The sequence below is a fragment of the Cryptomeria japonica genome, chromosome 4, assembly GCF_030272615.1.
Source record: "Cryptomeria japonica chromosome 4, Sugi_1.0, whole genome shotgun sequence".
Classification (NCBI taxonomy): domain Eukaryota; kingdom Viridiplantae; phylum Streptophyta; class Pinopsida; order Cupressales; family Cupressaceae; genus Cryptomeria; species Cryptomeria japonica.
This window is the reverse complement of record NC_081408.1, coordinates 428,822,004-428,966,182: the sequence shown is the minus strand read 5'-3', so window position 1 is coordinate 428,966,182 and position 144,179 is coordinate 428,822,004. Positions and strand designations below refer to the sequence as shown.

The window sequence follows — 144,179 nt, the reverse complement described above, 5'->3', positions numbered from 1 at the left end:
AAAGAGCCAAAACACTTGCTTTATAATGTTCTTTTCTCCAACTACAGCATTTAATGCTTGTCGGTTAAGTCACAACTTAACCCATTTGCCAGTAAAGAAGTAATTCAACTTCTCACCATCAACTGAGGGTATAATAGCATATTTTTCAGTCTGTTGCTAAACCCCCAAAGGATTTTCCTTCAGTTAGATGAAGAGTCTCCTGTCGGTGGAGTGTTACTCTATTCTATCAGTGGAGGAGTATTCCCATCAACATTCTGATCTAATTTTTTGATCCATTGTTTTGAGAATTCTTGCTTTACCTCTTCAACCTTTTCTTTACCTTTTAAACTAGGACCTTTGTTATTTGTCGGTGGGGTCTTGCTTCTATAGATTTTGCAATATGTCCAATTTTGTTACAAGCATAACAAGTCACATTGTTTTTTTGAATAGCTTTCCCATATCTTATGCCAGTATGTGTTCTGCATTGATTAGATAGGTGTCCAAATCTTCCACAAACATAACATCTTACATTCATTCTGCAATTTTCTAAATTATGACCAACTTTGTTGCATTTAGAACATTGACTGGTGGGTGTATTAGTATTTTGATAATTTCTAGATCTACATTGATTTTCTCTATGACCATATTTGTTACAGTTAAAGCATTTCCCATTGAATTTGTAAGCATTAGGTTGTCTTACCAGTTTGCTATGATCATGATTGTTTGCAGTACTGCAGCTTTCACCAACTTCAAAGCCAAGGCCATTTGTATCACCATTAGGTTTCTGATTTTTCAGCATGTCAACAAGTTCTTCTAAACTTTTCTTGAATTTCTCCTTGTGTTGATTTGCACCTGTCAGTTCATTCTCCAAGATTCCTTTTTGTCTTATGAGTTCAGTACTGTCATTTTGTGTATGCATCAAGTCTGTCTTCAACATATCATTTTCATGACTGAGTCTTGTGTTTTCATTTCCAGCATCATTTAGTCTTCTAGCCAAATCATCTTCATTCTTCTTTCTATCTTCAATTTCTTTACAAAATCGTATAGTCATATCTTGCATCTCATTCTTCATTGTACAGTTAACTTGTCTCAGTTGGTTCACCATATCATTAAGAGTTTCCTTTTCATCTTCCTCATTCTGCATTTTCTCACAAAGTTCTCTTCTTTTATTCCTTTCTATGGTGAAATTTTCTTGAAGTCCTTGAATAATATCCTGAGCAGCCTTCAAATCATCCTCAAGTTTGATATTCTTCACTTTTTCTGCATCATAGTCTAAAAGAGTTGTTTCCAATTGCTTTCTCAAATTTTCCATCTCTACCGGTGTCAAGATCTTCCTCAAGTTGTTAGGCTTTTGAAAATAGAGGACCAGGCTCTAATACCAATTGTTAGGATTCCCAAAGATACTGAGAGGGGGGGGTGAATTAGCATCTGACTGGTATAATAATTTTCTTAACTTATAACATGAAAAACATATTAAAACTGTTAGCGATAAACCAGAAATAATGCAGCAAATAAGAACAACAACCACAACATGAAAAGCACACCATAACACAATATTTTAATGAGGAAACTGGGTGTGGGAAAAACCTCGGTGGGATTTGTGACCCACAATATTCACTTACTAGCCAATAAGAGAATATTACTGCTTACAATAGGGGCCTGCACATGCAGGAAGGTCAAGTGCCTAGAGCTCACTGCTCAATTACAAAAGTAGTCACACTGACTTACAAAAATGGATTATACTAATCCAATATCTTGTACTACTTCAGATCAGCATCTGCTATTCTAGATTCAGTACCGGTTTAAGCTCTGCAACATACATAAACCCTTATCCAATAATTCGCATATTAGGTCTGCTACCTTCTTTTCATACTTTGCATTATTCCAATATCATATCCTAAATGATCTACAATGATCTCATACATATATGAGTCATATTACAATCCGCCATGTCGGCTTACAAAAGATTTTACAATTAATTACAAAATACATTTATACAAAATTCATGTCGGTCAGGGTGTCGGTAATCAATCTTTTTGGTGTCGGTGAACTGTATGACGGTGTAGAGTCTACTAGTGCCGGTGCCTATGTCTACTTGCCGGTATCACATGATTGTAAGGTTTCCATCAATGAAAATGCCTTCAATCACCTACAATTTCTCATTGGAGTGTGCATTTGCCAACTGTAGATGTATAAAAATGACCACATTCCCAAATGAATATTGTATGTTCATTTCTCTATTTGATTAAATCCAATTTAATTAGATTACCCGCATTCCTCTATTTAATTAAGTAAATTACTCAATTTATTTAAATTAAATTCACTATACCATTTAATGAATAAATCATTTTATTCAATTAAATCCCCCCTATCCACTTTTAATTAAATTCAAATTTAATTAAATAGTTATCCCAAATTGAATAAATCTAATTTATTTAATTTCTCCAAGTTACAACCAAATTGAATGAATTAAATTATTTCAATTAAATCCTATTATCCCTCCATCCACTTGCAAAATCCCAAACCCCTTTCTAATCCCTTCTAGAATCTTCTAATCAACCTAACCCTTCCTCTAAACTTTGTCACATCCCTAAGCAAAGGGAAGTCACTTCTCAAAAACCTTAAAGTCTTTGATAACCATTGAAGGTTTTCAACCTTCAACCACTAAAACCCTTAAAGTCTTTGAAAACCATTAAAGGCTTCCAACCTTCAACCACTTAATCCCTAAAGTCTCCAATAACCATTAATGGTTAATTCAAACCCTCCCACATGGTTAAAACATTTTTTTTGACTCAACCTCTATCCAACCCAAGGGTCTCATCAGGCCATTAATGCTTTGACCATGATTATCTCTTAATCATTTGCACAAAGGTTTATCTTTGGATTAACTCTTAATCCAGTGGGTAAGCCTAACTTAGACTTGACCCTTAGCCTTTAGATAACCATGAGGTCTTCTCAGGCCTTTAATTCTTCCAACCTCTTCTTTCAACCCAATCCTATGTTGACACTTGTCACCATTTCATTGGTACAAATTGTGCACATGGATCCCCAACTTTCAAACTTGGCCCTTGATTAAACCTTTCAATCCTGACCATCCATTGCCCTGTTTGTGCTATAAATAGAGCCCTCATTCCTCCATTCTTAACAATCATCTTTCAAATTTGAAGCATTATACTTATGCTCAAATACTTTCAAGCTTTTTCATTTCATATATGCTCATCATTTAGCCTCTTTTAGATCAGGAATTAGACTAAATATGCATGCTAGAGTACTTTCTTTATCATTTTAGCTCAATCATAGACTAAATATATCATGTTAGGATAGTATTCATACTAACCTCGTCATATTATCATCTAGTGTATTGCATTTTAGAATCATACATAGCTTAATCTCCATTTCATACTAAAATCTATCAAAGCATCTCTCGTTCTCATATTTGCCATCCCTAAACCATTTTGCTCAGTGATCTGAGAGCAAAAACATTGGTTTGAGGGACATTATGAGATAGAGAACCATGGGACCCTCCTTGGGAAGCTGAGTAATACTACGTTACTCCATAGCTTGCATCAAGAAGTCCTGTGTGTGTGTGTGGACTAGTTTCTAACAATATTTTCACATATTTAGTTTTATCAGCCCACTTTTCCCGCATACACCAACAATTATAGAAATTCCAACCAAAACTTATCTTCACCTCCAAAAATGATATCATCAACAAAGACTTCAATAATCAATATGTCATCATCAGTGATCTTGTAATATAAATTACTGTCAGCATTACATTTAGTGAAATCAATCTTCAAAAGATATTTATCCAGTCTTGCATACTAAGCTCTAGGGGCTTGTTTCAATCCATATAAAGCTTTATTTAACCTGCAAACCATGTTTTGTCATCTAAAAGTGAAAATCCATCAGGTTTCTCAATATAAACTTGCTCTTCAAGATCTCCATTTAGAAATGCACACTTAACATCCATCTGATAAACCTTGTAGTTCTTATGTGCAGCATAAGCAAGAAATAATCTCACAGCTTCAATCCTAGCTACCGGTGCAAAGGTTTCACCATAATCAATTCCTTCCTTCTGAGAATATCCTTTACAAACCAATCTAGCTTTATTCCTCACAACTTGTCCATCCTCATTCAACTTATTCCTAAAAACCCATTTAGTTCCAATAACATTCTTATTTTTAGGCTAGGGAACTAAAGTCCATGTGTTATTTTTTTCTATCTGATCTAATTCTTCTTCCATAGCTTTCATCCAACTTTCATCTTTACAAGCTTCAATTATTGATGTTTGTTCAACTTGAGAAATAAAACATACCTCATCAACTGCCAACCTTCTTCTTGTCATCACTCCTTTTCTTTTGCCTCCAATGATCTAATCTTCTGAATGATTCAACCTTACATACCTAGGAGTCTTCTGACTTTCTGTTCATCTGTCTTGATCTTCAGTTACTATTGAATTTTCTGATACTGTCGGAGTAACTGGTTCAAAATTATATTCTAGTGTAGGTGCTAGTGGTTAAGTTCTGATCATTTCCATTGTCAATTCTCTCTCATAGGTTCTAATTTGACTTATGTTATGCTCGTCCACTTTGACATTTGTGCTCTTCATAATTCTCTACAATATTTTGTTATAACATCTATATACTTTGCTTTCATTAGAATAACCAAGAAATATTCCTTCATCACATCTAGGATCAAACTTTCCAATGGAATCATCTCTTTTGATGTAGCATTTACTACAAAAGATTCTGAAATACCTAACTGTCGATGTATGACCAAACCATAACTCATAAGGTGTCTTACTGGTATCTCCTTTGATATGAACTCTGTTGAATGTGTATACCATCGCGCTTACAACTTCTCTCTAGTAGATATGAGGAAGATTAGCTTCCATCATCATAATTCTAGTTGCATCCAAGATAGTTATGTTCTTCCTTTCCACAACATCATTTTGTTTAGGTGTCTGGGGTGCAGACAACTGTCTTCGTATCCCATTCTTCTCACAATAGCTATTAAATTCACCAGATGTGAATTCTCCATCCTGATCTGACCTTAAACATTTAATCTTCAATTATTTCTTTGTCTCAACTTTAACTTTAAATATTTTAAACTTTTCAAATGCTTCAAACTTCTCCCTTAGAAAAGTAACCCACATCATTCTAGAATAATCATCAATGATTAGCATGAAATATCTATCACCTTGAAAACTTTTGATTCTAGCAGGACCACACAAATCAATATGAATAAGATCAAGAACATCATTAGATTTGTCTTGTATACTCTTAAAACAAGTTTTGACTTTCTTTCTGATTTGACATTCCTTACATACCGGATTATAGGGCTTTACAATCTTAGGTATATCTCTAACCGCCTTAGTAGAACTGATCTTCATAATGCAATCAAAATTCACATGACACAACCTCTTATGCCATAGACAACTCTCATCAATTTGTGCAATCAAACATGTCCTCTTACCAGAGTTCAAATGAAAGATATTACCTTTAGTTTTTGTCCTGGTTGCAATTTCCAATCCAAATCTGTTGATAATCTTGCATTTTCCATCCTTGAACTATAACTGAAATCCCTTGTCCACCAGTTGTCCTACACTCAAAATATTATTCCCTAAACCTTCAACATAATAAACATTATCATTGTTATTCTTACCATCCAATGATATTTCTCCTCTTCCCTTGATCATGCATGCTTTGTCATCTCCAAATCTAACCAGATCACCATCAAATTCTTGCATAGATAAGAACTTCCTTTTATCTCCAGTCATATGATATGAACATCCACTATCAATTACCCATTCATCCTTGTCTTCAATTTTAGCAGCAAGGGCCTTCTCTTCAAGTGTCGGATCATCTTCCTTGATAGCCAAAAATACCCATTCATTTCCATTGTCGGATCCACTAGTTGAATCTTGTGTCGGTTCATCATCAGAATAAGTCACACCTTCCTCATTCACATAGTAGCATGATTTGTCTTTGTATTTCTTGTACTTATCCTTGTTTTGATAATCATGGTTAGGCCTAAAAGTTCTTCTAACTCTTTCTTCAAATCTTGAATTCTTTTAAGGACATCTAGATGCAAAATGACCTATCTTCTTACATGCAAAGCATTTAAAAGGTGATTTTCCTTCATACTTACTTCCTACCGGTCCTTTAGGTATTCTTCTAGCAAATAAGGCTTCAAGTTGCTCAAACTCTTCATCTTCTTTCTTCATATCCTCTAGCTCCTTTTCATATAAAGCTTTCCAATCACTCTTGTCGGTAGATGATGTAGATGCATGAAAAGCAGGTTCAAATTTTACAGCTCCAGAAGGTCTGAATTCCTCAAGTTCAGAAGCAGATAACTTCCCAACCAAGGTATCCCTATTAACAGAGGTGTTTTCCATAGTTCTCAACTCATTAATTGTAGTAGACTTCATCTTATAAGCTGGTGGAAAAGCTCTCAGTACTTTAGAAACTATTTCATCTTCGCTCAAAGATCCACCATAACATTGAATTCCCATAACAATCTCATTAACTATCTCCATAAAAGTAGTAATCCTTTCATCTTCTTCCATCTTTAGATTCTAATACCTCACCCAGTAACCATCAAGTTTAGCAATTTTAGCAGTAGGGTCACCTTCATTCAAAGTCTCCAATTTGTCCCATATAGCCTTTGCAATTGATTTGCTAGTTAGTCCCATTTTTGCTAATCAGAAAGTGCACACAAAAGGGCTTCTCTATCTCTACAATCATTCTCAAGCTCTTTGTCTAGACCTGACGGAGGAGGATTTCTAGATGTCGGATTAAATAATATAACACCATTCTCAGTGATCTCCCAAATTTTCTTTGCAAGACATATCAGATGAGTCTCCATCTGAATCTTCCATACCTTGTAATTTATTCCATCAAGCCTAGGAATTTCTCTCCGAAAAATAGATGCAGATGTATTTGATGAACTTGAACTGCTAGATGCCATAGGATCTTCCTCAAATGGTTAAGCTTCTACAGAGAGGACCAAGCTTTGATACCAATTGTTAGACAACTCAAATAACCAAAAGACAACTGAGAGGAGGGGGTAAATCAGTTGTCACCAGATTATAGAACTTTAAGCATTAAAAACCTTATTACCAAAACACATAAACTTAATACTGGAATGCATAAACCAAATACCAGAATAACTGATATAGCAATTAATAAGCATAAATCATAGAACAGTTACCATCCATCCATAACACATGACACCAAGATTTGTACATGGAAAACCTGGTAAAGGGAAAAACCACGGTGGGAAGCCTACCCACAGCAGTAAGTATGTGATTTCAATATGAGGAGCCTGCACATGCAGGAAGGCCAACAGCCTAGAGTGCACTACTCATCACAAAAAGGAGCCTCACTGACTATAAAAATATCGGACTACAATCCAAAAAAAAAGAGTGAATTGCAAGTATAGAATCTCCTATTCCTGAGTACAGTTTCAGTTAAGCTCAATACCAAAGGCCTTAAACCTCTCTTACAAACCCAATTTGATCACCTATGATCGACCAAACCTTTTGCATTTGATTACAACATTATTCGCACATAGATAAACCTATAACCCACATACCATAAACCCATGATCTACAAAGATATCTTACATCATATTTATACCAACCCGAGGCCTAAACAATTAGGTTGGCCACCTACAAGATAATACAATTAATTCATGATGCAGCCATAACTGGTAAAAACCATCAAAAGAGTCAACCGGCTTATGTAGCTAGGGAGACACAACAAAAGCAGCAAGAAAACATAAGAAATTTACATAAATAGATTATATTAAATCCATAGAACTTCCAGTAATCATCCAAAAATCATTATATTATCATCAAAGAACATCTGGTAATTAACCGATTACATGCAAGCTTCAAGCTAGATACAATCCAATTGGGACTCTAAGAACCAAAAAAATCACAACATGTGAATTTCAATCCTTATTCTCAATTCTACTTCCTCTGCCCTTACAAATGATTACATAACATCATATTTATACCCATTGAAATGCATCTGGGTCGGCCTCATAAGATTATATTCACCAATGCAGGAAAATGAAATGTGTAATTAGGTCGGCCCTAAGATTTAAGAAATCTTTCCATAAAATAACAACCAAGTAATACGGTTTAGCAGGAAGGTCGGCCACACACCAAAGAACATCGAACAAGACCCAAAATAGATCCACACACCAAGAATTACATTGGTAATGAAGGAAAACCAACCGGTAAGCACAAGAACTGCCCTGGGAACCCAAAAATAGCCAACCGAAAGCAATAATTGACCGGAAAAGAACCCAAATGAACTAAAAATTTGGAATCAACCATATGAAACTGCCAGGAAATTGAAAACAATATCTAATACAAAGAACAAACAACTACTGATGCCAACCGGCAAGAACATAGGAAATTGCACAAAGAACAAAATAAGAACAAAACTGAAATGAAATATTTTTGGTTGATGCAATATTGTCCATCGACCGGGGATGCTCCTGCATCAGACAACCCAGGTAGAAAAATATGTTCCTTGAGAGGCAACTCATGAACATCTAAAAAGATTCAGAATGAAGATCTCATGCTCATTTCTGATCCAGACATCTTCCTTGTTTGCCAACCTCTTCTTTAGCTCTTTTGGTGCCTCAACTGTCTCCTCTAACCTCTAACTCCCACTATTTCTCTTTCCTTTCTTTTGATTAGCACATTGTATTTGTTTCTGCAACTCTGATTTACTTCTACCATAAGACCTTATCTGGTTTGTTACCATCAGCACTCTATCATCTGGTTTCGTCTATCCATTAGGCTCAATTATTTGATCCTTCTACAAGCTCCTATCACCCTCCAGTAAACTTTGCAACTAGTTCTATCAAATCTTTCTTCAAACCCTCTGGTATAACCTCTGCCACCAATTTCTCAATATTGCAACTTCTCTCGGGAATCAGATTCTTCACCTCCTCTTTCTCTTTCAAAGAAATCAATGTGAACTTTTGTCCATCCTTTTCAATAGTAACTAGGTTTCTTCTACAATCATAAATAGCTCCTCTATCATACTACCAAGGTTTTCCCAACAAGACATGACAAACACGCATAGACACATTATCATATAAAACTTCATCTTTGAAAGGCTCATTATTGAAACTCACCAAACACTTCTCCTTTATCTCTATCATTTGATCATCTTGTAACCAGCTTACCTCATAAGGACAAGGATTCTTAAGCCTCTTCAACCCAAGCTTCACAACCATCTCCTCAGATACTAAATTATCAGTACTTACACTATCTACAATGACCTTGCAACACTTACCACCTAATTTACACACAGTTTGGAAAAGACTCTTCCTCTCAGTAGATCTGGTATCCTTTCTTGTGAACATAAGGGATTCTTCTTGCTCTAGTGCATAGTCAAGTCCGGTACCATCTAGTTCTTCCCCTTCCACATAACTTCTTTCCATTCCTTTCTTACATTCATAGGATCTATGTCTGGTTTCTCCACACTTGAAACATTTGCCAAGAAATTCTCTATCAGTACTACTGCTACCTTTCCTCGTTGTCTTATGTTTTGACTCTTTACCCCACTTAGGTTTTTCCTCCTCTTCTTCAACCGGTTTCTTCATAATATCATTCATCTTGAATTTCTCCTTTCCCTTATTTGGTTGTCTTCTTATCACCTTCTCCTCAGCCTTCAAAGCATTCCAGTAAGCTTCTTCAACTGTGGAAATTCTCAACATACTCATCTTATCTTGAATGTTAAAATCAAGTCCATTGATGTACCTTGCCATCTTTTCTTTGTTCATCTCTCTATATCTAGATCTAATCACCACCTTGTAGAATTCCTCAGTATATTCCTTCATAGTCATGTTTCTTTGTTTCAAGTTCTGCAACTTCTTGAACAACTCCAATTCATAGTTTCTCGGTATGAACTTGGCCTTCAATCTTGCAACCATTTGTCTCCACCGGGTGATCTTCAATTCACCATTCTCTAGTCTATCTTTCTGCAATTCCTTCCACCATAAGGTAGCATACCCTTTCAACTTGGTCTATGCCAATCAGACTCTTTGCAGGTCTTTGACATCTTAAAACTCAAAGTAGTCCTCTAACTCTCTGATCCAATCTATCAGATCCTCCAAGTTCAGCGTTCCAAAAAAGTTAGACACCTCAACTTTATGCACTTTACTTTCTTGTGCCACTACTCTTAGGAATCTTTCCTCTCTCTCATCTTTCGGTTCTTCGGCTTCCTCAAGCTCTTCACCGGCTTCCTCATATTCATCCTTAGAATTAGGGTTTCTTTGAAAACCAGCCAAAGCATTCTGGATTTCGTTCCTTACTTCATTCTTGAAGTCTTCCATCATCTGCTCTACCCTTTGGGGGTTTGTCCTCCTCGATGGAATCTCTCCTTCCACTCCAATGAACTGCCTCAACTTGGCAATCTGACTACTGGTTTCAATTGCCTCCCCTCAACGATCTATTGAACACATGTGCAACATGCCTCCAATCAGAGATCCGTCCACCCTAAGGAATGCCTCAATGTTTGCAAATGATTCTTCCACCAGCTAGTCTATAACCATCTATGATACCAATTGATGTAGCCATAATCGGTTAAAACCCTCAAAAGAGTCAATCAGCACAACGAAAGAAGCAAGAAAATATAAGAAATTCACATAAACAAATCATATTAAGCCATAGAACTTCTAGCAATCATCTGGTAATCATTATATTATCATCAAAGAACATCTGGTAATTAACTAGTTACATGCAAGCTTCAAGCTAGATACAATCCAACCAGGACTCTAAGAACCAACCAGAGAACAACATGTGAATCTCAATCCTTATTCTCAGTTCTACTTCCTCTGCCCTTACAAATGATTACCTAACATCATATTTATACCCACCAGAACACATCTGGGTCGGCCTCATAAGATTGCATTCACCAATACAGGAAAATGAAATGTGTAATTAGGTCGGCTCTAAGATTTAAGAAATCTTTCCAGAAAATAACAACCAAGTGATGTGGTTCAGCAAGAAGGTCAGCCACATGCCAAAGAAAATTGGACAAGATCCAAAATGGATCCATACACCAAGAATCGTGCCAATAATGAAGGAAAACCAACCGATAAGCACAAGAACTGCCCCAAGAACCTAGAAACAGCCAACTGGAAGCGATAACTGACTGAAAAAGAACCCAAATCAACTAGAAATATGGAATTAACCACATGAAACTGCTAGAAAACCAAAATCAAGAGCTCCCACGAAGAAAAGAAAACTACCGGTGCCAATCGGCAAGAACATAGGAAACTGCGCAAAGAACAAAACAAGAACGAAACTAAAAGGAAATATTTTTGGTTGATGCAAGATTGCCCATCGACTGGGGATGCTCCTACATCAATTCATAACATAAACCCACAATCCAATGATCAACCAAGTCGGCTTAGGCCAAAAATAATGTAACCAATCTTTAAATCCTGTCAGTAACACATCAGGAACATCCTCCATCACATTGCATAAACTGGTCCATAACCAAGATAACACTAGACCCAAAATAGGTCACCATAAACCAAATCCAACACCATCGATGAACCATAACACAAATAAGATAACCAACAACATCCTGAAATCCATCTAGAAGCCACACCAACACCACTTATCACGTGCATCAAAATATCTTCAACAAAACTCTACCGGTAAAACCCTTACCAGTGACCAAAAGGCTTACTAGAACAAATGATAGCTCCTGAGTCATCAAATCCTAAACCAACTGATCGTGATACACATCTAAATAGCATGAATGATAGATCCAAACCAATTCCACAAACCAAAGCATACCGAATCAATATCATAGTCAACCACTCTATCTGAACCAACCAAAAACTGGTAAACAACCAAAACAACCAGTGTTTCCATCAATGATAAAACATCAATGCAACACATAGTCAATTCCTCCAAATTGCCAACATATAAAACCTTTGTCAATTCTCAACAAGGTTTCCATAACCTTGTTGAAGCCTAACAGGGTTTTTATAACTTTTGAAGAAAGAAAGGAAGGGGCTCTTTGGTATGTTCATTAGCATTTCTTCATGGTTCTATAACCATGGGTGAGAGCGGATGAAGTTTCAATAACCTATCTCACTTCTAACAAGTGATTAAAATGGAGGCATTAGTTGAAGTCATCAACTATGTGGTGTAGTTATAAAACAATCCCTACATGCCAACATGGTTTCATTTCCATCAAAATCTTGAAAGGATGAGAAATAGTTTGTTTTAACATTTCTAAAAAGTTTGAAAAAATTTCAAACTACATATGGCAGCCAACAAGTGTCTAACTCCCAACAAAGTTCCTAACAATGCTAGAGTTCCCAATAAGTATTGAGTTCTCAAGGTTTTGATTATTTAGATGAAACCTTTTCAGGGAGTATGAATGGATGGCTAACCTTTGAAAGAAAGAAACAAATATGTTGTAACTTTTTGAGGGAGTGGGAACTTGAACCTCTACCAAGGTTTTTAATTTCTATGCAATATCCAATTCAAAGAAGATAATGCAAAATATTAAGCATTGAAAGTTTGAGTTGGTTCTCGAACCTCTTAAGTTGCCAATATTGGTTGAATTGCTAAAAAAAATTGTTGAAATTGTAGAAAGGGAAGAGACATGGCTTCACCAATAGTTTTTTGTGGTTCATGAAACTCTTACAAGTGTCAACACTTTACAACAGTTGTTATATTTAAAAGGAACCTAATATTAAAGTACGTATTTTCAAATGGTTTGAGTGCCAAATGTAATATAGTTGCTCTTAATTTCCCACCTAGGTGAAATTAATTTAAGAGAGCTCTCCCAACTACCTACATTAATTCCTTTTGTTCTTCATTACTCCCAACTAATTTTGTACCTCCAACAATTGTCTTCCAATCTAAGACAGTCATTTTGGACAAGAATGCTTGTAGATCATGGATTTTCCTAGATCTATAGCGTTGCATTTAGGGTCTCGACCAACATGGTTATAAGGAGGATTTTGTTTCATTACGAAAGATTTGTCAGTGAATATGCTAAATAGATATAGAAAGTGTCAAATCTTTTCAAGGTTTCAATCATTGAAGTTCACTTGCAAGATAGTGGATTCTAATAATTGTCAAAAGGAAGCAGTGTTGAGTGTCATAAGTTTCATGTCTATAATACTCTAGGTACATTTGTAGGTAATATTTTTATTTAATTTGATAAATATGAAAGCAATTTAAAAATTCTAGTCTTTGTAAAAAGAATTTTTCTATTTTACACATGGATTTGTGCAATTCAATACTAGGTAATTAAGTATGTCTTATCTATGATACCTTATTGTTGATGCATGTATGCCTTGGTCAACTATTTTGCATTGTATTTCACTACAGCTTCTTGTCAATATAACTCTATAACCCATTGAAGCACCAATCTAGGAACGAATTGACTCAATCACACCACTAAAAGAACAAAACATTAAACTATTATTTCTAGCCTAGTTCTAATTTTCATGTTGTTCATGATTTCATAATACATAGAGAATAACAACTATAAACTTTGCATCTATTACACCCTATGAGTCATGCATCGTGTCTCCCCCTTGCACCCATTGCAATAGTTTTCAAATCGGCTAGATTGAGGTATTAAGGTAGTTGTTCTCAACTCAATAACAATATCTGGAGCTAATTCGAATTTAGATATCATTATTTTCAATTATCCTTTCATTTACTCAAACCTCTAGGAATACCCTCTTGAATTTTAGCTAAGATTGAAACACGAGAGAGAAAGAGTGGACCTTTAACCCTCCATGTTATGTGGATGAGTAGATTTCACCTTCATGATGACAACCCTGACCTAGAATGTGATACTTTGTTCTAAGAAGTGGAGTAATAGTTTTGTGACCCAACAAAACTGAAGGGAGGCATGGGGATGGGGAGAGTCGTAAATAAGTAGAAATAAGTTGGACAAGAGAAAGCAATAACTCAAAGAGGAGTCAACCCAAACAAGCCCATCAACATGGGGAAATAGACACTTGAGTAAACAATAGAAGGTTATTAAGTCTACCAAGGAGCAACAAGTGAGAAAGTGATATGTTAAGAAGGGAGAGAGACTTCCACCTATAGAAATTAAAGGGCTCCAAGTAATCAACCACCCAATACCCCATATAATCCTCAATCTGGAGAGAAAATAGGTCATCTAATCAACAATAATTAAGGGGCAATCCAACAACCAAGGATCTTCCCAAAAAGAAAAATCCTATCATTAATAGTTTTTTATTGATACCCTTATTCAAGATGAAATTGATTTTAAAAAATCTTTTCCATATAAAAGATTCTCTACGAATATCCTCACATAGGAGGTGTAGTGTATCTCCTTGACTAATCCTTTCTTTTGTGCTTCAATAGATTATACTGGCATAGTTTAGACTATTTTTGTGATGCTTTGACTAGATGTTTATGGATTTACCTATGTTTTGGATGCTTCTTTATGGATATTAGACATATTATGTTGTGTTTGACATTATGATTTCATATGGATGATGATATTTCTAGACTATTGCAAGGATGGATTACTCTATGATGATTGATGTGCATTCATTTCTATGCATATATCATGTTTGTTCTATGATGATTTGATGTTATTTTATGATGTACTAACCCCATTCTACAATTATGATTCTATGTGATGCGTTGATGCTATATTGGGTGATTTTTTGTGTGAGTAGAGATGATTTCATATCACTCATTGTGAGCATGATATGTCTTCGTGATTCTGTATCACTTGTTTGTTCATTATATATCGTGTATGTTGTATCGTGGCTTTATGGGTGCAGGATTTGTAGGTACCAAACATCGACTCCACCTGGCTTCATAGGTTTGAGTGTGTCTTATCCCAATGGCAAGTTGATCGGAGTTGACATGATAACCCACCCTATACTCTAGGTTTAAGTTTATTACCCTTGTCAGTTTGAGTCTTGGCGTGAGTCATGGTTAGTGTGTAATTTTTCCTTGGATCATTTTATGGTGGCTTGCTTTGTGTAGTTTGGTAATTAATATTTTTTTAATTATTAATTAATTGATTAAATGATTTATATAGTTTAATAATGCTAAATTAAAATAAAATATTAATATAGTTTATAATAATTAATTATATAATTGGTATAATATTTAATAATAAAGTGTTGTTGAATTAATATTAATATTATCATTTAGTAAGTAGAGGCTTTATTATTAATTAAAATATTTAATTATATAAATATCCTTTGATTTATTATTATGGCTTTAATTTAATATATCATTGGTTTATTTATTTATTATTGGGATTTTATAATCATTTGTGCCCATGATTTTATGACTTGATTATTCTCTTTTTACTCTCTTGGGTTGTTTGGTAGATTCTTTCTACCTACCATATTATTCTATTGGCTATATTTTTGGGTAAGTAAATTAAATAATATTTTGTTATTCTTACATTGGGTTTTGCAAATGGTTGGTAAGAAATATATTATTTTGTAATATTTTGATTGGCTGGGATTTTCTATAGTTTTAGTTTGATTTTCTATTTATTCGGCTTCCTGAGTATTTTGTCGGGTTAGCATTTTTTGAGTTTTTTCTTGCAAGTTGGATTTTGGCTGAGGATTTGGATTTTAAAGATTGCTTTAAGATTTCTTGGTTTGGATTGTGGATTGTGGTTCTTCGAATTCCTCCCATTACTTCTATTTTTCCAAGTTGGAGGAATTATCCTTCTATACAAATTTATTTCCAGAAAAGATTGTATTCTCCATGTATTTTTTAGAAAGTTTGTCTTAGGGTTATTTGGGAGGAAATATTTTATAAGTTTTACATAGTTGGAGTTTGATATTATTTTATATGGAAATATATTTGTAAAGTGGAAAATTGAACCCTAGTGATTCCCCACCTAGGAGAGAGAAAGGTAATCACTAGGATGATTTTCACTTGGGAGATACTTTACATTCAAAAGAGGGGTTGAATCCACTAGATCCAAATCCAAGGGAAGCAAGGATGTGAATTCTAAGTGGATTGCAAGTGTTGGATTGTAATTTGCCCTCTTTTGTACATAGAAGAGTTGACTTGTTGACTATGCAGAAAATAGAGATAAAATGGGTGAAATGAGGAGCTATCAGTTCGGGATCGCAATGTCACTTCAGATTTGAGATATTTAGACTAATACGGATCTACCCTACAAATTTGGAGAAAAGTCATCGGGACTATGTTGAAAGTGCACACGGTCCTCCAAAAAATTCGTGAAACGAAAAGGGTTTTTCTGTCTCTGCAAATGAAGCCCAAACCTGCAATTATAGTTGCGCACCTGCAACCTACACATAGAAAAGAAGGGAAGAAGGGTTGTGGATAGAGGTTTGACTGAGCCTCAGTCAAACCTCAATTGAGAAATCAACCTTGAAAGAAAGTAATTGCAAATGCTTAAATGTAAATGATGGAAATGTATACCTTGTAGATCTACAATTTGTTGATAATGATTGCTTTGCTTCTTGAATGTAATCACCAAGTGTTGCATGAAATGGCATGTAACATGAAAAAACCCTAACACACACATGCTTTCAAATGAATGTTGTAATGTTGCTCCAATGGATGAATGAAGAAGACACATGAAGAAGGAGATGTTTCAAGACTTGAACACTTGAATGTTTGATGATGTATATTTTTGCCTATGCTTGCTTATCTAGTTTTTGCTTATGCAAATGAGAGAACTAGATCCCCTTTTATACTTGCCTTGGAGAATTAATTTTTATCTCACTGAAGGCCAACATAGGAGAATTTAAGTCCCCGAGAAGCAAATTAGGTCCAAGGGTCAGATGGACCCATCTTAGGGCCACCCTAAGAGGGAGGACAGGGGCGCCAGACCCCTATCCAAGGGGGATAGGGGTGCCATGTCCCTGTCCTGCTCTATTTTGGGGCCTGGACAGGGCCTCAAGATGACATGAAGGCTAAAAAAAGAGGAGATTTGAAATGATGATGCAGAGAGGGGTCCCAATTGAGTAGGGGAATGCAGTTGCAAAGGTGAGGGCCTAAAATACGATCAAAATTGCAAGGGTTGCAATTTTATGATGCTAAATTTAGCCCCCACTTTAGCGAGAGTATGGCTTACACCAATACTACTTGTAAAGTAGAAGAAAGAGAGAGACAAAGATGAGAGATATGGAGCAAGATCACAAGGACTATAAGACATCACTAATCTAGAGGAACCAAGCCCCCAATCGCAAGATCTTAACTCACTCAAACATATGCAAGATCACACAAAACAAAAAGGATGAGACAAACAAGCCAAGACAAAGCATGAAAGACACATGAAAAAAAAAAAACACAAGACCACACATCAACTACCCATAGAGATGTCGATACAAATGTCTCAAACAACTAATTGAAACACAAAGACAAATGTCATCACATAAACACCAAAATCACATAGAAGAGAAAAGCTAACATCATCCATGAACCATCAATAGTAAAACTATGGGTTCATGAGAGGAAGGAGAGAGAGGACATGAATACACACTTTGGTGATCCATGAGAAGAAAGGTAAACAAGTGGAAACCATGGACATCTCGCCCCTAGAATTAGGTGATCCATGGAGAAAAAGGACATGGAAAACTAGCCCCTAGATTTTGTCTAGGTGATCCATGTAAGGGAGGAAGGTGAGAATGCCATTAGTTCCACTCAACCTCGTGCGCATGTGTGCAAGTGAGGTTTGAAGCACCTCATACGGTTCTATGCCCAAGTATGCTACAACCTGTATAAAATATATAGTACAAATGTCAAGAAAGTGGCGACATCTCACTCTAAGAGGCTTGCCTCTGGTTCCGAGAATCACCCACTATATAAGAGACAAGTGGTGACATCTCGCTCTAAGAGGTTGTGCTCTAGTTCTGAGAATGACCCACTGTATAAGAGAAAAGTGGTGACATCTCTCTCTAACAGGTTGTGCTCTAATTATGAGAATGACCCACTGTATAAGAGAAAAGTGGTGGCATCTCGCTCCAAGAGGTTGTGCTCTAGTTCCGATAATGACCCACTATATAAGAGATACAATGCACGAGAGAAATATAATACAAAAGAAGCAGTGTAGGCGCCCCCCCTTAAGATGTCAACATAGTTTAATGTTGATATCTTAAGGAAAGTAGAAAAAGGATACCTACCTTCAACACAAAGAATATATTGATGAATACTAAAAGGGAGGGTGAATTAGTATACCAAAAAATACTGAACTTAAACTCTTAAACAGTTTAGCAGTTAACCGGTATAACAGATTTACTAACAAATCGGTTAAGACAAATGCAAACCAAACAGCAAATAAAGCATTCACCCACAAGAGCACAATCACCATAACACAAGAGGTTTTGATGTGGAAACCCAAATGGAAAAAACCACAGTGAGCAAAAACTCACAAGTAACTATCTGGAGAATAGAAACCAGACCGGTTAAGGTCATACAATGTTCTTCACCAGAACATATCCTGTTAGGAATCTAGATCTCTGTTAGGAGATAAGTCCTGTTAAAGACTACCTTGTGAGAGGATTTTGGATTCACATTTGTGAACCACCTTGTAAGAGGATTTATACAGGCTTTACCAGGCCTACCTGGTTAAGGGTTTCAGACTTGTCGAAGATGTGAGTAATCAACAAGTGAGTGATCTAGATACTAGCATAGTATGCTTGGTTAGATCCTTGATAGCTCATTGTTAATGCACATTTAGCATTACTTCAATCTTCCATATCTCCACACTCTGTTTCTTTACACAGACCTAATCTTCTCTTCTATAATTGCACATACAAAACCCTCATTTGCTCCTAAAACCCTAGACATGATGTCCTTATAAGGAGTCTGATTTCATGTCGGTCCAATAGGATTACATTACAAGTTTCTAGGTTCAGTGCATCTAGACATATTTGGTAACATGACACATAATCACCACCAAAGTGGTGATGGATGATAACTCATCACAGAAATACCAGTTGGTAACTCATCACAGAGTAATACCGATTCATTACCAATTACCGGTTCATACATTTTACCCATTACCAGTTGTCACAATGAAGACTGGAAAAATGTTAACTACCGCTTTGTTCCTTCATACCACTTTGGGATCCTCGAACTGCTTGAGGTCTTCATACCGCTTTGGGTCTTCAGTCATTTTGTGACCGGTAAACACCTTCTACAAAACACTGATAGTCTAAAGACTATAATACATACCGGTTGGAATAATTACTGGTTGAGAATAACTCATACATAAGGAAGTGATCATAAAACAAGTGTGTGTCCATCAATGACAATCACGTCATCATCAAAATGCCAACAATCTCCCCCTTTGGCATTGATGGAAACACTTAGGAAAATTTTGACATCTAAGTGTTTTACAAGAAAAATATGCCATAATCAAAATTACTCCCCCTAAGCATATACACTATCCCTTTTTGCATAAAATACAATGTATACTACTCCCTTAAAGAAATAACATGAAAGTATACATAACATTCACCAAAATTTTAGATACTACTCCCCCTTTGCCAACAATGACAAAGTACTGTATAATAACCCATGTTTCTCATTATCATTAAAATAAATAAGTGTTTATGACAATAATGAGTGAAACTTATCAAAAACTGATTTAAAATCCTGCATAAAAGTCTTCATGGATAATGACCATGACTCAAGTAATGAGGTAGCCACCTCACTTTCCCTTTGCATCTGTGATACCTGTTCTTCCATGGCATCAATTGTACTCATCTCTTGAGTTGTCGTTAAAGATTCTAGATTGAGAAAGCACTTCTAAAGAATTTGTTGTCTGGGTAATAAAACAAATTGAAGTTCCTGCAAATCTCTTGTTCGGTTGCTAATCTCCAACTCTATCCTGGCAAACTGAAGCTGATACTGATGAACAGTTTTCCCATATGTAGTGAAAGAATCATACGGGGTCTTAAAGATGCATATGTATGCCTACAAATCAGATTGCAGTTTATCCTTTTTTGCAAGCACATCATCACAAAATAGATGGGGTTGGCTTATTTTGCTCAACAGTAGTTTTCCCTCATCCATAGCATCTCTTATATCCTTCTACTCTTTCTGAAGTTGAGACCAGAGCTCATTCAGTTTCTTTACTAAGGCAGTGTTCAGTGCCTTTTGATGCTTCTTTTGTGCATTAGCTTCAGCAACTTCTTCTAGGCATTGTACCTGGTCCTCTACCACTATACATAGAATTTTCAGTTTGTCCAAAGAGCAATCGGTACCAGGGAGGTTGGTGCCTGGGACCAAACTAGTAAGGGTTTCAATCGCAATGTGAATGACATCCTGCTTCTTTTTCCTCCTTAACGCTTCCAATCTTTCTTGCACTAGCTTTACGCCTTACAGCAGCTCCGATTCATCTGCAGATTGGAGGTCAAGAGGACTTGTTATGTCGGTTGGTTTGGCTTGACCACCAGTTGCCTTTGGCATCTCCGGTTGTTTTCTCTTTTCTGCTTCCTTCTTCTCTTCCGCTCTTTTATTTTCCTCTTCTTTCTCCCTTTGCTCCGCTTCATGCTTTTTCTTCTCTTCCTCCTTCTTTATTTCTTCTTCTTTTTGCTTTTCCTCTTCTTGTTTCTTCTTATCCTCTTCTTTCTTTTCCTCCTCTGCTTTCTTTTCCTCCTCTTCTTTCCTCTTCTCCTCTTCTTTCCTCTTCTCCTCTTCTTTTCTCTTCTCTTCTTCTTGTTTCCTCTTCTCTTCGTCTTGTTTCTTCTTATCCTCCTCTTTCCTTTTCTCTTCTTCTTTCCTCTTCTCCTCTTCTTTTCTCTTCTCTTCTTCTTGTTTCCTCTTCTCTTCCTCTTATTTCTTCTTCTCCTCCTCTTTCCTTTTCTCTTCCACTTTCCTTTTCTCTTCCTCTTTCTCTACTTTCTCTTTGTCAGCCTTTGCCTTGTCCAGATTCTCCTTGTCTGCTTTTTCTTTGTCCTGTTTTGCCTTGTCTGCTTTTACCTTCTCAGCCTTTTCCTTTTGTGTCTGGAGTGACATCTTCAACATCCAAAGCATCAACATCAATGGTGTCCACCTGTTCTGTAGTTTTTTCTCCTTCATCATCAAATGCCTCATCCAGTTTGGCTGAAGCTAGGTCAGGGTCTTGTGCGGCCTTCTTGTTGGCCTCAAACACTTGATGCAACTGGACAGCAGCTTTGGCATGCAGGTGAGTGTCCTTCTCTACTTCAGAGGTTTTACCTTCTAGCAGCCTGAGTCTCCTTCTTCTCATGAAGAAGAGACCTTTATGCGTGTCCATAATCTCAAATAATTCAGAATTGGAGGCTTCAGGAAAGTACTGAGCAAATACTTTCTCCCTTATTTCCTGTTATTTTTCTATGGCAATGCACCATTTGTTGTCCAAAGAATTGTATAAAGAATCAGGTGCCTCAGATCTAATTTCTGATGTCGACCGGTCATTCTTACACAAATAATTAATGACTTCCCACTCTGTTTCCTCTTTCTCACTATCGGTAAAATCATCAAAACACTCATTCAGATCACTAAGCAATTTTCTTCTTATATTCTTGATAGTCCTTTGACAATGTGTCATTGGCTTATAAGAAGAGATGTCAATATTTACCAGTGTTGACGATGCAGGTGTATTGCCGGTAGCTTTTGTCCTCTTCCTTGTTTGTCTGGTCTTTTTAGGATGCACATCTGATTCTGTATCTTCAGACTTCGGTGAGTTTCTCTTGGTCTTCCACTTCCTTTCAAATACTTTAGCTAGTGCAACTTTTGGTTTCTTCTTGGCAGGTGACCGCTTGGTCAATTTTGGGTTGGCTGAGGTAATCGATGTTGATGTTGCTATCACTTCCTTTCCCTTTTTCATAGAAGGTTCTTCAACCAATGTTACCCTTTCCAAGTAGGTGTCGATTCTCTTTTTCTTTGCATTTAAAGGAGAGGCAATCAAGGTAGAGGCATACCCATCTAACATGTCATATATCACCTCCTATCCCATAGGATCTACTTCTTCCTGTCTCGGCTCTACCACTTCCATTACACACTCATCTACTTTAATGGTAAAACAGATTTCCTCTTCATATTTCTTAACAATGTCTCCAAATATCCTCATCCTTTGATTCATCTTTCTCTTGAATTCATCAAAGTATTTATTCAAGACTTCAGGATATCCAGTTCCCACCACTTGGAGACTTTCCCTAATTTTTTTGGTGACTGCTTGGTCAGCAAACCATTGAATATCACCGACTCTCAGGAAATAGCCTTGAAAGTAGAAAAACAGACCGACCAAAAGTTGTCCAAATTTGAATCTTAGGGCACTGTCCTATTTGATGGACTTTAAGTTTAATATGAGTTGCTTCTGCAAATAGGTGCATAGATCAAATGAGGCATCCTCCATGATCATTATGTAGGCGGCATTAACCGCAGCAGCAGAGATAAAGTTTAATTTGCTGGCATAAAACATTTGGTATCCAATCACCATGCAAGCATACTTGACCAACTCATCTTTGATGGTGTTGATGGTCATTCCCCATTGGTCGCTCAAAGAACCGGTGAGCTTAGTCATTTCTGTCTTGATGACCTTCCTTAGGGTTGGCACCTCACTAATGTTGCAGAAACCGGTGATGGCATGAATTGCTTTAGGCGAAATGTCATGCGTCCTCTTGAGATACATCTTGTCGCCATGCACTCTGCTTAGGATGATGCAGATGTGTTCTTCCGTGAACTCTTTAAGAAAGTAAACCGCATTGTGAAGTTTCTTCCTCTCCAAAATGCTATATTCTGGTTTGATCTTCTTGTCATCCCCACAAAATAGACTTAGCTGGGAATGAATCGCTAAGGATCCTAGGTCTTCTAATTTGCAGTCGATGTACCCTGAAATATCTCCTTTGATAATGACTCCAGCAAGTATTTGGGCCAGGGCATTGTATTTCATTTTTCTTTGATTGAATTCAGCTAAGTCCATAGGTGCACTAGAGCTGGAGTGCGATGCAGAAGCCATGATTTAACTGATAAACAAAAATTTCAAGAAATACCTTCACAATTTTGAAATTTAGGGTTTGACAAATGCATCTCACACCACACCACTTCAGTTGCTTGATTACCGCTTGGTGTTCTTCACTTGATTGATTGTAAATATCTCCGGATACTTCTACAAGATTTGAAATCTCTCTGAATCGCAAGTCGAATCACCTTTTGTCGCTCTGCTCTTGAAAAATTCTTCGCTCAAAAACTGATAAGTGAAAATGACTTTGAAAAATCCTTTTAAATGAATTCTTCACCTATCATAATAAATGCTCCACTGCTAGGGCATAAACCCTAATTTTTCCTTTTACCGCTTCATAATCTTTTGTCGATTGACAGGTAACGTATACCGGTTAAGGTCTTTTACCAATATAAACCAAGGGTTCAAAACATTTCACCGATTTGCTCCCCCTAAGCTTTTCTGAAACTCAGTTTGTCAGTTCAGAGACTTCCACACTAGGTGCAGAAATTGGTTCATCTTGTGACACTTCTTCAAGTTTCTTTTTTCATGTTTTAGTCATTCCTGCTTGAATGGTTTCAACATCAATCTTCCCTCCTAGAGTGACTGGTATATCATCTGATAGGTTCTTTCTCATTCTGTAGGTTTTGGAAGGGTGTCTCGGTTTGTTGCAATGATAGCATACCATTCTAGGTGTTCCCAATGGTCCATTGTTCATTCAACCATTCTTCCTCCTACATGTTGTAGTAGTGTGACCGCTACCATGGAAAATCAAATAGGTTTCTCTCCAACTGGTTGCCGCTTGATAGCCACCACCACCTGACTGATGGTCATAAGAATTATACTGGTTTGGATTCTAGTTCACTGATGATTCAGGGAAAACTCCTTGAGTCCTTTGAGGATATCTCCCAGTGTTGTGCATAACAGACTTGCATTCAAATTCTTTATGCTTAAACTTGTTGCATGCATAACAGTTACCATTTAATCTATTGGATCTAGGCTTATTGTTTAGAAAATAAGGAAAATTATTGTAGGCCTTATTTCTACACACATTAGCAGTATGTCCTTCCTTGAGACAATTAAAGAAAACAGGTTTAAACTTTTGCTTACCTTTATCCTTTGATGTTGGTTTCTTCTTTGATGCTCCATCTTTTGTTCTAGAGGTCTCACCTTCCTCATAATCAGAAAAACCAAGTCCAGTGGTATTCTTTACCGGTTTTGTTGATTCAAGCTTTCGTTCTAGCTTAACAGTACTCTTATTGAATTTGGCAAGTATTTCCTTTGACTCAGTGAGTTCCTTGGAAATAGCAGCATTAGATTCCTTCAAGGTTGCATTCTTAGAAATAACCATGTTTAGTTCACCTTGCATTTCTTCTTTTTCCACTTTATTCTCTTGGAGATGAGCGATAAGGGCATTGATTTCTCGCTTCAACTTGGAGATCTCATTATCTTTGTCTTTTACTAGATCTTCATCTTTCCTCTGGCTCTCAAGCTCTTGACACATTCTGATAGTCAGTCCTTCCAGTTCCCTTCTCAGGTTGGCATTGGATTCATTCAATTTTTCAACTTCTTCAACTAGGGCTTCCATGTTTGCTTCATCAGAAGAACTATTTTCAGTAAGCTCCATCAGTTTCTCAGCATGCTCTCTTCTTTTTGCCAAAGAGGCCTTATATTTGACTTTGAGTTCATCAAAGGCTTTCTCAGTCTGAGTGAGATGATGAGTAAGTTCCCTCACTGTGTATTCCCCCATATCTCCTTCCAAGTGGTTAAACTCATAGAAAGGTTGGCTCTGATACCAATTGATGAATACTAAGAGGGGGTGTGAATTAGTATACCAAAAAATACTAAACTTAAACTCTTAAATAGTTTAGCAGTTAACCGATATAATAGATTTACTAACAAACCAGTTAAGACAAATGCAAACCAAACAGCAAATAAAGCATTCACCCACAAGAGCTCAATCACCATAACACAAGAGGTTTTGATGTGGAAACCCAAATGGGAAAAACCACGGTAAGCAGAAACTCACAAGTAACTATCTGCAGAATAGAAACTAGACCGGTTAAGGTCAGACTGGTTAAGGTCATACAATGTTCTTCACTAGAATAGATCCTGTTAGGAATCTAGATCTTTGTTAGGAGATAAGTCATATTAAAGTCTACCTTGTGAGAGGATTTCAAATTCACAGTTGTGAACCACCTTGTTAGAGGATTTATACAGGCTTTGCCAGGCCTACCCGATTAAGGGTTTCAGACTTGTCGAAGATGTGAGTAATCAACAAGTGAGTGATCTAGATACTAGCACAGTATGCTTGGTTAGATCCTTGATAACTCATTGTTAATGCACATTTAGCATTACTTCAGTCTTCAATATCTCCACACTCTGTTTCTTCACATAGACCTAATCTTCTCTTCTATATTTGCACATACAAAACCCTCATCTGCTCCTAAAACCCTAGACATGATGTCCTTATAAGGAGTTTGATTTCATGTCAGTCCAATAGGATTACATTACAAGTTCCTAGGTTCAGTGCATCTAGACACATTTGGTAACACGGCACATAATCACCACCAAAGTGTCAGTGGATGATAACTCATCACAGAAATACCGATTGGTAACTCATCACAGAGTAATACCGGTTCATTACCGATTACCGGTTCATACATTTTACCAATTACCGGTTGTCACAATGAAGATTGAAAAAATGTTAACTACCGCTTTGTTCCTTCGTACCGCTTTGGGATCCTCAAACCACTTGAGGTCTTCATACTGCTTTGGGTCTTCAGTCAGTTTGTGACCGGTAAACACCTTCTGCAAAACACTGATAGTCTAAAGACTATAATACATAATATCGGTTGGAACAATTACTGGTTGATCATAACTCATACATAAGGACGTGATCATAAAACAAGTGTGTGTCCATCAATGACAATCACACCATCATCAAAATGCCAACAATCCATTATGCAAAAATGTCATAGATCCAAGCAAGAGAGGGAATACTCTTAAAGTAAGGATAAGATACTTGAAAAGAGATATCTTGTTTTAAGTGTAAAGGAGATCCTTGGAGGAGAATAGATCTTTTTTCAAAAGACATCTACCTCCAAGAGGAGTTGTCTTAGACAAATATAACATCTTCTAGAATGAAGCGTAGAAGAGAACAAGAATTAAATCCTTCCTCCTATTGCTAGGTGAAAGGGATTCTTGATGATGGATAAATCACTTTTATCCTAATGGGGATGGGTGAATTTATTATAGATGTACATTACCAAGTGTGAAAGAGATTGTAGTCAAGGACTTACACCTCTTGTATAAGAGAGAACCCTTGAGTGAATAACAACAATTCCACACAAGGAATGCCATCAAGTAATAAAACTCACACCATCCACAACATAGGAAAGAGTGGATCCTTAGAGAGAGAGAGAGATATCATTGACCCCAAGTGTAGGACAATGAGAATAATTACACTTCTAGAGAGAGACTACTCATAAGAGATGTACCATTTTAATCAAGGAATACATCCTAACCAAGGAATAGACATGCGCTTGCATGAAGGATAACTCCATTCAAGAAAGGACATCAAGTTATGCATCACAATAGAAGAGGTATTTTGCAAAGAGAGAGAAAGAAGGAGGTTCACAATAGTTCTTTGAGGAGAGATTATTCATATTAGATGCACCGTTTCAAGCAAGGAGAAGATCCCATTCACGAAACAGACATGCGCTCGCATGAAGGAAAACTCCATGCAAGAAAGGACATCAAGTTTATGAATAATGTACTCCATAAGGAAAATAGTGAAACCTTAGAAAGAGGTTCTTTGCCCCCCAAGCATAGAGGCAAGAATAAATAGACTATTACATTGCTCACTAAGTATGATTGCACCTAAAATTGTACCACCATGAATGAGAAGGAGCCCACAATAGGTAGGCCTACTATGTCACATAGTGAGGAGAAACATAATAGGAACTTGAATGTTATTTTAAATGATCATGATGAATATGCCATTCATTGTCAGGTTTTATTTTTAACATGCTTAAATCGGTGTAATGTTGTATTTGTGTTTTCAAATCTTGACACTCATTAGTAGAATGGCCATGGGTTTGATGATATTTACAAAAAGAAGAAGTTTGAGAATGCTGTCTATGGTTTCTTCTTCGTTTAGGACAAAGTGGAGATATTAATTTGGAATTTAAAAGATTGGTCAACACATTTTCTTGTTGTAACTCAAAATTAGAATGAGAAGGTGTGGATTTACAAGACAATGGAGAAGAAGATGTTGACAAAGGAAAGTGTGATTTCTCATGACTTTGTTGCTCACATTCAAGCATTTGTCCATTGCATCCATGTGTATGTTAAAAAGAGGGTTCACTCTTGTGTTAAGAGAAAAATTTGGAATATGAAATTCAGGCATCTTAGACATTCTAGAAAAGGTAGGAGTGAAATCTAAGGACCCCCAATCATCCTCTAAGAGTTCTTCGTTAGGAACTTATTTGGTAGGAGATGGTGTATTTGAGTGAATTGAAGAGAGGATTGTAGGAACTAAGAAAGCATATGATGCTTCACTTATGTTCTCATCAAATGCCTCATTAGTATATGTGTAAGGCACAACATGATAATCAAGAAGAATTTTTGGTTTCCTAGGAAAATGAATGGAATTGATTTGATTTTTGTTAGGCTCTTGATTTTTGGGAGAGAGAGAATTATGATGAGAAATAATATCATCTTCTTGTTCTAAGGTATCTTTATGTTCAAGACACTCATTAGAAAAAGGACTATCATATGTAATTAATGCTTCATCTTTAGTGGGAAGATCATGAAAAGAAGGTATGGAATCAATAAGATAAGTATCCATAATATCATCCTCTTGCACCAAATAATCCCTATGAGGGAGGTAGTTTTTAGGAGAAGAAGGAACACAATTCTCCAAAGATTCATCTTTAGGAGGGAGATCTTTGAAAGAAGTGTCCATATTCCCTTTTCACACCAAGGTGCCCTCATTAATGAGATCAATTTTGGGAGAGGGTAAATCATAGGTATGAATGAAAGGGAGAACTAAATCATCATCATATGCATGAAAGGGAACATCATGAACATCTTTAATGTAACTTGAAATTGAATTAGTAAAATAAGATAAGAACTCCATATACACTTATGATCAAGCAAGAAACTCATATGTCATTTAACAATAATAATGTTCACCCCATACATGCATAGTTAATTGAATAAAGGAGGGAAAATGAAATTTTATTTGCAAATTTGAAATTTGAAATTTGAAATTGTGAAGTTTAATTTGAAATTTGAAAGTTGCAAAATAATTGAATAATTCAAAATTCTAGGAAAAATGATTATTCAATTAAATGAACAAATTAATTGAAAGAATAATAATGAAATCTCCTAGGAAATTGAAATTTAAAATTAGGATATGTAAAAAAAATAACCTCTTAATTTAAAATTATCCAAAAGAGTGAATTTTTAAAATTAGGGCCTATGGGATACCACTTAATTTCAAATTTAAAATGGACACAATTAGGGCAGATTATAATTAGCCACTTAATTTTAAATGTTTCCTTGAAAGTTGCAATGTTGAAATTGGGAAATGTTTTTGATTTTAGAGGGATCAAAATTTGACAAAATTAGCCAATTTTTTGGATTTAAGTAATTAAATACAGTCATAACAGTCTCCTAAAATTTTGGGAAAAAAGCCAGGGACCAGGTTGAAAGTGCACCCGGTCCTCCTAACGTTTTTGGAAATTTTCAGGGATGAAAGCTACAATGATTTGAGAGCTAACCCCAAAAAATTGATTGATTTTACGATATCTAGATAGGTGAAATTTAGGTTTGAATGTCGAAATAGGACCCTATTAGGGTTTTGAAAAAGATAAGAAATTGAATTGCAATTTGAAAAAGGTCAAACCTAATGGATAGGGTTACCTTGAAGGTTAGAAAACTGAAAGTGGTTGAGATTCATTGAAATTTGCATAAAATCCAATTAAATTTAAAATTAGGGTTTTAGGACCTAACCACTGAATTTTGAAATTTTGAACTTTTGGAAAAGGAGGGAAATTGAAAATTTGAATTTTAGGCAAGAAGACAAGTCTAACAACAATGATGAATCTAAAAATTGAAGTAAGATCCAAGTTTTGTACAAATTCAATTTCAAATCTAGAATTTTTGTAAATTGCAAGAAAATCAAACATACAATTTTTAATTTGCCTTCAACCTTAGGATGTTTTAAAATTGATAAAATCAGCCAATTTCTTGGATTTAAGAAGAAAAATATAGTCAATTCCAATTCCTGAAATTTTGGGAAAAAAGCTAGGGACCAGGTGCAAAGTGTACCTGGTCCAACCAACTTTTTTTGAAATTTTCAGCGATTATAGAAATTATGATTTTATTGCATATTCCAAAAAAACAGTTGATTTGGAGATGTCCAGATAGGTCAAATTAGCAGTCAAAGGTCGAAAAGAGGAGATTCTTAAAAATTAGGGTTTTACTGTTTAACCACTTAATTTTTATAATGAAAAGACATATTTGAATTGCAATTTTGAAATAGAAATCAGATCTGAAACAAGCGACCAAAATGCTATACTTCACAAGCTTAATTTCCTCAAAATGAAAAATTAGGGTTTTTATGCAATTAACATCTAAATTTTGCAAAAAAATCAAACTTGGAAATGAAATTTTAAAGTTCAAATTACAATTATTCAGATCTAACAGATAAGAAATCAGAATTAAGATGTAGGACATCGGGTTCACCAAAATGTAAAGTGGAAAATTGAACCCTAGTGATTCTCCACCTATGAGATAGAAAGGAAATCACTAGGATGATTTTCACTTGGGAGATACTTTACATTCAAAAGAGGGGTTGAATCCACTAGATCGAAATCCAAGGGAAACAAGGATGTCAATTCTAAGTGGATTGCAAGTGTTGAAATGTAACTTGCCCTCTTTTGTAAGTAGAAGAGTTGACTTGTTGACTATGCAGAAAAGAGACAAAATAGGTGAAATGAGGAGCTACTAGTTTGGGATCACAATGTAATTTTGGATCTAAGATATTTAGACTGATACGGATCTTCCCTACAAATTTGGAGAAAATTCATTGGGACTGTGTTGAAAGTGGACATTATCCTCCGAAAAATCCACGAAATGAAAAGGGTTTTTTCGTATCTACAAATGAAGCGCAAACCTGCAATTACAATTGTGCACCTGCAACCTACACATAGAAAAGAAGGGAAGAAGGGTTGTGGATAGGGGTTTACCTCAGTAAAACCTCGGTTGAGGAATCAACCTTGAAAGAAAGTAATTAAAAATGCTTGAATGTAAATGATGGAAATGTATACCTTGTAGATCTGCACTTTTTTTATGATGATTACTTTGCTTCTTGAATGTAATCACAAGTGTTGCATCAAATGGCATGTAACATGACAAAACCCTAACACACACACACACATGCTTGCAAATGAATATTGTAATTTTGCTCCAATGGATGAATTAATAAGACACATGAAGAAGGAGATTTTTGAAGACTTGAACACTTGAATGCTTGATGATGTATATTTTCACCTATGCTTGCTTATCTAATTTCTGCTTATGTGGTGCAGGAGCACCTAGTTGAGTAAAACTCTCATTTTTGAGTATTTAATGCTTTTATGTTTTTAAAGTCTTGTGTTTGGTTGATTATGTTTTTTTAGGTTGTTTTGGGTCATGTTTAGTGGTTTTGATCTCATTTTGGGCTCTAGAGATCAAGTTTTGCCTTTTAGGCCTTGAGTTGACAATTTTTGGCAAAAATGTGAAAAGTTGCCAAAAAGGTCTCCTAATGTCTTCAAGAGCATTGAAACATGTTTGTTTAGTGTTTTTAAGCATGTCTAAGTTGTTTAGGCAAGTTGATAAGGCTAGGTTGTCAAACATGCCTTTTTGAGCAAGAAAAGTTGTCATTGGCTTGAAAAGTTGTCAAATTTGTCATTTTCTTGCAAAATGAAGTTTTTGAGGCCTCATGTCCATACTAGGGCTTGAAAAATAATTGGAGAAATTATTTAAGTCCTCCCTTTTCCTTGGAAAGGGTTGGTGATTCTACTTACTAGAGAATCTTAATTGAAATCATGCTTTTTGGGTTTTTATGACTATTTTTCCTTCCTTTTGAATAACAGTTCGTACTGTAGCTGTACAAATCCATATTGTACCTTATTGGAGGTTTAAATTTTGATTTAATAAATCTTCTCATGTAATTTTTTCATTGGTTTTTCATTTGCAAGGTGTTTGTACAATAATATTTGTAAACTGTGTACATGCTGCCCTGCCAGGGGTTTGGAGTTGTAAAATGCATCAACTTGGTTGATCCAAGTCTGGGATCCCTCCAATGGATTCTTCCAAGTTTATTAATGTGTATATAATGTACATATCTTTCATTTTGTGCCGGAGAGGTGTTTGGAATATGCAATTGAGTGAATACTAGGCAAGTGTTTGTCATTTGGCTAGTAGCTTGAACAAAACTCAAAGTTTGCACTCAAAAGTAATTTGAGTGAGCAAATGAATGTGATAAGGGCCTATAAATTTGGCCAAGGAAATTGAGTATCTTCTTGGATGGCTATTTTATCTTGTTCTTACTTAAATCTTTCTCATTTTGTAATCAAACAGTGAGTTCACTGTTTTCATGAATTGTATATGGCAAAATGTCCATGGAATGCTTGAAGAGCATAATCCAAGCCTTTAATATTGAAGGAAATTTAATAGGAGGTGTGTTACATGTTTTAAGACCTGATTAAGGTGTTTTCTCAATTCCAAATTCTTCATTCTTCCAAGTCCCAAAGTGCAAATGTTGTTGACTGGTAAAAGGCAAAAAAAGGACAGTGACAGGGCAATTTATTGTTTTCTCACATGCTTGCCAAGTGTTTGGCATTTTGATTGTAGGGAAGAAATAGAGGAAGGTTCCTTGTGATGTGGTAGAGGTCCTAAGCCATTATGGAGGCTTGAAGAGTGGAGTTAGAAGGTCTTTCCAAAACTACTTGCTCCAAACCTTACCAAACCCTCCAAATATGCCACAAAAGGTGGACAGTCCTAAATTTGCACAAACAGTGGGTTAAAACTTGAAAATCCTTGAGCATAGACCTCCCTAACATCATTCAAAACAATCTCCTAGGATTAAATTCCCATCATTGGGCTAGGTGAGGAAAAAAGGACCAATTAGGCCTCCACAGGCTAGTAGCCCATTGTTGCATAACACACAAAAAAAGACTGTTTTTTGTCAAATGCATGAACCCGATGGAAAAATGAAACTTGGGGCTTATGAAACATAATGAGAAAAATCCAAGAAGTCCAACAAGTGTTACTTGGGACCCTTAGACAATGTGCAGCCTCATCTGGGGGTAGGTGAGCTTTGTTAGTAAATTTGAGCAAGCCACGGGTTAAAGACCTCAAACAAAATTGTGAGCGTTCAAAGGTGAGCAATACCATACTGCCCCTGCATTTCCATGTGGAAGATCCCTAGTTCACTCTGAAACCTAAGGTTGAAGGCCCCAAGAGCCAATCATGAGAAAGTGTAGTTGGAAGGAATAAGCATTTTGAGTAGATCTGTGGATGGGCGAGAGTCATCACCAAAAAGGGAGTTTATTAGGCAAGTAAACCATGGAGTACTTGGCATTACAACAACAAGATAGATTGAGTAGTCATACACAACAGACTCTACAAGTCTTTGGCTAATAAATTGACCCTTATTGAACAAAATTAGCCTTGTGAGCACTTTCCCAGCAAGCTCCCTATCATTATGTAAATGAGAGAACTAGATCCCCTTTTATACTTGCCTTGGAGAATTAATTTTTATCTTGCTAAAGGCCAACATAGGAGAATTTAGGTCCCCGAGAAGCAAATTAGGTCCAAGGGTCAGATGGACCCATCTTAGGGCCACCTTAAGAGGGAGGACAGGGGTGCCATGCCCCTGTCCAAGGGGGACAGGGGTACAACACCCATGTCCTGCCCTATTTTGGGGCCTACATGGGGTCTCAAGGTGACATGAAGGTTGAAACAAGAGGAGATTTGAAATGATGATGCAAAGAGGGGTCCCAATTGAGTAGGGAAATGCAGTCGCAAAGGTGAGGGCCTAAAATGTGGTCAAAATTGCAAGGGTTGCAATTTTATGATGCTACAATATTATAAAGTTTAAACTTTGGTTGGGATTAAATTTTGGGTTTTTGCCATTGTCGTGAATGGTTGGCATTGGATCTTGGTTATGTGAATGTGTTTTCCCTGATTAAGTCATCATTTGCTTTCCTTTGAGTTATTTATCTGGGTCCTTTGATTTGTTATGGAATTGTGTCTCTTATGATAGTATTTTCAAGATTTATCATTTATCCTTTGATTTTTTATGTTGGTCGTTGTTGTTGTGTCTAAGTGAAAGTGTTGTTTCTGCATATGCGCTATTTCTTATGTCGTATGCATTGTTATGTAGGTTATATGTGTTGTTTCTTATGCCATATGCATTGTTTTGTAGGTTATATGTGTTGTTTCTTTTGTCATTTGCGTTGTTTCATAGGTTATATGTGATGTTTCTTCTATCGTTTGCATTGTTTTTTTATGGTATATGTGTTGTTCTATAAGATATATGTGTTGTTTTGTAAGGTATATGTGTTGTTCTCCATAGGAGATGCGCTACATTATCTCTTTCCAGTAAGTTGTCAATTTTGTTCATTTTCCAGTTTCTGTTCTTGCTTTTTCAAAGTCTAGAGGTTGTTTTCTGATACCTAAGATGTTTTAGGTCTATTTCATTGATTGATTATTTGGCTTGTTTATGTGATTATCTTGTAGCCAATTTCATTTGTTGTATTCTTTGAAGATGATTGCATTATTGTTGGATTGGTTGGATACCTTGGTAAGCCAGGTCTTGTATTATTGAGAGCCCTTAATTTTGTGGTGGTATTTTATGTTATTACCCCAAGGTCTAGATGCATGCAAGGGGAAGAGTGGGCTTCATACTGAGTGACTAGGATCGCATGGAGTGAGCTACCAGGTCCATCTGGGGTCTAGGTCTCTAGGTATCTCACTAGAAGTTTTCCAGTGTGAAGAAGTGATAACGTAAATAATAATACTTGGGTTGGGGTAGAATAGTTCATCTTAATAAGGTAATTGTTGACTTTTAATTTTGCATTAAAAACTAACAGCCTTATGGGAAATTAAGTGATGGGGGACCTTTTGCGTGAAACTCACTGAATGACCTCTGGTTTTGAGAAGTCGGGTCTCCATACAATTGGGGGAGAAAAGGGGAAGAAGAAAACTTAAAAACAATCTACACTACTTAGGTGATACGCCATAATATTTTGGAAAAGCATTAACAACATATAAAACCCAGATACATGCGGCTTTAAAGCTCATTCAATAATCTACATGCCCAAAACTATTTGAGAGGATAATTCAACAAAACTCATTCAACATAATATGACATTCACCATTCATCCAACAGATAACAAATCTTAAAACATAGTTTAATCCATGGAGTCTCACAACATTTATCATAGAAGTTATCATATTTGAAAATGACATAGAAGTCAGTCTATTAAGCTTCAAATAAAACAATCATAAAGGCCATGGGCACAATCTGACATGTCTATCATTCACCAAATTTAATTAACATAAAGGCTTCTTCAATGAGTCAAAGTCTAAAAATCTCTCTAAAGTCTGAACCCCTTAAAAAATAGGAAAAGAAAGCATATATAGAGCCCCCGACTCCTAACAAACAATACGTAGCATCAGCAAAATCCTAGCAACCGCTTCTGATAGGAAACTCCCAGTGTGGCACTCCGCAAGATGCTACCCAGCAAAACGGCCTTCAAAGTTGTTATCCCAACCGCATCATGGCAACCACTACACCTGCCAAACAAGAAAACCACGATGAAAACCGCATTCTGGTTCACGAACCACCATGGAAGACACGCGGTGACTCGGGGGAGACCAAAAGTTGAGCACAAAAAGAGAACTGGATCATGCAACATGGGGCCACCAAGTTTCACTACCATTACACAGGGGATGGTGGGGCCGAGAAGCATACACTGAGAAAAAGACTTAGGCCATGTGGTAGCTCCGCGTTCTCTCAACTTTGAGTGAGAAAAGCGAGCCGCTTAGGGCAATGCCAAGACACCACTTGGCATGCATGCTGACGAATAGGAAAGTGGGCTAAAAATCAAAAGAAGTCACTGCCACTACACCAAAATTTTGCCTACGAACAATCATGAAATAATATTAATATTTCTTGACGAATTAATGGGGAATTCTGCCTACAAAATGCTAGAACCCAAAACTACTGGTTTGGAGACCAAACTTCATGCCTGAACGGGGAAAATCATAACGAAGACTTGTAGCAACCAAAACCACTCATCCTCGAAGGGTAGCACCTAAACCTCCAGATTCTGGTAGTGTTGGTCTAAACAGATTACTTCTTCAAATGGAAAGCTCATTGGTTCGTCAAGGACTAGCTTCAAGAGCGCATAGAGTTGGCTAGGGGTGCAAGAGACACTCAACTTCCTCTACCAAAATAGGACTGCTCAGGCGCTATAGGAAAGTTTGATCTTGCTGTAATTGCTCTATCTGGCTCATCACTTGTTCAATCCCTAGCACGGGGTCATCTGTGGGAAAAGGAGAAGGTGGACCCAAGAAAACAAACCTCTCTACATGTTGCTTGATGTCTAGAACCGAAATCTTCAAAGGCTCAAGTGTTGTTGATACATGCATGATTACCATGTGCTAGTTAATGAAAACATTAGTCTTCTTGATTAATTTATTGTGGTCTGTAATTCCTTTTGCTCTCAATTCTTCATTTGGAGCAGCATACAACAACTGAATTAAGCTCTGGGCTACGGGGATCTTAGGACCACTAAAAAGCATAGAGCTATTAATGAGAGCACCTGCTTCAGCATAGAGAGATTGTATTTCACCTAGGAATCTTAGTACGGGTTGCAGAAAAGGGCAATATTGCTTAATTCTCTCCCAATGAGAAACATACAATTCTTCTAAAATTGGAGAGAAATCTTGAATAACCTCCAGAGGGGGAGGAAGGTTTGATAACCACGAGACTTCCTCATCCTTTGCTCTTATCTTGTTTTGCATCTCCCTGCACTTGTCTTGTTCATGGACCACCTGAATTTCCAGAGCGAGGATCTTGGTGCTTCCATCTTGTAAAGCTTGTTGAAGTCGCGACATGTGATCCCATTCTTGCTGCAAAAAACCTTCCACATCCAGGAATTTCTTTACAACTTTCTCCACGCTACTATGTTTCTCACATGGATCTGTTTCAAAACTTTCTCTTTCCTCTAAAAGTGTGACTTGTGTCTCACTCAACTATCAAGCATATTCTTCTTTTAGGCGGATCTCCTCACGTAGCTGGGTATGAATTTGGGTAGCATCTCTGGAAGTTCCTTTTAGCTATTGAATTTCTTTTTCCCTCTCATGCAATTCTTTCGATGCCACATTCCTCTTTGTCTCTTGTCCTTTCAATTGAGACCTCACATTGTTCAGGGCGGACTACAAATTTCCTTCTTCAGAGTTGGCTTGGGTTAACAAACCTTGCAAGTGGTTGATTTCAGCATTTCTAGCTCTGTCTTCCTTTCTCTATTGGTTCAAGGATTCTTTGAGGCTCACATTCTCTGCTTGCATTTTCTCCAGACGATGGCTATTTTTGATGAAATTTGAAGACACAGTCTTCAAGGTTTCTTCCATTATTTCTACTTTATTAGATGTCATAGCGTTCAAGAGATTGACCCTGATAGCATGTAAGGTGTAATCACTGGGTCTCATTTGGGTCTCCAGCTTGTCGGCCTTTGGGAAAATGGTTGCAAAGAAGAGACTATCCTTTTCCTCACTAAAATACATATGTACATGCGGATGGGCTGGCTTGGCACCATCTTTCTCCTTTCTATTACCGGTCTTGCCAATACGTGCAGTCTTGGAGTAGGTAACTTATTACTGATAAGCATCTGGTTTTGCAATAACTTGTCATGTAAATGATGCAGCAGGAAGGATTGCAAAGGGGAATTGGAAAATAGGGCCACTGAAAGAGGTCTCAATGGGATGGGCAAGCATGGTTGGGGAGAATAATGGGACAAAGGGAGAGGCTCCTGAAAAAATTGGATTAGCAAACACTACCTCGACATTTGGGGGAGGAGTGGACTCTTTGAAACCAAGCCTACGCGAGCTAGCGGTTGTATCAGGCATCTGTGGGAAAAACATTGCAGGAAGAAAATTGGGGGCAGGGAGAAAAATAGCAACCTGTGATGACGCAACTTGAGATTCAACCGTCGTTTCGGTGGGTGTTAATATGAGGGCAGTGGGGACTTGGGCAGGCATAGATACAACTTGGGATGTTGTGGAAGACACGGATTAAGCAGAGAGAAAGGGCAGATAAGGGCATACCTGAGCTATAGAAGTCACCGATTGCTGAGAAGTTGGAGGAACCACAGGGACCCGAGAAGAACCCTTCTTGGGCGAACCTAGATATTGCTTCTTACTGGAAGGGGAATCTGGTGCCTGCTTCTCAACCAATCTTTTGGCAGTTTGGGAACGGGGTCTTTGGATTGAACGAGTGAGAGGAAGAGGAATACTAGACTCGGTCTCTTGCTCTTCTACATTTATAACTTCTACCTCCTGATGTTGAGCCTCCTTGGGGGATGAGTCACCATGTGGGGACTCATCACCTGTCTCTTCATCTGATTTGTTGTGTTGTCGCCATTCAGCCTCAAAACACTCGTAAAAAGCAGCATTCTCGATTTTAGCCCTGGGCTAATTCACTTCCTGGCGGTAGATCCAGAAATCCTCCCTTTTTCTTAGGCCACGAATCAACTCGCATGGCTTCTAGCATGCTCTCAAGAATGGGCTTCATTAGATTGTACTTTTGTAGGATAGAGTAAAAATTCAACCACGAGGGATGTTTCAAAACAAGAAAATCACTGGGACCCACATAAAGATTTGGGTCATTCACTGGCAGGTTGGTGCGTCCTTCCTACGAACTTTGTGGTTCATGCTTAACCACATTAATTTTTAGACAGGCACCCATCTGGGTCATAGATCCACACATCATAAATTGATACCAAGTCGAGTTGCACCAGCTTGGAGGTCAAGACATTCTCAGCAATTCTCCTTCATACGAGAGTAATGGGGCCAATAACCTTGTGGTCTTCTGTTATGGAGGTATCATGTTTTCCCACCCTTATAGCTCTGTCAATCTCCATCAACTGCTAGAAAATTTCAAGCGTGAGGGTTCTCTCTGTGACATTGGTAGGTAGGCGGAAGGGTTATCAAGAGAAGCCATGCACCCAGACAAAGGAAAAATCACTACCCAAAAACCAGGCACAAGGGGGCATTCATTGTACATCCAATTCATTTGTATTTCATAAAAACAAGCAAGAGGCTCCTCGGGGATAAAACCAAGATCATGAAGGACATGAGTCAGGAAGCAGTCCAAAAACTGGTAAGCATCATAGGAAGCTAGCAGGATGGGCATCCAGGCATACACAGGCATTTTGTTTTCTAGCTCATCATGAGTAGCCAATCGCATGAATTGACTAAAAAAAGAGCCATTCTGGTGCAAGAAAAGGTGAACTAGGAATGAGGCAAACCTGAACAGACAAAATTGTTGGAACTTAGCTAATTGCTTCACCATTTCTCTGGCCCTTTTTGCTTCCAACATTTGAACAAGAAACCCATCATGGGGTCAGTTATCTCCTAGTCGTTATCACGACCGCATAGGAACGCAAGGGTCGAGGAGATATCTTTGAGATCATCATGCCTCAAATCATTGTAGGACAGAGGGAATCTTGGAGGCCCAGCTATTGGACTCTGATTCAGTGCATTATGAAAGAATGGAACAATAAATAAGACATGCTAAAAATACATTATTTACATTAGGAAATTTGCTGCTTTAGTGAAAGAGTTTAAGATGAAACCCGTTAATCAGGATTCTGAGAGATTCCCCCTGCATATTCTTAAGATCAAAAGCATTAAAATCCTTGCAATTCATAATGTGGAAGGGTCCCTCCCATAAACCATCAAATTTAGCATGCTAATCGGGCTTGGCTTCCCTCTCATTATACTTCAAAACAAGGTCACCCTGTTTGATAACAGGTCGGAACTTTTCTTATTATCAAACCACCTCTTCACGGTTTGCTGGCGGTTTTGAAGGGATGAAAATGCAGCTTCCTCTAGCTCCATAAGCTCTGCCAATCTCACCTCCATGGGATCATTTTTGGCCACCTCGATAGACTTGAGTAACTGTAGGGCAAGAATCTCCAAAGACACGAGGAATAAGGCATCCTTTTCATAGACCAGCTTGTATGCGGATTTCTTTAAAATATGCTTGGGCATGATCCAATCCACCCAAACACGCTTCTCAAGTGGTGATACCACTCCCTTTTGTGTTCAGAGCCCATCCTTTTAATGAGTCTTATGAGATTCTTATTAGTGGACTCGGCTAGACCATTTCCCTGTGGATAGTAGTTTGAGGAGGTCTTCAGGTAGATACCTCAACTGAGAGAAAACTGAGTGACTCATGAGTGTGTAAATGCTCATGCATTGTTCTATATTATGGTCTTTGGTGGACCATATCGACACAGTAGGTCTTCCATAAATGCTAGTATATCTGCCTCTGATGAATTCCTCAGGTGGACAACCTCATACCATCTGGTGAAGTTGTCAGTAGCAGTCAGGATCCACTTGTGTTCAGCTGAGCTTGGAGAGTTGATCATTCCTATGAAATCGAGACCCCATTGAGCAAAGGGTTCTTCCACCATTATGGGCCTAAGTGGCATTGTCATCTTTCTGCACCTACCACTATAGTACTGGCAATATTTGCATTCTCTTACCAGAGTATGTGCATCTTTAAACATAGAGGGCCAGAAATACCCAGTGCAGGTAATCTTAATGATCGTGGTTTGCGCTAAATAGTGGCCTCTCGATAGTCCATGATGGAATTCATGTAGAATCTTACTATCTTGGCCCTGGTCCACATAGAAAAGTAGGATTCCATCAAAATTTCTCTTAAAAAGAACCCCTTCCACCAAGCAGAAGCCATTGTTCTGCATCCTGTAGAATCTCTTCTTTTCGGGAGGGAGGTCAATGGGGAAGATTCTAGTCTTCATGAAATGTTGTTGATTTTCAATCCAGCATGTTTTTGTTTGCTTAGAGGTGACCATTACAACTTCCTCTATAGTAGTCTTGGCCTCTTGATGGTTAGACTCTTGGGATATATATTCGCACAAGCCTTTACCGTGGATTACCTTGGTGGGTTTGACATCAATGTCCTACTCTAGGATTTTGGTAATCCAGTTTTCTATTTTTTGTAATGTCACCTTCCATTATATATTCCCTGACTGAAGGGTGGGCGACATACACAGTAGTCTTATTATAGGCAATAAAATGCCTGAACTTTTTGAGGCCCTTGACAATGACCAAAGCTTTCTTTTCAACAAAATTGTATTTAGCCTCATACTCTTTTAGAGTTTAGAAATGGATAGCTATGGGATGCTCACCTCTTTTGTCTGCGTCTATCTGGGTTAGAACCATGATAATGTTATAATTACTAGAGAAAACATATATTATAAAATCCTTGGACATATCAGAATTGGAGAGTACAGGAGTCGACAAGATGGCATCTTTGATCCTCTAGAACTCCTCTTTAGCTTCAGGAGTCCATTTAAAATGCATTTCCCTTTTAAGCACTAGAGTGATAGGCCTCATCATCCCAGCAAAGTCTAAGATAAAGCAACTAACAAAATTGACTTTACCTAGGAAGGACTGAACGCCCTTCTTGTTGACAGGAAGAGGAAGCTCCTTTATTACCTTCACTCGATCTAGATTGATGGAGACTCCTTCTTTTGACACTACGTGTCCCAGTAATTTCCCTTGCGGGACCCCAAATGTCATAACCCTCTTTTTTGGACTTTGATATGACTTGCTATTACTACTACTACTACTACTATTATAATACTAATTTTATAAGTAATGTTAGAAAGAAAATATAAATTGAAATGAGGTTGAAGTTTTTAAATAAAAAAGAATTTAAGTGGTGACACACACATGAGGTCATAATTTATTTGAAAATTGCTTATTTTCTCAATATCCTAATTGAGCAAATGATGTAGGAGAAATAAGAAGATTCTAGAAAATTTAAATTCAAAATATTAAGGAATAAATATTATATTTAGCAAATATATGACATGGGAGTTACAAAATTATTCTATGACAAGAATAATTCTATTCATGGCAATTTTATGACAGAGTTACAAAATGCATTTTTGGGGGAGAATTCAAATTTGAATTTTGAATGCATGGTCAAATGTAACCCCCACTATGACAACAATCATTTTTGCATGAAATTAATTTAGAAATTGTTTATTTTCTCAATATGCTATTTAGCACATGTTGTAGGAGGAAATGAGAAAGTTCTAGAAGAGAATTTCAAATTCAATTTTTGCATGTAACCCCCACTATGACAATTAATCATTTTGCATGAAATTATTTTGGGAAAAGAATATGGAAATCAATTAATTTCTTTTGTAGTGGGAAAATGACTCTCTTTTCTATATATTGAGTTCTAAAGTAAGGGGATTTCATTGTTTTTTGGATGATAAAGTAGTCTTGAAATTCTTATGAATTTATTTTCAATACCATGTTAGTTGTAGGAGAAATTTTGTAGATGTGTTGTAGGATTTTGGAGAAGATCATTACCAAGCTTCATGGAGGAATTGAAGGAGGTCAACAAGGTTCTTCATTCAAATCCAGGTTCCCCTCTTGCACATTCATTGCTTGCTTTTTCTTTTCAAAGAAAGTCTTCTTCTCATCTCTTTCAAAATTTTGCACATAAGAAAGTTTATATTTTATTTTTATTTTTTTGAAAGAAATCTCTTTTATCCATTTGAGATTTTTGCAAGGAAATTTTTTTCAGTTTTTGTTAATTGATTTAATCAAATACATGTAATAAATTGCTTTTCTATCCAAAAAAAAGAAAAAATCTTCTTTTTTTATTTTGCATGTAGGAAATAAATTGGTTAATAGATTTCTTTCAAAATATGCATATACAAATTCGAATATGTTTAATCTGAAATCTTTTCCTCAATCAACTTTCTTTATTTTACAAAAAATCAGATTTTTTTTAGAATGGAATATATATATTAAAATAACTTCAACAATAATTAAAATGTATTGCCAAAGTAATATAAAATCAGAATAAAGAAAAGAAAAATAGAAATATATTCATCTATGTGTATATTAGATAAATACCCATCTATGTGGATTTTAGGAAAATATTCATGTGTGGATTTTAGGAAAACATTCGTCTTTGTGCATTACAGAAAAAAAGAAAAAAGTTCATCTCTGTACTTTTTAGAAACATATTCATCTCTTTGGATTTTTAGGAAAAGAAAATATTATTCCCTGTGCATTTATGAATTTTTTTTAAAAAAAGAAAAAAAAAGAAAAGTAAATCTTGCCTTGATTAATAAATTAGTAAATTTCCCTTCAAATATATATTATATAAACATATATATCAAATTTATTTAAAATCATATTAAATTTATGTTCTAAATTTGTTTGTAGATTTAAGTTTATTTTTTAAAATTTTAGTTTATTTATTTATGATTAAATAAATATAATTATGATATTATTAAAAGATTTTGAGTCAGTTACCTATTCTTTAAAAAAAAACACAAATATATATTTTGAGTTAGGAAGTGTTTTATTAAAATCGAATTATACTTTAGAGTTTGTAATTAAATTTTTTGTGTTTAATTTAAAATTAAAAATGTTTTAGAATATTGAAAGTTATTTTGAATGATTAAAATTAATAAGCTTATAGTTCTTTGAAATTTAATTATGCACTTGGTGAATAAAAAAATCATTTAGGATTAGTTTATAATTATAAATTTTAATAATTGAAAATTAATCAAATTTAGTGATGGATTTATTTATTGAGGTCTATTTAATGAAAAATAGATTTATTTATTGATATCTATTTAAAAAGGATTAATGAGACCTATTTATAATCTAACCTTATTAAAATTAATGGAAATATGTTTAAAATTTCATCTCTAGTTTTAGGAATTAGATTATTAAAATATTAAAGAAAAATTTAAGCGAAAAGAGTCTAACCCATATTAGTGGATACCTTATTGGAGTTTTATTATGGAAATTAAGTTGCAAATTTGAACTCGTTTTAAGTTCTAAAGATTTAGTATCTCCTCAATGATGGGAAAAGAGTCCATTGGGTTTTGAAAAGATAAATATTGCATAAGGCAAAAAGGTCAATTAACACTTGAGAATTTCAATAGATAATCGAGCATTAAGAGATCTATCATCTTGAATTAATCCTTCTTAGGATGTAGATATAATAGTTAAATCTCCTTATTAAGCAAATCAGTTTGACTTAGGAAAAGCAAAGCAAAGGAAAATGCTATTGCACCAATGATACACTTATTCCATAGTTTTGGATCTTTTCATCAAATAAATAAATCCTCATAGTAAGTGGGTTCCCTCAAGACATTCAATATATTTCAAATATTTAAGTTCTTTAATTATTGGATTTCAAAACTGTCTTTTGTATATTTCAATTAGTACAAGTATCAAAGGTTAAAGGAATTTACCTAACAAGTAAATGTGTTTAGATTCATAGTAACTCTTTTAGGTATTTCAGCAATATGAGTTAATGTTAGACAAAGTTTTGCCTCAATTCGAAAAGTTGATTATTTGATTTGTTTCTTTATTAGATTCCAAGATATGAGTATATAAGGCATTGAGAATAGTCACTTCTTTTAATAGTTAAAAGCATTTACCCTCTAGCTAAAAGAAACATAAGACTAGTAAAAAAGAAAAGTTACACTTAATAATACAAGTAATTAGTAAGGATAAATGTAATTAACATTAAATTTAGAGGTAAATTGCATAGTTAATTATTCATATGGTAATAGTATTAATTAGGATGCAAAGAGAATTTATTCAAAACCGAAATTGTTTTAGCAAATGAGTTTCAAGAAACCTATTCCGTGATCACTTAGAAAATTAAATAACAATTCTAATTGAGGGTAATTTAAGGAGCAAACATTAGCTCCCTTCGAAGTATTTGAAATTGATAAAGTTATTATTTGTAGAATGTATCCAACGATAAAGTTAGCGTTACTTCAAGTGGAAGGAGTAATTAGTTATCACTTTATAATCTTGCAAAGGTATTAGTTCAAAAGAAACTAGAAGTTTATTGATTAGAATTGTTTATTAGGAGACTTAGTATTATTTCCTTGGTTAACTAGCAAGTGTTTACACTCTTGTCTAATCTCTTTTTCAAACAATTAGTAACTAAGAATAATGTGGTTAATTTGAAGCTTATTGTTGAATAGTTGTTTCCTTTTCCCTTCAACAAGTGAGTATTAAATTCATTTACAAAGTATAATTATTTGATAATTTAAATTCTATTTCAAGCAATTTAGTACCTTTCAAGTATTAGGATTCACATTTAAAGTAGTGTTATCATTTGTAGATGAAATTTGTATTACTTCATATGGAAGAATTAGTTGGGATTATTATTAAGTACTTTTCACTTCAAACAAGTAGGTGTTAAAATTCATTTCCAAATTCTTGCTATTCAATCATTTAATTTTCTTTCAAGAAAATTAGTACTAGGATTCATACTTCTTGTGTAATGGTTTGTCCAAAACAATTATATCTTGCAAGTAATTCAAATCATTTTCATAAGTTATCTTTGAAGGTATCAGTGTTTCCAAGCATTTAGTAATTTCATGTATTTGGTTCAATTTTTTTAATTTTTAATTACTATCATAATTTTCCTTTGGAGAAAATACTATTCCCAAGTAGTCGATTTGTTTATGTTCCTTTCAAATTACGTAAAAATTATACTTTAGTTTTTAAATTCAAAGCGATAATTCCTTGTATATTATAGTTTCTTCTTCATAATTGTATTGGTATATTGCTTCATTTAAGATTCATGAATTCAAAATTAAATTCCTAGCTAGATAACTAAACAAGAGGAGTTGAAACCAAAAATTAGTGTTTGGTATCTATGGTGCCTCTGGGTCACACTTACAGGTAATGTCATCGTGTTGAACTACTGCACTTAACACCTAATAAAGCTACAATAACGATGTTTGTGGCATCATCCCTCTAAATCGTCAGGGAGAAATAAGAGTCATTTGGAAGTTAAAATCCAAGGGGCGAATAATCCCCCTTGGATCGATAATCTAAAAATATTAATTTTTAAATGAATTTACATCTGATCAGTTGAATTTTAGATAACCCCATTATGGTTTGGATGTGTGTGAAGATCTTGAAATTTTATTTTATCTTGATGATTTCAACGGATGATAACGGATTAAGGGTGACGTATTTAATAGAAAATAGGACTTAGTTGTTTTAGGACACAAGTAGAAGGCCACCTTAAGCCTTTTTGCTATAGAGCTACCATCGTGGGTAGCAACCGCAGAGAAACTGTCTGGGACATTGACCCTAGAAAGGGTTGTGTACCCACCAAACAGTTTACATTAAGCCATAGTTAGAAACCAGAACTACATACTTTACGCCTTCATCCCGTGCCGAAACGAGTATGTAGGTAGTCTAGGGATGGAGTTGTCCCTTGTACTCAGGCATTCAGGGATGGGGATTAGGATTGGTTATGGGTGAGTAGTTGGTTCTTGAAGCTCCTTGGTCTTTTAATCAAATGGTGCAAATAATAATTGAAAGGTTAAAATTAATTCAATGCATGCTCAAAAGGAATCCCGTATGGATTCACTTGACTTCCCGAGGCTTTAGGCCGAATTTCGAGGCAGAACTCAAGCTTGTTTATGTAATTATTTTAATACTCCTAAGGATGGCGACCTCGATGCACTCCTAGTAGGGGAGTGTAGTCTTTAGTGAGTGGCTCAAGACCCAGATGGTCCTAATGAGTCTAAAGTCTTTGGCCAGAGCATATCCTATTCTTATGAATAGATGCCTAGCCCATTTGGGTAGATGCCTATCTTGGATTGGATAGATGAAACATCCTTAGATGCCTAACCCGTATGGTTAGATGCCTAGTCTCGTATGGATAGATGTCTAACCCGTATGGTTAGATGCCCATCTCGGTTGGATGGATTCCTATCTTATTGGATAGATGTACCTGAGTATGTGATTGAATAAATAAATAAATAAGAATAAGTAAGAATAAGAAAGCAATATTTATATATATATATATATATATATATAAAAATATAAATCCATTGAGTTTTTGGATTAAGTTAAGTGGGTTATTACACCAAAGATGCATTTCTTAGGGTTTAATGAGATGCCAAACTCCAAACACTTATGGAACACTAGCTCGAGATGATCGAAATGATCTTCTTTTCGCTTTGAAAACACAATCAAGTCATCGAAGTAGATGAGGATGATTTTATTAATGAGCTCCTTGAAAGCCAGATCCATAGCTCTCTAAAAAGTGGCATCGATGTTTGACAACCCAAATGACATTTTCTAATAAGAAAGTGTTCCCCATTTGGTTGTGAAGGTTATCTTATGTTGGTCTTCTGGCTTTACCGATACTTGGTTATAACTTGAGAACCCATCCAGCATCAAAAATATCTTTGATCCCGCTACAGTGCTTAACAACTATTCCATGGGTGGCAAAGGGTAATGGTCTTTTAGAGAGGCTTGGTTCAAGCCAAGAAAGTCCACACAAAGCCAAATATTCCCATTCTTCTTTTTGACTGGTACCAAATTTGATACCCATGTACTATGCTTGGTGGGGCAGACGATCTTTGACTCTATCAATTTCTTAAATTCCTGCGCCATAAGAAACTCAATCTTCAGATTGACAAGTCTCTGCTTCTGTTGAACTGGCTTGGCCCCATTAGCAAGTTCAATGGTGTGTTGAATGATGCTATAATTGTACCCTTTCAAATCCTGATATGACCATGCTAGTACGCCCACATATTCATCACAATATCAAGCCAATCTCTCTCGGTCTTTTGGGGGAACTTCCTTTTTGACCTTAAGTATTCTCCCATTCCCTACTAACATTTCGGCGTAGTCACCTTTATCGGTCGTGAGTTTTTGCTTGTCATTTTTAGCATCATCATGGTCAAATAAATTTTCCAGGGTGATCAATCCATTTGGTAGCTTGTTGGATTTCAATTGAATGATTTGATCCCTATAAGCCTCCTTTACTTTAGGCTGCAATTGGTCAGCAAACTCTCCAGAGTTTTGAATGAACAGAGAAATTTTATCATCACTCTCAAAAACTTTCCAGTGGGTGTCATTTTCTGGAATAGTTGGTCGAACGATCACATAGACCGCCTGGGGGTTGGCGAGCAGGTCCACAACAAGGTTTAATTGCGACCCAATAGTGGCCATCCGATCATCGGATGCGTTTGTCTTTCGAAGAATTCTCTGGATGTTGAATACATCAAAGCTTTCAATCAAATCTCATGTCCTATGATGGTAGGACCTCATACGAACATGCTTGGTGCTTGAGATTCCTCGAACCTAGTGTACAATCAGCTCATAATCACCCAAAACTTCCAACTACTTTATGCCCATCCTTTCTGCTAAACGTAGGCCTTGGATCAACCCTTCATATTCTGCTTCATTGTTGGAGCAAGCAAACTGCAGGCAGAAAGATCTCAGGATTTGTTCACCCGAAGGTGAAGTAAGGCAAATTCCAGTGCCTGAACCTACCTTGCATCTTGCACCATCAAAGTGTAAGGTCCAAAGAATAGAAGATAGCTCTTCCTTGGTTAGTGGATCCTTAGTTAGATTTGGGATAACTTGATCCTCATCAAAAACATAGTAGGTACCAAGACCGGTGGCATGATAATTGGAATATGGATCAAAATTTATGAATTCATTGATAAAAACTTCCTGCTCTGGTGTAATATCCTCGGTCACCTCTTCATCCTCTATAAGTTCTACCGTTTTTCTCTCTTCATTAGGGATGGAGGTATGAGTAGGCTCAAAGTTGAGCATAGCCTGATTAGCTACGTGCTTGGTGTGTAGGGGTTCTGAAATAATTTTGAGATTAGCACCATGATGGGTCCGAAGGATGAGGTGAGACCAATCTAAAGATAGGTAACCTCCTATTTTGGCAGTGAAGTCTTGAGAAAGGAAAAGGCCAAAAATAGGCGGTATGTCAATAACTACTCCTTCTTGAGACACGGTAACACTAGGACACACAAACAATGTTAGTGGAAGGCTTTTAATAAGACCTACAGTTTGGACTTTACTTCCATCTAGTTGCATAGCACCCCTATTCAAAGGCTCATATTTAATATTCAAAACCACGGCAATTTGCTTCGACATGATGGTGGTGCTAGCACTAGAATCTATCATAGAATTGTGTAAAAGTTTGTCTCCTACTATGAGGGTCAAATAGAAAGGGTTTGGTTTAGGATTACCTTCCACTTGGGATCTAGGAGGTACAACCTCAATTGTCAACACCATCGGTGAATGTGATTGTTTTGCGGGGGGGCTGAAATCTTTCTTCGCTAGCTCACAAAGAATAGGCAACATTCCTACTAGCAGGTTTCTCCACTTCTAACAAAGCTTCTTTTAACTGATTCTTCTGCTTTGGGATGCTAAGGAGATCCCATAAGGAGACGTTGGTTGGGGCTTTCTTTAGTTGCTCCACTAGATCTAACACTAATGGCACTGATGTCTTTATCGCTCTTGACTTATAGGGGATAAACTCCTTTCTCGGATATGTGGTAGCAACTGCAGGTTGTTCAGGAACTTTATCTGAGATGAACCTCCCTTGCATGCCTACATTCTCTCCCATGAAACATCTTTTTGACCAGAGGTTGTAATCTAACTGCACTTGAGGAGCCCCCGAGCTTGATGTAGCTGCACCATTTGTGAGCATGGCTTCCTCGTCCTCCATCCAAGAAAATAATGCATGGTCTATCTCTATTTCCTTCTCTATTGACATATGTTGCATTTGTGTGATAAGAGCCACATTGTCCATGCCAAGGGATGCGTAAACTGAATCATCCAAAGCAACGCCTTGGCTCTGCTGATCTACAATTTTTGGTTGCAAATTGCCTTTTGAACAGTTTCTTGGGGCATGGGAATTGTTACATGCAAAACACCAAGAACTGGTATCATCCGCTAGATTATTTTGTCCTACAGTCAACTCTTTGCTAGTGTTGGGATAGATAGTTTGCAAAGGATTGGGCACTGGAACGATTTGGCCATTTGGTTGATTTAAGGAAGCTTGGTTGTTTGCATATTGGTTTTTTTGATATGTGGGTCTATTCCCTTGGAAATTTTGTTGGAAGGGAGGTCTACCAGGTGGGATTTGGGATCTTTTCAAATTAACAATTTCATTTGAGAAAGATATCAATAAATTTTTCATATTGTTAACCTTTGCAGCCAGAGATGAGGGGAAGGCATATTTTCTTGTTGGGATCTGGGGTACACATACATAGATTGGGGTGCAAATGTGTTAGGCACAACCGGCTCAGGAACTAGATTTGATAACTTGGGAAAGACCGGCATGAGCGGTCGTGGTGCAAGATTTCCAACATCAATTAAATTATTTTCTGCTCGGACCACCAAATCATGCGCATCTAGGAGAGTATTTCCTCCGAGAGATTGGATCATCACAAATATATCTGAATTGAAGGCTTTTAGATTAAAAAAAAAAATGTCATATTTGCAGGTGGATGAGCAGACAACGATATTCTTTACCAGGTCCTCTGAAATCTCATATTGAATTCGGTCACCGCTTCTTGAGGAGCTCTTTTTATGGTGATCAATTGCTGCATTAGGGATGATCTATCAGCCTTGTTGGAAAATCTCTCAAAGAAGCGGTCACCAACCTGGTCCCAATCGGCTATAGAATTTGGACCAAGATATTTGTACCAATCTAAAGGTTTCCTTTTGAATGAAGCCATGAGAAATCTTAGATCTACATTTTTCTCTGTAATGTTATGGATGGTGCAGACATCGGCCACATGTTGTAGGTGTTCCCTGGGCGTCAAGACATTATCCGACGAATTTAGGGACAACTTTTAGCACAGAAGTGGGAATCAGTCCCCATACTGCAGGTGGAATAGGGGGAATGAGAGGGTTCCCACTATTCCAAGTCATGAAGTTTCTAGAAGGAATTTGAGCCATTATTACAGGAACAATCGTAGAGAAAATAGGCAAATTCTAAGAAGAAGTAGCTGCAGGCGAATGGATGCTTACCATGGGTGGGAGAAGCAAACTGGGATTTAAATTTGTTTGGCTCCTAGTAACAGGTCTATGGCTCATAAACTTGCTTAGGCTTGTTCACAATTACGGTCCCACCGGCCGTGCCAGAAAAAGAACTGTTCTCTTAATTTTGCTTTAAATGCTAACACCCTTATGGGAATTTCAGTGATGGGGGACCTTTTGCATGAAACTCACTAAATGACCTCCAGGTTTGAGAAGCCAACTCTTCATACAATTGGGGGAGAAAAGGGGAAGAATAAAACTTAAAAATAATCTACACTACTTAGGAGATACACCAGAATATTTTGGAAAAGCATTAACAGTATATAAAACCCAGATACATGCGGCTTTAAAGCTCATTCAACAATCTACATTCCCAGAACTATTTTAGAGGATAATTCAACAAAACTCATTCAACATAATATGAGATTCACCATTCATCCAATAGATAACAAGTCTTAAAACATAGTTTAATCCATGGAGTCTCATAGCATATATCATAGAAGTTATCAGATTTGAAAACAGCACAAAATTCAATCTATTAAGCTTCAAATAAAACAATCACAAAGGCCATAGGAACAATCTGACATGTCTACCATTCACGAAATTTAATTAACATAAAGGCTTCTTCCATGAGTCAAAGTCTAAAAATCTCTCTAAAGTTTGAACCCCTTAAAAAGTAGGAAAAGAAAGCATATATAGATCCCCCGGCTCCTAACAAACAATACGCAGCATCAGCAAAATCCTAGCAACCATTTCTGATAGGAAAGTCCGAGTGTGGCACTCCGCGAGATGCTACCCAGTGAAATGACCTTCGAAATTGTTATCCCAACCGCATCATGGTGACCCTTGCACCTGCCAAACAAGAAAATCGCGATGCAAACCGCATTCTGGTTCACTAACCACCATGGAAGACATGAGGCGACATGGGGAAGACCTAAAGTTGAGCGCGAAAAGAGAACTAGATTGTCTTGAGCCACGTGGAAACTCCGCGTTCTCTCAACTTTGAGCGAGAAAAGTGAGTCGCTCAGGGAAACGCCGAGACACCACTTGGTATGTGTGCTGATGAATAGAAAAGCGGGCCAAAAATCAAAAGAAGTCACTGCCACTATACCAAAATGTCGCCTATGAATAATCATGAAATAATATTAACAGTAATAAAACTATGTTGGCCCATTTGCCTTGCCCTGCGGTTGTGGACCGGGATAGGACTGGGAAGCCCTTGGTAAAACCCAAGTAAGCCAATCTCTTTCACTCCATGAAGTTGAGATGGCTCCACATGTGCTTTGGGACATCCACGACTGATGCCCAAGTACCCACATGTTGCATGTGATGACACTCTTGCTCCCTACATGTAGGTCCTAGTGCCTTGATTTTTGCTTGGTTGTGTTGCCTCTAGAGGGTTTTGTGTTTGGAGAGTTTGTGTTGAGGGTTTCCTTTTGGGTATCTTATGTTGCTTTGCATCCTTGTTGTTTTGGTCTTTTCTTTGGTTGTTAGGTGTCAGCCTAGATCTAGAGTATGCATAGGATCTTGTGTCATCTCCTCGCACAGGGGGTGGTTCCTTTGGTTCCACATGGTCGGCTAGTTTGATGCCTTCTTCCATTGGGATGTTCTTCGTTGGATGCTATGCGTGGATGTGGATATCTTGTCTTCAACTTTGGATGAATTCTTGTAGCAGATTGATGTAAATGATTAGATGGCATTGTATGTATTGATTAATGATGAAATTGCAATGTAATTAGAACTATGGACCTTGTTGAAAAGGATATTGTATTCATATATGTTGTAATAGTCGGAAAGGAGAAAAAATAATATAACTTGTACTTTTGGTTCATTAATGGAAATTGATTCGTGGATATTTATTTGGTCTCATGTTATGTTGGATATATGCTAGGATATTTTGTGATTAGTTCATGATGATAGAAATGTATAAGTAATTTGGGAGTAGGAACATTTGATATTAGTGTTTTAAAGTGATCTTAGAGGAAAAGGATAGTATGCTTAGTAAATGGATATAATCAAGATATAGAATAGTGAAAGATCATGTGTGCATTGTAAGAAAGATTCATGCTAGAAATTTGTATGCATTAGACTATGGTGGTATTTGCATTGTTATGCTTATGATGTTATGTTGTGATATTGTTTATGGTTAGTTTAGGTGACGACGTTGAGATGCCCTAGAGTATTTTTGTTATGTTGTGTTTATTTCCGCTTGCGTTGTGTTCTTATGTGTAATTGGTCATGATGGTTAGATGTTTAAAGGTTAATGAATGATTACTACATTTGAGTAGTTGGTGGTAATGGTTACATTAGTTGATGTTTTAAAAAAAAAAAACTATATTGCATGTTAGCTAGTGTATTTTCTCTAGGGTATTTTGGTGGGCATTACATATGGTATCAAAGCCCATGTTCATACACTAGGTACTCTGGTTTCATATGAGCCAATTGCATGTATTAGCACTTTAGTGTGGGACTAGTCGCATGATTATCCCTAGTGGTTGTTTCTTGCATTTAGTTGCCTTAGATTTTGTCTTATAGTATTTTGCATCTTGCTTAGACACGATGAATGCTAGAGGTAGAGGTCGTGGTCATGGTGGACAAATGGGTACTCAGTAGAATCCTCATCCTGAGGTTTATGAAGAGTCACACCATGAGGAATAGCAGCAGGATTAGTAGGTGGAAGGAGAGAAAGTTAGCAATATGGTTTCATAATTGGTCAATTAGCTTCAGGGACTTCTTGATCGGCTGGGTCCGCAACAGGAAGAGGATCAGCAAGGAAGATCTCATCATGATAGTTGTCAGGATAGAGAGGTAGAGCAGGAGCGAGTGAGGGAATGTTCACATGCACCTGGGAGGAGAGATGATGCAGTACTTGATCAAGATTCAGTTGCAACAGATCATATGAGAGATCTTTTGAGAGCTCATCCTCCTACTTTCGATGGTTTGGGCAGCGGTTTGGAGGCAGAGACTTGGTTGCTAAATATGGGTAGGTGTTTTGCCATGCATCCATATGGTACTAACACCAAGGCTAGGTGCGCGATTATGCATCTTCGAGACTTTGCTTCCACTTGGTGGCATACAAAGGAGCGGAAGCTTCATTTGGACATTGCATTAGTATCATGGGCGTTCTTATTGGAGCGTTTTCGTGCTCGTTTTCTGTCGGATCTTTGGAGACAACGTAGGGCCAATGAGTTTCACAACTTAAGGCAACAGGACATGACAGTAAAGCAGTATGAGAAGAAATTCTTTGAGCTCAGACGATATTCTAGATTAGCAGATGATGATGTGATGCTTGTGAATCATTTTATCAGAGGTCTTGATGACCGCATCAGTGATCATGTTCAGGTCCATGAACCCAAGTCTATAGTGGTAGCTGTGGAGAAGGCACGGTTGGTTGAGGAGAATTTGTTGTCAGGAGGCTCTTTGGTTGTACAGAGTGTTAGTGCTCCAGTATTAGGTTCACATGTGAGAGGTTCTCAGTCACAGGATTTAGGAAATGCTAGGAGGGATCCTCCTTCATCTAGAGGTGATCATTCTCAGCAGAGGGAGATTTATCGGGATCATAATTCTTTTCGCAAGCATAGATCACGTGGTGATAAAGAGCGTAATAGGTAGCATGCTTTCCATTTTTCAGGGTTCACAGGCAACTAAGAGTTCTCAGCAGTGGAGGCAATTTTTCAGTATCCTAGTGCACCTTCAATCATTTGTGGTTTCACTAGAGGGATTTGTTTCACTTGTGGTCAACAGGGACATTATACAACGAGTTGTCCATAATAGTCTTCATAGGCATATGTTCAGTGACCAAAAGCTTCAAAACCCATAGTTGGCAATGCAGGGAGGTCTCATCGTGTTTTTGCGATAGTGGATAACCGTCAAAGAGCAGTGGGAGAGGCTTCAAGTCATGGGTCAGCAGCTTTCTTTGGTGACCGTGCACGTTTTGTGGCATCAGGAGTTGATCCTCAAGGTTCGCAGCATGGTGCAGGGAAGGGTCCAATGCGACTTGAGTGATGATTTACCAGTGTTTTTAGTGGGTGCAGTTCTTTGAGACAGTTATTTTTCTATTTGTTTCAGGCTTCCAGGAGTAAGCCTGAGACAAGGGGGGCGGATGTAGTGTCTTTCCTTGACTCATCCTTTCTTTTGTGCTTTGATAAATTATACTAGCATAGATTAGACTATTTTTGTGATGCTTTGACTAGATGTTTATGGATTTACCTATGTTTTGGATGCTTCTTTATGGATATTAGACATATTATGTTGTGTTTGACATTATGATTTCATATGGATGATGATATTTCTAGACTAACGCGAGGATGGATTACTCTGTGATGATTGATGTGTATTAATTTCTATGTGTATATCATGTTTGTTCTATTATGATTTGATGTTATTTTATGATGTACTAACCCCATTCTATGATTATGATTTTATGTGATGCGTTGATGCTATATTGGGTGACTGTTTGTGTGAGTAGAGACGATTTCTTATCATTCATTGCGAGCATGATATGTCATCATGATTCTCTATCACTTGTTTGTTCATTATATATTATATATGTTGTATCGTGGCTTTGTGGATGCAAGATTTGTAGGTACCAGATATCGACTCCACCTGGCTTCACAGGTCTGAGTGTGTCTTATCCCAATGGCACGTTGATCAGAGTTGACATGATAACCCACCTATACTCTAGGTTTAAGTTGATTACCCTTGTCAGTTTGAGTCTTAGCGTGAGTCATGGTTAGTGTGTAATGCTTTCTTAGATTATTTTATGGTGGCTTGCTTTGTGTAGTTTGGTAATTATTATTTGGTTAATTATTAATTAAATGATTAAATGATTTATATAGTTTAATAATGCTAAATTAAAATTAAAGATTAATATAGTTTATAATAATTAGTTAAATAGTTGGTATGAAATTTAATAATAAAGTGTTGTTGAATTAATATTAATATTATCATTTAGTAAGTAGAGGCTTTATTATTAATTAGAATATTTAATTATATAAATACCCTTTGATTTATTATTATGGCTTTAATTTAATATAGCCTTGGTTTATTTATTTATTATTGGGCTTTTATAATCATTTGTGCCCATGATTTTATGAGTTTATTATTCTCTTTTAACTCTCTTGGGTTGTTTGGTAGATTCTTTCTACCTACCATATTATTCTATTGGCTATATTTTTGAGTAAGTAAATTAAATAATATTTTGGTATTCTTACCTTGTGTTTTGCAAATGGTTGTTAAGAAATATATTATTTTGTAATATTTTGATTGGTTGGTATTTTCTATAGTTTTAGTTTGATTTCTATTTATTTGGCTTCCTGAGTATTTTGTCGGGTTAGCATTTTTCGGGTTTTCTCTTGCAAGTTGGATTTTGGCTAAGGATTTGGATTTTGAAGATTGCTTGAAGATTTCTTGGCTTGGATTGTGGATTGTGCTTCTTCGAATTCTTTCCATTACTTCTATTTTTCCAGGTTGGAGGAATTATCCTTCTATGCAAATTTATTTCTAGAAAAGATTGTATTCTCCATGTATTTATCAAAAAGTTTGTCTTCGGGTTATTTGGGAGGAAATATTTTATAAGTTTTACATAGTTGGAGTTTGATATTATTTTATATGGAAACATATTAAATAAAGTTTAAACTTTGGTTGGGATTATTATTTGGGTTTTCTGTCATTATCATGAATGGCCGGCATTGGATCTTGATTATGTGAATGTATTTTCCCTGATTGAGTCATCATTTGATTTTCTTTGAGTTGTTTATCTGGCACCTTCGATTTGTTATGGAATTGCATCTCTTATGATAGTATTTTCGAGATTTATCATGTATCCTTTGCTTTTCTATGTTGGTTGCAAGATTTGATTGTCGTGTCTGTGTGAAAGCATTGTTTCTTCGTATGCATTGTTTCTTATGTCGTATGCGTTGTTCTGTAGGTTATATGTGTTGTTTCTTTTGTCGTATGCATTGTTCTATAGGTTATATGCATTGTTTCTTCTATCGTATGTGTTGTTCTGTAGGTTATATACACTGTTTCTTCTATTGTTTGCGTTATTTTGTACGGTATATGTGTTGTCCTATAAGATATATTCATTGTTCTATAACGTATATGCATTGTTCTATATAGTAGATGCGCTAAACTATCTATTTCCAGTAAGTTGTCAATTTGGTTCATTTTCGAGTTTCTGTTCTTGCTTTTTTGAAATCCAGGAGTTTTTTTCTGATACTTGAGATGTTCCAGGTCTATTTCATTGATTGATTATTGGTTGTCTTGATTATTCGGCTTGTTTATGCGATTATCTTGTAGTCGGGTTCATTTGTTGTATTCTTTAAAGATGACTGCATTATTGTTGGATTGGTTGGATATCTTGGTAAGCCAGGTCTTGTATTGTTGAGAGCCCTTAATTTTGTGGTGGTATTTTATGTTGTTACCCTAAGGTCTAGGTGCATGCAAGGGGAAGAGTGGGCTTTGTAGTGAGTGACTAGGATTGCATGGAGTGGGCTGCTAGGTCCATCTGTTGTCCAGGTCTCTAGGTATCTCACTAGAAGTTTTCTAGTGTGAACAAGTGATAACGTAATTAATAAAACTTGGTTTTAGGTAGAATAGTTCATCTTAATAAGGTAATAAACTATGTTGGTCCCTTTGCCTTGTCCTGCGGTTGTGGACCGGAATAGGATTGGGAAGGCCTTGGTAAAACCCAGGTAGGCCAATTTCTTTCACTCCATGAAGTTGAGATGGCTCCACATGTGCTTTGGGACATCTGGGACTAGTGTCCAGGTAACCACATTTTGCATTTGATGACACTCTTGCTCCCTACATGTAGGTCCTAGTGCCTTGAGTTTTGCTTGGTTGTGTTGCCTCTAGAGGGTTTTGTGTTTGGAGAGTTTGTGTTGATAATTTCCTTTTGGGTATCTTGTGTTGCTTTGCGTCCTTGCTATGTTGGTCTTTCCTTTGGTTGTTAGGTGTCATCCTAGATCTAGAGTATAAGTGGGATCTTGTGTCATCTCCTAGCACAGGGGGTGGTTCCTTTGGTTCCACATGGTCGGGTGGTTTGATGTCTTCTTCCATTGGGATGTTCTTCATTGGATGCTATGCGTGGATGTGGATATCTTGTCTTCAGCTTTGGATGGATTCTTGTAGCAGATTGATGTAAATGATTATATGGCATTGTATGTATTGATTAATGATGAAATTATAATGTAATTAAAACTATGGACCTTGTTGCAAAGGATATTGTATTCATATATGTTTTAATAGTGGGAAAGGAGAAAAAAATATATAACTTGTAATATTAGATCATTAATGGAAATTGATTCGTATATTTATTTGGTCTCATGTTATGTTGGATATATGCTAGGATATCTTTTGATTAGTTCATGATGATAGAAATGTATAAGTAATTTGGGAGTAGGAACATTTGATATTGGCGTTTTAAAGTGATCTGAGAGGAAAAGGATAGTATGCTTAGTAAATGGATATAATCAAGATATAGAATAGTGAAAGATCATGTGTGCATTGTAAGAAAGATTCATGCTAGAAATTTGTATGCATTAGACTATGGTGGTATTTGCATTGTTATGCTTATGATGTTATGGTGTGATATTGTTTATGGTTAGTTTAGGTGATGACGTTGAGATGCCCTAGAGTATGTTTGTTATGTTATGTTTATTTCTGCTTGTGTTATGTTCTTATGTGTAATTGATCATGATGGTTAGATGCTATATGGTTAATGAATGATTACTACATTTGAGTATTTGATGGTAATGATTACATTAGTTGATGTTTAAAAAAAAAAATTATCTCTATTGCATGTTAGCTAGTGTATTTTCTCTAGGGTATTTTGGCGAGCATTACAGGAGGAAAGAAAGGTTCACCCCAGCATACTTGGATCTAATTATAATATTATTTTTTTTTTTTCCATGTGTAATCTCCATCTCACCCTAGCCATTGGCATAGAGTTAAACAATTTCACTTTTATAATGCCCAACCTAGCTCACTTTTTTGGGAGACAAACTTTATCCTACTTAATGAAAGGAATCCTTTTCTTCTCAAATCTCATCCACAAGAATCTCTTTTGAATTGTTTCCTACTTGGAAATAATTGTATAAGGGAACTAAAAAAAGACATCAAATAAACAGGTAGATTCTACAAGGTAGCTTTACCTAGTTGTAACTTACCTGTTGGCTAAGAAGAGATCATTTTCATCCCACAAGTTTTATTTGAAATATCTAAAGGGAATTGCAAATTGATTGAAGTTATATTATGTTTCTAACATGTTAAGAGTTTTGTCATCTTTGTTTGCCTTGCCAAAGGAGTGTTAACAAAAACTAAACTACTTTTGGCTAGATTAACTTTTTGACCTATGGAATTCTCATAGGCTTTGCTAAAGAATTTTTAATTTTCTTGATCTCCACAACCAAATATTTGACCCACTAAAATAGTTTCATCAACACAATGTTGGTAACAAGAGGTTTCAAGGAGGAAGGACTGAAACCCTTTAGTTTCTCTAAAATAGGAACATTATTGGTTTTTTATCTATAGTCATATTGTTATCCTTCTTGTTGGACATCATCATTTTTTAGCATTGCAGCCATTTGTCATTCGAAGATGATGATTTTTTTATCATTGAAATACTCAAGTCAATTATCATTGAACATTGAATCTTGAATTGGAAGAATTATGAAAAATGTCTAAAGTTGAATCTTGATATCATGTACATCTAAGCTTGCAAATAAAATCATATATAGACATTTTTTATTTTGTACTCCTAAAATATGGCCTCCCAATTTGTCTTCCCCAAAACATGTCCTATTGCCCCTATCATCCTCTAGTAAATGTCAAGTAGCCTAGGCCACTAGAACAAAAATATCCAAGATATAAATGATAAAGAGAAAAGCTTTATGGTTGATACAAAATCTAAGCCATGGTCTACATCTTGTGGAATCAAATAGGGCTCAAATGAAGTTTATGAGGTATATGTTGTGTTGTAAACACACGCACCCAATTGCAAATGGGAGCCCACACTTTTTTTGCTTCTTTGGTTAGTATTTTTGCTTAGATTTGTTTTAGCTTAGCAATAATTTTGATCTTTTAGCCTTGAGTGAGGGGAGTAATATCTTGTCGGTCTAGAAGGGAACTTTGATCAATCCATGAAGTAACTTAGAGTGCAAAATTTTATCCTTGGATGGGTAGGTCAAGTTAGGAATTTCAAGTCCAGAATAACAATTGAATGTGCAATCCACCATCTAGCCAAGGAAAATTCTTTGCTTGAGATTAGAAATGTGCAATTGTTCCAAGGAATGAAATGGAATTTGTTCAGATTCAAAACCAAGGGTAATCTCCAATTACAAAACTAAGTCCAGAATCCATAAATAAGCTACCTTCAAGATGAGGAAAGATAATGCAAAATCATGAGGAAATTCACAAAGTTCACTTGACAAACCATGAAATTTTAAAATATCATCAAAAGTGCAAAATTTGTCAAATGTTGTCAAAAAATGTTGTCAAGACAAGTCATCAAGAAGGTGAAATTTTCAAATGCTAAGTGCGCAAAAAAGAGAAAAAATCCAAGGATGTATTATCTTGACAAGGAAAATTGCTTATCAAGGTTGGATTTTTCGACCTTGATAGACGAGAAAATAAGGAAAATTTTATGATAAAATCCTTGACAAAGTACAATTTTCAAAGTTCAAATCCTCAAAAAGTCCTCATTTGAGATTATTGAATTTTCATGAAAATCAATGGTTGAGATAGGGAATTCCAAAATTGAGGTTCAAATTCCATGATTAAAATGTGAAAATTCACAAAATATCATTTAAAATCATAAGGTGGAATCTAGACTTTGTTGGTTGAAAATTTTGTACACCTAGGAGATGTACAAAATTTTGGTTTCAACCACAGTGTGTGAGTATGATACTCTTCTAATTTAGGGAAGGCTCCCCCTATCTACAAACTAAACTAATCTAATATGGGTGGGACAGTAGTCTTTCTTCTTCTTTCAAAAAAAACTATACCCTTTTCTCTTCACACAAAAGTAATAGCAATTGGAAATAAATAACAGCAAAAATAGAAATGAGAGTTTTTGTAGGATTTTTAGAACATAAAGGGAAGCAAAGTTTCCATGAAAGCACAAAGACCTTCGTCACTTCCTCGGGATGAGAAAACAAAAAGAAAGCTCAAAGTCTTCAACTATCTATTCTCCTATCAACCTTTGTAGATGATTTTTTGCTAACTAAGCACAGTATGTGCAGCTCAAAGTCTAACTACATGATTCACTTCACTTTACATGCACAAGTCTTAAAAATAGAAGCAGCACAAAGTCTACAAGCTATTTTCCCACTTGAGATTTCCACACTAGCTTCAAATATGATAAGCAGCTAAAAGTCTGCAAGACCAATTTGAAAACCAAACATATAACTCTAAATACAATTAGTAGCTCAAACTCTGCAAGTTTGAATTTAAATCCCTCTTGAAAAATAAAACAAAACTCACAATCAACTGCAAAAAATGTCATCACATAACAACTTGAATTGGCACAAAGTCTCAACACAACTTGCATCTTTTATTGAAAGCAATTTGATTTACATCTAGGCTCAAAGTCTTAGAGTGCACATACAAACTGGTAGAATTTTGTTGCATTGCCAAAAGATAAAAATTACAATAGATCCCCTAAAGTATTTATAGGAGAGGAACCTTGAGAAAAAGGTGGGAGGATCCTAACTAACTTGAGAAATTCTCTCAACCACCATGACTTCTTCCAGCTACAGTCCTAATTGAACTCAACTTGTAGTTGCTTTACAGGTAATTACATTTTACAAAAATGTAAGTAAAGTGACACTTGCAATTACAAATTTGATATTACATGTAATTTGTCAAAACAAAATTACAAATACATAATTAATCTCAGTGTCCAAAGACACGACTCCAACTGCATCATCCTTTGTCTGTGATGATTTTCACGTCGCTTGAAGTATGAACCGGAACGAGAATTTGAATCCTTAATTATCTTTGTGTCCTTGGCCAACGAACTTCAAACTTATCTTCTTTCTTGGGTTAGTACTAGCTTTCCAAGAGGGAAAGGGTTGCCTTCCTCTTTTCATGTCATGACCATCTCTGTCTTGAAAGCATTATATAATTTGCATCCATGAATTGTTGTTGTATCTCTTCTTTGTATCATCCTCCAATCTTGGAATCTTATTGCAAAATAAGGCCCATGCCTTAATCCATTGATTTGGTAGGTTGTGTGTGCAAACAAGACTGACAAGGGAAGGGATAAATTGATGCAAAAATTGGCTCACAAGTGAATTTCGGGTTCTGGAAACCGCATTACATGTGTGGTAAAACAAGAGCATTAACTTGCAATTGTGGAGAACAAACATGCAACTTCATATGTGTAATGGGTAACTACAAATTTGCACTTGTATTTGGACCTTTAAAACTCATTTTCAAGTGTTTTTTGAGTGCATTTTGGACCAATTTTGGGTTCTAGAAGGTTGACTACAAGTAGACTTTAAATGGGAAAAATGAATGAAGCTGTCAAATGAATGGATGAAATGGGGTTTTGACATGAGGGGAAAATGGAAAGAATGATACCAACCAGTAATGGCAAACTTGGAAAATGGGAAAAACTCTTGTTTGCAATCCGATTTGTTAAACCCGAAATCAAATGAATGGGAAAAATCTGAAACAGGGGAAAATCATGCAATATTACAAATTGCATTTAAAGAACTTATCCATTTAAGAAGATCACTTAGAAACCGGAATCCTTGCCTGGTCAAAGGCCCTAGACCAAAACAAATGAGCTTGGGAAGAAATGAAATTCTCTATAAATAGATGAAAGAGCCACCACGTTGATATTCCTTGCAACAAGTAAATCGGTTTTGCATTTAATCTCCTCCTCCAAAAACGGTGTGGAAAGAGAAGTAAATTTGACTTCAAACACTCATCAATGAAGGAAGAATGCAAGACGTGTCTGCAATGTGGCAAGAAGGGTGAATTTCATGCTCCAAGATGTGGCAAGAACCAGCAAAAACAAATTCCAAAAACATCTTTGTAAATGCAAAACGTGTTTCATAAAAACGTTCTTGTTGATAAAGATGGCAATAAGCAACGATTCCTAACAGCATAGCATGAATGTTGGACGGATTTATGGGAAGAAAGCCATAAAAATCGGATTCATGGGAAGAAAAGTGCAAGTCGAGTTCTTCATCTCCAACTACAAGCAAAATGTGCCCTCCAAAGATGTAATCGGGTTTTAAAAACCTCTTTACAAGTTTTACATTGCATTATTTTTCCTATACTTAGGAAAATTTGGGTTTTAGAGGAAGAAGAGCAAAAAGAAACAACAAAACAACTTGTAATAGGGAAATAAAATCCCCATTAGAAGTTTAAAAAAACCCAACTTAAAAGAAATAAAAACTTAAAAACTTGTAATAGAGAAATAAAATTCTCATTACAAGAAAATACTTTAAAAACTCAAAAAGACTTGTAATAGGGAAATAAAATCCCTATTACAACTAAAAGAAACACATAAAAACTTGCAATAGGGAAATAAAATCCCTATTACAACTTAAAATCACTTGAGTAGGAACTTTTAAAAGAAATTACAAGTACTTTTTAAACTTATAATTTTAAATTCACTTGTAATTTGTCCAAAAAGTTCCTACAATGACTTAAAAGACATAAAAAGAAATGGAGAAATAAAAAGTAAGTTACAAAGTAACAATTTTTAAATAAAATGCACTTTTAATTATTTTAAAATTTCCCTACAACACTAAAACAAGACAAAAATAAAACTTGCAATCAAAGGAAAATTTCCCACCTGTACTCGAGAAGAAAAAACCCGAAATTGAAGGAAAGACATAGCAAACGAACTTGAAACGCGATAAAATTTGAAACGTGAATCAAGGATGGACCGAAGATCAGTCCAGTTCAACAAAAAGTAAAAATTTTGCCTTGGGAAGCATGCCTTAAGAGTAAAATCTTCAACCTACAATGACTACTCTGAAACCCGAAATTGCACAAAAAGCTAAGAAAATGAAGACCAAAACTCACAAAAATTTGGACAATGATGGAAAAGACAACCCCCAATGATTTGACACTAAAAAATGTGAATTTTGTACCTCGTAAAATGTGCCTTGGAGACAAAAACAACACATTTAAAGCAAAATTTTGTAGAGGTTGTCACATTTTTTAAAATTCAAAAATAGGGATAACATAATTCCAAGTAGAAATGTTACAATCTTGAGTTCAAGTAGGGAATTCCAAAATTAAAATAAAAAATCCAAGGTTCAAACATGGATTTGTTGGCAAATTGGAGGAATTGATTATGTGTTGCATTGATGTTTTGTCATTGATGGCAACACCGGCTGTTTTGGTTGTTTACCGGTTTCTGGTAGGTTCTGGTAAAGCGGTTGGATTATGATATTGATTCGGTATGCTTAGGTTTGTGGAATTGGTTTGGATCTGTCATTCATGCTATTCAGATGTGTATCACGATCAGCTGGTTCGGGATTTGATGACTCATGAGTTATCGTTTGTTCTAGTAAGCCTTTTGGTCACCGGTAAGGGTTTTATCGACAAAGCTTTGTTGAAGATCTTTTGATGTGTGTGATAAGTGGTGTTGGCGTGGCTTCTAGATGGATTTCGGGATGCTAATGGTTATCTTGTTCGTGTTCATGTTGATCGGTGGTGTTGGATTTGGGTCCAAACCTAATGCTATCTTATTCAGCTAGGTTATGGACCGGTTTATGTAACGTGTTGGTAGATGATCCCGATGCATTTCCGGTTGGATCTATTGATTGGATTATGTTGTTTCGGTCTTAGGCCGACTTGGTTAATCATTGGATTGCAGTTTTATGTTATGAATTTATTGTATTATCTTTTAGTGGCCGACCCAATTGTTTAGGTCTCGAGTTGGTATAAATATGATGTAAGATCTCTTTGTAGATCATGGGCATATTCATGGAATTAAGGTTATAGGTTTATCTGTGTGCAAATAAGGTTGTAATCATATGCAGAGGTTTTGTTCGATCATAGGTGATCGAATTGGGTTGGTGAAAGAGGTTTAAGACCTTCGATACTGAGCTTAACCGGAACTATATTCAGGCATAGGAGATGGTATTCTTCCAGTTCACTCTTCTTTCCGGATTGTATTCTGGATTTATTTTGTAGTCGGTGAGGCTCCTTTTGTGATGAGTAGTGTGCTCTAGGATGTTGGCCTTCCTGCATGTGTAGGCCCCTCTTTTGTAATCACATACTTACTGCAGAAGTATTATCTGACTATGGGTAGACTTCCCACCGTGGTTTTTCCCTTTACCGGGTTTTCCACATACAAATCTTGGTCTTATCTTTTGTGGATGGCTGGTAAATGTTCTATGGATTATATTTGTGCTTAACTATTATATTTGTTATTCTGGTATTTGGTTTATGTATTCCGGTAATAAGGTTTAATGTTTAAAGTTCTAGAATTTGTTAACAATTGATTCACCCTCTCTCTCAATTGTTCACTAATTATCTAAGCTGTCTAATAGGATTCTCACACTCAAATCCATTTTTTCCTTGAGCAATTTGAGAAATTTCCTTGCCAAATTCAACCTAGCATTCACTTGTTCATGCACAACATACAAATTGCTCTCACTTGTCCTTGCTTGAGGTTGATTTGAGCCTAGGAGTTCTGGAGAAGATTATTTTTCCACCATAAAGTCCTTGGAACACCTTGATTTGCACTTGGGAAATCCTTGTCCATCTATGTTTTGTGCCCTTTAGTTCTAGACAACTTATGTTTTGTGCCCAGCAATCTGGAACTCCCCTCAAATCATGCCCTATTAGTCTAGAATTACCTCCTATTTGCACCCAACAATCCATGGATACTCCTTGAATGTACCCAACAATCCTTGGAAAGGTGAAAATATCACCATGAAATGCATATCAAAAAGAGAAATTTGTTGGAAATCCCTACCTAAAGTAGAAATCTGCTTGGAAATGCAGAGCACAAGTTGAGTTTTTAACTATACTTATATGCATTCAAGACAACACAAAATCCAATCAAACCTACCCGACTTTGATAAAGATAAAAGAAATTTGGAATTTTAAAAAAGAAACAATGAATTAGACTTGGTTGACTTAGCATAAAGATAATGCAAATTGAAAATCAACAAAAGCCTGGCTTAGGTCAGTCTTTCATAGAAGGGTTTGTAATGCCAAATGTGGAGTACTATATATGTTAGATCAATAATAATCATTTCACGTCATTCAAAAAATCAACTAAAAGCATATTCATTCCAAGCGAATATGGTAGCAGAGCAAAATAAGGAGCAGACTTAAGGAGTGAAGTTCAAGGCAGAGATGAAGCAAAATTCCAGCAGAATAGGAACAAATTCCAATAAAGAGGAGGGTGAGTTTTGTCAAGAAAATCAAGTCTGCAATTTAGGGAGATTATTGGTGAAGAAATGCACGTATTTAACATATAGACCTTAGCCATTTTCTTCACCAAATTGGGAATTTTTGGATTCCAAAACAAGAGGAAACATCATCAAAACCTAGAGTCAATTTGTCCAACAACATCATTCTTCAGAATTCCCAAGTTTAAAAGTGTTATTTCAGACTAAAAGAAGTAAAAACCAGGGCTTGTAGATGGGTTTGTGATGCATTTCATGGGTTATTATTAATATTTTGAAGATCCACATAGGTACTTTATTTTATGGATGAGGGGTGTTTCACCAATTTCCCCTTAAAGAATGATTTTTCGTGCAATATCTTTTAACTTCTTCGAAACAAATTTGGGATGCATGATTTGAAATTTTATTTCCTTATCTTGAATGTCTTGTAAATTTCAAAGTTTAACATAGGGTTTAATTCACCATCTTGATTCATGGTGTTTTCTTTTTCAATATTTAGGCAAGGGGGTGAATGGCAGAACAAGGTTGCAACACAAAGAGACTCCGCTACATGAGAGATCAAGACATGCAAGGGAACGAATGGAATGATCAAAAAGCATAAGGATTAGCTCAAGATGTTCAAGGTCAAATAAAACGAACAAGGAAACTTGAAAGACAACAATGCGAGGAAAGACAATATTCACACTTCAGGGGATATTTCAACATCAACATCAAGAGGATCAAGAATCCAAGGATTGATGCAAGGGAGCATATGGAATCCAAGGATGAAAGAAGAACATTACCTTATGAAGAGGATTCTACAACAACATTGAATTTCCTTTCAAAATCCAAAATCAAGGAGAAGGACATCACAACCTCAACAATGCAAGATGACATCAAGATGCACAAGCACAAGACGTTGTGACATAAAGAGCGTTACAATATGGAGGATTGTCCAACTACGACGAGGAAATCAAGGATTTTCAAGGCAAAGGATTCCAAGGATGAAACACTTAACAAGATTAACGTGCAATGAAGCCCAAGGATTCCAAACATGATCAAGATAAGATGACGTTTAAGATGAAGGATTACAAATGTGAAGAGTGAATATGGAAGTATGAAATGGACAAGCTCAAGAAACGTCGAGAAGCATTACTATGAAGATGAAGAAAAACATACAAGAAGATGATGTAATTTGGGGAAATGAACCATCACAATCAATCAGAAGCCAAATATTATTGAGTGTCAAGAGATATTGCTAGAGATTCGAAGGACTTCTTTGTGATGAAGGATGAAAGTTTACAACAAATGCAAGCTAAGGTGGTGTCCATTCATCATCAACCAATCAAACAATTCAAAGTCAGCATGTCCAAAATCATTGAACATAGCTCATCCTACAAAGAAGACAAATGGACATGTGGATGCGTGGAGTTAAGTGTCATCATCAACTCCTTGTAAATTGTGTCATTGAGGCCATGTTAGTTTTCATTGGTCTTTTTCCTCAAAAGGATATGTATTCAAAGCTTGTAATTTTCTCATTAAGTGATATTAAATGTGTGAAGATGTTTGTTATAACTACCTCACTTTAGGGTTTCATGGAGTTATCTTGATCGTTGATTTAGAATCAATATGGGCCCTTCATTTTTAATTGGGAAGTCTATATAAGGCTTGCTCTTTTCATTTGTAAAGTATAATAGAGCACTAGAAGGGGCAGTGGTAGGAGAAGGTTGAGATTAGAATTTGTTGCCAAGACTATGATGGAATAAATACATAAATTTCGTTGAAGATATGGTGGATCTTTATATGTTGTTTCAACATTTTGTATGGTTTCTACTTCTCAATATTTAGTTGAAGTTCATAAGTTGTAAAAAAGAAATGTGATGATATTCAATGGAATTCTAGTTCATACCATTTGTAGTTTGTTGATTGCAAATTGCAATGTATGGTTAGTCTAAACCTAATTTAGTACTAGTTCGATTGTGGATGTTTATTTGGATTGCAAAAGGATTAGGTATTTGGATGAATTATTTACAATATGAAAATCCTTCATTACCTTCGAAGATTGCATCATTTTTGTGTAGTTGTTTCCTCATGGTGAAGCAAATCTTGATTTAAGGAATGTGTCTATCTAAGCACTATCTATTATCATCATTGCTCATAGGTTTAGATTAGTTTCTCTAGCCCTTACCCCTTTTTATCTCTTATTTAAAGTTCAAGTTAGTTTAGTATTCCAATTCCAACTAAGCGTAAGTCCCTTTGTGATATCAACAAATTACATCATTCATTGGGTCTATCCATCATAAAATTGCATTGTTCGCATTGTAAACCTAAGGGTTGCCTTATTTGATCACATAGTTTAGCATTTGAGGTTTCCTGTTCAAGAGAGGATAGAATACTTCTTATTTTATTATGTGTTGGTGAGTGTCACAAAACACGCATCAACGAAATTGGCACTAGAAGGCTCGAACGCAAAAGCGTTGGATCATGGAATTAGAGTATCATCAAGTGGAGAAGCTATTTCAAGTCTTTTTTCAAACTCCACCCTCCTTTATGCACATCACTAGAATTTGTGAAAGAGACGAGGCACATTCATGTTCAAATCTACAGCAAGTTGAAACCATAACGAACATTCAAAAGTTGAATTTGAGATATGCTAGATCTCTTTTATGTTGAAAAATCAAAAAAAAGTGAACATTTTGAATATCCAAAAAACAAATTAGAAAATCTTTTAAAAAAAATTCTCACTGGATTGGCAGCATTTTTATATTTCTTGTGCCCATGATGATCATCAAGTTGATATTCTTCAACTTTAGTGGGCTTTGAATGCACAACTACATCCTAAGAATTTGCTTGAGTTTGCATCTACAAGAAAATGCAGAATCCACGACACCACGTGTCACGATGAGATCCATTGTTTAACTTTTTTGTCAAGAGTTGAATTAGCACAAGGAAATATCTTCATTTGGGATATACCTAAGCCAATGATACTTGAAGAGACCGATGATTTCAATATTCTAGAAGTGAGAAATGAAGCGAATTGAGAATCAATTAAGTATTGATAATGGATTGCCTAGAAAATATATTGCTACCTTCTTGGTGCAAGATCCATAATACGGCACACTCAAAGTTTACTTGTTCGTTGTGTGAAGAAGCTATCAACCAGGTCAAGTGTCAGTTGGGACTATCAAGCATAGTAGAGGAATGCATCACAAACAAAATTTGTAGTACATACCTAGCAGTTGAGGAGTATAAAAGATCAAAGGAAAAGCATATTGCAACATCATTTGATAGTGAAAGAAATGAGTTACAAGAGGATAACATGATTGAGCCTAATGGACTTTTCCAGCATTCTGCCAAAGGAAGACTGCACTGAAGAGGAAGTCAAGAAAACAATATAGGATATTCAATCAAGCAAACAAAATAACCGCAAGTGATCATCAATGTTTGGAAACATTAGAGCATGAAGAGCTACAAGTTATTCTTATGATGGATCAAGAATCTGAAATGGAGAACTTGGCAAACAGAGTGACTTGAAAGATTGTCATGATTCATTACCATCGGATGCTTCATCAATCACGAAAACAAGAAGTGATTCAAAACAATTACAAGAGGAAGGAACCGACTTAGATGCACCTCAGAAGAAAGAAATCCTTGATGAACATTCAATTTTGCAACAAGAGAAAGGTTCAAATGAAGAATTGCAAGTTGTTCCAAGAGTGTCAATCAACAATCCGATTTCGGATGATGAAATTTCAAGTAGCCTTGGACAAAATAATCAAATAGATATGCAAAAGGATGAGAAGGTTGTCACAACGGAGGCAAAGAACGTAGAAAAATTTGATTTGGCACTTAAATTAGATAGAGTGACCATGAAAGTACAAAAGGATTCATTGCCAAAGAGCTTTCAAGAAGAAGGAGTTATGAATGCACAAGTAAGTCAACTTCGACCTAAAGAAGTGTTGGTGGATGACAAACAAGAATATCCATTTGATGACAAAGCACGCCAAGTTGTTTATTTCCTTACTGCTAGTTTTGAAGATTATCAGTTTAGTTATGGAAATTTTAGAAAATCAACGTGTGTGTGGATAAATCATGGACCAAATGAATTGCCACAATTGTTAATTTTGCCTAAAACCTTGATTGAGTATTGAAGTTGCATAGTGAAAGGTTATTTCTCATAATTCAAGGACAAATTTGCAAAATTTTAAACCATGACTTTTGCCATGTTACTGTTGAACGTTTTGAGAAATCATGTTAGGTCTTGTATATATTTAGGTCCTTTGAGTCTTGTTCGCTCTAGGTGTTTCTTGCACATAGCTTAGTTTGGTTTTCAATTTTAGAGTAGGTTTCCTTGTTGTCCATTTTAGTTTAGTTTTCTTTGCTTTGCTTAGTTGTTAGTCTGTCTTGGGTCAATTGGCTCGAGTAGTTTTGGTTTGTTTTCCTTAGTTTAGTTTTCTTTAGTGTTAGTTGTTGTGTACTTTTAGTTCCCTTTATGAGAGCTTTATTTGTGAGAAAGGTGTTGTGTTGTTTTGACATATGTTGACACAATTCTGATTATGTCCAGTTCATTTCTTGCGTAATATTTAGAAAGTGCTTTAGAATCTGATGTTGGTTCTCTCTAACTTTATCATTTGGTTAGGATTTGTCCTCAACTTAGAAGAGGTCTTGATATTGAAATCTTTCAATTATTAAATTTTACACATATAAATTAATTTCTCTATGTTAGGAGAAATCATGGCTAGTGAAAAATCATAAATTCTACTATAGCTCTACTGTAATTCTCAAACCCATATGAGCTTCACTGCTTTGAGCCCAAATGAGAAAAATCTAAGAAAAACAATATTAAAATAAAGAAAAGAAAAGAAAAGAAAAGAATTGAAATGAAAAAAAAAATATCAAAGCATTTGGCTTTGGGAATTTGCGAATATCTCCATCAGGGCTATGGACATTCAATTAGCGATGGAGCAATGTTTGTGGGAATTACAGCGGTAACCTCCTCGAGGCTATGGACTCCTAATTGGCAACAAGACACTATCCAAGATGTTTTTAAAGGACTAATCACGTAGCTCGTCATAGTGAGTTCTAGGAGTTACAGTGGTCTTATAAGATGGAACAAATACATTTGCACACACTTGGGTAATCAAACATGAAATGCCTCGATCCAATTTGTGATTTTGCTTCCCTTTTGAGTATGATTCCTTGTCAGTTGATGGGTGGGAAAGAATTATCCAGAGGTTCCAGTTGCGGAATGGGTCTTTATCTTTGAAATATTCAAGAACATTTTTTCAAATTGGTGCTAGTATTGTGTTGTAAACACACACGTCCCATTGCAAATGGGGGACCCCACTTTTTTTGCTTCTTTGGTTAGTAATTTTGCTTAGTTTTGTTTAGGCTTGGCAATAATTTTGATCTTTTAGCCTTGAGGGAGGTGGTAATGTCTTGTCAATCCGGAAGGGAACTTTGATCAATCCATGAAGTGACTTAAAGTGCAAAATTTTAGCCTTAGATGGGTAGGTTCAGTCAAGAATTTGAAGTCCAAGATAAGGACTAAATGTGAAATCCACCATCTAACCTAGGAAAATTCCTTGCTCAAGATTAGAAATGTGCAATTGTTCCAACAAATGATAATAGAATTTGTTCACATTCAAGACCAAGAGTAATCTCTGATTGGAAATCTAAGTCCAGAATCCATAAATAAGTAACCTTCAAGATGAGGAAATATAACGCAAAATCATGAAGAAATTCACAAAGTTCACTTGATAAAGCATGGAGTTTGAAAATGTTATCAAAAGTGCAAAAGTTGTCAAATGTTGTCAAAAATGTCAAAAAATGTTATCAAGACAAGTCGTCAAGATGGTGAAATTTTGAAATGCTAAGTGTAGAAAAATGAGAAAATATCCAAGGATATGATATGTTGACAACAAAAATTCCTTGTCAAGTTCAGATTTTTTGACCTTGCAGGAAAGAAAATAAGGAGAATTTTGTGATAAAATTCTTGACAAAGTGCAATTTTCAAAGTTCAAATCCTTGGAAAATCCTTGTTTGAGATATGGAATTTTCATAAAAATCCATGTTGAGATAGTGAAATCCAAAATTGAGGTCCAAATTCCATGATTGAAATGTGGAAATTCACAAAAATTTATTTAAAATCCTAAAGTTGAATTTTGAATTCCAAGTTGAAATATTACAATCCTAAGTTCAAGGAGAGAATTCCAAAATTAAAATAAAAAATCCAAGGTTCCAACATGGATTCTCACACTAAAATCAGAGTTTTCTTTGAGCAATACATGAAATTTCCTTAGAAAATTCACCCTAGCAATCACTTGTTGCACAACATACAAAATACACTCACGTGTCCTTGCTTGAGGTCAATTTGTGCCTAGGAGTTCTCGACAAGGTTAGTTTTCTGCCCTAAAGTCCTTGGAACACTTTGACTTGCACTTGGAAAATCCTTGTCCACCTATTTTTTGCACCCTTTAGTTTAGTACAACCTATGTTTTGGACCCAACAATCTAGAACTCCCCTCTAATCGTGCCCTAGCAGTCTAGAATTACCTCCTATTTGCACCTAGCAATCGATGGATACTCCTTGAATGCACCCACCAAACCTTGCAAAGGTGAACATCCTACCATGAAATGCATATCAATAAGAGAAATTCGTAGGAAATCCCTTCCTAAAGCAAAAATCTACTTGGAAATGCAAAGCACAAGTTGAGTTTTTAAATTAAGCGTTCAAACCTATACTTATATGCATTCAAGACAACATAAAATCCAATCAAATCTGACCGACCTAGATAAAGATAAAGGAAATTTGGAATTTTAAAAACAAAACAATGAATTAGACCTGGCCGAATTAGCATAAAAGCTCATGCAAATTGAAAATCAACAAAACCTTGCTTAGGTCAGCCTTTCATAAAAGGGTTTGTAATGCCAAATGTAGAGTGCTATATGTGCTAGATCAATAACAATCATTTCACATCATTCAAAAAGTGAACTAAAAGCAAATTCAGTCCAAGTGAATCTAGTAGCAGAACGAAATAAGGAGTAGACTTAAGGAGTGAAGTTCAAAGCAGAGATGAAGCAAATTTTCAACTGAAGAGGAATGAATTCCAACACATAGGGGTGAGTTTTGTCAAGAAAATCAGGTCTGCAATTTAAGGAGATGATTGGTGAAGAAATGCAAGTATTTAGCATATAGACCTCAGCCATTTTCTTCACCAAATTGATCATTGTCAGATTCCAAAACAAGAGGAAACATCATCAAAGCCCACAATCAATTTGTCCAAGAACATCATTTCTAGAATTTCCAAGTTCTAAGTGTTATTTCAGACTGAAAGAAGTAAAAACCAAGTATCGTAGAGGGGCTTATGATGCAATTTTTGCATTATTGTTGATATATTGAAGATCCAAATAGGTTCATTGTTTTACGGATGAGGGGTGTTTCACCAGTTTCCCCTTAAAGAATGTTTTTTCATGCAATATCTTTCTTCTTCAAAACAAATTTGGGATGCATGATTTGAAATTTCATTTCCTTAACTTGATTGTGTTATAAAATTCCAAGTTTAACACACGGTTTAATTCACCATCTTGATTCAAGGTGTTTTCTTTTTCAAGATTGTGGCAAGGAGGTGAATGACAAATCAAGGTTACAACACAAAAACTCCACTATATCAAAGAGATCAAGACATGCAAGGGAACGAATGGAATGATCAAGAAGCATAAGGAGGGCTAGCTCAAGATGTTCAAGTTCAAAGAAAACGAAAAAGGCAAACTTGGAAGACAACAATGTCAGGAAAGACAAGATTCACACTTCAAGGGATATTTCAATGACAACATTAAGAGGATCAAGAATCCAAGGATTGGAGCAAGGGAGCGTATGGAATCCAAGGATAAAAGAACATTACTTTATGAAGAGAATTCTACGACGACCAAGATCAAGGAGGACATCACAGCCTCATCAGTACAAGATGACATCAAGATGCACAAGCACAAGACATTATGCCATGAAGGGTGTTACAACATGGAGGATTGTTCAACTACAACAAGGAAATCAAGAATTTTGAAGACAAAGGATTTCAAGGATGAAAGACTCAATAAGATTAATGCACAATAAAGCCCAAGGATTCCAAACATGATCGAGGCAAGATGACATTTCGAGATAAAGGATTCCAAATGTGAAGATGGAAGTATGAAATGGACAAACTCAAGAAACGTCAAGAAGGATATGTATTCAAAGCTTGTAATTTACTCATTGGGTGATATTAAATGAATGAAGGTGAATGTAATTGGGAAGTCTATATAAGGCTTTCTCTATTCATTTTTAAAGATTAATAGAGCATTAGAAGAAGTAACAATAATAGAAAGAGGAGATCAAAAATTGTTGCCAAAAATTATGATGAAATAAATGCATAACTTTCATTGAAGATATGGTAGATCTTTATGTGTTGTTTCAACATTTTGCATGGTTTCTACTTCTCAATATTTAGTTGAAATTCATTGATTGTAATAGAGAAATTTGATAATATTTGATGGAATTCTAGTTTATACCATTTGTAGTTTGTTGATTGCAAATTGTAGTGTATGGTTAGTCTGAATCTAATTTAGCACTAGTTTGATTGTGGATGTTCATTTGGATTGTGCCAATATTAGGTATTTGGATGGATGTTTTACAATATGAAAATCCTTCGTTACCTTTGGAGATTGCATCAATTTTGTGTAGTTTCCTCGTGGCGAAACAAAGCTTGATTTAAGGAATTTGTCTATCTAGGCACTATCTATTATCATCATTGTTCATAGGTCTTAGATTAGTTTCTCTAACCCTTATCCCTATTTATCTCTTATTTGAAGTTCAAGTCAATTTAGTATTCCAATTCCAGCTAAATGTAAGTCCCTTTGTGATATCAAAAAATCACATCATTCACTGAGTCTATCCATCGTAAAGTCGCATTGTAAACCTTGGGGTTGCCTTATTTGATCACATAGTTTAGCATTTGAGGTTTCCTTGCACAAAAGAGGATAAAATACTTGGTATTTTATTCTGTGTTGGCGTGTCACAAAACACGCATCAACGGTACCCTTGCAAGCAAGCTAGCTATGATCAAAAAAAGTCAAGTTATGATTTACAGGAGGCTCTCTATATCAAGCTCGAGTTATAATGCAAGATTACTCGACAAAATGAATATAAGAGTATCATGTCTACTCTAATGGTTTTGTTAAGTTTCTGAATTACTAGATACAACAAAGAGAACAAGATCCAGCAATGTTACTCTTCCCAACGGAACGATGGTTTTAATTGGTCTTGAATCTTACAAGATTTCATTCAGAAACGAAAACATGTATACTGTCATTCTGGAAAAAGGCTTGTACCATAATATCCTTATTAAAAATAAAAGGCATGTGAAATTAGTTCAGTAATGTGATTTCATGTAAAATGGCTTACATTTAAACAATTTCCATATTCTACACTTTCATTTTAATTTACTGTGATTTGCTTTTAATCTTGCAAACCCATTATCCTGCTAACAAAATACCCTGAAACCCATACAGCAACTTAACAGAAAAACATTATTGCCATCCTGGATGTTTCAGCTCTCCTTGATAGACACAAGATTGCATTGAATGCATTCCAATATGTTCATGCTAATTATTTTCCATGAATATAATGTCGATGAATCTCAATGTTTTCTTGCTTTTAATCAGGAATTCCACACTTATCCACAAGAAATGCAACCCAATCAGGGAAAAAAAGGCAGCCAAAGCCTCCAAAGAAATAATATGTTGACTCTAATCAATAATTAATTTGCTGAGAGAATCAATTAGTTGCTTCAAGTTATATCTGGTAGCTGCATCCCCTGTGAGACCAGATATATCTCCACTGATACTCTGAGCACACCACATAGCAGCACATAATATTAGTGAATAATACCAAGATGCTTCCAATTTAAAGCAAATTTCTGAGGCTCTTATTTATCAGAGAATGATGCCAGCTCATCAGGTTTATTTAAATGAAATGCTGGAGAGAATAAATCTTGTCGCATCCAAGTTTTTAAACATTGAAGCAAGTGAAATATCATTGTTTTTTAACAATTTTATTGTGAACTGTCCTCGATGGAAGAATACAAAATGGATAATGGAGAAACACATTATTTAAGAAGGGCAGCTTGAATTGTAGGTTTCTGTTTTATTTAAATGTCATGATCCAATCTAATCTTCATAGGAAAGCAAGAATAGATATGCTAAGACGTTGATTTTTTTTAATGGTTTCTACCATAGACATCATCAATGTCATTCTATAAGGTTAAGGCTTGCACATTTTAGCCCATGTTTGATATGCAATCAAGTCCATTGGAAGACTTCTTCCATATGGTTTTCCCTTTTACAATAATTGGTTTCAAAATTGTATATAGATGCATATCTTTTCAAAAGCTCGGTACAACCAAAACATACCTCAATATTCTTCAGGGTCGTTAGTAGAGTGGAGACTAAATGCCGAAGCATCTCTGTGTTCTCTGGAGTCAAAATAGAGGAATTCAGTTTTCTGCAAAATATGAAAAGGGCAAAGATTCATTAGCAAAAAATAATGCAATACTGGATCATAGCACTCCAATGCCACAAATTTCAGAAAATGGACTTTAACGAGCATCCTGACTTATTCATACTGCCAAATTTGCCAATTGTACATGGTTTTCCTTTCTTTAAAAAGCATTCAAAAATCAGGAAAGGCAATATTTATTCCACGTTCAAAAGTTTAAAAAATCACAAGTGTGAAAAACCTCTCCAACTAAGATGACTTTGGAAGCAAGTGAAAAAAATTACTGCAAGGTTATTAAGCGAAGTTCCATAATCTATGTGTCAGGTAAGGTGGGAAAGAAGAGTACAGATATCAGAGTTCTGACAGATTCTTGCTCAAGATTTATGAGGTTTAATGATAGGCCTGCACTCTAAAGGAGGACTACAAAAACATGAACAGTAACAAAAGCAGCCTTTAAATTTATGAATGAATAGATAAAGTAAACATTCTAAACATTAAAGTCAATGTGGCTACTTCTAGCAAAAATGCCAGCATGAATTCTATAGTGTACTAACTAAGGTTATACAAAGATCAAAGCAGCAGGTTATGAAGATGTGATTTTCTCAGGCCAAATCTCCAAAGCAATCAATCACAAGGAAACTCTGTATATAGAAGAGAGCTGGGATTCCAAGAGTCTAGAGAAATTCACTTCTAATTTTGTTCTTTCTATACATCTTAGAGAACAAAACGAGCAATAAATCCACATAATGGATGGTATATGCATATAATAAGGATGCCTACATATTCTGTTGTTAAAAGATTTGACAGAAAATTGCATCTCCCATATAAAACCCACGTTGTTTCTAAAATGTATCTTAAATTATCCAAAATGGATGAGTCAGTGGAATCCGCTTAGTTAGTCACTAATGTGTACTCATAAAGACTCTCCCCTGTGCTAGATGCTCTTAACAACTCATTCTAGCTAGACGAAAAATGAGCAGAAAGTTACATGAAATCAATTGTCAAGAGCAGAACAAAGGTAAAGGTGTTCTAAGTGATCCAGACACTCAAGACGTTAATGTCAAAATAGAATCATTAATCTATTATGGATTCAACCCTAGACAAAACCATAGTAGCATTCTAATTAAATGGCATTGACATGGCCAACTTAAAGAGTATATAGAATTCAATTACTTGGGTTTAAAATGAGAAAAAACTGTTAGATATTTTGTCATTGATGTCAAGTGGTTTTTGTCAAGCTTGTGCCATTCAAGCTTGAGGATCACTCAAAATAATATTGAACTGAGTTTGAAGTGTTTTTCAAGCTACTGTTTATTCATTAGATTTTCTCAATTTTGGTTGACCAGCTTGAGCTGCCTAAGTGTCTATTTGTTATCTTTGTCAGCACCAAATCAGATTTATTGCCAAGTCATCAGTTGTATATTCCTCATGCCACGTCATTCTTCCTTGTGGGACCCGTTTCTTCCTTGAGCAGATACTTTTTAAAGTCAATTAATGTGGGAGATTCCAAATAGCTTATGGCAGACTCCTGATATGACAGATTCCTCTCTTTATGGTTGCCATTATTTGTTTTATGTAGCTGGGTGTTGTTTTTGGTAAGGCCACGATTTCTTTTCAAAATCGTGGGAGTGGAGGCTTTATTTTTGGTGCTGTTGTGGCAATTGTGAATTAGTTTTGGCAGAGCTCGATAGCATGCATGCAGCCATTTTTTTATTTCGGTGGGATTCTGTAGATATTTTTTTTCAAAAAAGGAGTGTCTTCTTTAGAAAGCTGGGTGAATGATTATCAAAAAAATACAGTATATTCTGAGCCGTTTATGCACCCTTTCTATGTTTTCAGAGGAATTATCAAGCTTATTAATTTTTTATTGGAGCCATTTTCAGTAGCTGGTTGTGCAGACGTGGTGCTATGGCGTATTTATTTTTCACAGCAGAACTAGCGGATTTTTTTTTAAAGGGAGTCGATTCAATGTCTAACTTTTTGCTTGCTGTATATGTGGCGCTTTGTTTAAAAAAAAATGACCTTATGAATACAATTTATCGTATGAAGAGTTTGTGAGAAACAGAATAGTAATGTGAAGTAGTCTGTGCCAGGTGTCATGCTAGCAAAAAGCATAATTAAGAGATTTATTCTGAAAAACGTTTTTGGTGCTTGCATCCTAAGGTTGCGATTTTTTATTTTTTTGTGAGCTGGGCGTTTTCTTTTGGATGTAGTGTGAAGTTCGTCGAAATTAAAAAAACAGCCTCAACTTTTTGCACAATTTTGAATTTGTCAGCTGTCGGTGTGGGCAATTTATTCGAATTAATTTCTGGCAAGAAATTATTGACTGATGAATAGGAGTCTGTGTATTATTTTAAAAATTGGCAGATATCATGATTCTCGAAGTGACTGAAGAAGGGGATTATGCAGAAGTATTTTTTACCTCTGTGGATTTGCAGACATTTTTTTTGGTGAACGATTTATCTTGATATGGGGGTCTTTGAAAGGAAGGGTGAACTCTAAAAAGGAAAATTTCTAAGCAGCCATCTTTTCTTTTCAGTTTGTCTGAGTCTGAGTATACTGTTGATGTTTTGGTTCTTAGTGAATATATATATATATATATATATACTCAAAGTGACTCAAACTTTAAGTTCTTTTCAATCTGAGTTGAAGTTTTTACTGAGGTTGGTGCCTTGATGATTTTGAGTTGGTGCTCATTGTTTAAAGCTAGGTTGGTGCCTGCTGAGAGTTGGTGCTCTCATTTAGTTATCATCTTGTAAACTGGGTTGGTTCCCATTTGAAGCTAATGAATATCTTTCGATGCCGTGGTTTTTTACCCGAAAGGGTTTTCCACGAGAAATTCTTGTGTTTTGGTTCTTATGTTTTGCCTCTATTGCTATATATCTGGTTTAAGTATTTTATTAAGTTTTCAAATTTGCAGAAATCTCTAATACTAATTCACACCCCCCCCCACTCTCAGTATTGGCCATGTGCTTCTCAATTGGTATCAGAGCCGGTACCTTCTATTAAAGCTTAAAAGCTTGAGGGTTGATCCTGTTAGCACACGAAGATGAATGCTCTGGAAGGTCTTGCAACGAACAGAGCTCCATTATTTGATGGATCAAACTATGCCTTTTGGTGTGTTAGAATGCAAGCTTACTTAATGTCACTTGGTTTTGATGTCTGGAATTCTGTTTCAACTGGCTATACACCCCCTTAAAAATCCTCCTTCTACTGTTGATGAAAAAAGAGCCTTTCAAAGCAATGCAAAGGCTATGAATGTTATCTTGTGTGGATTGTCAGACTCTAAGTTTGTGAAAGTTATGCACTGCGGCAGTGCTCAAGTTGTGGGATAAGCTTAAAAATGCCTATGAAGGAGATAAAAAAGTGAAAAAGGCCAAGCTTTAGACTCATAGAATGCAGTTCGAAAATCTGCAAATTAAAGAAGATGAGAATGTTGCAGCATACTTCTGATGAAGTGGTTAATTCTCTCAAAGGTTTAGGAGAAACAGTTGATGATAAAGTTGTTATACAGAAAAATTTTAAGGTCACTACCTTTAAGGTTTGCCGCAAAGATTTCTGCAGTTGAAGAGATAGCTGATCTTGATCAGATGACCATTGACAAGCTCCATGGTATATTGACTGCATATAAGATGAGGACAAACACCAAGTCTGTCATGTCCCCTCCATGATATATATATATATAACCTAAATGAAATAATTATTATTAATTAATATAATAATTATTTGAAATTTATTAAATACTATTATTTAATTAATATTTATTATTAAATATGAATAAATAAGTTTAATTGAAGTGGAAACTTATAAGCATCCACCGTCTATTCACTTAGTAATGGCTACTGAAGCAAAGACACGATGTCAACGTCAAAACATTTATCAGTAACCAAGAATTAATCTCTATTTTGATAGATAGCGGCATTATGAGATATCGTGATTAATAGGGGATCAATATCTATTATGAAAATAGCGATTAGGGAAGGAAAAAACGGTAATCACCATATTAGTAGTAATTGATTAAGGAAGAACTATCAATCGATTAACCACCAAAGGGTGCGATTAGTCTAAAGAAAAGAGAGGTGATATAGGAGATGTTGTTTTGAAACGCAACTCCTCATTCTTTTGACAAGATATATAGAGGCATCGAAGATTGTTTTGTTTAAAAAAATCTCAACCATATTTTGGATTAGGGAAGGGAGTTCATTTGTCGCACTGGAAGTAGCAGAGTAGATGGGAAAATGCAGTTATCTTTATGAGGAAGAAGACACCATACAAATAATTAATATGCTTGACGGTAAGGAATTAGAAGCTCCTCTCGATACGAATCCTCACCCTGATAATAAAAGGAACCGCCGAATGTAACCCATGAATTGGTGCACTTCAATACACTAGAAAACTACGAATTATCTTATATCCCAGCCAGACATTTCTAGCACCTACCATTTGTAGTGGAGTTGCGATAAGCATAGACGGAGGCACATTACATGTGAAATACTTGAGTATCATTTGTCCAATATCGCCCAAGGGGGGACTCAGCCAATATGATTCCCGTAAGAAATATAATGGATTTTGGGAATTACTATTTTATTTATCTCTAATAAGGTGCTCAGGCAAGCGAAGTGGATATTTCCACTCATCAATAAGATCTTCCGTGCATGTTAAGAAAGAACCAATAGATAGAGACAATATCCACACTAATTACAAGAACCAACCAAGTAAAATCTGAAACAGAGTTAGCCTTTTACGGCAATCATTAGATCACCGCCATTACAAGCCTTGTATCAAATAAGGGGATCAGGTCTGGTCAATCAACAACAGTGAAACTTACATATACTCTAAAAGAATATATCAGGAATATTATATACTCTCAGTTAGTAGCAAATATCATGGGTATGTACGCGAAGTAATATCAGGAACACAGTCAATATATACATACTGTAAAAGTTAAGATCACATTCATAATAAGAAGATCATAGACGGGCCCAAGGGATTCGATCAAAAAAAGAATAATAGCTTGATTAAGCCTCAGCAAGGAGAATGGATATTCATCAATATAATATCATATAAAAGAATAGTTTTTGTGGTGACACTAAAAATAGAATTAAGGATCAATGAGCAGATATATGAAAAAGACTTGGAGTAGAGCAAATAGCAGATTTATAATCTCAACAACGATAGAATAAACAAATGAAGATGATTTATGGTCAAATGACAGCAGGTTGAAAGGGAGAACTATTGTATAGGTTATGAAGAATCTATTTTATTATGGGTCCAATTTGGAGATTCAGTTGAGCAAAAGCAATGTATACAGTATAACATTAAGGCATATATCTCAAGTATACAGATCAGAGAAAGTTATCAAGATAAGTCCTATCCTTGAACTATTCTTAAAATTAAATATCATAATAAAATGTCATCAGTTTAGATAAATTTTATATTACAATTCTCACCTTAAGTTGGATTTGTTGTCTCAGGACTAAATTAAGGAAATTCCCATTAAGGGACAATACACAATCAACAAAGAGGGAGACAGCTTTCAAAGCATTAAAGAAAGGCAAGCAAAAAGAGCAAAGTTCATGTGATAGTTCAGATGATGATTTTGATTCAAAAGAACCATCTGTCATGAGAAAGTTAAGAAAGAACAAGAAGAAGATGCCTCTCAAGTGTTTTAACTGTGATGGACATTTTGCAGCTAAGTGTCTGTATGAAAATAATGAAGATAGCAGTTATGAAAAGAAGTCTAAGTTTAACAAAAAGAAGTACAGAAGAAAAGATAAAAAAACATGGAAAACCAAAAAAAGTTTATATTCAAAAGAGGATAGTGATTCATCTGAAGAAAGTGATGAATAATCTTAGAGTGATGAGATTTTGTGTATGGCTCTAGAAGAAACTCATGCTGAAAATCAAGAAGATGAAGATGTTTTTGATGAAGAAGATGGAGAAGTGGATCTTGAACAAGAATTGTTAAGTGCTCTAAGTGAGATTAAAAATCTCAAAAAGAAAAATCGAAATTTGAAGCTGCTACTCAAAGAAGAAAGTGAAGAAAAAATGAAGATATCACAAGCTCTTGAAGATGCAAAGAATCAAATAAACAATCTGAAAATTCAGATTATTGAGGCTAAGAAACTTGAAGAGGATTGAGAAATCAGATTAAGGTAAAGGGTGAAAGCTATGAGAAACTTGAAGCAGAGATTGCTTCTCTTAGGAGGATAGAGAAATCATCTATGTTGCTGAACCAAGAAGAGATAAATCAAAAAGGTTCACTTTCGCTGGACAACTTGTTGGCTTCCCAAAAACAGTCCTCAAACAAGGGTGGAGTTGGCCTTGAAGAAGGTCAAAGCTCAAAGGTAGAATGGACTCTCAATGGTGAGAGCTCAAGGAATTCATCATCAAAAGTCAGAAATTATGCTTTCATGAGGCCTTCTATCCCAAGGCAAGGACATATGAACAGGTTTAATAATTCCTTTTTCAATGGTTACTGTTTTTCTTGCAACTATTTTGGACACAAAGCCATCAATTGTAGAAAGTCTACAAGGAATGATTTCAGTTTTAGGAGTTGGAATTCTTTTATTTCTCCAAGAAATTACAATATAGCATGTTATGATTTTGGTTATCATCTTGTAAACTAGGTTGGTGCCCATTTGAAGCTAATGAATGGCTTTTGATGTTGTGGTTTTTTACAAGAAAGGGTTTTCCACAAGAAAATCTTGTGTTTTGGTTCTTATGTTTCACCTCTATTGCTATATATTTGGTTTAAGTATTTTCATAAGTTTTCAAATTTGCAGAAATCTCCAATACTGATTCACCCCTCCCCCCCCTCTCAGTATTGGCTTTGTGCTTCTCAAAAACAACAAACTAAAAAATGCTAAAATATTTATTATAATACAGAAACAAAACTCTTATAGTTATTCCATGGAATGCATAATGTGTAGAAAGGGCAACAAACATGAGACATAAATGAAGACTCTTTAGTGTTGCCTATTACTCTCAAAACTTGATCAGTATCAAATTCTCAATCAAGTAGCCATTACAATTTGATTCTTAAAGAGTAAAAAATAAAACTTGAAAACACATTTAGCTTATGACTCCTAGACTACAAAATGCAAAACCAATGCATATCCTTGTTCTCCTCCCTCTAAGTTTGGTTGCAGTCATTGAATGTTTCATTTAAGATGGTCAAATCCTCTTCATCAAATGATGGCTCCTCATCAATTGTGATCCATTCTTATAAATGATCAATCTCATCGAGGTCAATTGGTTGATCATCTTTGGCACTGCTTAATATTGGCAGGCAAAGTTCCAGGCCTCAAGAGTATGCTAGAAATTCAAATTGATTGAGCTTAAAGAACTTAAAATCAACAAGAGGAAAGTTAAATTATCATTATATTTCATTAAATCTTAGCATTATTCAAAATTTAACTTATAACTTCCAAGTTTCTAGCCTCAAATTTTCTTAAGGAAACAAAGGTTGTGGTGAACAAAGACCAAATCATTCATTTGTTGTTGGTCCAAGCATTTGTGTTTCTTAGAGTATATATATTCAAACATATTGCAAGAATGCTTGTAAGCAAAAGAATTGCATGGCCGGCTTAGAATACAAATTGTCGTTCATATAAATAATATGATTACTTTGCTTAAGTATTTCTACCATTGCCTTGACATTGGATTAGTCGTAAAAGAAAAACTTAATAAATCCATAATGTATTTCAAATTTACAATAAGTAAAAAGGATATAACTAGAGCCTTAAGGCAAATTATTAATTTAAAATATAGTACCTTGTTTTATGTCTTCCTTGAGCCTTTTGCACATATTTTAGAGAAGAATCCCTTCACCTACAATAGCTACTCCTTGATTCTCAACATCTGGAAAATATGTTGCAATGCACTTAAATAGACCTTATGTCACCTTTGCATCAGCCTTAAATGATGCAATATAAATAAAATATAACATCATTTGCCAATTCCATCTAGCATCAATAATCTTCCATATTAGCATGTAACTTTTCTTATCATTCTGCATTTTGGACCTTATTGCCATCTTTGCTCTACCAATGGCCTAATAAAAATGGCTTATGGGGGATTTCTCCCCATCAACCAACATTAGCACTCTAATTGAGGGCTCTCGAATTTGCACAATCTTATATGCATCCATCCAAAACTAGTCACCAAAAACAAGAGATGCAATAGAAATACCATCCATATATGATTGGCAGAGCTAGACTCAACCCACTCCAATGAAACAAACCTACATTTTAGGTTCATCTTCTAGAACATATATTCTACAATGCAAGGAAATGAATTGTAAATCTAATCATATTGGGTCATATTAGCTATGTTCCCTCAATAAAGGATCTCAACATGTTGAACATCCTTGTGAGATTATATATAAACTGTGTTGGAACTCCCTGTCTTGACTAAAAATTTAACCCATGGAAGTTTGCCGATGTCTCATTAGGTTAAATCAAGACAATGTGTTGTGCATGGGCCGCGAAACAATGTGAGGTACTTCTCCATCAGAAGTTTGTTTGATACCACACAATTAGTAACATTATTAGTGATGAATTGCACATTATGCCCCAACCTCAATTGCTAACTAATCAAAGGAGAAGAGAAGTATGTGAATTGATTTCACTCTATCAAATGCATCCACAAAATTAAAGAATACCATACCACTCTCCAATGCCACAAGGAAGTTAATCAACATATAATTTCTTCTATCAACATATCCATTTGACGTTATAGTGCGATTTGTCTTTGCCCACTCCTTGCAGTGTTCAACTGAGACACAACAGTTGATCTATTCTTCTCCATATCCTTATGGATCAGACCAACAGTTGTCAATCAAGACACAACTATTGCTCTATTCATAACTATCATTCAACGTACACTAGCTAAGCTGAAAACTTATCGAAACAGTGAAGTCAGCTACAAAACATTTATCAATGATAGCATACATATAATTCGATGCATAGGTATGTGGTGCAGGAGCACCTAGATGACCATATGCTTCTTTTTGGCCGTGTTGAGTCATTTTAAGTTTCAAAGGCATGTCAAGATGTAATAAGGTCATGAATGACCATTCTCATGTAATAAGGTCCTTGAAGACTGATTTGCAATGTCTAAGTTCAATATGTGGTCCTACTTGTCTCATATTGTCAAAATTGTCCTTATAGGGCTAACGTGTGTCCAAGGCATCAAATGAGGTATTTTATCATGTATGAAGGCTATTTGGGCCTAATTGGATGTATTCATGATGCTTTGAAGTCATATAGGTCTCATTTTGGGTTTATAGTCAAGTTGCACAAAAATTGTCAAAATTGACAATGTTGTCAATGCAAAATTTGTTGTAAAAAAAAGTGCATTAGGAAGTGGTTTGTTGGTAGTTGGTGTTCAAAGGGTGGTTATGAACGCTGGAGGGCTGGAAAAGCCTTTAAATATCTTCATTTCCACGGCCAAGTGATGGTTGGATCATGTATTGTGGCATAAGCAATAAAATTTCAAAGTTTACCCTGCACTTTTCTTGTTTTCTGGGCGTAGCAGTCTGATACCAAGCATTTTTCACAGTGAAATCCTTATTGTGGACATCTGAAATGTATTGGGCTTGAAAGAACAATGAGTCCCTGAAGTTTTGGCTTTGGTTTTATTCATTTTCACTTTGTTTTGAGCAAGTTATCATAATTTTTGTAAAATCAGTCACAAACCCTTGCTAGGCTAACCAGTGACATAAAAATATGTAATTTTTGGTCATCCCACCATCAAATACTCATGCAAATGGATGGGATGACCCTTGTAAATGTCTATTTTCAGTTTATCTTCCTTGCAGGGTGCCACATACAAGTTTGCACGTGCCAAAGGTTGACACAAATCTGAATTTTTGTGTCTCAGTCTGAAAATGACAGCTAGTTGGTGATGTGTGGGTTGATATAAGTGCAAGATTGGGCTCCCAAAGGTTGGGTGAAGGCTTGGAGAGGTGTGAGGGGTTAGTGCAGACCCTAATCAAGTATTTGTGGCCCTTGATTGGTCAAAATACTCACTGTTTTAATGACTGTCCTAAAACTGGGCATATTGCTGTCCTAATGAACTAGTAACCTGAGATTTTGTGAATATGATGCAAATAAAGGGTTTGGTGAGTGGAAGATACTTGGGAAAGGTGTGTGGGGGTCCTTAGTAACCTCTGAAGGTGATAGGAAGCCTTGGTGAGAGGGTTTGACTCAAATTATTAGGACTGTCCTAAACAAAGTTGTGGCTGCCACAGTGTACCAGTGAGATAGCAGCAAGTTTTCTTTATGGTCTTTAGGGTGGATGGGAGGGTCAAGGATGGTGATTTGCCTATGTTGAAGAGTCTTTTCAAGGGTGTCTTGAAGTCCCTTGGGTTGGTAAATATCTACTTGTCATTGTGAGTTATGCTTATGGACAAGTTGGGGTCCTAATAGGAGTTGGTCTTGTGTGACTAGGGTTTATGGGTTTGGTGTGATCTAGGGGTTGGAGAGACTCATATTGGCCTTGAACAAGTTTGTTGAACCCAGTCTAATGAATTTCAATGGTTGTACAAGGGTTGGGAGGCATGAGTACACTTTTGGGGTGTTGAAGCCTATTGAGCACCTATTAGCCTTGTGAGGGCTCTTGAGAGTTTGTGAAGAGTTGACACCTATTTGAATAGGTGAGTTGGGAGAAAGATCTCCCTAGTTTGTTGTGTTTGTTGGATGCTCTGCATCAATATAGCATGTTATGTACCAAGGCATGTGTATTATGACACATAAATGGGGTTGTGGAGTAGTTGCCTTGAAGCATGCATAGTCTTTGAGCAAAGTTATAATTGGTAAATAGTCAGCCTAATGTTAAATGTGGTTCAACCATTTACCCATGGTCAACCTAATGTTAAATGTGGTTTAGGCATTTCCCAATAGAGGTTCCCATCATTGTAAGGCATCATTGAAAGATATTGCAGTTAGGTAGGGCTTTTCTAGAAGAAAAACTTAGAGTGATTCGTTCCATATGGAGTATTAAATATCTAACCCTACCAGGATATCCTTTTTAAGTGACTATATCAAATCGTAGGGAATAACAATACTCACCATACATCTTGTTATGCAAGCTCTCTTTTATTATTGTATTTTTCTAACCAAACTCTACGTCCCAACTTACAAGCATAAGCATGCAGGCATAAATAAACTAATGTTTGTGTGCTTATATTGTTGCAGACTAACACTATCAACTGAACTTAAAATTTGCACGCCAAACATACAAAAGGAGATATGCAATATGACATTGCATTGACACCCAATACCCTTACCACAAAAATTGTAATGTCCCCAAGCTCTCTTGCTTTGTAGTTGGCACTAACCTTCTGGGTGTGTGTCAGCTTGATCAGATTGGTTGTTTGATATTACCACTGAACTTAGATGGTTTAGTGGAGTTATTTGATGCTTTCAGATGTTATTTTCAACTTCCGATGAGGTCTCCAAGATTCTTGGGGTGAATGTCTATTTTTAGTAAGTCACTCGGTTGGTTCTGATTATCATCTTTCATCATCAATATCACTCCTCCACAGTTTTCGATTCCAATACATTTTGACCATTGTCACTACTTTGGTGTATTTTTGAGCTATATTTAATTAATTTTATTAAGGTTCTCATTTTAATTAAAATAGTTTATCAGGCACCTCAATATTATAGCTCATTGGAAAGAGAATGGAAAGCTTTAAATGATGAGACTGAAAAGTGACTTTAAGTGCAAGAAATGTTTTTAAAATGAATTAAATCATTTTTGGAGCTATAAGGCTTATTTTTTATTAATAACGTGATTTTATAATGGAGTTTCCAGAAAGAATCCAGAAAATCTTATAAAAGGGGGTTTGAGAGCTCATTTGGCATCATAAAAATTATGCAGTTAATGTTATTTGTCTATGATGAAACCCTTGGTTGGGATTTTGAAAATCAGACTTGGTTCAAATCAGTCTTCTGGAGGACTGAAACCCTCTTGGAGAAGAATAAGCTTGGTGGTGAAAGATCCACCCTTATTATTGCATGTAGCTCATTCGGAGTTACAGCTTGCCCATTAAGATAACAGACTTGATTAAATTGATTGAGATTGCAATTTGGTGTACAAGAGGTTCGGAGGTAACGTTTGTATTGAAGCGGTCAAAATCTGGTTTGGGAAAGATGACTTCAGATTTAGGGTGATTTCCCATTATAATCTTAGCTGGGAGTTGAATTTTTATGAGGTTTTTGCTGCCGACATTCGTTGAGGATAAAGGATTCATTTGGTTTTATAATGAAGCTGTGAGTAATTTTTAGTATAAGCAATTCTTTGAATAGCCGTGAGAATCCTATTAATCTTCTTCAGCACATTAAACTTGGAGCATTTATTGAAAAGGAGTCAATTTGATCTGCTTGGCCTTTGTAAGGCTTACGTGGCATGGATGGAGTTCGATCCTTAGACAAAACTCTGCTGTGACCTTTACAAGAAGACTTTGACGCCAAAAGACAAAAAAAATTGAGAAGCCAAAATACAGAAAAGACAAATTAGAAAAAGACAGGTTGCAAATAAGACAAAACAGGAAAAAGACAAGGCGGAAAGTGAAGGAAATTGCAGCCCTTTCAGGTTTCTTAGTGAAATCGTGGGATTATTGGTGCATAAGGATTTTTAATATTTGCTGAGCTAAGTTTTAATTTGCAAGTCAAGCTGGGAAGAATAATATCACAGGAGTGGAAGGCTGGTGGGCTGAGCAGGAGTAATGTCAAAGGGATCGATGTCTATCTTAGATGTCACCATGCATTCCTGAGCGCTGAAAATTTTGTTACTTGCAGATTATTGTATGTATTTCATGATGCTGTTAAGAATTCTGTATGCTGCAAATCAATTACAAACCTGAACTTTACATTGGAAGGTTAGTCTCATACCTATGTACTGTAATCTTTTAACAGTAAAAGCATTTCAAGCAGGAATATTATTCTTTTCATTTCTGTGCCAAAGTAAACCATATTGAATCAGTTTTCAGATGTTTCCTTTTATTTTCTGAGAGAAAAAATTGCTTGAACTCAAACCAAACATATACCAATACTCTGGCAAAACTGATCTGCTCACTGAACTTGCACATATATTTATATTTATTGTTTTGAGCACATTCATTACAAATGCACAAAACAAGAATGAAAGATGGAAAACCGACAGTACAGTGAAAGCAAATCATTGGACAAACTCAGAAAATCAGAAAACACTATCAAGCAAACTGTTTGACAAAACTACCAGAGGGAAAAAGTTGCAAATTAAATTGCAAATTGGGGTGGCCTATTACAAAAACTAGCAATAACACAAATGATATGTATTACTGTTTACGCAAAAACATTGTACATATTAATTACCATGATTAAAGTAGCAAAGGTCCATGTGAAAAGATCTAAGTTGCCAGTTTGAGCTCGGGTTCAAAGAACCAGTTCGCCGGTACGGCAAAATTTTGAAATGGGGTTTGGGTTCGTTAGTATAAAAACGTGTAAAATTATATATATATATATATATATATGAAGCCTATAAGCATGAATTAAGATTAGAATGTCACATAACATCATATAAACAACAAAAACACCTTAAACTTGTAATCATAGCATCATATACTTCAAGTTCAACATCAAAATATTAAAATGATAATATCAAGTTCAAGTATCATTGTTTCAAAATTCAACTTGCAACAATTGGAACTTTATACTAAGTTTAAATCATCTAATGGATTCTTCTTCTTCTTCTTCTTCAATGGCATTAGTCATTCACAAATACTGCCAAGGCCAATGGCTGCACCAATAACATTCTTGCTGTCCACTTTAAAACTCAACATAAGTTATTTTAAATCCACTATTTAGGTTTGTGGATGTCAAATTTTTATTAAATTTGCAAAAAAAATTGTGTGGTGGCACTTTTCCAGCCGGGTTCGTGCTTGGTTCATCAGATATTTGCCCAGGTCCAGCCCGGGTCCGAACCTGGTCGGTCCAGTTCGAACCAGCTGCCATGGTCACAGACCCTGTCCGGACCCACAGGTGGACCAGCCCCAGACCAGGACCCAGTTCGGACTGGACCAGTACCAGGGGTCCACACAGCCGAACCAGACATCCTAGGAAAAGATTCATGAAACAGAAAAAAAAAATAACTATATTTGTACAAGATGACAAAAGTTTCTCTATTTCCCTAGGTGATTGTGGCCCTCAGTTTCATAGCTTAGCATTGCATAACGTTTACCTATGAAACTTGGAACTAGATTGTATATCTCCCTGATGCTTCACTTCAGATCACAGATCTTCTATTGAAAAAACTCTTTAACTCCCAAGTAGCTCAAACATCTTTCTTAGTACTGAGTTCAATAGTGGTGCATAATTTTCCATCCAAACCAATCCATGTGCCAACATCAAACTCTCTTCTAAACTCAACTTTGGAACCAACCTCAGATTTAGAAACAAACCTATGCCAAAGCTGCACTATCTTTGTGCCAATGGCACAAACCTTCACATAAGTTTCAATGCCAAGCCATATATGTCCAAACAATGCCAATTTTTTGCACCGCAACTTGCATTACATCAACTATTCAATGTGAAGCCTTTGAAATCCCAAACTTCAATTCATATTAGAATCCAATGCCCTTTCAGATTCACCATCAATTACAGATCGCATCCTTGCAAAGAATGGAAGTTGAACCACTTCAACTACCCAGATGCACCATTTCTTGCTATTTATGAGAAGAAAAATAAAAAATCAGTATGCTTCTATTAGTCTTGGATGTTCTACACAAATTTCATATTCAAACAATGAGCATTTAACATCAAACAAAATGTCTAGAAACACAGAGCACTATCCAGAATTTGAAAAAAGAAATTATATTGAAAGTTTGACTTCTGAGAAGTAATCCAGACTAGAGAAGCTGTCATTCATTTGCAACCCTTAGAAGTATTTCCAGTGTTAAAAATTTCAAAGGTGTCCACATTTAATATGCTTGGAAAGTACTGAATGTTATACTGATCTGAATAAATTGGTGAACGCTTGAGAATAAATTCTTCATCATCTAAGATAAAAACAATCTGAATGTATGTATGCCTACCTCAAATCTTCACTAGTATCTGCAAGACTCTGTGTCAAGCGCTCAACCTCCTTGAGTAATCCACCCTCACGAATGTCTTTCAGCAATGGTTGAATGTCTCCAGCCATTTCTTCAATCTACATATTGTTTTACCCCATGATAATTTCCCCAGAAGCATTTCAAATTATAACACTAACAAATATCTTAAACATATTACCATGCAAAAAAACGATTCCTCAAGAAATTAATCAGTTTATTTTTGTAGGAAACTATGAATAAAGAAAAACCTTTTTTGAATTTATTTTGCAGCATTTTCACAAGCACTTCACCCTGGACATTAAAACTACCTAATCCGGTATAGAAGTGATGCTTATCCATATACTCACTCCTGGCAGATAAAACTGAATCAAAGCCTATATGTATCACAAATAGTTTCTGAGCAGATTGTAGAAGCGGGGAATCAAAGAACATTAGAATGTGATTCATGGAATAAGCAAGAAGGAAAAACAGATTGATGGAATAATGGATGCCTATGGAGAGGCCTATGAGGTACCACTCCTACCACCTGAAAGATCACCTCTAAACAGCCAAGATGTCAAAAGTTACAGATGGCAAAGTTGAAGGTGAGAGCTGTTTCCCTTATTAAATAAATTAGTGATTTGGATATAAAGAGAGAAGACTCCGAAAGGTTATCTTTAGAGATGTTTACTCTTCTAAAAGCTGTTATAATGGAATTTTCCAAAAGTGATTAAAATCTTTAAAAAAATGACTTCACACCTGTCATGTCCCCTCCTTTTCCCAGTAAATTATTACTAATATAATAAAACTAAATAAACAATATAATATAAAAATAAATAAATAAACAAAATATAATATAAAATTTAAATTAAAGTGGGCAACTCAAATCTTAGCACCCAGATTTAGGCCCCATAGGTCCTAAAGGGTGAGGATATAATTTCATTTCAAGCCAGCTGGTTCATTTTCACGACTGAATTTTTGGATGTTCCAATTTCATTGCAGATCCAGTTATAAGCAATTAGGGATGAAACCTTCTGGTCTGCAAATCCAAGGTGAGGACAAAAACCCTTGACTCTATCTTGAGCAATTATGTTTAAGGGTTGCATGGTTACTAGTTTAAGTGATTATGCAAGATTTTCTGGAATTTGAGCAGATCACGTCCAATATATACTCCAGCACCAAGAAGGAAAACATCATCATTTGATCAGCAGCAGATCCAATAGGGAAGTGCTTGTGGATTTTGGGGCAGACTGCCATTTCTCTTGCAGGTTCAAGGTAAATTGCAGCACCTACAGACTTCAACAGCTCGGTGAGCACAAAATAACTCATTGGGAGGGTAAAAACAAACCCTAAGGAACCAGAGCTGACCACCAGGGCAGCATTAACACCTCTCACAGTCACACACCCCTGCTGAAGGGTAAATATCAAGAAATCACCAAATTAGACCTGCATTTCATGCACAGAAATCAGAATCAGAATTGTGGAAGGCTACAGTTCACTAGGGACTGTGTACAGGTCAGGCAGTTGTACATCTGTACCAAATCGCACAGGTCATTTGTGAGTACAACGGCTTCATAAACAAAGATAAAATTGGTGATTCAATTATTGTGGCAAATGTAATAACAATGTTTTATAGGATTGTGGCTACTTTCAGCTAACTAGGGTTTCTTTAAAAATTACTGCACTGGTGGTGCAAACTCAAATTGCATTTAAATTCAGTCATAAATCAGATCTACACTGGAATGTCTAATTCCTTGAAAATTTGAACAGCATTAGGCTTTTAGCACTGTTTGTGTGGGGAACATTTTGGTGGTATCAGAGCCACTTTTTCTTGCCAGCCTGTGGGGCAGTGTGATGCAGATTCATGCAAGAGAGTGATAAGGAAACCAGGTATCAGGGGAGAAGAAAAAAGAGGAAACCATGGATGACAAGAATGAAGAAGTAAGCATCCCAAATATCATTAGAAATGAAACCAAGGAGCTGGCCAAGGAATTTCAGTCTACCATTAGTGAGCCTATAGCAGAAACAGTTCAGACCTTGGGAGGGATGAATCAACAACGGAGTGCCAGTAGATCTAATCCGAAATTTGTAGAACAAAGTCATTCAGCTAATGACGGAGTCTCAATCAATCCTCCAACAAAGATATTTCGAGTTATTTTTTTGCAAAGAGAGGAAGAGGATCAATTTGAAGAAGAGCAACAATTACCACCAAGACAAGAGGATGAGATGGCAAGGTATCATGCAAAGTTCAGTGCTCTAAGTCCAACAATCCACCATGACATGTCCTTGATGGAGTACTATGAAATGAAAACAAGGAATAGGCATAGAAGGGGAAAGAGAAACCCTCAAGATCAGCCCCAGAGAGATATACGTCAGCAATTGGAAAGACCACCATACCTACTTTTGATGGATCAAAGAGTTGTATAGCTAGAGCATGGTTGCAAAGTTAGATACCTACTTCTCATTGGACCTCATGTATGAGGAAGCAATCAAGTTCACCACCCTTCAACTAGAAGGTGTGGCTCATGAATGGTGGTACCACAGCATAGCAACTCAAAGACATGGTTCAATTGCTACTCTAGAAGAGTTCAGCCAAAAGTTGATGGAGAGGTTTGATAGGAAGGATCCAAAGATTCATTTCAAAGAGTTAGCGAAATTGAGACAAGCGGGTATAATTTCAGAGGCTATCAGTGATGGCTCCAGATGTGACAAAGAGGAGAGCCATAGTGCTATTCGTAGAGGGTCTAACCGAACCACTCAAGGGTTTGGCAAGGGCTCTTGATCTAGGTTCCTTGCTAAAGACCATCAGGAGAGCCTTTTACAAATACAGCAATCATATACAGCATTGCTTTTGCATTCTACAATTCATAAAAATGATGTGCACCATGAAGATTTGTGTGGTTTTGCAGATCTTACTTTGTGTTTGGTGACAAGGGCTCCGCCCCTTGACCCCACCTAGTATCGCGACAAGGAGCGCACCCAAGGTACTACCCCTCAATCACACACTAGGGGTACTGCCTGCAAACCCCCACTAAACTGATTTGATTTTCCAAGTACACTACAAGTTCGAGTTTGCAAAGGACACTTCCAGGTTTGTTTATCGGTCCTTGTCTACACTATTATCATCAATTTGGAAAGTCTTCCCTAATGTCACTTGATGTTTACTTGTCATTTGGAAGATAACTCTTTTCTTTCAGAGGCGATGATGTAGTCAATGTAAAATGCCTATTATTATGTTTTGATAATATTGGTTATCCGACTATGTATTAATTGTGTGTCAACTTCGGGTAGTTACAAGAATGTCTCTTAACAACCATCGAGTCCTTTAAATAGATTGTGTATCGTCAAGGAAAGTAGTATGATCTAGTCAAATCAACTTTAATCCTTGGTTGGCCATCTCTAGTCTTCTTTTGTAATAATTTCATGTGTGAATAAAGATATATTTTACTCTTGTATCCGGTACACTTGGAGAGGAGAGCAAGGAAGGAGAAGAGTAATCAAGAGGTACACTTGCTACACTTCCATGAGCTTCTTGATATCATTCTTTTCAAGTTAGACAAGTACTACAAGGACACAAAGTGACAGTATTGATTGATAGTGGATCTTGCAACACTTCTTTAATGAGGGTTTGATGACTAGGATGGTTTTGAGAAAAGATGATTTTAAGGGATTCAAAGTTACAGTGGTTGATGGGTTTACTATTCCATGCAACAAAGGATTCAACAACTTGAAATGGCTCTTGAGAGACGTAGAGTGCGGAATGATTTTTATTGTGGTTGGCATTGGTGAAAAAAATTGGTTTTGGGTGTGCAATGGTTGCATTCACTTATGAGTTCACACAAAACTATCAAACAATGAGTTGAGATTCAAATTTGAAGAAAAGGAGGTAGTTCTTCAAGGTCTATCCAATGGGGCTTCTAAGATTACTTTGACAAAAAGGATGAAATGTTGACATCCAATCCATCTTGGATAAGTGTAGCAAGGTGTTCAACGATATTCCTTCAAGGTTGCTATGAGATAGAGGTTTTCAGCATGTGATTGAGTTGGAGGAAGGAGAAAAACCAATCCCTTCTACACCTTAGCATCATCCTAGGAGACACAAGGAAGAGATCAAGAAGGCAATTAAGGAATTGTTGGATATGGGACACATACGACCTAGCTCGAGCCCATTTGCTTCTTCTATGGTATTGATCAAGAAGAAGGATGGTACTATGAGGATATGCATCAATTATAGAGCCCTAAACAAGAAGGCAATTAAAAACAACTACCCCATTCCCAAGATCAATGAGTTGATAAATGAGCTTCAACACGTAGTATACTTCTCTAATAGTGATTTATGGTTGATCATGCCATTTAAGTTGATTAACGCACGGAACACATCTCAATCTTGCATGAGTCAGGTATTCATTGTGTAGATAAGATAATTTTTACTAGTTTTCTTTGACGACATCTTGATTCATAGTAAGACATGGGAGGATCACTCAAAGCACATAGATGAGGTGCTTGGTTTTTTAGAGCAGCAATCATTCTTTGCCGGAGCATCAAAATGTGAGTTTGGGTTGACAAAGGTATTATATCTAGGGCAAAAGATTAGTGCCCAAAGGGTTAGCATTGATGATGAGAAGATTAAGGTGATCATGGATTGGTCTCCACCTAAGAATATAACACATATGAGAAGGTTCTTTGGCCTTTGCAACTATTACAAGAGGTTCATCAAAAGCTTTTCACGGGTGCTTGGTAATTTAGAGCAACAATCATTCTTTGCCAAAGCATCAAATTGCAGTGTTCCACGGGGACGCGTCCCCCCCCTTTTTGGGCGCGTCCCCCTGTCAGAAACGTTTCGGGGACGGGGGGACGGGGACGCGACGTCCCCCGCCGTCCCGCCACCGACACCCAAGCGCCGCCGGGACGTCCCCGCATCCCCGCGTCTCCCAGGGAGACGTGGAGACGTGGAGACGTCTCCTTGGGAGACGTTTGGGCGTCTCCCAAAGAGACATGGATACGCCTCCACATCTCCTTGGGAGACGTTTGGGCGTCTCCCCGTCCTTCAAGAGACGTGCAAACGTCTCTCCAAGGACGGGGAGACGCCCAGACGTCTCCTATCGCCCCCACTTATATGCAATGTTTAAAATTAAAATTTTAAAAAAAAGTGAGTTTTTAAGTTTTTTGAGGGTTAAGGGGTTAACTCTAATTGGACGTGGGCCAATAGAAAAATAACACCCGACGCCTTTAGAAAATAATAAAAGTATTTTTGGCCTCGCGGGGCGCTGCCCCTCGACCCCGCCCTGTATCGCGACAGGGAACGCGCAAGGCGCGCTGCCCCTTGACCCCGCAAGGGGCGATGCCCCTTGACCCCAACTTGGGGGTGCTGCCCCCAAACCCCCATTGAAAAATATAGGGGGAAACCGCGCCGATAGAAGTAGGGAAAATCTAACCTCCGAGTTTGATTAGGCTCCATATAACAACACAACTTAGAAATCTTGGTATTTAGATTTAGTATTTCAAATTTCCTATAGTCTCATTTGAAATGTAATTCTTACACTGTAATACTGTCATACATCTTTTCAAAACTAGTTTTTCAAGTACTATATGTATATGTACAAGTATATGAGCACCACCACCCCGCCACGCCCCCACCGCCGCCCCCCCCGCCGTCCCCAAATTTAGGCCCTTGGTCCCCCCGTCCCGGAAACGCGTCCCCCCCGTCCCCCCGTCCCCAACGCCAGTGGAACACTGTCAAAATGTGAGTTTGGGTTGACAAAGGTATTATATCTAGGGCAAAAGATTAGTACCCAAAGGGTTAGCATGGATGATGAGAAGATTAAGGCGATCATGGATCAGTCTCCACCTAAGAATATAACACATATGAGAAGGTTATTTGGCCTTTGCAGCTGCTCCATTGGCAAATCTGATGAAGAAAGGAGCCTTCAATTGGAGTAATTCAGCTTAAAGAACTTTTGATATACTCAAGGAAGTAATGAGTTCATGTCCTATTTTCACTATTCCTAATTTTTCACTCCCTTTTGTTTTGGAGAGTGATGCTTCAAGAGAGGGGATTGAAGTGGTCCTATTGCAAAACAAACACCACATTGCATTTGAGAGTAGGAAGCTCAAGGAGACAGGAAAGAGTTTTTCTATCTATAATAAGGAGATGCTAGCCATCATGCATGCACTAGCCAATTTCAAACAATACTTGGTTTGTGAAAAATTTGTGGTTAAAACAAATTATAATAGTTTAAAGTTCTTCCTCAACTTGAAAGATTTGAATAATAGACAACAAAAATGGGTAAGCTAGCTACAAGCCTATGATTTTGAAATTGAGTATGTTAAAGGGAAGAATAATGTTGTGGCTGATGTATTATCTAGGAAGCCTTATTTGTTTTCCATGACTGATATATCTATCAATTGTAAGGTTTCTATAATAGCTAAGTATGCCAAGAACACATTTGCGATCGATCTTTTGGATGGCAAGCTACAAGATCATAGGTACAAGGTGTTTGATGAGCTCATCCTCTGTAAGGACCAAGTGTATATTGCTCCATAATCAAAGATGAAAGAGAAAATCTTGAGGGCATGTCATGGCACACCCATTAACTAGTCACCTAAGGTATTATAGGACATACAAGTAGAAGAGCATTTTGCATAGAAGGGACTCAAGAATGATGTTTTGAGGCATGTTAGAGAGTGTTTGGCTTGTCAAGAGAACAAAGTAGAACATGTATTTCTAGTTGGTTTGTTGCAGCCTTACCCATTCCAAATCAGGAATGGGAGAGCATCTCCATGGATTTTATCACAAATCTTCCAAAAGTGCAAATTAACAATTGCATCTTTGTGGTAGTGGATAGACTTACTAAGTTTGCTCATTTTTATGCTATATCTTCAAAAAACAAGGCTCCATAGGTGGCTGATTTGTTCTTTACAGAAGTGTTTAGACTACATGGACTGCTACAAAATATCTTTAGTGATAGGGACAACTGGTTCATTAGCTTGTTTTGGCAAAAACATTTTCAATTGATAGGTACAAAGTTGACTCCAAGCACTAGTTATCACCCTGTAATGTTCCCTTCCTAATCAGTTCAATTTGGTAGACCATTAGATTCTACAGTGAGTTCCCGTCGGCTAATGTGTTAGGGTTAGGAAACTTTGGAGACAATTTATCCAGCAAGATGGTAGTATCAGATGTTTATTTGGGCTCCAATGGTTATGATGTGCACAACTATTAGAGTATTTAATTATTATTTAATGGTCATTCAATGTACTTTAGTTATTTTAGTTTGTTTCTATTTCTGCTTTTGTTTACGATTGTTTCTTTTAGAAACATCGTCTTGTAATTGCCTATATGTACAGCTTCGATTTCATTAATCAATCAAGCAATTACCATTACATAGTATTAGAGCCATTTAAATTTTTGGCAAATTTTTTAAGAAAAAAAAATTGTAGATAATCCTGAAATTATTTCAAAAAAAAATTAATTTGACTATTTTAAAAGAAAATCAAGGGTGTTTTTAATCAGAATCGCGGATCCATTTTAGTGAAAAATCGTGGCTTATTTTGATTAGAATCGAGAGCTAGAAATCAAATTTTTTGTGGGTCGACTTTTTAATCCCTATGCGATGGTTTTTTCTTCTTCTAGCGATGTCTCTGCATCATCATGCGACTTCGTTTTTGGGTGTGACCTTGACCTTGTTTCTGACCAACACAACTTCGTTTTTGGGCGTGCGCATGAAGGGTTTTCTACCTCTGGTTTTTGCTGTGACGAATTCTCATAACCGCATCAGCTCTCTACAACAAAATCGCAACGGGTATGCACGATTTCAACCCACAACTACTCTTTTTTCTCACATGACACGTGTTTCCTTGTTGTTGATCACTACTCTACTCACTTAGGGTTTTATTTTGTGGGTCTGGTTTATTTTCATAAATTTTTTGCTCATTCCCTTTGGCTAGGGGTTGTGACAGGTGTTGAAGTTTTGTTTTTCTGCAATCTGGGTATTTTTCTCAGCCCTACATGCTAAGGTTTGCAGACTTTTTTATGAATTTCAAGATAAATCATGTGTTCTCAGCACAGTCTTGTTGTGACCTATTTCACACATCGCCCCATCGCAAATGAGGACCCCTTGTTTTTTCTTTTTAGAGTTTTGTCTTAAAATCTGCAGTTTCATAAGTCCATTTTCTGAGAGTTTAAGAGTTAGAGTTTTGAGGTCATCCCCAGCCAAATTGAGAAATCTTGCTCAGAATTGCATCTGAATGTTGCCAAAGTGCTCAAAAGGTCCGAAGGACCAGGATCACAATTGCTTTGGGTCATTTTTGACAGCTTTCTATTTTTAGAAATTTTTGTTTTTTCTGCTTTTTCTACTTTTTTGAAAGTGGCATATGGGTTTTGTTCCTCGAGTTATTTCATTACTACCTATTTTGTCGAAATTTGTTTTGAGATTAGGGTTTTGTTCTTTAGGTCATTTCAGTCCTACCCTTGTCTTCAGATTCGAGAAATTTTGCCTCCAAATGTAAAAAGCAAGGGTTTTTTTTTTGCTTTTTTTTTAGATTAGGGTTTTGATCCCCATGCCAAATTATTCCTACCCATGTTCTCAAATTTTGAAAATTGTCTTTAAGGGCAAAAAGCGAAATGCAAACCCTAATTAGGGTTTTGTTCTAGAAGATCAGCCATATTATCAATGCCCATGTTCTCAAATTTTGAAAATTATGTCTTTAAGGGCAAAAAGCAAAATGCAAACCCTAATTAGGGTTTTGTTCCAGAAGATCAGCCATATTGTCAGTGCCCATGTTCTCAAATTTTGAAAATGAGGTCTCCAAGTGCAAAAAGAAAAATGGAAATCCAAATTAGGGTTTTTGTTCCAGAATAAACCAACATGGTATCAACATGGGATGAACACTGTTGACCAAGTATGGAGGAAGAATTTAGATATTTTCGCCTAAGTTGGAGAAGTAAAAATGGCAGAGGTTTAAACAAGTTCGTCCAACTCAAAGACAAACAAGTGGAATGGTAAGTAGTCAGTCAAATTCACCTAAGGATGTCAAGTATGTAAGATGTTCAGGCAAGATCAAGGTTTGCCTAGGAACAATAAAAGTAGTCCAATGAATGGTAAACTCCTACCATCAGTTAACTAACTCCTAGCAAAGGTTAAGCAAACTCCTACATATGGTTGAGCTCAAGCTAGAAAGACATGGCAAACATCCTCCAAAGTCCACCCTACCTTGGCATAAGGTGAAGATGGCTAACACTCTTCCAAGTCTGCCAAGACAAGGAAAGAAATAAAAACAAGTATGGAAGGAGACCATCCAAGTCCGCCTTCGTCAAGTTGGCATAAACACTCCTAAGTCCGCCTTCATCAAGTTGGCATAAACACTCCTAAGTCCGCCCTTCCTAAGGAAAGTTTGGCATGTCAAAGAACCTTCAAAGTCCGCCCTGTTCATATTATCTAAGACCCCTTTGAAACCCGCCCATGCTAAGTGTGGAAAACGATTGCTCAAGTCCGACTAGAGACTCTCCAAACTCCACCTTGGCAAAGTCTTATCCAAGTCCGCCTTCCAAGTTGGCAATAATATTTAGTGACATAGCATTTCAAAACAAATAAAGCCATCCTCAAATTCGCCTTCTAGAAGAAAGCCAAGGTAAAGACTTTCCTAAAGTTTGCTCAAAATAAAGCATATCTAGAACCTTCCAAGATTTGCCAAAGTTGAGGAAAGCACATAAAGCTGCAAATTCGATTGGCACCAAGAGAAAGAAAGCACATGTTTTGGAAACTTTCTAAATTTGCAAGGATGAAAGAGAATCCTCAAATTCATATTCTAGAAGAAAGCAATTAAAACAATAAAACAAAGAAAGCTTTCCTTCAAAGGGTTCGCATTATAGAAGAAAGCAACGAATTCCTTAAAGTTAGAATAGAAGTATGGAAGCTTCTAGAAATCGCCAAGCAAGTATAAAGCAAGTTATCTCTTCATTAAAGACTTCTTTTCAAGCAGAAAGCTAAACAAGGTTCGCAGAATTTGGAGAGCAAAGTATGAAGACATGGCAGCTAAAATTCACTCAAGGCATGAAAAGAAATGTTTAAGTTTGTGCAAAAGCCAAGCAAGGCTGTCCAAACTCTGTCCAAACCTTTCATAAGCAGTAATCAAAGCAGACAGATCGAATTTACCAAGCACAGAAGACCAGATTGGTATGAATAAATTCGCTCAAGACATGAAAGAATGAAAGTTAAAGGTAAGATTGGAAGGATGTCTCCAAGGTCCGCCTTGCCAAAAGCAATCCAAGTTCGCAGTGGAGGCATAGAGAAGGTTGAAGGGAAGGTTTCCAAGCATTGATAAACTCCAATCTAGAGTTAATTGACTTCATTCTACAGTTAAGGTTCAGTCCAAGCAGCTTCATACTCCACCCTCAAGGAGACAGAGAGAGTTGGCATATCAAACATCAAACTTCACCCTGTCCAAGAGACTATCAAGTCTGCCCTTGATGATAAAGAAAGATAAATTTGGAGAGAGATACATGTCCAAGACTCATCCAAGATCATCATAAACGGCAAATTAAGAGATAGCAGATTGGAAGATTGATAAGCATAAAGTAATATGCCTTAAACATATTCCAATTTTGCCTACAAAGAAGAACATCTCTTGTCTTCTCACCTTGAAAAGAAAAGACTATCTAAGTCTGTCATAAAAAAATAAAGTACCAATTGAAACTTGTCCAATGGACTGAGAACTCCGCCTTGCCAAGATGAAGGCATTCAAGCACGATAAAACCTTTCAAGTTCGCTCAAGGAATAAAGTAGCATGTCTGAACACCTTCCAAATCCATGAATACATAAGGAGGGAATGGATATTAAAATCTATCCTCCAAGACTGCCAAAGCAAACATGTCCAATACCATCTCAAGATCGTCCAAGGTGAATAAAGAAAAGCTTAGAACATAAATTGGCAACCCAAGACAAAAGACAAAATTGGAAAATAAATTGTCCAAACCCTTGAGGGATTAATCAAACAAGATTGATCAAACACTGACACAAATTGATTCATGTGGGCATAAATGGAATGTGTTAAGATACCTAGCCAGAGACCTAAAAATTGATCCATTAAACATAGGGACAACTAATTTGCCATGCAAGGAGGATAAAGTTTTGATCACAATTCACATGAAATCAGACCAACAAGTTGAAAAATAATTTTTATTTTCAAAATTATTTTCAACAATACAACACCTCAATACTCAAACTCTATTGATAATAATGCTAAAAAAGAACCTAGGTGGTAGACAAAACTCAAAATAGACTTCCAATCATCAATATCACTATCCCAATCTAATTCAATGAAGCGCACAATCCAAGAAGCTCCTAATGTGTACTGAATGCCAAAAAGTGAAGTGCGTTGAATATACCTAAGGATATGTTTGGCTACCTTTTAATGACTCATTGGGATCTTGAGAGAAATGAGAGACAAGACCAACCACAAAGGAAATATTAGGATGACTATGTGTCTTGTACAAAAGATTGCCAACCAATTGCCAATACAATGTGGCATCAACTCTAGGCATAGTGCAAGCAGTAGATAGCATTATGCCTAACTAAAATGGAGAGGGGTAAGACTTGCAATTAGGAAACTCTTCAACAAATCAAAAGCATACAATTCTAATAAAAAATAGAAATCCACTTGGAAGATTGAAAAGCCCAATGACCAAGGAAGAAATGTAGAAGCCAAAGATCAGTCATCAAACTACTCCATCAATAATCTTTGCACACACTGAATCATGGAGGCGGAGCTACCTATGAGAATTAATTCATTCACAATTAAAACAAGTATCAAAAGGTCCTCTCTTGATCCTCTCCATGTCTCTAAGTGTAAACTATCAAATCGAAATGGCAACATGCGAAACCAGGACCAAGCAAAAAGCTATATATCTTCTCATACCGAGCCCAAGGTGCCTGTCTGAAACCATACAATGAATGATGTATCCTACAAACAAGTGAAGAATCTTGCACATAACCTAAAGGCTACTCCATATAGATCTCCTCATGAAGATTACCATGCAAGAAAGCACTCTTCAAATCCATATGATAAACTAATTATCCCTATGATGCAATGAGAGATAGCACAAGACAAATAGAACCCATCTTGGCAACAAGAGCAAAGGTCTCTAAATAATCAATGTCCTCAACCTTTGAAAACACCTTAGCCACAAGACATGCCTTGTACTTGTCAATGGACCCATCTGCTGCCTATTTAATTTTGTACATCCACTAACACCAAACCAACTTTCTTTCCTTGGGTAGAGGTACTAGATCCCATGTGTGATTCTTCAACAAACAGGAATACTCCTCAACCATAGCACTGTCCCACTCTGGAACACCTACAGCATTGGAAAACCTCTAAGGATCATATGAAAGTGCATAACACAAAAGACTAACAACTATTGTCTATAAACGAGTGTGGAAAGAACCTATAGGATCACTACCAAATACTCTAAAAGAAGATACATTAGGCTTGACATGGGAGTTGGGACCAAGCCTCCTCAAGATCCATATTCCACACTACCTTGTGAGGCATATGGTTCTAAATGTAATTAGTACTATTGATAGCTTTGGCCCAAAAAGGTGGATGCCATGTTCCTAAACTAAGTAATGCAATTGGTTCTCTAATAAAGTTTTGTTCTTCATCTCAGCCACAGTATTTTGCTGAGTTTAAGAAACCATATGCTGATACCAAATACCATTCTCGCTGCAAATTCCTTAAATGCCTAAGTCATATACTCCTCCCCCTCATATGTGTGTATCCACCGAATAGAAAGACCATATTGCTTCTCCATAAATGCTATGAAGGTCCTAAATGATGAAAAACTTGCTCTTGTACTTCAGAGAGTACACCTATGTGCACCATGAGAAGTCATCAACAAAGATGAGCACATACCTGACCCCAAAAAAGTATGGAGTCACAAATATTATAGGATTAACATAAACCAACTTGAGGGTTGCCTTGGTATGGGAGGCCTTACCCTTAGTAAACAGATCCTAACGATGTTTGCCAAGTACAAAACCTTAACAATCTCCCTCAATGCATGAAATCTTGAAAAGATTAATCACCATATCCTGTGTGCTAAACTACAAAAGACACCTAAAATTCAAATACTCAAATCGTTTGTGCTAAAGCTTGCTCAAAAAGTCAACATGTGCAATGAGGGAGGATCTTGAAGAAGACTCAAAACCATCAAAATTATGCAAATGAGATCCATGATCAACACTCCCTATAGCAATAATAATCTCAAATTACTACATCGTGAGATGTAAACTTAACTATCTTTCCTTCACCAAATTGACAAATCTAATAAACAAGAAAAAGGTTAACAAAAATCTCTGGAATCAAGAGAACATCATTGGTGCAACCATCTATCAACTATAATATGTCTAATCCCAAAACAAGAATCTATAAAGAGTTTCCAATTGCAATCTGAGAAGTACTATTGTTGAAAAATTAACAAAATAGATCATGTAAATGTGTCATATGGTGAGAAGCACCAAAATCAAGTATCTAATCATATGAGGATGTACCCTGCCAAGCCCGTGCACAAAGGGTTTGCTGTTCAATTGTGGAAAAGGACTTGGAAATAAGAATCTTAGGCCATTGCATAGCTTCCCCTAAAGCCTCTAAAATCTGCTAACGTTCGGATTTATTGTGCCCAAGCTTGCCACAAAATTACAAGGATCACTTGTCTTCTTCATCTTGGAATGAAGAAGACTCGCCTAACCTAGAAGAATGAGAAGACATTTAACTTGTAAGCATTCTTTTACTTCCGTTTTGAGGGAAACTCACCACTTGAAGTAGATTTTGTCTTCAGCTTTTGACTATACCTACCTTTGCCCTTGGATGATTGAAGCCACCAATGGTTGGCTCTTAGAACTAGGAAGTGCATCCAACTAAACACCCAAAGATGGGCCTCTTAAAATCAATCCCTAAGGCATACATGGTGGAGTAGAAGGTAGAGAACACCTAAAATGGACCCTTCAACTAATACAAAATCAAGATGTGTTATTTATTTGTTTTGTCTCTTCCACAACCTTTCAACTATGACAATGTCAACTTGAACTTAGCAAGGAAGTTCTCAATTGAGAGAAAATCATTACAAGAGATTGAAGTCAAATCTGCCTTTAGTTGCAAAACATTAAACTCATTAATGGTGCCAAACAAAATCATCACTTTTCTCTGGTACTTGCTATAGCACTCTACAATATGAAACAACAAATTATCTGATTTGTGCAATCCAGTTAACCCCATAGCTTCAACTAACTTGTTTTTATAAGCAAATTTTTCAAACTCTTTAATGAATTCTAAAGGCTTTTCAACCAACATTTGCCATAGTCCTTTAGACTATAGTTGTTGTCTTATATTTGGTTTCAATGTTTGATAATTGTGCAAAGTGAAAAGCTCAATAGCCCTAGGTTCTACCATATTTGCAATCAAACACCAAGAGAACAAAAAAATTTATGGCCACTTAAAGCATGCTTCACATCTCAACACCCCAAAACGTTGTAATTGCAACTCCCTAACAAAAGAACAAACACTTAATGCAATTTTTACAATGGACAAACCTAATTCGTCATACATTGAATTTACAATTTCTAGAAAAATATTGTTTTTCAAACAAAAAATTGGAGGTTACAAACAAAATTATTTGCACTTTTCTAAAAAAAATTTAAATTGTCAAAATTTGACTTTGTAAGCAAAAGTTATGTATGTCACAAAAAATGCAAGAAATGGCTTCAAACAAAAACCAGCCACCTAAAACAATATCTAGAAATATCACCTAGACCACTACATCGTGCTCAAAAAGAGCTTCTTGTTGACTAAAATAAATTGAAAATCTGACATCCGTGGGCAAATGCTATGGCTCCTTGAAAAAAAGCTCCTCCAGAAATTAAATTAATCCTACTTCGGTGGTGCCACTAGCCACAATTGGGCGTAAGCTATGGCTCTTGGAAAAAAAACTCCTCTAAGGGCTAAAAAACTGAACTAAGCACTACTTCAATGGTGCCACTAAAGGTCAAGCCTATAATCAGCAACAATCATTGGTGTTGGGGGTAAACAAACACAAATTTAATCCCCCAAAGGCGCAATAGAACCAAGGGCCAATGCCCCATATGAGCAGCCATTGTGCTTAACAACACTAATGAAACCCCCTGGGCACTATGATGCAATGGCAAGACTTGCATTGTATAGCACATGACAGAAATCTAATGCAAAGGTGACATATGTTGTACCCTATAGTATGGCCAACCAATAAAAACACCTTAAATCTGCAACAAAAAAACCATACCTCATAATGAAGTAGGAAATATTTTATTGTAGATCTAATGCAAGAATCTTCTGAGAATGATACAATGATTGTGTAGTGGTCATACGGATCACACAACTATACAAGTTCCATACAAAAACAAAATTAATGGCCTCCAAAAAAGGCCAAAACTACAATTTCTTCAAACTCTATCGAGTTTAGTGTTGTAGTCAGCATAAAATGCCTATTGATAATATTGGTTATCCGGCAATTTATTATTTGTCCAAATTAAGTTTGTTGTCACTCTCGAGTAGTTATAAGCGTCGGTTGGTTGATGGTTGTGTTCCTCTTGGCAACCATCGGGTCCTTTAAATATGTTGTGTACCGCCAAGGAAGGTAGTAGGATATACTTGGATCAATTGTAATCCTTGGTCGACCATCTCTGGTCTTCTTCTTTATAATAATTTCATGTGCGAATAAAGATATATTTTACTCTTGTATCCGGTATGCATTATTATTTGTATTATTATTTCCTGTATTTAATTTATCAGATATAGCAGTAAACATTTGGCATCGTTGCGTTAAAAGAAATTGGGTCAGCGTTGAGTGATTCATACCCTTAGACCTCAATAAAGGTGAAAAGAGGCCATAGTGTGGTCAAGACCAAGCGATTAGATGATCTTTAAGGATTGTAGAACAAAGAGAACGAACAAGAAGATTATGAGAAACATTTGAGGAAAATTCAGTCGGATGATTAGACCATTTGTTCGTATAGTCAACGTCGGATGAGGAGTAAAAAGAGGGAAATCCCAAACTCATAGGCACATTCCATTGTCTATCCATCTTAGGGGAACCAAGATTTGGAGGATTCGAACCACCAACCCTCGGCCAGAGGGAGCACAGGGACGAGATGGAGCCTTGAAGTACCCAAAGTGTTGGAAACGCTGGAGGTGGACGTATAGAGGACGCGTGCATGGCCAAGAGTGCAAGGAAAGCACCGGAATGTAGCGGTTGGAACAGTCCACCCTGGTCCGGCACACAAGGGAGTAAGCACGCAAGAAAGATGGTGACTTCTCCAACAAGTCTGAATGTGGATCGGCAAAAACTGCCGAAGTTCACAGGGAATGGATCAGAGGATCCTACGTAGCATTGCAAGACGTGCAAAACCATTTGGTTGGCAAGCGGTCAGTTAGATAAAGGCTATTGGTTGAGGGCATTTCCTACAACATTACAAGGAATAGCGATCGATTAGTTTTCAGAATTAGAAGGGAAACACACAGAATAATGGGATAGCCTGAAGAAGGCATTCCAGGAGGAATTTAAACTCTTGAGGGATGACAATGAAATTGGTGCTGAATTCTACAATACCAAAGAAGAGAAGCATGAGAGTGTACGGGTGTACAATCGTAGGCTCAAGGAGTTGCTGAGTAAGATGGAGAACCAGCCAGCCGATGGGTTGAAGAAGAGGTGATTCATCGAGGGATTGATCCCCTCCTTGCATGAGAAGATGAAAGTAGTGCCTCTATCCTCAAATGTTGATGCTTACAATTGGGTGATGGACATCAAGAGTGAAAACAAAACATCCTCCCAAGAGTAGAGGAAGACCGACGATGACGAGAGCACTGAAGATAGTAGCGATGAAGAATTTAAAACACTTCAGGCCCTACGATGGGATATGATAAGAATGATGAAAGAATTTAAGGGTGAGAAAGGAACCAATAAAGAAAGTAATGAACTATGGTGTACTGAGTGCAAAATTGAGGGGCACATGAAGGGTAGTTGTCCTAAAAAGATGTTTTGTGAGATTTGCCAAGTGATGGGTCATTCAATAAAGGAGTGTCCATATAATTTAAAGACTAGAAGTACACTAGTACTCTTCACACAAGAAGAGTCTAGCCCATCAAAATCACAAAATGTATCGCCAGGCGGTTATCGAAATCAACGAGGGCGAAATCAAATACCAATACGACTCTAGAGGACGTCCTATCATACAGTGCCGACAATGTAGTGAATGGGGACACTTTACAAGAGACTACCACAATAAGAAAGACAACATACAATTATTGTGCAAATGGTGTGGAACTGGAGACCATGAAGACACCAACTGCCCAAAGCAAAAGGGTATTAATATGCTCGATGTGGAGGAACAAGACGAGGCAATTTGGTAATCACGAGAGCACAGACAAAGAAGGCAGTGTACTTGAACCCTCATATAGAGAAGGAACAACTCTAAGAAGCTAGGGTAGAAGTTGAACAAGTGATGGCGATAGAAGGAATAACCTCCAATCGAACTACAAGTGTGTCATTGCAATCAAAGTCAAAGAAGAACATAGTTCAGCAGGTTCTACAAACAACCATACCCATCAAGGTGATAGACCTTGTTCAAACTATGTCGCAACTGAGAGTAGCAATTACCAACACAGTCAATGGCGACATAGTTAGCCAAAAACAATGTAAACCACAAGAGGAACCAACAGGGAAACCACCACATGAAGGGAATGAGGCCAATGATCCAATGTTGTTGACGGTGTGCATCGAGAGGACGCGGACCGTCATCGAGATGGAAATAATGGGGAAGAAGTTGACAAACACCATTGTCATGGGAGGATCAAGCGTAAACGTATTGCTAGAAGATACTTGGAAATGCCTTGGAAAACCAACGCTCTGGCTACCAACATGCCAACCAACATAACATCACGTCATTGGGAACATTAATGGCACAAAAAGTAATAATTGGGACGCAACAGTTTTTCTTAGACTTCGTAGTCATCCCATTGCAAAAGAGGGCGTATGACGCACTCCTCAAGAGGGAATGGTTAATTATTGCCAAGGCAAATCATAATTGGAAGCGGAAAACACTCTAGAGAGTGACAAGAGGAAGTATGTCATCAACTTGAAGAACCAGGCGGTGAGTGAAGAACTGGCATCCTCCAGCTCAAAGTTCAAGGGTAGAGAGTTTGGGATGAAGGACAGAAAACAATGAAATCTAATGACGAAGGGGTGCTCGAGCTGGAAGACTACTCTAAAGATGAGACGATTCCTTAAATGGACTATTTCACTGGCAAATGGAGGACTATGAGGTATTTCCGTCAACATGTAATTTTCTTGAAGCGACAACTCTTAGTGAAGGGCAATCGATGAAAGCATGTAAAGCAATGGACAATACATCTGACAATACGGAGATGGAAAATGAAAGTAAAAAGGTAAAAAAAAATCGGCTTGTGGAAAACCAAAGATCGTTCGAAGCATTCCATACTAGGCATGGGGAATTGTACAAGGTCGGGCCATACACAAAAGTGGAAGAAAGTATACCGTACGTAATCAAAGGGAAACCAAACAAGTCGTACAAAGACCGCATGTCATACGAAGGGGGAGATAGTAAGTCATACATGGCACTTGGAGGGTCGTACGTGGAGGCAGCTCACATGTCGTACGAACATGGAAGACCATACGTAGGAACATACTTACACATGTTGTCTAAACAGGAGAAGTGGATGTACGGGTTGGGGCTGTACGTGGAGCCACATGCAATGGAGAAGTCAAGTTTGTATGGGGTAGTAGAGAAGCCATATGGAAACATTAAACCGTACATGGAAAACCAAATACCATACGAAAACATTAAACCATACATGGAAGAGTTGTACTTGAATTCAAGGACACCGTACGAAAACATTAAACCATACGTGGAAAACTAGACACTGTATGAAAACATTAAACCATTCATGGAAAACCAGTCAGGCCCATACGTGAGGAATCAGTCAATGCAATAAAGGTCGTACGTGAGGAGTACACAATACGGGCAAGTGGAGAGGGGGTCATATGAAGAACAAGTAACCATGTCGTATGTCAATTCCAAGCGCACTTGAGGAAAACTTGCAAGTTGTACAGAGAGGGGCCACATGCGCCGTACAAGATAGACCCTATCATACAACAAGTGGTAACAACTTCTGGGTCGTACATTGTGATCATCTCAATGTCATCAATCTGTACGTCATCAGCACATAGTGAACTGACATATCGTCTTGAAATCTCACTGGAGAGTGCGACTTGAATATAATTTTGATATGAAATCGCTATTTTTTGGCTTCATTAGCATTGTTTTTAGTGTCTTAAGAAATCATGAAAAATCATGTGCACCATGGAGTTTTGTGTGGTTCTAAAGGCCTTAATTTGGTCTAGGGGCTGCCCTAGGACCTCGCAAGCGACGCTGCCCCAAGACCCCACTAGGAGTGTTGCCCCCAAACCCCCATTTGATTTGGCAGGTACACTACAAGTTGGGGTTGTTTAGTCCAAGTCATAGTCTACACACTTGTCGTCAATCTTCTCGAATATTATTTGATTTATACTTGTCTGGAAGACAACTTTTTCTTTGGGGGGGGATGATGCAATCGGCATAAAATGCCTATTGTTATGTTTGATAATAATGGTTATCCGGCAATTTATTATTTGTCCAAATTAAGTTTGTTGTCACTCTTGGGTAGTTATAAGCGTGGGTTGGTTGACGGTTGTTTTCCTCTTGGCAACCATCAGGTCCTTTAAATATGTTGTGTACCGCCAAGGAAGGTAGTAGGACATAATCCGATCAATTGTAATCCTTGGCCGACCATCTCTAATCTTCTTCTCTGTAATAATTTCATGTGCGACTAAAGATATATTTTACTCTTGAATCTAATATGCATTGTTATTTGATTTATTATTTCTTGTATTTAATTTATCAGATATAGCAGTAAACAACTGTCAATCTATATCAATTTAGGCCTTCTAAACTCAACAGTGAAGTCTAATTTGGCTTAGGATGCACCATGTGGAAAATCTTGCAAAAATTCCATTGAAAAAAGAAGGGGCTTATAGATTAAGACCTTTAATGCCATGTTGAAGTCACCAAAAGGACTCATAGAAGAAAATCTTCTGCAACACCAAAATAAACTTCTACACGAGAGAAGAATGAAAATGTTATAATGCCAATACTAGTACAATAGTATATGCTGCAATGGGATAAAATGTACATAAAGGACCCTTGTATACATAGGCAAGGGTGAGACATAAGACAACATGAGATTATGACAAGTGTCATGATCCCATAACTTGAGACAAAAAGTAAACACCTTGAGTAAACTTAACTAGCTAGGTGTGAAAAAAACCCAAAAGGGAAACTAGTTAGGAAATAACCCTGTTTGCACCAACAAAATACTTCAACCCAAAGACCATAACCATGAGATATGTAATATAGTTTGCAGCTTCTCATTTGTTCTTTGCTAGTGGTAAATTGTGATGACCATGTCATCACGGTATTTCTACCATTATAATAGCTTATGGCGATGCCACTTTTTTAAATGAACAAGAAGCATACACATCCACATAACATAGAGAACAAAATAGTTGGAAAATTCAAGAAGGTATGCAGTCAAGATAGTACATTTATATGCATCATGACAAAATTCTGTTACATTTTTATACATATCTTACTAGTTTGTCAACATAAGTTGATATATGAAAAGTACGAAGAAAAGGCATTCTCTATTAGGATCACTTATTCCTAACTCTTTCCTTATTATAATAAAGGCTTTGGCCATACATGCTTTGTAAGTCATTTCTTGAGCTATTATAAATAGTCCCATATGCTTGAGAAACAGTAGTTAGCTTGAATAGAACTAATATAATTATAAGGCATAGGCTATTATATGAGCATCCATGAATTATTTGTTTTGAGCATTGCTCAAAGGAAGTTGCCCCCTCAAAGAGGCCAACGATATTCTATAATAAAATTTTGCCAGTCAATAACATATTATTCTTGTGTTTCCGTTTTAGCATTTGGTTTTTTGTACTCTCCGTTTCTAGCTAATCTATTGTAAGGAAGAACATCACATCTCGTATCAAAGCTCTTTCCAAGGTGGAGATCTGTTGCAATAATTTTGCACTCAAGGCTTATACAACTATCATTGTATGCCCTCACCTCACCCTTTCGAGATCTTGGTAAATAGAAAGTAATTAGAAAATTAACGCCATTGAGAATTTTTTCCAAAACTTACCCTTTTTTTGCAGTAGTTTTTTGGTTTTTATGATAGAAACCTTGTATTGGAGGTTTTAAAATATCACAAAAGAATTATCATTCTAAGCAAAATTGGATTCCCCATATAGGTTCTACTGAAAATTGGAGGAGTTGCCCTCCCAAACCACATCATCATATGGCCTCAACTGTCTATGACTTGTGATGCATTGCTAAGTGGTTAGCCTTGAGAAGTTATTCACACCATTCTAGATCTGCCAAAATCTATATATTCACAAACTCACAAATCAAATACTCCTTATGGCAACCTTCCTTTTTCTTGAAAAATAATTGAATACTTTATTCAATAATATACAACATATATATAGAGAATTACAAGACGGTGTTCTAAAAAGAACAAACCATTCAACTAAAGCTAAAAAGCAAAATAACTAAAAAGCTAACTCTGTTTTCTAATAAAAGAAGCAGTAGTTAAACTAAATTAATTAAACAAACTAAAAGAACTAAATGACCATTAATAACATAACTAAAGGTAACTGACTAAAAAGAATTAAATATTCTAATACCCTCCCTTAATGTTCATTCTATCTACTACACCAAGTTGCCCTCTAAATTTGGCAAACTTTGTCAGGCTTAGAGGCTTGGTGAGGATACTTGCAGCTTGATCTTCTGTTGGAATGTACTGCGATATCACTGGTCCATCTTCAACATGCTTGCAGATGAAATGACAATGAAGCTCCACATGCCTGGTTCGCTCATGGAAGACTAGATTTTTGGCTAATTTCAAAACCCCTTGATTATCACAAAACAAGGGAGTAGGCCTTGGTTGAGACATTTGTATGTCTGCAAGCATCCTACGTAGCCAAATTTTCTCACAAGTTGCTTTAACAGTTTTGCGATATTCTACTTCGATCAAGGAAAGAGCTATCGCCCACTAATTCTTGTTGGTTCATGTGACTGCATCTATGCCCAAGCTGAAAACATACCCAGAAGTTGACTTTTTGTTATCAACACAACCTGCCCAATTTGAGTCTATAAAACCAACCAGCCTAGGATCATTCCTTCTATTGTACAAAATGCCAAAATCAAAAGTGCCCTTCACATACCTTAGCACACGCTTCGCTGCAACCCAATGTTTAGCTTTTGGAGCTAACATGAAGCAAGAAATATAGCTCACAGCATCGCAGATGTTAGATCTAGTGGCGGTGAGATAGATGACGTTGCCTAAATGAAGATTCATCCACTACAAGTGAATCTGATTTGGCTGACAATTTCAGCCCTATCTCCATAGGTGTAGATGCAGGTTTGCAATCTTGCATCTGAAATTTATCCAGCAAGCTCTTGGCATACTTTGACTGAGAAATGAATATGTGGCCATCAGTCTGCCAAACCTCTACACCGAGACAATAATGGAGAAATCCCAAATCTGTCATATCAAAAGTCTAGCACAAATTATGTTTGACCTGCGCGATCAAATGTGTTGCACTACCAGTAATGATCAGATCATCAACATAGATGACTAGATGAAGAATATCACCACCAGTATGCTTGACATAAAAATTGGGATTGGAAGGACTCCTCTAAAAGCCTTGATCAATCAAGTACTTATCAATATTTATGCACCATGCACGAGGAGGTTGTTTGAGGCCATAGAGTGCTTTGACTAGTCTGCATACCTAGTGTTCTTTACCAGCAATCTTGAAGCCTGGAGACTACATCATGTAGACTTCTTCCTGCAAATCACCATTGAGGAAAGCACTCTTGGGATCCATTTGATGGACTTTCCATCCAAAAAAAGCTGAGAGAGCAAGGACAAGTTGAATGGTACTCATCTTTGTTGTGGGAGCAAAGGTCTCCTCATACTCGATGCCCTCCTATGAAAAACCTTTTGCTACTAACCAAGCCTTATACTTATCAAGAGTTCCATCAGCTTTATACTTGACTTTATACACCCATTTGCAGCCAATGAGCTTCTTCCCTGGTGGAAGATCTGACAGCACCCAAGTGTTGTTCTCCAAAAGACTATATTGCTAAACTGCCATAGCCTATTCCCACTTAGGTACACCATTAGCCTATGGATAAGTTTGAGGCTCATAAAAACTATGAATGTTAGCCATAATAGCAAAATTAACTGTGTTATGCCTACTCTTGCCTCTAGCTAATCTACCCTCAATGAGCTCATCATCATAAAGATCACCAATGGTCTTGGCCCACCACTTAGGCCGGAGAGTAGAAGTACCAACATCTACTGCAGGATGAAGAACATTACTTGGAATATCTGGAGAAATCTCATCTAGATGTGGATCCGGATGTTCCCGAGGAAAGTCAGGTGGCGCAATGTCATCCCTGGGAAACCCCACAATTGTAGAGTCAACTGAATCCCTCCCATCGGGTGGAGCTAAGGGAAGGCGAACACCCAAATCTAGAGCCTTTGTAGGCTGATCCTCAAAGCTCAAAACAGGAGAAGAAGGCTGAAAAGGCCCTCGTTCTTCATCAAATACCACATCTCGACAGAATATGAGATGATCAGTGTCAACATCAATCAACCGATAAGCCTTATGGTTATCACTGTAGCTAATGAAGATCGATTTCTGACTCTTGGAACCCAATTTGGTGTGCTTGGCATCTGGAATCCAAACATAGGTTGTAGAGCCAAAAACTTTCAGATAATTGATTTTGGGCTTCCTGCCAAACCAAGCTTCCTTTAGAGTCATCTTCTTAACAGCCTGTGTGGGAGACTAGTTCAGAAGATAGACTGCAGTGAAGACAACTTCTGCCCAAAATTTCTTTGGAACATTTCTATGCTCCAACATAGACCAAGCCATCTCAGTGATTGTACGGTTCCTGTTCTCAACAACACCATTCTGCTAATGGATGTAAGGTGTATTAAGTTGATGCTTAATGCCATGTGAAGCACAAGAAGTTGGTGAAATCTGTAGAACAAAATTTCCCCCCATTGTCGGATCAAAGAGTGACTATTTAACAGCTAGACTCTTTTTCCACTAAGGCCTTAGACTTCTAAAACATGTTGAACACCTCTAATTTCTGCTTAAGAAAATACACCCACATGCATCTGCTGAAATTATCAACAAACAACAGAAAATACCTACATCCAGTGACTGATGGAGTGTTCATGGGACCACACATATCCGCATGAACTTACTGCAAGACCTTGGATGCTCTCCAAGCGTCTCCATCTGAAAACGGAGTCCTATGTTGCTTTCCAACCTGACAAGCTCTACAAACTCCATGTTTCTAAGTCTGAATCTCAGATAATCCAACAACTAGATCCTCCTGAACCAACTGAGAGAGATAGTGAATATTTTGGTGCCCATATCATTGATGCCAAAGATTGCTGGTTTAAGTACTCCTCGCTGCCATGGCGTGCTCCTGAGAATCACACGAATCAACAAGTCTATAAAGACCATGATCCTCAATGCCAATAGCAACTGTAGTGTGAGTCTCCCTATCAACAATGTTGCACTTGTGCAACCCAAAGACGACATCCAGCTGTAGAGAATGATGGATAATATGACTGACTAACAGCAGATTGAGTGCCATAACTAGGACAAAGTATACATCGAGAAATATCAAATCTCATCCACCAAACGAAATCTGAACATTGCCCTTTCCGAGAACAATCACTGAATCAGTGAAAGGCAAGTACTCTCTAAACCAATCCCAGCAATGTGTGAAATGCCGAGAGGCACCAGAGTCAATGTACCAGGTTGATGATTTCACATCATCAGATGGGTGTTGGGCCATGAATGCATAGAAAGCAGATTCCTTCTGGTCGAGATGCATGGCAAAATTGGCCTTCTGCTTAGACCCTCCCTGTTTAGATTGCATGAATGCCAACAACTTCCTGCAATCTTTCACCAAATGGCCAAACTGGTGACAATAGTTACACTATACACTCTTTTTCTTTGAAGGCTGTTGAGGTTGACCTTGACCTTGTCCTTTCTACTGGAAGGAATGAGCTTTACCCTTGTTCTTATCTGAAGCTTTGGCTATGAAGGCTTGTTCAATGGATGAACTAGCACTACTTCCAAACTATTGCTTCCATCGATCCTACTACAAAAGCTTGTTGCAAAGATCAGGAAACTTCAGATCAACACTAGTAGAAGAGATATTGAGTGTATCAATGAAATGCTCGTAGGATCAGGACAAGCTTTTCAACGTGATCACTACCATATCCTCTTCCTCCATGGTTCAACGGTCAACCAATAGCCTCTAACTAGTCACAGATGTCCTTGATCTTCATAAGATGTGCCTAGAGAGAGGTCTTCTCATCCATCATTATAGAAAACAGCATATTCTTCAAAAAGAAAGCTCGCCTCTTGTCAAACTTGTTAAGGATGTAGCCTCATTCGGATTGAAGCAAGCAATATATTATGAGTAAAATGATACCTACATATATATGTGGTTGAATAGAAATATATATATATATATATATAATGAAAGTAACATTAACATATTATCATTTTATCCAATGACTTTCAAATCATATTCGATATTATTACTATCGAATTGTTATTGTTAAGCACGATAGTAGCGAACGCGATAAGTAATTTGATGCATAACTAACAATGGTTGACAATATATAGTGAAGCGCTATGGCTACGTAGGGTCATGACCCTACGTGGCATAAAGCCACGTAGGGGTCATGCCTCTACGTAGACATAACCCTTCACCGATATACATATAACCAATGATATCGATGCTTGTTGATAATGCAATCAATAACAGTGGCAATTATGTTATACAGCAAGCAGTCGATAATAGAATCAGTTATTATTTTGACAGAATCAAATATATATATCAGATATACATTGAAAGAAAAGACTATTGTTTTCTCTATCACTGATCTATATTCCTTAACAAAACTTCATGAAGATCCTTCAAGAGTTCCCCGATCTCTTTAGCTGTTTTCCCTCAAGGCACCTGAGGGAGTTGATCATCGCTGACGGATAACTTGATGAGCATGACAGCCTCTCGATTGCGCTCATCAAATTTATCCTAGTCTGAACCTGTTGTTGGAGGACAAGTAGTCGTGCCTAGAACAATCTAATCAAAGCAACGATACTCAAAAATCGTCATCATGCACTGTTTCTGTTAAAATAATATTAATATCTTCTATTTTTAGCGGTCATCTTAGTTGTCGACTTATTTAGCTATTTAGCTTTTTAGTTGACTTATTTAGCTTGTTAAGTTAGCTTTTTTTATTTTTTAGCCTTTTAAGCTATATTTAGTTTTTTAAGTTTTTTAGCTTATTTGATTTCACTTTAATGACTAGTTCTATTTATAGAACATCGTCTTGTAGGCTCTATATATACGTGTGTATATCGTTCAATTTAATCATCCGATTATTGAATCATTCGTTCAATTTATTTTTCATGGTATCAGAGCATGATTAAAAAAATTTCAAAAAATTATAATTCTAAAATTACTTCTTAATGAAATTTTTTTTAGTTAATTTTTTTTTATAAAGTTTTTTGTTCCATGGGAATACTTGTTTAATCACGAGCTAGGGTTTTTAAAAAATTCGTGAATAGCAGATTTTTCGTGGGTTCGTCATTGAAAGGGTTTTTGGGTGGTTTTGTGTGCAAGGTCTTTGATTTTCGATGCCCGCAGTTATTTTCCACGCAATTTTACACAATCTGAATTCTTCGGTTTTGGAGGTCGTGTTTTATCTGTGTTTTACGAACTGCGTGAGAGTCTGAGCATCGGGGTTTGCAGACTACAACTTGGTTTTTTTTACTTTCGAAAATCGCAATTTCATTTGGCAGCAGCGGCGAGGGTTTTTCGATCTGGTTTTTCCGGCGAAGGCGACATCCAAATTCGTGTGTTTTTGTGCGCAATTTTTTCGCGCGCCCTCCTGCTCGCGTCAGCTCCTCTGCAACCTCCGCGGCGCGATTTTGGTTTTTCTGTTCTGCGTCGGCGTAATCTATTACTATGGGTTTTTTTTGGAGCCAATATCGCGTTTTTTAGTCGCGGCGACCTTTTTCCGACAAGGATTTATTTGCTATCTGGTTTCACGATTTTCAAAAAAACGTGATTTTTTTACGATCCGCGGATTTGGCTCGACGGTATTTCGTTTTTTTTTGGGCTCGGGTTTGACTTTGCACGACAAGGGTTTCACGCCCGCCGACTCTGCGGGTTTCGCGATTTTTGCAGCTAGGGCACGATTTGTTTGTGCCCTCACAAACTTTTGGTTTTTTTTATGCAGATAATATTTTCTAGTTTTTTTTTTTTTCTTTTAAAAAACTAGGGTTTTTGCAATTTCTTATCTGACAAATCAGAGTTCTTGTTTTGCAGACTTTTTGGGTTTTTCAGCAAATTTTCTAGGTTTTCCAAAATTTTCCGCCTTGGGTTTTGTGCCAGATTTCTGCCTCCGGAGCTCATTTTTTTGCTGATTATTTTTCTGTGACCTAGGATTTGCAAGAAAATTTCTGAGTTGTCAGCAAGCTGTGCATTGGAATTCATGCCTCGATTTTCGAGCCTAAGTTTTCAACGTCTCGATATTTGTCCTGGTTGTTTCTATTCTAATTTTTTTATTAGATTCTTTTGTCTCGTTCTTTGTGCCTTCACTAGGTCGACCAGAATCAACCTCGATTTTTGTGATGGCATCTTTGACCAACATCATGTTGGAACACAATCAGAAGTTCAACGGCCTCAACTACAACACCTGGAAACAGCGCATGTTATCGATATTTGAATATCGTTGCCTTGATCAGATTGTTCTTGGCAAGGTTCCTCGTCCTGCAGCAGCAGGTGAAGATGAAGACAAACATGATACGAAGAATCGAGAGGTTCTTCAACGGCCTCAACTACAACACCTGGAAACAGCGCATGTTATCGATATTTGAATATTGTTGCCTTGATCAGATTGTTCTTGGCAAGGTTCCTCGTCCTGCAGCAGCAGGTGAAGATGAAGACAAACATGATACGAAGAATCGAGAGGTTGTCATGCTTATCAAACTCTCAGTCACAAATGATCAACTCCCTCAAGTGCCTTCAGGTAAAACAGCTAAAGAGATCTGGGATCTTTTGAAGGATCTTTATGAAACGTCCAACAAGAGCCGAGCTTTCTTTCTAAAGAATATGTTGTTTTCTATCATGATGGATGAGAAGTCTTCTATCCAGGCACATCTCACGAAGATCAAGGAGATCCGTGACCAGTTGGAAGCTATAGGCCGAACCATGGTGGAAGAGGATATGGTAGTGATCACACTGAAAAGCCTTCCCAAATCCTACGAGCATTTCATTGATACTCTGAATATCTCCTCTACTAGTGTTGATCTGAAGTTTCCTCATCTCTGCAACAAGCTTCTACAGCAGGATCGATGGAAGTAGCAGTTTGGAAGCAACGCTAGTTCGTCCACTAAACAGGCCTTCACAGCTGAAGTTTTGGATAAGAACAAGGGTAAAGGTCAGTCCTTCCAGCAGAAGGGGCAAGGTCAATATCCGCAATCTTCAAAGAAGAAAAGTGTACAGTGTAACTACTATCACCAGTTTGGCCATATGAAGAAAGATTGCAGGAAATTGTTGGCATCCGTGCAATCTAGGCTGGGAGGGTCTCAGGAACAAGAGTAGGCTCATGTTGCAGAGCATTCTAGAGAGGAGTCAGCCTTCTATGCTTTGTGATAAGCAAATTTCCTGTTTGGTTGGTTTTCACATTTTTTTCCTCAAAAATTATTCGCAGGGTTTAGAATTTTTTCCTTAAAAATTATTATTTGTCATCTGCAAAGCTTGCGTGGGATTTCTAGGTTTTCACGATTTTTTCTTCAAAAATTGTTTGCTGGTTTTTTACGTTTTTTCCTCAAAAATCATCTGTAATACACGAAGTTTGCGTGGGATTTGTGATTCACGAAGTTCTCTGGTTTTGATCGATTTTTCTCCTCAAAAATTGTGCTTTGTTGCAATTAGTTTTGGGTCGCACTATCAGGGCGAACATCTGCAACCGTGGTATCAAGCAGTCTGTTTAGGAGTTGTTGGAGCAAACAATGCTCAATACTCTTTTGCAAAAGGGCTTGCTGATTTTTTCCTCAAAATCATGGCTTTCAGGCTTCAGTAATTCGCGTGTGCCAGACCTCTAATTCGCGTGTGAGGGCTACATTAGCTTGGATGGCTTTTGGTACTCTTGGTCATTTACATTCTACAAATCCTGGGAGGGTCTCCGTAGTAGCAACGTGTTCTTTGCATTTGTGATCATAACACCTGTAGTGTCTTCAATAGGGTATTGAGTATGATGACCATTAGGGAGGGTGTTAAAATAATATTAATATCTTCTATAATGGTCATCTTCTATTTTTAGCAGTCATCTTAGTTGTCGACTTACTTAGCTATTTAGCTTTTTAGTCAACTTATTTAGCTTGTTAAGTTAGCTTTTTATTTTTTAGCCTTTTAAGCTATATTTAGCTTTTTAAGCTTTTTAGCTTATTTGATTTCACTTTAACAACAGGTTCTATTTATAGAACATCGTCTTGTAGGCTCTATATATACCTGTGTATATCATTCAATTTAATCATCCGATTTTTGAATCATTCATTCAATTTATTTTTCAGTTTCCAGGTGTTGTAGTTCTAACCGTTGAACTTCTGAATGTGCTCCAACATGTTGATCAAATATGCCATCACAGAAACCGAGGTTGAACAAATCAACTTGGCGAAGGCACAGAAAACGAGACAGAAGAATCTGATAAAAAAATCAAAACGAAAACAAGTGACAAATTTCGAGGCTAAAAATCCTGGCACAATTTGAGACACGAATTCCAATGCGTAAATTGCTGAAAACTCGGAAATTTTCCTACAAACCTCAGGTCACCAAAAAGAAAAATCAGCAAAAAAATGGCACAACTCCTGGGGCAAAAATCTTGGCATGGAACCTGTTGACATGTTTTTTATGACAGCGTCTAACACAGATAAAGTTACCAATGGTCACTTCACTCTCTCTTGATCAAAGTACGATTGCATGCTAAGATTGCAGAAAGTTCAAACAATCGACTCCAAGATTCCTTTATGCTACGAACATGACTCAGTTGGCTGATGTGATTGCTGGTAATCCAAGGGGCCTTACGTTTGGATCGTTCTTTCACTTATTTGTTGTGGCTGGAACTCCATCATCAGATATGGCAATTTTGCGATGCTTCTGCTTCGAATGGACTAAAATGAACTGAAAATAAAGGGGAAAGGGTTTAGAAGGATCTAAATCTATTCCTAAGGGCAGTGATATCAACAGTTAATGCTTTGGTGGACAAATTCCAAATAAACCAAGCTCTGCTTCGCCAAGATTAACTACAACTCCGCAAGAACCGGTGCAATCTTCTGAGGATGTTGAAGGATTTTCAAATCAAGAAAGTGCATTTGAATACCCAGAACGGCGCAATCCAAACGACTGTCCACAATCAAACTTAGCACAAGTTCAATGGCTCGGGCTAACTTTACACTGCAACTTACAATCAGCAAGATGCAAAAAGTATGAACCATGGAAATTCATCAGACACCATTACATTCTCCATTGAAATCAAAGCACTTTATCTAACAACTGAGAAAATAAAATTCTACTCTAAGTGAGGAAGGTGAAACATGCAAGTCTTGAAAAAATAACTTTAAGTGGACACCATTAGAGAATAATATTTCACTGTTATTATCTCAAAACTTATTGCAACAATTTCATACAAGTCTCCCTCCTGTTACAAATAAGGGGGGGTCACCCCTTTATATAGGCCTCAAGCTATGATAACATGCAAACCCTAATTAGGGTTTCCCCAAAAGATTCTCCACTCAAGATGCAACAAGGTGGGAATCAACAATAAATACCCCATAAAGCCCATATACAATTAATTACAATCCTACCAAAAATGGCACCCATAAAGCATTAATTAACCATTACATTCAAAAAGTGCCCACTATGCAATGAATGTACCCTCGTGCAAAAATCGCCCATGATGCCATAAATGCACCATCATCTCCTGAACGTGACGGCTGCATGCAGAAGGAATCTGTCATAATGCCATAAATGTGATGGCTGCATGCAAAGAGATGCTTCATTAATTCAGCGTGCGTTGACTTGGCTGCCACTTGGCAAGAAAACCTTGGAGAGAGAAAACTTCAAGAGAGAAGAATTTGATCCATGAAGAATTTTCTTGAAGTTTCTCAAACTTTCCTTGCTCTGGAGGAGATTTTTAATGATTTTCTACCATCTATTTTTTAGGAACTTTCCAAAAATAGGGTTCTAGGTTCCAAAAGAGAGAAAATTCTCCTACAAATCCAAATCTGAAACAATTTTGAAATTTGGATGTGATTTGATGCCCAAAAATGGATTTTTCAAAATTTTGCCCGAGGGGAAATTTCTCGTTCTATTCATCTTCGTTTCCTTCCTTGCCTTGGAATTTTCATCTTCTTCCTTGGGCGAAATTTTCATGTCATGGAGGAATTTCATCTTGGAAGGAAAATTCCTTCCTTACCTTCATTTGGCGCCCTCCTTTCCCGGAGCGCATTTTCTCCATGGTGAAGGAATTTTGATGTGGAACAAAATTCCTCCTTAACCTCATTTTGACCTTGATTCTACTTTACCCCTTGAGGAAGGAATTCCTCCATGCCTTAGCCAAATTTCACATTTCCCAAGAATTATGTCCTGAAGGAAGGAATTTCCAACACTTAGTCAATTTTCACTTTCCTGGAATTTTGTCCTGAAGGAAGGAGTTTCCAACCCTTAATCAATTTTTCTACTTTCTTGGAATTTCTTCTTCTTGGGCACAATTCTTCCCTGAGGAAAAAAAAATTTTGAATTTTGAATTTTTCTTCCTGAACCTTGATTTTTATGTCTTATTTCCAACCTTGGGCGCATTTTGGAACTGGACAAGAAATTCTGGAAATTTGTTCCTTGAGGAAGGAATTTTTGTGCTCTCTGAATTCATCATATCCACAAGGAGCTTTTTGACCAACTTTTCACAACTATTTTTTAGGAACTTTCCTAAAATTTAGGTCCTGGGTCCAAGAGATAGAAAATTCTCCTACGAATCCAAATCTGCAAAAATTTTAAAATTCAAACGATATTTGGTGTCTAAAAATGGATTTTTTTTTAATTTTTCCCAAGGGGATTTTCTGCTTTTTCAACCCATTCCTAACCTTCAATTTCCTCCTTGACCCTTGGATTTTCATGCCTTAACAAATTTTCAGTTTTCCACCTTAGGCATGGAATTCCCTATGTCTTGGAATTTCATCATTTCCTTGATTCTCTTTGACTTAGCCATTTCAACATTCTTCCTTGGCCAGGGTGCAATTTCTCAAGGAGGGAGGAATTCATGATTTTTTTACATTTTCCATGTATTCTCCATTTTGGCGCCCTCTTGAGGAGTAGGGCAGATTTTTGCATAATGGGAGGAATTCATGATTTGTTGGACTTTCCTTCATCCCTTGGATTTGGCGCCTTCCACAATGCTAGGGCGGAATTTTGCACAGGTGGAGGAATTCTTGATTCTTTCAATTCTTCCCTGACCACTCCACTTTGGTGCCCTCCTAGGGAGTAGGGTGGGATTTTCCATGTGTGGAGGAATTCATGATTTCCTTTCTTCTTCCTGACTTAGGTGAATTTTTGGGCCTCTTCCGGATCAAGCTACCATATGTGGATTTGATGTGATTTCCCAGACAGACAAATTTCTCGAGCTTTCCACTTCAAGAATGGGCTTCCAATACTTAGCCAATTTTGACTGATTCTATCTGCTTTTCAAACCTTCCGGATTTAGAAGTAGTCATGAATGCTTGATCTTCATTACCTGCTTGAATGGTCCTATCAGAAATAAAATTTCCAAAAATAGAAATTTCAGAACGTCAGCGTAGACCCCAAAACAGGACACAGGAATGACTTACTATAAATAGAAACTTACTAAAAATAGAAATTACAAATAGTAAGTTTGATTTTTGGCAAAATGAAGACATTCCAGGACTCGGTAAAATCCCTGCAAAAATTGGAAGTTTCTAAAACTAGAAAGTTGCTCCATTTTCGTTCAAATTTTACTGGGAGTCTCCTCAAAGGGTCTTGATTCTAGTTCCATGTTCATTTTTTCCAAAGCCCTAGCAGAAACCCCTAAAATCTAGGACTAAAGGCAAAAACCCTAAAATTGACGAAACAGGCCCTAGACTTCACCAAAATCACTCAAACGAAAAGCAGACTTGACCAATCAACCCCCCAAACACCTGCAAAGCAAAGAGACTAGAGAGACTGCCACCAAAAGACCCCAAAAACCAAAACACAAGATCGAGAGGGCCTAAAAAGTAGGGGGGCCCCATCTGGAATGGGGCAATGTGTGAAAACGTCACAACAAAACCCAAGACGTGAAATTTTGAAACACCCTGAAAAAATTTTAAATGCCCAGAAAATTTTGCTAAGAACCCATAAATAAGAAATTTTTTGCAGACCTACAAGAAAACCAAAAACCCTACGTCGGATTTGTAAAGGCACCAAAATCGTGCCCATGGAATATTCTAGGCACAGAACCCAGAAAAATTTTCTAAAAAAAAAGCAGAAAATAAAATCCCTACTCAGCAAACAGAACTCATCATGAAGGCCACAAAAAGCGCAAAAAAATGTGTGGTTAGGATTGCAGCACCCAGAAACATGATTTTCGCGGGCATAAAACAAAAAAATCCAACGAAAATCACACCAAAAAAAACCTACAGAAAACCCTAACACTCAAAAACATCACACGTGTAGTAAAAATCACAAAAACTCGCGAGTGAAAGTCTACAAATCCGCCCAGTCTTGCCGCTGGAAGCACAAACGCGCAGCCCAGAAAAATCGTGCGGCCAAAAGAGGGCTCCAAAGACGCGAGGTAAACCTGAGAAAATCATTGCTCAGAAGCACAAAAAACACAGAACATGAAAACAAAAAAACATGAATCAGATGCATAGAAAAAACGAGTTTTTTAAAACCTGCAAACCCCTACAAAAAGCCGTGAAATTCGCCATGCAAAAAAAAAAAAAAAATTGACCACGAACCCTAGCACGCCCAGACAAAAAACTTTGAAAATTTTCAGAATTATAAATTCTCCAAAAAAGTTCTTGCTCTAATACCATGAAAAATAATTGAATATTTTATTCAAGAATATACAACATATATATAGAGAATTACAAGACGGTGTTCTAAAAAGAACAAACCATTCAACTAAAGCTAAAAAGCTAAAAAGCTTAAAAAGCAAAATAACGAAAAAGCTAACTTTGTCTTCTAATAAAAGAAGTAGTAGTTAAACTAAATTAATTAAACAAACTAAAAGAACTAAATGACCATTAATAATATAACTAACTAACTAAAAAGAACTAAATGTTCTAATGTTTCTCTCCTACCTCTTGTCCCTTCTAGCTTTGGAAGCAAGAAGAAATCACTATCAACGACCATATTCTTCAAAACAACTAAATTACAAGGCATAGCAATATATGTAAAAGGATTTAAATAGCACCACCAACAGATATTATTTTTTAAATCAGTAGAATACAAGGCCAGCAATGCATGTAGAAGGATTTAAAAAGCACAAACAGCACATGACTAACAATTCCAAATCTCAGTATTGTAGAGAAAAGTGGAATGAAGATTTGCCTAGAGGAATCTAGAATCAAAAATAGTCTTAAAAATATGCTCTCCAAATGATTCAATAGTGAGTAGCCATCTAAGAGTGGAAATTTATTTGGATGTGTGCCCCATGGCCCAAATTTTGACTTCCCTAGGTTTAATAGCAACAATCCTACTATTTAGCTTTATAGAGTTGAACAATACTTACACAGTGAATAGAGTTCCTATTGCATTCTTCCCCTTGGAGAAAGAAGTTATCTACCGGCATCTCAAGTCTCATGATGAACCCGATTGGGTAACTTTTTTCACACAATTGTTAGTTTGGTTTGACCCTAAGGCCTATGAGGATTTTATTGGTGCTCTTACCAAACTCTATCAAACTAGCACAATTTGTGAATATTAGATCGAATTTGAGTCGTTGGCCAATCACACACAAAGTTTATCTATCACCTTTTTCACAAGTTGCTTGCCTTAAGGATCCAATCCACTCTAAGATCAAAATGTACAAACCTAATAACGTGATGGAAGCTTTGAATTTGGTAAAACTCACATTGGATAAGCTTACTACTCAGCATCATTTTTCAAATACTAGTCCCTTCAACAACACCATAGCACCACACCCTCTTCTACAACAACCTCCAAAAACCACTTCCAACAAACCCTCACAGAAGCGGAAATGTAAGCTCAACAAGAAAAATGCTATAAATTTGTGATAAATTCACAAGGGCCCACAAATATGTAGAACAAAAGCTATATCTTCTCGATGTCAAGTCACTTCAAATATTGAGGATTGGGAAGATGCTTTAGAAATCTAAGAAGAAGAATTGTCGGCTACAATTCCTCTCCTATGGATGACCAAATTCTTGTCCATGCCCTAGCAATGGCAACTACTACTAAAACTATAAAATTCAAAGTGTATTTCAAGAAGATTCCCCTCGTTATTCTCATTGACTTTGGTAGCACACATAACTTAATTGATCCACAATTAACCAAACAAGCTAATTGCTTTGGGTATTAATGCTCCAGCCTCAAAGTTATGATCACCAATGGTAGAACTTTGCATTGTAAAGGTAAATGCCAAAATGTTTGGGTTACTATAGGGAACTGTAACCTCCATTCAAATATGTTTTTCTTAGCCTTGGGCCGCTATGATGTAGTTCTCAATGGTTGCATACACTTGGCCCAATCTTGTGAGATTTATTTGCACTTTAGATACATTTCTCTGATAATTGGCAGAGATACACACTGAAGGCTCTTACCCCTCAACCTACCAATCTTATCAGCTCATCTCTAATAAACTTCTTAAAAAAAAACCCATAAGATCATCACTTAAATGTTCTCAATTCAGTTCAGTTCTCCATCCAATTCTAGCCCCCTACAAAATTGAACAAATTTTGGATAAACAAGCCACAATGTTTGCCAAGCCTACCAAGTTATCACCTCAACATCTTGAAGACTATCACATTTAAAGCCTTCGAAGGAGTGCACCTCCTAACCCTTACAAGTATTTCTTCCTCCATAAAATGGAAATTGAAATGTTAGTATACGAGCTCCTTAAGGCCAATGTCATTCATCCCAACACTAGCTTATACTCTTCACCTATTTTTCTTGTTTGCAAAAAAGATGGATCTTGGCAAATTTGCATTAACTTCCATGAGTTGAAAAAACTCACCATCAAGGACAAATTTCCTATTTCAATGATTGATAAGTTACTTGATGAGCTTCATGGTGCTCAATCTTTCTCCAAATTAGATCTATGCCCTATCACCAAATTCATATCAAGGAACAGATATTCCAAAGCCTTTCACACTCATGACGATCACTCTGATTTTTTTGTCATGCCATTCGGGTTCACTAATGCCCCATCCACCTTCCAAGGATTGATGAACAAACTCTTTTGAACCCTTCATAAATTCATTTTGGTCTTCATTGATGACATTTTGATCTATAGAAAAACATGGCCAATGTCTTGCAACACATTGACCTAGCACTATAGCTTGTAGATAATCAATTGTGCTAAGCACTCTAAGTGCTCCTTTGGTAAAAAGGAAATTGAGTATATTGACATATTGTCTTCCCTATTGGTGTTTGTGTTAACCCTAACAAAATTCAAGCATGAAAACATGGCTACAACCCAAGCACTCAAAAGCCTCCATGCATTTCTAGGTCCCACTAGCTACTTTCAAAAACTTGTCAAAGACTATGGAAAAACTGTCACTCCATTGACTGCCTTGCTCAAAAAGGATGCCTTCTCATGGAGCAATGTAATAGAACATGCCTTTGAGGTCCTCAAGTAGGCTATGTGTACAACACTTGTTCTCAAAATGCCCAATCTCTCCAAACCATTTGTCATTGAAAGTGATGCTTGCACAAATGGCACTGGTGTTGTTCTCAAGAAAGATGATCATCTCATCACCTTCACCAACAAAGTCCTATCAAGATGCATTTCATTATGCTTCACCTATGACAAAGAAATGATGGCCATCTTACATGTTGTTAACAAGTGGCAGCCATATTTAGTTGGTAAACATTTTTTATCAAAAAAAATTATTAGCACAGTCTCAATATTTCTAATGGGTATCCTCCTCAACTCAACAAAAATGGATCATCAAACTCATGGAGTATGATTATAAAACCACCTATAAGAAGGGTAAGGAGAACGTAGTTGTCGATGCTCTCTCCTACCAATTTGAAGACATTGTGTCCCTATGTGCAATTTCTATGCCACTTTTGGACAAGATGAAAGATCTTCAACAAGAATGGCAACTAAACCCACCCACACAATGTCTCACCCACCAACTTTCTATAAACCTTGCTTCATCACCAAACTACTCTTGGGATGGACAACAATTACAATATTAAAGATGATTGGTTTTACTTCCCAACTCTATTCTATGTCATAAAATTAGTTTTGAACTACATGAATCTCCCTCAAGTGGCCCTTCAAGGTTTTTAAAAAAGTATAAGTGGGTTGATTAAAATTTCTTTTGTCATGGACTTAAGGAGGATATTAAGTGATTTGTTGCTAAATGTGATGTGTTCCAATGTCACAAGGGTGAAATAGTGACAACTCCAAGCTTGCTCCAACCATTGCCTTTCATAATTGAATTTGGACAAATATTCCAGTGGATTTCATTGAGGGCTTTTCCAAGTCTAGCAAAAAACTAATCGTATTTGTGGTGCTAGATCGCCTCCAATTATGCCCATTTCTATGCCTTGGCCCACCTCTACACCTTCACCTTGGCCCAAACCTTCCTCAATCAAATTTTCCATTTCCATGGAATTCCCTCTTCCATTGTCTATTTACAAGCCACTTTTGGAAATATTAAAATAATCATTCAATGGAACTAGCACAACATTGAAAATGTGCTTTGGCTACCACCCCCACACAAATGGTCAAGCTAAAATAGCCAACAAATGCTTGGAAACATATCTACAATGTTTTGCATCTAAGCAATAACACCATTTGGTGTTGGTTACCATTGACAAAATCATGGTACAACAATTGTATCACACTACCATGAAAATGACCCATATGAAGCAATTTATAGGCAAAAACCGCCGTCTCTTGCATCTTACATTCTAGACAGCTCTCCAATCAATGCAATAGACACTGCCCTAAGCACACATGATAGTATTCTTCAAATCCTTAGTGAAAATTTCCACATGGCTCAAAACCCAATGAAGCTACAAGCTCATCAACATTGTTTTGAACATGATTTCCAGCCTAGCAATATAGTTTTCCTCCAATTCAGCCTTATAAATAGTCCCCCTAATGAAAGGTTGTCAAAAGCTTGCCCCTATGTTCTATGGCATTTACAAAGTTCTTCTACAAATCAATCCAATAGCTTACAAGCTAGAACACCCACCTTCCTTGCGTGTTCTTGTTGTCTTCCGCGTCTCTTGTTTAAAGAATGTTCTTTGCCAACATGTCACTGCTCAAACCATTCTTCCTGAGCTCAATGCTGAAAGATCCATCATTCTGTAGCCAGAAGCAGTCTTGGATACACACTCACAACAACTTTGCACTCCCTAAGGTCTTGATCTAGTGGCACGGCATACACCCTGAAGATACTACTTGGGAACCACTTTACCAGATTCAACAACAATATCCTTCCCTTTTGCTGAGGACAAAGCTTCTCAAGGGGTAACTCCTTCCTTATTGTAATAAAGGCTTCGGACACATATGCTTTGTAAGTCATCCCTTGAGCTCTTATGAATAATCTCATATGGCAAGGGAAATAGTAGTTAGCTTGAATAGAACTAGTATAAAAATAAGTCAAAGGCTATTGTATGGGCATCCATAGATTATGTTGTATTGAGCCTTGCTCAAAGGAGATTGCCCCCTTGAAGAAGCCAGAATTATTTTGTGATGTGATTCTGCCCATCAACACAATTTTAATCCTGTGTTTCCATTTCAACATTTGTTTTTCTCTGTTTCCTGTTTCTAGCTAATCCGTTACAAGGAGGAACATCACATCTAATAACAATAGAATGTACTAAGCCCAATTAGGAAGATCAAAAAAATGAATTCAAAGCTCTTCTAGGAGATGGACCTGTTTAAAAAAACAATGTGTGTCCATGACTCTGTTGATATAATCTATAAAGTGCCTTTACTGTAAATATCTGTAATATAACACAGTACAAGTTTTTACAGTAAGACATTCCACACGAACTAAGAAAAAGTGGCTTTTGAAGGCAGTGAGATTCATACCTTTTCTAAGCAAATGCCAACTTAAAATGCTTTTTAATTATTTCAAACAATTTAGATTCGTTTTTAAAATATGACACTCCAACCAAGATGCAGTTGGTTTTTTAATCCCGCCACTCAGAAAAATGATTGATTAGTTTAAGTACATTTATGTCCCAAGATTTACCTCTGCCTATATTATTTACATCAATTGCAGCATTTCTGATTCATAATATTAAGCTACACCATAGACTAAGACAACAGGTAACAGTATTAAAATTGTTTTAAAGAACATGGTGTAAAATGATAGTGAGATTAACGAGCACACCTTTGCAAGAAGAGGCTTTGCTTCTTCTATGACTGAACCAACCCTTTCTGCCAAATCATATGTTTTAGTAATACTTATGTCATCCATTTGCCGACCAAGCCTGGTAAAAATTCCAACCAGCTCATCCAAGCTGACACCCTGTTCGCCTTTAATCCTCTGTCTGTCACAAACAATCAATCCTTCTTTGCTGCAATCAGGATCAAGAGGGCCTGCTGTAGCATTAGGAATAGGCGGGCGTGGCGTGATGTCAATTAAAGTTTCCATAAGAAGACCAGACTGATTCACCTCCACAAATGAATTTCGAGGAATAACAATTCTATCATCCACAACCTGTAAAAAAGAGTGCTACTAAAGTCAGGACCAGCAGACCTAAAGGTATGAGAATGTCCTGGAGTCAATTTAAGAAAGAAGGAAAATTAGAAACTGCCAGTCTTATGTTCTAATTAATACAATGCATGATTTAATTCTTATAATAGGAAAAAAAATGTGCTTAATATTTCATAGAGGACTAACCCATTAATGGGATAACTGAAAAAAAGTATTGAGATTAGCATTATTGTGGAAACCACCCGTGGAGGACTTTTTTAAACTTAATTTTGATAGTACTTCAAGAGGGAATCCAGGACTGACTGAAGCTGAACCCCTCATCAGTGTTGAAGTTTGGATCAGATTTATGTAGGTTGATATATTTTTTAATTTTATTTGGATATCACACAATATTCTGTCTAATGTAACAGCTTATTGTCTTACAGATTGCTGCCGTTTACTATCACAATAATATTGGCTGCAAACTGCTCTCTTAATGATGGCGACTGCTGAATGTAATTCCGATCTGCAGAGCTTTTCTTATCTTCACCGTTTTTTTGTTTCACAGTTTGCTTCCAACGATAGCAAAGTATTTAAGCAAGTGATCCACAAAGGAGTCGTGACTCCCATGTGGAGTCACGTCGGTGTTTATGGCCCGATGCATATCCCACGATAGTATCGTCGGGTTCTTAAAACAATTAATCGGTCACTTAAACCATTTGTTATATGCAGTCAAACACATCATATCGGTTAGTCTCTAATGAAATAACATAATTATATATATTATTAAATGTTGAAGGCCTTAAGGCCAATTTAACATTTAATTTTATCCGACTGAAGCTATAAATCATCAACAATCAGATCCTCTTCAGGGTAAATCTTAAGAGGTGGGCCATTCTTTCTAGGTTCCTGATCCAATTACAACACTCAGATAGAAGGCTTCGTTCGAAGGCATCAATATTGCAGCCTCAGTAGGCTGTATGAAATTCATCATTGAGGGCAATTCCCAGGTGATTGCTGCAGGCATGATCAAAAGGGCTGCTAAAAGTTGGACACTTAGTAACTGCCTTTCAGAGGCATGTCATCTATGTGAACATTTTGAGGCAGTCATCTTGCTTCACTGCTTTAGAAAGTGCAACAAGGCAGTGGACCTTTTGGCTAATGCAACCTTCAACCAACTCCCCTTCTCTACTGGGATTAGAGATAATTCAGAGGAATGGGAAAGCCTCCTTCACATTCTTTCTGTGGATTCTTCAAAGTGTGTGCCAAATTTCAAGTCCCCTCCTTGGGGAGAGTTAAGTTTTAATTTTGGCCATTGTGTGTGGAAACAAATTTACCCGGGCTTAACAGATCATCCCTGAGCAAAAGGTTTATCATTATTTGTTATGGATAGTTTGCTCCTCACATGGCATCATTTAAGATAGGCTGACCACAGCTAGCATTTGATGTGCCCCTTACAGTTTTCTGCACATGCAAATGGGTGTATATCGTTTGCTATTCCTTTCAAGAGGTTAATAGCTTCCTTTGCAGGGTTGTGTGGCCTGTTCTCAGGCTCTCTTAAAGATGCAGCAGCACAGCACATGTTTTCATGATTCCCATTTAAGATGGTTCTGTTTCTAATCGACAGCTCTGAAATACAGTAATACTTCTTCAATTCTGAATTTGAAGACCGTAAAGGTTTTCAAGCTCATCCTTGATCGGGTCAGGATTGGAAACACAGGTATTCTCAGAATCAGGGCCTCATTTGCAGCTAATTTCAAAGGAAAGCTGGATGCAACTCAGCCATCAAAGAATGTGTCCTAAGCAGAGTTTTGTCCACAGCAAACAATTTTACTTTGTGTAAAAGTTCTGAGGAAGATAGTGCTAGAGCAGAAGAAGAACCACCAAGAACTACAGCAGAGAAAGTTCTTACCCTCCAGAGAGAAAGTTAAATGGTTTAATCTCCGAAAGCGGAATTGGTTTCCTTTTGTCAAGATCTGCCAACGTATTTAGATGCTCTGTAGATAATTTGCCATGAGGGGTGTTTGGGCACATCTAATCTGTTTTCCTTTCCCGCACATTCAAAAGAGGGCTTGTTCCATGCAGAAAAGTGATTTTTCTTAAAGCATGGTGTGTAGTTGTTGATGCAGAAGCTAAGGCAGAAACAATGGAGGACATGTAATGTGTGAAGCATACGCCCTTTCACAAGTAATAGAGCTATCTACTAATCACAGACTTGATAAAGCACTTATTTTTATAGATTAAGCATGTACTTTTGTTTGGTAGTTCGAAGGTCGAGGAATTTGGCTGTGGACATTTTATCTTTTTGTGGGGTCAGATTTTGGGCACTTAGGCCCTGCTCCTGTCAGAACATAGGTTTTTGGATGGTCCATAGTTGACCACTGGAAGCTGTATTCGGTGTCTGGATTTATCCAGTTATTGTATTTTGTATTGTTTTCTATTATCTTATATGGGTGAGGGCACAATAGAACTCTCAACTTATCGATGAAAAATACTATATTTCATATAAGGCAATAATTCAAGTTAAGGTAACTCTTTTTATCATATTTCAGAGTTGGATGATCTTTTACTTAGTCCAATAAAACACCCATTAACTTAGGTTAATTTGTATATCCGGTAAATGTCAGAGAGAAAGAAGCGCTTGATGCTACATGTAAGTATTTTTCATCTGTGAAGGAATTGAAATAATAATTAGTTGTTATAGGATAAAACATGTCCAAAACATCAAGAGAAACAGTTGGGAAAAGACTTGGAAGCTATTATTTCATAATGAGTTCATCATCTACAAAATGATTTACAATGTGCATATATACACACACTCGGACAACAGTGCATCGGCAGCAGTTGCTTCTAAAGAAATATTTTCAGATGTCATAAGAAATGGTCTAGTAGATAACTATCAGAATTTGTGGCAGTCAAAATAGAGTAAAACACAAATTTAATCATTCGCAACTTTGAAAGAACAAGGAAATTATGTCCTCCAAGACAGCTTGAGAGAAAAAATAAGTGACGGTCAATGAAGATATATGTCCTTTAGAACATTTGCAAAGAAAATGTTCTGGTTAAGATTTTGAACTATTGCCAACTTGAGGATATACTGATGTAAATATGACGCCAATGACACATGGCTTGCACTCTCTCCAGCTTGCATGTACTCTGGTGATGGTTATAGTACAACTAAAAAGCAATGCAGTAACCTGCTGGAGATTGTGTTGTAATAGTAATATGGGAGCCTTCAACAATATATTGATTTCTAACACGTCCCATATGTTAAAGTTGGGTATGTGTTAATGCAGCTTTGTGCACTTAGCTTCAAGGAAAGTGGCATGAGAGAGTGGTTAGCTTCTCAGCTAAAGAATGGTTCTTTAGTGTGAATAAGATTTGAAATTACAATGACGGGAGGCAGGGAAAAGCATCCCATCAATTTTTATCGTACACACTTCTCTGCATTACAATTGGACATTCTGACATGATTATAATGGAGATTAAGTGATGGTTCACCCGGATTCAACTCCATATTTTCGTTTCGAGGCAATCAATCTCTCATGACCGTGATACACTGCAAAAACACCACTTGAATGAAAATACAATGGAGATGCTCAACCGAGTTTAGGCTAACACAAATGCCAAGAGTGGTTTGTGATATGGAGAATGAATACGTATGGGGTATGTCAGAAATGTAAACGGGCGAGAAGAGAAACAGAGCACGAGTAACAGAGATAGAATAAACCTGGATTGTGGCATCAATTTTCTCAAGGCTGGGCTTGACTCTGACAACACTGCCAACAGTAAAACCGCGGATCCTGACGGGTGTCCCAACTGTGATGCCGCACGCTTGGGAGAATTCGACAACTGCCTGATATTTCTTGGAGCGCGAGCGCAGCTGAAAGCCCTTCAACCACACAACAGTGAATGCCAGCAGCACTGCCCCCGCCATCATGAAAAGCCCAACTCCCGCCTCAACTATGCTCTTCTTCCCAAATCCAAAATTGCTCAGTGGCTCCACTGTCTGCCTCCACAAATTTATTGGCAGACGAAGCATACTTCCTGTTTCTCTTTCTTCTCGTTTTTTGTTTTTCTGCGACAAACCAGAATCCGCACTCGCATCACTCTTACATGCCCTTGTTCTTGTGCTTCTGAAACTTGTCTTGATAGAAAGGCCTCTTGAGCTCATCAATCCAAACACAAACTTGGGAGAAGTGGCTTGTCCATTGATCATCAGGGCTTTACAGCTACTCATTTTGCCTGTTGATTCAAATAAATTCCCGAAGTGCTTCATCGACTAATACATGCCGATATCTGGGAAGATAATCCCCGAAGTTATTCCCGGTTGAGGGGCCCAAATGCAAAAGGGAGCTAATACACAGGCCCTCTGAAGTATCGCACGACGAACACACTGAGAATTAAAAAATGTGATCTCTGTGAAAAAAAAAAGGTCTAGGTATTTCCTTTATTATTTTTGCGTAGATCAGCATTGTAAAAAAAGATAAAATTGCTGGGTCTGATGTTGCTTTTGGTTTTGCGGATATTGAAAAACTTTATTCCGTTTGTTTAAGATTCATTGCGAATGTTCATTTAGATCCCATATGTAAAAGAGTTTAAAGATAATTTAAGTTTGTAATTTTCTGTTCTTTATATTGTTTGGTCTTATGGTTGATTAAAATCATTTATTCTTTTATTTAAGAAGTGTTACGTAGTAGTCCACTTTTTATCTAAGGATTAAGGCTTTCTTCTCAACATTTCTGTAGGTGTGTTTACCTTACTTTCCTCTACAATATTGGGAAATAGAGATTCTTTAGCTACTGGTAATGGCATAAGTATGTTTCATTGTATTTCAAAATAAACAATTAATTATGAGATTCCTACATGTTCTCGTTTTTGTATTGAAATTGATCTTTCTACGGGTCTCCCAACAGAATTTTCTCTAAAAGTGGGCAAAAGGTGTTGGAGACAACCTATTGATTATGAAAAAATCCATTTAGATGCAGGAGATGTTTTTTCTACAAACCACTTTACGCAACAATGTCAGAGTTCATTTGTCTAAGCTTGAAGAGGGGATGCCCTAAGTAGTAAGCCCACTTGGTCAATTGAGTTTGAATCACACTATTATGTCATTCCTCTAAGTGGTCAAAAGGATGTGGTTTCTTCCCAAGCTACCTCAAAACTACTTCAAAGCCAAGCTCCTCTCCTCCACTCACTATACATAACCAGTTTATTGATGGTTTGTATAAGGTTTCTCCTAATGATGATATCCTTGTGGCCATTCCAATCCAATCAAGCAAATATTCCATTGAGACCACAAGTGTTGAGCTCTCCCAAGGTTCACTGTTGACTTTAGGGAATGTTCTTCAGGGCAATGAAGGTTGCTCCAAAGGAAAAGCTAATCGAAATTAGGAGTCTTCCCCTCATGCCAAGAATGATTGGACAAAAGTAAAGTCAAAGAAGACCCCCTCTCAAACACACAAGCATCACATGACAATAAGATTAGCATAGAAAGGAAAAATATATGATTTTGATGCACACCCACTTACAAACATTTGATTTTGGTGCACACCTATTCATGGGTCGATGCAAATTTTTATTGTTATTTTTATTTATATAGATGGGAGTGGACCCCTTGTCCACAATTTGTCTAAATAAAATAAGCTTCTCAAGGTGATATTTGATATTAAATTAAAAGTGACAACTAAAGTGCAAAAAAAATATTAAAATAAATAAAAAGCAAAATTATTATAGTCTCCCTAAAATGTAATTAAAATAAGTTTTAGGAAGAGAAGGTATTCTTGATTTTTGAAATTTTATTAAAACTCCAATTGTTGAGGTTTTGCAGGTTTGTTCAACAATATTCCGAGGACAAAAACCCTAAGGTGATGGTTGGTTTTAGAAGTGAAAAATCTTCCCTAACCAATACAATGTGATTCATTCATAGCCACAATTCATGTGGAAAAGATTCAGATTGAGCTTTGCTTGTGTGTTGAATCAAAGAAACATCTTCCAAGTTCAAAAGATTCACATGTATTTCAAGTAAGGATTTTGAAAGACATGATCTTACAAATTGAATTAAAATTTACGAGTGAAGATTGAGATGTCTAGCATAGAATTATTGATATATTTTTTTTATTAGTGTCTAGAACATAAAAATTTCACAACTAGTGGTTTCAAAGTTATCATATGCAAGATTTACTTGTTGTTGCTTTTGGATTAGATTGTGTTAGTATTTTTTGCATCAAAGTTTTGAATCATAATCTATGATTCATCATCGGGATGATAAAGACCTTAAGGAGTAGAATAATGGCTAGTTGCAGACCCAGTGTGACTAAAAATAAGAGGAATATGGAGAGGGGAGGGGAGAGGTTACACATGGCAAGAAGTGGTTGGGTGGAAGAAGAGTGAAGATATAAAATTAATTACATAAAGAAATAGTAGAGGAAAATAAAGCAATTTGTTAAATATTGAAAACTAACTATAACATTAATAACAGTAAGCAAACTAGATAGAAAGACAACCTAAAAAGAGAGAGAGAAAAAATGGTGCAAAAATATGCTAATAGCACACCTTATTTACCTCTCTCTCTCTCTCTCTCTCTCTCTCTCTCTCTCTCTCTCTCTCTCTCTCTCTCTCTCTCTCTCTCTCTCTCTCTCTCTCTCTCTCTCTCTCTCTCTCTCTCTCTCTCTCTCTCTCTCTCTCTCTCTCTCTCATAGTTTGACTTTCTATCTAGTTTGCTTATTGTTATTAATGTTATAGTTAGTTTGCAATATTTAACAAATTGCTTTATTTTTCTCTATTATTTGTTTATGTAATTAATTTTATATCTTTACCCTTGTTCCATCCAACCACTTCTTGCCATGTGCGACCTCTCCCCTCCCCTCTCCATATTCCTCTTCTTTTTAGTCACATTGGATCTACAACTAGCCATTATTCTACTCCTTCAGATGTCTATCATCCTAGTGATAAATCACAAAGTATGATTCGAAACATTGATGCAAAAAATACTAACACGATCTAATCCAAAAATAGTAGCAAGTAGCATAATGGATTGTGGAAAACTGATATCATCAATATGCAAGATTATCATATTTTAAAATAGTAGTTAGGGTTTGAGGTTCCTTTGGTTGGTTAGGTTAGGCATCATCATCTGGAACATTTGGCTTGAGCGGAATAAAAGAATATTTCAAGATAAGGTGAAAGAAGCTCAGAGGGTTTGGGACATGATTGAGAGCTCGCTGAATGAGATTAGTGATACCTTGAATGAAGAGGAGATGGTGTGGGCAAATGCTTGGCTCGAATGTAGATGGTTGAAGGGGGTAATTTTTCAACATAGATCTAAAGAGGGTTGATTTGGAGGCTCTGGAAAGGGGGTGGATTAAGTTCAATTTTGACAATGTTGTCAATTTCAATCATGGCAAGGTTGGTGGTGGAGGTGTTTTTAGAGATTTTGAGAGGCAACCAATTGGTGTATTTTGTTATGAATTTGGTCATGACTCAGACAACATGGTTGAGGTATGGGCCCTATGGTGTGGCTTGACTCTTGCTCATGACAAAGGTTGGAACAGACTTTGGGTGGAGGACAATTCTAAGTTGCTTATTGAGGCTTTGGAAGGTAGGGCCTTAAATCATCAGTAGATAGGAGTTGTTTTGAATGTCATATTTGTTATTTTGAAAGACTTTGTTGCAATCCACTTTTCTCATATCAACCACTCTTAAAATTGTGTTGTATATTGGGCAACTAACTTCGGTGTGAATCTCTTTCCTCATGAGGTGGTCAACGATAAAGCTTGGTGGTATGATTTTTCCTACACTATCTTTAAACTATTGCAAGAAGATATCAAATATCATATGCCTTATGTTGGTTGAGACCTTATGGTGTTGGGATTATTGGTGTTGCATCCTTTGATTTGGGTTGTCTCTCATGTTTTCCCTTGCTCTCTGTTGTGCATTGTTTGATTGTTTTCACTTTTGGCTCTTGTGATGGTTTGGTGTCACATGCTTTAGGCAATTGCTTGATTGTGTCTTTTTCTTGGTTCTTGGATCCTAAACCAGGTTTTATACAACAATAAAAAAAAAATAGTAGTTAGGGGGGATTACTTGCATCTCCACTTTGGTTCACCATACTACCATAATACCAAGTTACGTAGCTAATTTTAGAGATTTTTCACCCTTGTTTAAGCTACATTTAACTATTGGTAGCTATCATTAGTAGTGCTAGCACACATTTGTATGAATATTATATGGTCATGAGGTAGTTATGCAAGTATAAAAAGGGATGTGAAAAGAAAACAAGAACTGTATAATTAAAGGCATGGGAGCTGGACAATATAAATTCCCTTCAACATGTGAAATAACAATTATTTGGGGATTGGGCCTAGTGCGAGAATATAAGGAGGTCAAAATTTAAATAATTATAGGTATAAAAAATAAGTGTTATAACCATCATTGTTTATGTCATCATCATTAATCTCATCATTGTAGAAACATGAGTTTGTGTTGGCATTAATGTTAAACTTGTTGGCATGGAAGATCAATGGTGTCATGAGTTTATGTTGTCATTGATGTCAAAGTTGTTGTCATTGAATATTGTTGGTGTTGTCATTGGTGTCACATTTGTGTGTATTGATGATAAAGGTGAAGAAGAAGTTGTAGATGTTCAAAAAAAAATTCAATGTAGTTATGGTCATTGTTGTATATGATTAGTGCTTAATATGTATGGTTCGGAAATGAGTGTTCAGATGTTGTTATGATGTCTAGTGGTGATACTCAATGAGTATGTGTTGTTTCTGAAATTTGACAATAATGGAAGCTGAAATATGTAGGAAAGAGTATTTAAAGTCTTTATGTAATAATTCTTCCACATTCCTCTGCATTTTCAATTGGTGTCTTGCGGTTTGGGTTGAATGTCTATGTTTTCAAGTCCTCATTTATTCAAATATTGAAATTAATTGTTGCAGACTATTGATAGTGAGGTTGTCTGGCAAGACTAGTCCAAAGAATGCTCCACAATGTTGGTTCAAATGTTACAGCGTGAGCCTATTCATATTGCTCATGCAATGTTGTATTTCAAAATTCAAGTGTTGGTTTTCTCTACAAGTGAATATATGTTGATCTATGGTTTGGAATTATCTGTTGTATTGGTCTTTGCTCAAATCAGTTGCTTTATCTTATTTGGATCATACTCTTTTGGTCTAGATATGTAATGGAGGTTGAGTTAAAGTATTGTTATGAGTCTTACCATGGCGTGTGAAAATTTTCATTGAGTTGTTTGCATTGAATAACATTTTTGGGTTGACTGGTTAACATGGTTTATTGTTTATCTACATGTTATGTTTGATGTCAAATTTGGAGGATGTGTTGGCATGTACAGTTTATTAGAATCAACTTAGGTAGACATGTTGTGATGTATTTGCATCCCCTTTATCTCTTAGAGAGGACTGCATTTAGCATAATTGATCATGGTGGCTGACTTTGTGAAACATACGCTTATTTTGTTTGTGGCCAACCTAATTGAGTGTTTTAATGAACAAGTTGATATAAATTGATGTGTGGATGTGTAAATTGTGGTGTGCATTGATTGAGGATGGTGTAGAAGTATATGTGTGGAAACAAAAGTGAAAATATTAGTTTGTGATGTGATTATAATCAAGAGATTCTACTCAGTTCAATTCATCTTTTCTCTATGCTTACTGGAAGATAGTAAGTCATTTTGGCAACCTTTGCAAATTTGTCTCTTGCCCCTAGATCATGTGTCTTAGTATTGCAAGTCCTTTGTATCTTTCCTTGGAGTAGTGAGCTTCAGTTTACAAGTCATTTGTATCTTTCCCCAAGGTTGTGTGCCTGAGGTTGCAAGTTCACATCAAGAGTGGTGAGCCTCCTTGGCCTAGAGCCTAAAACTTGTAATCTATTTTCATATAGCAATATAGTTTTTACTGTGGTTTTTCCCACATTAGGTTGTTCATGTAATGTTTTGGTGTTCATGTGTTTGGTGTTTGGTGTTTGTTGTTTCATCTTGCATTGATGGTTAGTTGGTTTAATGATAATTGATAAGAACTTGTGATTAAAAAAGTTCAAGGATGTGGTCAAGATTGATTCATCCCCCCTCTCGGTCTTGTGGTGTGTTCAACAATTGGTATCCAAGGAAGGTTCTTAAGATTAACCACTTGAGGAAGGTTTGGGATGGCATAGGAGAATAGTTACAAAGTACCAAAGTTTGATAGCACACATTATTCCTCTTGGAAGGCACAGATGGAATATGGTTTAAATTCTCTACCAGTTAGAATATGGGATATTATTAAGACTAGTTATACTGCTCCAACTAGTAGTCCTTCTTCTCCAAATGAGGTCAAGGATCATGAAAATAAGGCCAAGGCAAGCAATGTAATTGTCAATATTTTGAGTGACTCAGAGTTCTTGAAGGTCATGGGCTACAAATTTGAAAAGTAAATATGACCTAAGTTGAGTAGCATTTATGAAGGAGATCAAAAGACCAAGCAAGTCAAGATCTGGAATCTAAAGTATAAATTTGAGACACTTAGGATGTCTGAATATGATAATATTGAAGGTCACTTGCACCTAGTGAATGGGATAGTAAGTGCAATCAGAGGTATTGGTAGAGAATTGAAAGAAAATGAAGTTGTGAGAAAACTAATGAGGACACTACCTAGATCTTGTAAACCTAAGTTGTACGCTATTGAAGAAAGCCATATAACATGGATACATATACCTTGGATCAACTTTATGGACCACTCTCTACCTTTGAGATATCAAAGTTTGAGGAGTTGCAAAATGTCGAGAAGGAAGGTACATTCAAAGTCACTAAGAAGATTGAAGATGTACCTAAAACAATCAATGATCCAGATGGCAATGAAGCAAACTTTGTGAGGAGACTAAATAAAGGATTTGAAAAATACAAAGGTAAGTTGCCCTTAAAATGTTTCGATTGTGAAAGAATTGGTCATTATGCTACTAGATGTACTTTCAGGGAAGATGACTATAAGAGATTGAATGATGATAACAAGAGAAAGGATAATTATAGAAGAGATGATAGAAATAAAATAATAAATGGTTGAGGCAAGCCTAAAAAGGGTTTTTTTCAATTGAGACCTATTCCTCTAAAGAAGAAGATTGTGATGACTCAAATGATGAATCATTATTTTTTACCATAAAAGAAAAGGACAGTGAAAGGTTTGGCACTCCGCATTATGAGAAGAATAGTGAAAGATTCATGAATATTGACTATAAAGACTGCACTGCAAAGTGAAACCTAAAGCCTACATGTAATTGATTTTGGATGCTCAAATCGTATGACAGTTAACAAAAACACATTCACAGACTTTGAAAAGTATGATGGTGGATTAGTGAAGTTTTTTGGTGAGGAGGTTGCACCTATCTATAGTAAAGAAACCATATCCATTAATGGTAAGCATAATACATGTGATGTTTATAATGTTCAAGTTTTGAGATATAATATTTAGAATGTAAGTCAAATGTGCAATGTAGGCTACAAGCTCGTATTTCATGGATCCAAATGTGACATCAAAAGGGAGGTTCTAGAAGGTTAGTTGCAAAAGTTATAAGTGTTAGTCTTGTGTGAATATTGGTGTCATTGATATCAAACTTGCTATCCAGTTTCGATCGGACAGTATATGCAATTCAGTATTATCCGAATTGGTTCGGATGTTGTATGCAGTCAGTATGTGTAGTTTTTGTTATAAGAAGGTGTTGTGATGCAATAAGATAGAGGTGGTATAATGAAGTGATTTTTGGAAGTTCTTTGTGTTTTGGAATTCTGAGTTCACATTGGTCCCTGTATTAGTTACGTGTTCCAGTATCAACTATTTTGGTCATGTTAGTTGTATCTCTTCAAGTTTCATGTTGTGGTATTCTTGGTATGCATGGAATATGTATCTTTGGAGTTTGGAGATGTTGTGCTTAAGTTTTGTGATAGTGGGTCAGTATCTTTGGGTCTGGATGACCTTGTCCCATTCTAGTAATCTTGGTGTATGCATTGGCAAATGAAGTGTGAAAAAAGGAAGCGTGTAGAGATCTTGCGGGGGCCGACGTGGTTGTCTTGTTTATGTTTTATTGGATAACATGTTGAGCTTGGCCAACACACTATCTCATGTTTATGTCCTTTGGTGTGTGTGTGTGTGCGTGTGTGTGTGTGTGATATGTGTAATATAGAAAGGAAGTGTATAAGGTGTGTGTATGTGAAAGAGACAACGATGAAGAAAAGTGTGAAGTGTGAGTTGTAGACAACGAAGGTAGGACAACAATCAATTCCTCATTTATTATCAGGTACTGAAGGTCTATATTTTATCTCTACTTGAGACATGCCAACCAATGTGACATCATTTGATTTCAAAGCTACATTAGCTAGAAACTGAGCCATTATATTTTTTGCTCTCTCAATCCAGTCAATAGAAAAAGCATAAAAAAACTCAATGGAATCCCACACAACATGTTTGTATTGTTTGATCCTCTTATTCTTAGCAACATATTTCAACCTGACTTGAGAGACCACCAACTCTGAATCTCCAGAGACTTTTAACATCTTAATTCCATGCTTGATTGCAATTTGTAATCCTAACAATAAAGCTTCATAAACGGCAAAATTATTTGTACATTCAAATGTAAGCAGAAAAGAGTATTTGAAAGTTCTACCTGTGGGAGAAAAAAACAAGACACCAGCACCAGATCCTTCTTGAGAGCATGTGTCATCAAAGCACATTTTCCAAAGTCCATTTTGCTCCTTTTGTACTTCATCTACAATAGGATTTGTGCTTTCAAGCAATGGATTAGTCTTTTCAATAGTAAAGTTACCCATGTCAACATCACAAAAGAATGTCGTCTGACTAGGATCTACCCTTTCTAACACTATAGATGCTCTTGGTTCT

The 144,179-nt window shown here is 36.6% G+C and overlaps 1 protein-coding gene across 2 annotated transcripts; it reads right to left on the bottom strand.

Annotated features, from left to right (window-relative positions):
* Positions 1-74,857: 74,857 nt before the first annotated feature.
* Positions 74,858-135,831, bottom strand: LOC131030549 (protein TRIGALACTOSYLDIACYLGLYCEROL 2, chloroplastic). 2 transcript variants are annotated; one of them, XM_057961415.2, is made up of 5 exons: positions 135,023-135,825; positions 130,987-131,316; positions 91,125-91,240; positions 75,958-76,048; positions 74,858-75,393 (listed from the first exon to the last, which is right to left on the bottom strand). In XM_057961415.2, exons 1-5 carry the CDS (start codon positions 135,569-135,571, stop codon positions 75,295-75,297), a joined length of 1,185 nt encoding a protein of 394 aa, XP_057817398.1. In that variant the 5' UTR covers positions 135,572-135,825; the 3' UTR covers positions 74,858-75,294. The 2 variants fall into 2 exon arrangements, with proteins under 2 accessions (XP_057817398.1, XP_057817404.1); XM_057961421.2 differs by lacking the exon at positions 91,125-91,240 and having other exon boundaries at positions 75,358-75,393; positions 135,023-135,831.
* Positions 135,832-144,179: the final 8,348 nt, after the last annotated feature.

Excerpts from the sequence above, each read along its gene's own strand:
- LOC131030549 (XM_057961415.2), bottom strand. The coding sequence starts at position 135,571 with ATGAAGCACTTCGGGAATTTATTTGAATCAACAGGCAAAATGAGTAGC. Across the intron at positions 91,241-130,986 it reads CAAAGCCTCTTCTTGCAAAG|ATTGAAGAAATGGCTGGAGA; the intron begins GTGTGCTCGTTA and ends AACAATATGTAG. Across the intron at positions 75,394-75,957 it reads CGACCCTGAAGAATATTGAG|AGTATCAGTGGAGATATATC; the intron begins GTATGTTTTGGT and ends TGGTGTGCTCAG.